The 144,179-nt window shown below is 40.7% G+C and overlaps 2 protein-coding genes and 1 long non-coding RNA gene across 7 annotated transcripts in view; 2 read left to right on the top strand and 1 right to left on the bottom strand.

The window, feature by feature from the left end:
- SPRTN (SprT-like N-terminal domain) overlaps nucleotides 1-7,299 on the top strand; it is a 12,068-nt gene extending 4,769 nt beyond the window's left edge. For all 3 annotated transcript variants that reach the window (XM_055425814.2, XM_088841833.1, XM_088841832.1), the window contains 3 exons: nucleotides 1,504-1,632; nucleotides 3,576-3,843; nucleotides 4,996-7,299. In XM_055425814.2, the coding sequence (XP_055281789.2) occupies nucleotides 1,504-1,632; nucleotides 3,576-3,843; nucleotides 4,996-5,741 (1,143 nt within the window). In that variant the 3' untranslated portion in view covers nucleotides 5,742-7,299. The remainder of the gene's footprint in view (nucleotides 1-1,503; nucleotides 1,633-3,575; nucleotides 3,844-4,995) is intronic.
- Nucleotides 7,300-16,805: 9,506 nt separating this feature from the next.
- On the bottom strand, nucleotides 16,806-77,498 carry EGLN1 (egl-9 family hypoxia inducible factor 1). Of its 3 annotated transcripts, XM_055425815.2 has the most exons (5): nucleotides 76,218-77,497; nucleotides 28,784-28,903; nucleotides 23,047-23,183; nucleotides 20,431-20,498; nucleotides 16,806-19,281 (listed from the first exon to the last, which is right to left on the bottom strand). In XM_055425815.2, the coding sequence occupies exons 1-5, from the start codon at nucleotides 77,121-77,123 to the stop codon at nucleotides 19,217-19,219; spliced, it is 1,296 nt and encodes a 431-aa protein (XP_055281790.1). In that variant the 5' UTR covers nucleotides 77,124-77,497; the 3' UTR covers nucleotides 16,806-19,216. The 3 variants fall into 3 exon arrangements, with proteins under 3 accessions (XP_055281790.1, XP_055281792.1, XP_088697960.1); XM_055425817.2 differs by lacking the exon at nucleotides 23,047-23,183 and having other exon boundaries at nucleotides 76,218-77,498; XM_088841834.1 differs by lacking the exons at nucleotides 16,806-19,281; nucleotides 20,431-20,498 and adding an exon at nucleotides 20,509-22,789.
- A 192-nt stretch (nucleotides 77,499-77,690) lies between these two features.
- On the top strand, nucleotides 77,691-119,721 carry LOC148775918 (uncharacterized). Its single transcript, XR_016038822.1, has 3 exons — nucleotides 77,691-77,930; nucleotides 93,563-93,609; nucleotides 119,107-119,721. It is a non-coding gene; the product is annotated as an uncharacterized LOC148775918 (long non-coding RNA).
- Nucleotides 119,722-144,179: the final 24,458 nt, after the last annotated feature.

The following is a 144,179-nucleotide window of genomic DNA, read 5'->3' on the forward strand; positions in this document are numbered from 1 at the left end:
TTTTTTAGAACAGATTATGAAATATCAGCCATAAATACTTTTGTAAACTTTATACCTAAACTGTTCCATCCTTGGTATGGAAAGAGCAGTAAGTTTTATTGTTTGTTTTTAAAATTTTACATGATTTAAAATCCTCAAACTACAGAAGACTATACAGAGAGAAGTCTTGGTCTCCCCCATGCCTCTATCTGACCTTTTCTCCTATAAAGGACACTGTTGTTTCTAGTTTTTTTCCTGTCATTCTCTTTTGCCAGTATTTATATCCACTCTTATCTACTCCCCACCACATAGCATACTTCTTACACAAAATGCTGAGTACACTCTTTTGTACCTTGCCTTTTTCGTTAATACATTCTGTAGCAGCCTCCATATCATTTCATAGGGATACTTTTCATTCTTTTTTATGGCTACATAGAATTCCATTATGTGACTGTACCATAGTTCTTTCAATGAGGCCCCTATTGCTAAACATTGTTTTCACTCTTTCACTATTGTAAGCATGCCACAATGAAATACCTCATACTCATGGCCTTTCATTTTAGTCTAGGTGTTGCTGAGTCCAACAATAAATGTGTTTGTAGATATGTTTGATGTTACCAAGTTTTCCACACGGGTTGTACTATTTTGCATTCCTATCAGTGATCTCTGGTGGCTCAGTGGTAAAAAATCTGCTTGTCAATGCAAAAAACTGGGGTTCAGTCCCTGGGTTGGGACGATCCCCTGGAAGAGAAAATGGCAACCCACTCTAGTATTCTCGCCTGGGAAATTCCATAGACAGTGGAGCCTGGTGGGCTGCAGTCCATGGGGTTGCAAAGAGTCAGACATGACTTAGTGACTAAACAATAACAACAACAACAACCAGTGATATATGCGAATGCTTATTTTCCCTTAGCTTTACTATTAGTGTCAAACTTCAGTTTCACCAGTCTCAATAAGCAAGAAGTTGTATACTTGTGTATTAACTAGCATTTCTGTTTTTACAAATGAAGTTGAGCATCTTTTCATATGTTTATGGATCATTTATATTTCATTTTCTGTGACCTGTTCATGACATTTGCCTATTTTAAAATCAGATTTTTGATCATTTCCCTCTTGATTTTTAGGAGTGCTTTATAATTTAGGAGTTAATAGCCTGTGAGATAGTTGCACATATATTTTCCTGAGTTTTTTTTTTCACTTTACTGATAACATTTTTTTCCCCATACAGAATTTTAAAATTTTCATGTAGCTGAATTTATCAGTCTTTTCTGCTGGATTTTGGTTAATAATTAAAAAGGCTTCCTTGGAACAGGGAATTAACCTGGGATCTACAGGACTTTGGATATTATATGCAAAGTTTTGTGAATGTGTGCTTATATAATTTTTCTAGAAAGATGGTTCATGACTTCTGTCAGTATCTGAAAGGAGCCTGTGATCCAAAGAAGGTTAAGACTCCAGGTAGAGTCAGAAAATGCATTTTTATTTTCAGAAGCACCATAATAACATGATTGTTTTTTGTTTCAGACCCTCTTGCATGAAATGATACATGCCTATTTATTTGTCACTAATAATGATAAAGATCGAGAAGGGCATGGTCCAGAGTTTTGTAAGCATATGCATCGCATCAATCGCTTGACGGGAGCCAATATAACGGTATATAAAGCCACACACATTTATGATATTTAGTAGTTATTTATTCAGTATTTCATGGGATTTAATTAAAAATAGAGAACTGGGTAGAAACAAATACTGTGTTTGAGGATTTCCCAGGGCAAGTGAGGGGCCCAGAGAAGCAAACCAGCTTATCTAGGACCCTATAGTAGAAGACAGCAGTTCTAGTGACATCCCTGAGACCTCTGGGAATAGCTTGTTGTGCAGTTACTGCAGGCCTGAGTACCTCTTTTCTGGACTGTTACTATCATCTCCTAATTACGTTCCCTCATTGTCTCTTCCTGCAATCTGTCCTATATTCTGCTGCTATTGTATGTTACTCCCTTCATCAGAAGTCTTTGACTTGCATTTCTGCATAATGTGGGAGGTGGCAGAGGCTGGGGTCAGAAAAGCGGGAAGAGTCAGGTTGCCTACATCCTGATGCTGGAGCCACTGATTGTGGGACCTCCTTAAACTCTTTCATGCTCTGGTTTACTCACATGTAAAAGGAGGATGATAACAATACTTAGGCTTCTGGATCCTTGTGAGGGTTAGAGAAAATGCAAGCAAGAACGTTTTAGTACAGTTTGGGTACTGACTAAATACTAGTTGTCTTTGTTATTATACACTTATTTTATCCAGTAACCTTACTGTTCCTTTTTTCTTACTTTCCACAACTCCCCTGCTTATGTTTCTAATGCAACTTTTCATCTCTGCCATCCCTCATATATTCTCTCCCTAAAATGTGCCTCTTCTATTTTCTGTCAAAATGATCTTCATCTTTACAGTGGGATATAACTTCTCCCTCCTTTGAACCTCCTCAGCAGATATGTAACCTTTTACAATGTTATATTCTACTTTCATACCCCAATAGGGTGACTCTTACCTATCTTTATACATACCTGTGTCTCTTTATACATGCCTGTGTCTATCTGTAGAGTTACAGAAAGCTTAGTATTGTTTCCCACAAGGGGAATTTTTTAAGAGCTTAAAAAAAACAAAACTCACGTGCTGCCGTTGCTCCTTACCTTATATAACTAATAATGTTCCACTGAGAGGACAGGAGGAAAAGTTCCTCAGTCATTTGGAAGTATCATCTATAAAATGGTGCCGTGCCAGCCTCAGTGCCACCATGTGGGAGGGCTCACCTTCCTTTCAGCCTGAACTCTTCTCTGTCTGCTACTTAGGTTCTAAGTAAGATTTCATCTTGAGGGTGAAACAGAGGGGTCCTGTTCAAGGACTGTAAAGCACATTTAAAGAGAATTTGTCTCAGTGAAGTTTCTCATTCACTCAATCAGCAAACACTTACTGAGCACCTTCCCTGTGCCAGGCTGGTAATAACCACTAGGGAACATTCAAACCCTGGAGAGCTTTTCACCTATAAACAGATAAAATGGCACCTCAGAAAACTTGTGAGGAAATGAGCAGAGCTGGGCGAATGTGGAAAATGGATCTGGCAGAGGCAGCCTGAGACCAGGTGCTGCTTGTGTGTGGGCCCAGCGTTATTAGGAAAGAGTCCTTCAGAACCCTTTGGTATGGTTACCTATAGGGGAAATTTCAACCGAAGTGGGAGCAATTCTTACTGATTATGACATTATATAAAATCTTTATCCTAATTTTTCATCATTTAGAAAGTGGGGTTTTAAGACTTTTAGCATGTATAGAAGCTTTTTGGTTTTTTAAATTTGTCTTCTAGTCTCACATTTTTCTATCTTTACATAGTTTATGTAGCACTAAATTAACTACTGCTGATTCCCATTAAAATGAACTTTTGAAGAGAAGCTAAATATAGTTACTATCTTTCCCAAAACATAACTTCAGAAAACCCTTGAGAAGTTGGAAAGTTAAAAAAAAAGGAAGTTGTGGGAGGCTGCTTGCTTATTACATGCATTTTCTTAAAATTGTTAACTTGCCTCCTTAATGCTAAGCACTTTGTCTCGGCCCAGGTGTACCATACTTTCCATGATGAGGTAGATGAGTACCGTCGACACTGGTGGCGCTGCAATGGGCCCTGTCAGAACAGTAAGCCATATTACGGCTATGTGAAGCGCGCCACAAACAGGGCACCCTCCGCCCATGACTACTGGTGGGCCGAGCACCAGAGAACCTGTGGAGGCACTTACATCAAAATCAAGGAGCCAGAGAACTACTCAAAAAAGGGCAAAAGAAAGACAAAACTGGGAAAGCAGCCAGGGTCAGAAGCAGAGAATAAAGGTAAGTCTGCTTATAGTCTTCCTACTTTTCCACTACTGTGGCCAGTTCTCTGAAGGATGAGAACTGGCATTAAGATAAAGCTTTAATTAATTTGTTCAAAAGAAAAAAGGCAAAACAAGAAACTTGGTTTCAACTGAAGCCCATTTTAATTTTTTTTTTTTTCATTATTTTTCACTTGTTAGAGATAAAACCCTTGGCAGCATTTTTTGAAGAAAAAAAAAAGATAAAGCTTAAAGAGTATTTCTTGTGTAGATGTTTTCAAGTATGGACTTAAAGTGGAAAAAAATCCCATTGTCTATAAAATGGTGGTAGAAAGATACATTTTGCTCTATGTACATGTGAGAAAAAGTGGGAATAGTTTCCACTGCTAAAATTTAAGGGTAAAGTCCCTTTCCCTATCCTGACTCACTGGGTCATTAGGAAACAGAAGGCAAAAAAAAGATTGTCAAGGTAAAAACAGTAATTCAAATAACAATGCCCGGAATTGTCCTAGCTACACCCCTTCCTATCAGTTGGAGTCTATCCAAGCAACTTCTATGTATTTTCATTAGAAGAATGGGAAAAGGATATGGCATGTATATGCTGACACTTGAAGATTTACCCCTTTCCCCTGCAGTTCAGAGTTACTGCCCTTTGAAGGGGTAACCAGGTTACTGAAGTTAATGTTTCTTCCCTTGGGAAGTTGTTGATTGGATGTGATAAGGATTCATGGACATAAGCTTTCTCAAATCTGAAATGTTTACTAAGTTGAGAAGCTATAGAAGAATTTATGTGGAAAGATTATATCCTGTTTTGTGAGCTGGGAAGATAATGCAGTAGCAGATTTTCCCCATCTGGGATGCGGTTAAGAGTACTAAAGGCAGTTTTCTTGGTAAAAGTTATTCTGCTCTTGATATTTGCATGATAGAACTGCTTATCTAAGTATGAGATGGTATTTTGTGTTTTGTTTTGAAGAGAGGGGTTTTGTCCTTTATGTGTTCTCAATATCAGAGCTTTCTGACTGCTGAACGTTGTCCTCCTGTTAATAGAGAATTACAGTATAGTTCTAAGTTAGAACAAAACTGGTGCCTTCATTTGGAAAAACTATCCATTAGCTTAATACTTGTTATGGTATAAATTTTGAATCAAGGAAAAATCTTGCTTCTTTTGCAGACAAACCAAACAGAGGGGAGAAGCAGCTGTTAATCCCCTTTAGCGGGAAAGGTTATGTCCTCGGGGAAGCCAGCAATTTTTCATCTGGGAAATGTATCACTTCACATGCTGTTAATGAAACCCAAGAGCCTTTAAGTCAAGACCATTCAGCAAATGCCCTGAGACCTTATTCTAAAACTGAGGTGAAATTTGAACAGGATGGTCCAAGTAAAAAGACTTCCGTAGCATCCCCTGTTCTCAGTACCAGTCATCAAAATGTCTTAAGCAACTACTTCCCTAAAGTGTCCGTTGCCAGCAACAAGGCTTTCAGAAGTGTGAGTGGGTCTCCGGTGAAGAGCCTCACAGTGGGCGACAGCACTACAAAGTCAATCTCTTCCGGTTCTCAGAGGAGGGTTACATCTTCTAGGATATCTCTAAGAAATTCCTTAAAAGCCATGGAATCGACATCTGTCACTGCGGCCCAGGATGCAGGTGGGCCTGAAGGTAAACTCCCAAGTAAACGACCCAGGCTAGAAGACAAGACTTTTTTTGACAACTTTTTTATCAAGAAAGAGCAAACCCAGAGTGGTGGTAATGATCTGAAGAGTAGTTCACATCCTCCAGCTGCACCTCAGAATCCCAGCAGTTCATCTTGTCAGAGCAGAGTGGTTCACTGTCCTGTGTGTCAGGATGAAGTTTCAGAGACTCAGATTAACGAACACTTGGACTGGTGCCTTGAATGTGATAGCACCCAAGTCAAAAGCTGAAAAAAATCTCTGATTTCAAAAATGAATGGGTCTCCAATGTCCACCTTTATTGCTTCACTACTACACTCAGGAATTTCTGGTTAATAAGATTTTCAGGTTATAATCTAGTTCATCAATATTAAATGTTCTACTTTATATAAATATAATGAGATTGTAATTAAAAAATATTTTGCCTAGAGGTGCTATACTCTTGTTTTATGCACACTGGAGCCCAGAATTTCTTCTGGATGCATTCATGTATAATTTTTAGATACTTCTTTCTGGCTTTTAAAAGTATTTAAATCTGTTAACCTTTTTATTTTCCTTAAAATATTCGGTGAGGAATTGTCAGGTATTTGGTTAAATTGAATATTTTATTATTAATATTAAAATTCATTCCCAGAATGGGTAATATCCATAGTGTCAAGACATATTGACCAAAATTACAAACTAGTTGTTTTAGGGTACTCAAGGTTTTTGGGTGTTTTCTTCCAAATTTTAACATTTCCTATATTATAAAGATTTTTGTTTTTCTGTTTCACTAAAAGGTGGCAGATTTTATAGTAAATTGATTTTTATAGTAAATATTATAGATATATGTATTCTATAAATATATTGATATTGATAGTATCTACTTAATAAATATAGTAAAATTTCTTTTGGAATATCGGTAGTAACAAATAGCTACTGTAATTCTGTAGGCCAGAGCTTAGCTGTTTTCTTAAAATTTTAGATGCTAAGTAACATAACAAAGTTGCCTAGTTTATGTATAAGTGAAACATCATCTGGAAACAGTATTATGAACCTTAAGCCAAAGTTGAAACCATTTAGGAATACAATTTTTGCCTATGCAAAGTATTTCTTTTAAAAAACATTCTTTTTTATGTTACCACAAAGGGACAAAGATAGTTTGATGAAATTTACTTTGTTGTCTCAGGGCTACAACGCCAGCCTGTTGGCATATTTTCAAGGCCTTAGTTAATAAGTTTTTTCTTTTTCTTAACTTTGTTGCAACATGACTTTTACATACATAGGTGCAGCTGGGTTCCCCTCTGTGTGACCACTAGAAGTTAGAGAACATTTCAGTTACCCTAGAAGGTGTCCTCATGGGCATCTCTTCTAGTCAACACCCACAGCCCCCAAGTAACCACTGTTTTCATCTGTCACCTCAAGTTAGTTTACTTGTTTTTGAACTTCATGAAGTCATATCTTTGTTGCTATGGGTAGCATAAGTCTATTTTCATTGCTCTGTAGTACTTGTATGAATATGCCAGTTTATCATTCTAATATTAATGAACATTGGTATCATCTCCTGTTTGGGGCTGGCCATTGTGAACAGTGCTGCTAAGAACATTCTTATTTGTTTCTGTTGAGCATATCCCCAGACTGGAAATGCAGGTCACCAGGTACCTTCTGTTTAGCTTCAGTAAACCCTGCCAGTTTACACTCCTACCAGCAATGTATGAGACCTTACTGTTCCATCCTTTTCATTTCAGCCTATCAGGGAGTGTTTGAGTTTCGATATCTTCTGAAGCATGAAGTTAAACCATAGTATTTAATAAATATAAATGACTTAAAATGTGTATTATGTTGAATATATACACTTATACTCTCATATAAGATCATTTAACAAATTATGTTTAGGAAACGTTTTTTTGTGTGCCAAAACCATACAAAGGCCTGGTGCTATGAAGTATATGATAGCCCACCCATGGCCTCAAGGAGTAGTACAACCCGTCAGGGAGTGAAACAAAAGCAGATTAATTTCAAAATAGTTAAGGGATGTGGGAACTGGAAAGGACAATCAGCCCAGCCCAGGGCTTCAGGAGATGGAGGAGACAAATTCTACACCCAAGTTGAGTGTTCTAGGGCAAGTCAAGTTAGTCCAGAGCAGGATGGAGAGAAAGGGCCTTGCAGAGAGAAGGAACACTAAGGTCTGGCAGCAGTCCAGCACATTCTACTGGGAGAACTAGGCTGTTGCAAATGAGAGTAAAATGTGAAGGGTGAAATGGTAGAAGGAGAAAGACTGCAGACAGGACAGATTCAAGTAAACCTTTGAGGTCGTTTGTATTGTCCCTATTAATACACATCTGTTGATTCACGTTGGGGTGGGGCTGTGGGGATTGGGAAGGTTTATACACCAGCCAAGAGCATCTGAGAAGTGTTCTGAGGGGTTCACGGTGGGGGGGGGGGGGTGGCAAGAGGGGGTAGGGCAATGGCTGGGATGGAGAGAAAATGGCTTCCAGAAATATTTAGATTGTAAAATAAGAATTGGTCTGTTTTAAGGGATGATGGGAATATGTTAACTGGCAACAAAGTTGAAGTTAAAATTTGGAATTCAGTCTTCATGTCAATAAGAATTCTGATATTCCCAAATCTGTTGTTTTATATTAGGAAAAACAATCAGTTTTATATTCTGTTGGTTTTTCACTTTTAAAAATCATTAGGGGTCAACTTTTCAATGTTATTGCCCTTCATTTGAAGAGATGGGGAAGGAAAGAAGGGAAGCAGACTTTATCCCATGGTCCAAAAGCTCTGAGATTTTATTTTCTTTCCGAAGCTTATGGGAGTTTTAAGTAAGAATGTCACAGTGAAACATGCAGGAGCTGTAACTTTCCTCAGACTTAGTACCCAGCTGGGATCCTATATCTGGGATACCTGCAGGATCTCCTCACTGGGCTGCCTTGAAAAGAAGCTGAGCTCTTTTTGCAGTTAATCCTTATTGAGGGGCAGTGGGTTCCTGTTCTTTGATTTTTTATCCTTGAGGTTATTGTTGCCTTTTTGGAAATTTGTTGTATTTGTTGTTGACTAGTAGCATATCCACCAGATGAAGTAAAACTCTATTCAGTTCAGTTCAGTCGCTCAGTCGTGTCCGACTCTTTGCGACCCCATGAATCACAGCACGCCAGGCCTCCCTGTCCATCACCAAATCCTGGAGTTTACTCAAACTCATGTCCATCAAGTCAGTGATGCCATCCAGCCATCTCATTCTCTGTCGTCCCCTTCTCCTCCTGCCCCCAATCCTTCCCAGCATCAGACTCTTTTCCAGTGAGTCAGCTCGTCGCATGAGGTGGCCAAAGTATTGGAGTTTCAGCTTTAGCATCAGTCCTTCCAATGAACACCCAGGATTGATCTCCTTTAGAATGGACTGGTTGGATCTCCTTGCAGTCCAAGGGACTCTCAAGAGTCTTCTCCCAACACCACAGTTCAAAAGCATCAATTCTTGGGCGACCAGCTTTCTTCACAGTCCAACTCACATCCATACATGACCATGGGAAAAACCATAGCCTTGACTAGACAGACCTTTGTTGGCAAAGTAATGTCTCTGCTTTTTAATATGCTATCTAGGTTGGTCATAACTTTCCTTCCAAGGAGTAAGGGTCTTTTAATTTCATGGCTGCAATCAGCATCTGCAGTGATTTTGGAGCCCCCCAAAATAAAGTCTGACACTGTTTCTTTCCACTGTTACCCCATCCATTTCCCATGAAGTGATGGGACCAGATGCCATGATCTTTGTTTTCTGAATGTTGAGCTTCAAGCCAACCTTTTCACTCTCCTCTTTCACTTTCATCAAGAGGCTTTTTAGTTCCTCTTCACTTTCTGCCATAAGGATGGTGTCATCTGCATATCTGAGGTTATTGATATTTCTCCCAGCAATTTTGATTCCTATTAGACAATTATTATTACAGATTAAATTCTCTGAAAGTGAAGTCACCCAGTCGTGTCCAGACTCCGCGACTCCATGGACTATAACCTACCAGGCTCCTCTGTCCATGGGATTTTCCAGGCAAGGGTACTGGAGTGGGTTGCCATTTCCTTATCCAGGGGATCTTCCTGACCAAGGGATCGAACCCAGGTCTCCCACATTGCAGGCGGACGCTTTACCATCTGAGACACCAGGGAGATTTAATTCTCTAGGGAACTGAAATGGTAAAGGATGCCATGTGGTGATTAGCTCTGGCTTTTTCTCTGGCTTTTTACTTCTAACATGCCACTGTTAGAAAGTTATATAATTACATACACGTCATCTCGTATCTTTTGATATGAACAGTTAAAGACTAGATCTTTAGTGATTCAGCAATCATCTCATTATCAAAGTTTACAATGCTGTAGACTGTAATACAGAAACAAGCTGCAGTTTGCTTTCTTCAGTTCTGATGCTAAACCTACCAAAAGATTTACCCTCTTGCTTACTGAACACCAGATGGCGATCTTGTGGTTAGTTGTTCAGTGATGTCCGACTGGGACCGCACGGCGGTAGTTGGCCAGGTTCCTCTGCCCATGGGGGTTCTCCAGGCAAGAATACTAGAATGGGTTGCCATGCCCTCCTCCAGGGGATCTTCCCGACTCAGGGATTGAACCCAGATCTCTCGCATTGCAGGCAGATTCTTTACCGTCTGAACCACCTTAGTAAATTTCTCCGAAAAACTGAAGGCAAAGCAAAGCCAAAGAGAGAGAAACTTCAACAACGGGAATAATAATGACTGGTTCTGACACATTAAGGGAAAAGACAGGTTATGATCTCAAGTCCTGGGAGAGGGGACACAGTATGGTCAAGAGTATGTGCTTGTTCAAACAAACAAGGACTGATCTACAGGTCTATCTAAGGTAGATCTACTGATCTACCTTAATCTTCCTAAACTTGTTTCTATTTCACCTTTTATTCTGAACACTAACGTACAGTCTTCTGCAAGAAACCAGGACCCAGATATGGCAGAACACGGTAACCCCCAACAGGAAGTCTTCCAGACAAGGTGGGACCTATATTTTCTACTGTTTTCAAAATCATAGTACTCTTCCTTTGAATGTCTAGTACTTATCATTCTGCTATCATCTTGATTAGCCTGAAAGCTTCCTAGGATGTAATGTCCTTTGCCCCTGTATCAGAGGTCTAGTAGAACAGAGAGGAGTCTGTTAAATTCTCTGTGTTAAGTGCATCAAATGGCTAGGCACTTCTCAACTTTCACTGTTACCTGATATTGCAAAAGCATCTTAATGTAACACTAATTCTTCTCCATACTTCTCCAAAGAATCAAAATGTGTGTATTTTCAAGACGTATTCTTGAGACCCAAATCATTCCAGGTTATAAGCATTCCTTGCAAACTACACATGAAAGGAAACTGGATTTCCTTTTTAACAAGATTCCTCACATGTGTTTGTATACATTTAAAATAAATCAGTAAGATACACCCAGACACTTTTTCAGTTGCATTCTTAAGATATTGAAATACTTCCTTTGTGGCTCAGCTGGTAAAGAATCCACCTGCAATGTGGAAGACCTGGGTTCGACCCCTGGAAAAGGGAAAGGCTACCCACTCCAGTATTCTGGCCTGGAGAATTCCATGGACTGTATAGTCCATGGGGTCGCAAAGAGTTGAACACGACTGAGCAACTTTCACTTTCACAGGATCCCTGATGGGAGGATGGAGTCTAGCTTCTTATCATGTCTGTGAGTCACCCATGTTGTTATTTGTAAACTGTTCTTTCTAGTTTCTACTTCATGTAAGCATACTGCAACACAGGGGCTTCCCAGGTGGCTCAGTGCTCAAAAATCAGCCTGCCAAGCAGGAGATAGGGGTTTGATCACTGGGTTGGGAAGCCCTGTAGAAGGAAATGGCAACCTACTCCAGTATTCTGGCTTGAAGAATCCCACGGATGGGGGGACTGGAGGGTTACAGTCCATGGGGTCACAAAACAGTTGGACATGACTTAGCGACTAACAACACATATGTTTACCGTGTGTCCCCTTCTGCTTTCTAACCCTTTGTGACTATTTTATATTGCACTATGGTCTGCTTTCCCACTTTTTATTTTTTTCCCAATGACCATGATTATATATTCAGTTTATTTTCCCTGGGGTATCTTACAATTTAATCTTAATTTCAGATAATTTTGTCATCTTCAGTTTCTTTGCTGGAGTTACATCAATTCTTGTTTCACAGCTTCCTGAGGGATTTTTTTCTTTTGGTCCATTTTTGTTCTGAGACTTTGAATTTCAAATTTCAGGTTTTAATTTTTATTCCTGAAAAGTCCTGTTTTTAAAGATATTTCATTCACACTGAACATTCTGTAGTTGCCTTGTGGTTGAGGAAAGAATTTTCATCAGCTCTAATTCTCATTTTTTTTCCTTATAGATACTATGTTTTTAGCTATTTTTCCTCCCTATTCTGCTCATTTTGAAAGGTATTATTTTCCTTGACTTGCAAAAACAGTTGGTTTGATATAGGCAAAGACGAGACGCTTCTGAATCAAGAGTGTTTTCTTCTGTTGGAACAGTGAAAAACAGTATTTCTCAGAGCGGACATATTTGTGAGATGGGAGGGATTTGCAATCTCATTTGATTCTACAATTTTATTTTTCTAAGACCCTTGCTTCCCTCCTTCTTCCATTTTACCATCAAGCCTCCAGGAGACATCTCCCCCTCTCTGACATGGTGCCTTTCTCAAGCAGCCTCCTTCAATCTCATGAACTTTCAAGCCTCCCCTTGATGCCCCAGTGGCCAGCACTGGTGTGATATATCACTATTTCCAACACTTGCGGTGGGGTCCCTGTTTTTTCCCTGGACACTGCTACCACTAGGCCCCCACTGCCCTATGTCTTAACATATAGTTTCCACCTGACTCTTGGCCTTCACAGGAATTCTGGTGCTGGCTCTAGTTTCAGATGCTTATCTCTCTGTTTGCACATAAGTGGAACTTCCTTCTGTGTCTCACAGTTATGCTATAGATACAGGTTATGGGTGACTTTGTTGGGAAGATAATGAAAGAGATTCAGATTTAGGCAGCAACTAAGATTCCTTGGAAAGCCAGAAGCTAAAGTACTTCCCCTTAAATATGAACACACAAGCAAGAATGGTCAGCCTGGGAGGAAAACTTCTAACCTGACAAAAAATTAAAACAAAAATTTAAAAAATGTTAAATATTATATCTACGAAATGGAACAGGTTTTCATATATTTTAAAAAATTTACAGAACAAAAAAGAGAGCTCTTGAAAATTAAAAAAATGTGACAGCACATGTGAAAGCCTTGGAGAACTGGCAATGAGATAACTTCAAAGCAAAGGACAAGGGCATGCAGTGGTAGCCAACAGTGACAGGCTCACAGCTGAGGTGGACTGCTTGGACGCCCATTCAGTTCAGCTGCTCAGTCGTGTCCGACTCTTCACGACCCCATCAACTGCAGCACACCAGGCTTCCCTGTGTGAGTTCCATAGGAGTTCAGAAAGAGCAGAGAAGATGGAGGGGTGAAATAATTTAAGAAAATGTCCGCAAATGTAGGGCATGAGTTTACAGTCTGCATGCCTCTCATAGTGGCTGAGAATAGGCACGCTGTCACAGCCCTGGGGACAGGAAATTATTCTGTGAGTGTCCACGTATGAAAAGCAGACTACGTGTAAAGAGTCAGAAATAGGAATGGCTTCAGATTTCTCAGCATCCACACTGCAACTTAGAACCTAGGCAATGCCTTCAAAATTCTGAAGGATAATTATTTCCGAGCTAGATTTCTAAACTCAGGCAAATTACCAATTAAATGTGAGAGTTAAAAAAAAAAACAACAAAATTTACCTCCCAGGTACTCTTTCACAGAAAGTACTGAAGGACACACTACACCAGATTTTGGAAGTAAGCCAAGAGTAGAAGACGCAGGACCCAGGAAGAGAAGACCCTACAGAAAGGAGCGACAGGATCTCCACAACAACGTGGAAGGCGGTCGGGGAGACAGCTGTGCTCCAGGCAGACAGCACAAGCACACTAGGTTCCTGCAGGTTGGAGGCCTTGGGGGTTTGAAACGGAAGATCAAGCAAGACATCAAGAAAAAGTAAACTGTAAGTCATGATGATTTCTTCTACACCTCGCCTTTGAATAGCACAGCCTTTTTCCTTTGTTTTCTTCCTGTGTCACATGGCATGTGGGGTAGTTCCTAGACCAGGAGTGGAACTCTTCCCCCCTGCAGTGGAAGCGCAGAGTCTTAATCACCACACCACCAGGGAAGGACCATCGGGGATGTCCCAAACAGTCTTTAACTACTCATGTGATCTACAGTTACAAGATGGTCATGTAAGGAGGTCAGGGGAACATGGTAGAGGCAGAGGAGGAGGGCTGAGGAGACACCTGTATTCTTACCTCCCACGTACGGAAGTTCGGATAATGAGCAATCTAGAACGTGGCAATGCAACTGTATTATTTAGAACTAATTGGGCACAACTGGAGAAGGCAATGGCAACCCACTCCAGTATTCTTGCCTGAAAAATCCCATGGACAGAGGAGCCTGGCAGGCTACAGTCCATGGGGTCACAAGAGTCAGACACCACTGAGTGACTAAGCACAGTAATTGGGCACATACCCAAAAAATCACTTAAAAGAGTTAAAATATTTTTTCAGGGGAAGAACACAAGGGGCTATTTTTCTTACCAAGCCTCACATAAAACAAGTTGACTTACCTACAAGTGCACTGTAACTTTGACTTTAAAAAAACTGTAATGCTATTTTATAGAAAACCATAGAAATAAAACAATTTTGGCAGAAAAAGGCCTAATCTCAATAAATATAGACCTCATACAGTAACTCCTTATCCAATAACCTCTATAACACCTGTTCAGAGCTCAGAAATGATCCATTTGATAAGAAGCTGCCTGCAGCTGTTCAGGCCCTCCATGTCTTATGACCTGGTTTATATTTAAGTGTTTTCTACTTTTAAAACTCTTCCCAGCTCATGAGGCCAGGCCCTTTATACATATCATTGGTCCAATGGTGTGTCCTTGAGCACTGCCATGTTCCAGGTGAAATTTACTTTCTGGTGATCATGAAGAAGCAAGAGAGTTCCAGAAAAACATCTATTTCTGCTTCATTGACCATGCCAAATCCTTTGACTATGTGGGTCACAACAAACTGTGTAAAATTCTGAAAAAGACGGGAATAACAGACCACGTGACCTGCCTCTTGAGAAATCTGTATGCAGGTCAGGAAGCAACAGTTAGAACTGGACATGGAACAACAGATTGGTTCCAAATAGGAATAGGAGTATGTCAAGGCTGTATCTTGTCACCCTGCTTATTTAACTTATATGCAGAGTACATCATGAGAAATGCTAGGCTGGAGGAAGCACAAGCTGGAATCAAGATTGCTGGGAGAAATATCAATAACCTCAGATGTGCAGATGACAGCACACTTATGGCAGAAAGTGAAGAACTAAAAAGCCTCTTGATGAAAGTGAAAGAGGAGAGTGGAAAAAGTTGGCTTAAACCTCAACATTGAGAAAACGAAGATCATGGCATCCGGTCCCATCATTTCATGGCAAACAGATGGGTAAACAGTGGAAGCAATGGCTGACTTTATTTTGAGGGGCTCCAAAATCACTGCAGATGGTGATTGCAGCCATGAAATTAAAAGACGCTTACACCTTGGAAGGAATGTTATGACCAACCTAGATAGCATACTAAAACGCAGAGACATTACTTTGTCAATAAAGGTCAGTTTTAGTCAAGGCTATGGTTTTCCCAGTGGTCATGTATGGATGTGAGAGTTGGACTATAAAGAAAGCTGAGCGCCGAAGAATTGATGCTTTTGAACTCTGGTGTTGAAGAAGACTCTTGAGAGTCCCTTGGACTGCAAGGAGATCCAACCAGTCCATCCTAAAGGAGATCAGTCCTGGGTGTTCATTGGAAGGACTGATGCTGAAGCTGAAACACCAATACTTTGGCCACCTGTTGCGAAGAGCTGACTCATCTGAAAAGACCCTGATGCTGGGAAAGATCGAAGGCAGGAGAAGGGGACGACAGAGGATGAGATGGTTAGATGGCATCACCGACTCAATGAACATGAGTTTGAGTGAACTCCGGAAGTTGGTGATGGACAGGGAGGCCTGGCATGCTGTGCTTCATGGGGTCACAAAGAGTCTGACATGACTGAGTGACTGAACTGAACTGATCATGAAAACACTCTGCCTTAAAATCAACAGCAGAATCTGGGGACTGCATTCTTGACATTAAGATGCCTAAGAGTACATTCCTGAAGCAGTGGAGACTGGGTACTTCTAAAAACCCAGGTACAATTATTAAATATATGGCATAAATACATATAATTGCCATCCACAACCTAGAGCTCACGTTCTCAGACCCGCTGCATCTTGGCAATACTCTGTGTTTCACTTGGGTCACGCACAACTCTTTCTGTAAGATTGGAGCCACTGTGCTTATTTTCAGATGAAAAAGGCTCTGAAGGTCACACAATTCAGTGGTTGCATCAGAACTAAACAGATCTGTCAATCCTGTCTGTGCTCTTTTTGCCACAACACCAAAAATAATCAGTTTTCATCCCTAACTCACACTCGCCCTCCCCTTTAATCCATTCAGCTATATTTCAGTAGGATTTTACAAACGCCCTAAGTCAAAGTCGCTCAGTTGTGTCGGACTCTTTGTGACCCCATGGACTTCTTAAGGACAGAATACTGGAGAGGGTAGCCTTTCCCTTCCCAGGAATTGAACCAGGGTCTCCTGCGTTGCAGGCGGATTCTTTACCAACTGTGCAATGAGGGAAGCCCTGAGATAGGTTGAAATATAACAAAAACACCACACCAAAAAATATTTTAAATCAGAGGTAAATGAATATGTATATTGACCTCATGTTGTAAAGAGCTCTTTAGTTCATGGTCATGAACACTGATTATACTTCTCTGCCTACATACACACGGGATCCCTGTGACGGTCAGAGAGAAACCTCATGGCCCTTCGCTTATGCAGCAGAGGGGCAACACAGATAGGCTCGACAGTGTGAGTGTTAGAGTCATTTAAAAAACCCTATTAAAAGGGCAAGAACCTAAATGTTGAGAATACAAATGCAGAGCTCACGGATCCCACAGACAGCCCAGCTACTCCAGGATTGCTAGAAGTGTTGCTCGAATTGTCACACTCCAGGTCTGCTGTTCTTTCCCCCTTGTCATCATTTATAAAAAGTAGTACCAAATGCTCTGGACTAAGCCAGAGATGAGTGAGAGGAAAGCACATTATCTGATGGAGGAGTCCACTAAGAAAGTCAGTGTATGATAAAGGATCAAAAAACAACAAGAGACAGATGGAAATAAGCATATTTTTTTCAAGAACATTTATACATCTGTTTAATTAGATTAGCTTTACAAGCATTTTGAGAGCTTTTTCATAATGAAACACTGCTTTTCAAATTACATGACTTTATAGTCTATCTGTATGTAAATCCTGAAATTCTTTGCCTGCTGTTGATAAAGGTCTGTGTTTTACAGCTGGTTAATATGTTGAATAAAAACAGCATTAGAAGCTTTATCTTTTACCAGGATTAAACACATATAGGCCACAAATAGTTTTTTGTTTCATATAGAGTCCTGCCTGGTGACAAGTTAACAGTCCCACTAACATGAAAAGAACAGATTTTAAATGGATATTAAAGAAATGGCTATCCTGATTTCTCCATCCTTCACAACAATCTCCAAGAAATGATAAACTTTTCAAAAAAAAAACCCACAACAAAATTTAAAACCTGTACAGGAAAGCACAACCCATAGACAGTAGAATCTGACACTTTGCACAACTTCAGAGATACATGTCTGAATGATACAGGGGCTCCCAGATTAAAAGGCTGTTGCTATACACCTCGACAAACGAACCTCCACCAACATCATACAATTTCTACTCAACCTAAAAATAACAGCGCTTCTGAGTTGTGGCCTAAGGCAGTGCACTGCACTGCAGACCAGGCTGGGGCGGGAGGGGAGAGCAGGGGCAGAGGCACTTACTGTTGAGATGTTGCATTGTACTAATATTATCTGGGACTAGGAAAGGAAGTGGAACAAAACTGCAGTGGGTGAGGAAAACCAACAATCAACTACAACTGTCTCCTGCAAGTTCTCCGAAGTGAGATCACAATACTGAATATTTAATCTCACCCTAAATCCATGCTGCCAGTTCACTAAACAACTTTTATTCATGTTTTACATGAACAGTAGCAATCTTTTAATAAAAATTACTGAGCTTTCCATAGAAAAGGTCTCTAATTGAATACAAACTATACAAATGCTAAAACTGTCATAGGTTGAAATATACAGAAATATTTCTGTACACTCACATTATTTTGGCAAAGAAGATCAAGGACAGAGATAGAAAACTGAAGTGGGCAAGGTCTTACACCCATAATTCATGCAAAATACAGATACCATCTTTGGGGCTTTGCTAAACAGCCTAGGAAACTGAAGTCTAAGACATCTGTCCTAATTCAGGTGTTACGTAACTCAAGTCTGGGAGGACTTACATGATTTTGTAGGATTCCCTCTTTTCTCTGAAAAGTAAAACAGAAGACTCATAGAAGTATCTGGTTCTTTGCTTCGTGCTTTGATTTTTAAGCTGAACATCCATCTTTCAGTACTGACAGAGAGCACCGCCTCTGGGGAGTGCAGCAGCAGTGGCCTGAGGAGTCACTGATCCTAAGTCTGTAACAACACCGTTCGTTCGGTCTGGAGGCACAGTCTCCCCCTGACGCTACCCAACAGGAATGAGGTTCTGATATGCTGGCCAGATGGGCGCAGAAGTAGGAAGAAAACAGCAAAACTCAAAGTACAATCAACCTGACGGGAAGCAAAAGGAAAAGCCTAGGAAAGGGACAGTATGTTCTACATCTACAGGATGTACCTGAAAGCAGAAGAAAGCCCTTTATCTTGGGAACTTGATGCTGAGGAGGATAACCTCAAGTTCATTTAGTGCCAGTCACTGTAGTTTCTGCTTTTAATGTAACTTAAAAGATAAAACCTTTTTACTGTGTATTTTTCTTATAAAACATGAACTAAAAGTTACTGGTAGTAAACGGTAAACAGTGACGGTTTTACTGTTATGCTTCACTATTAACAATGTCAAAAAAAACAACAGCAGCAGTCTTTTAAGAGTTCAAATTAGTGTAAGGACTACAAAACAATCTGATTTTTCAGTTGGTGATTAAAGTGCTCCTTTTCTTAAGTAAAAACAAAATTAATCATTAGTCACTGGCAACAATCATAATAAGAGGCTTTTCAGGGCAAAATTTAATAGTACGAAGAGGTTTACAAAAATAGATTGATGCAATTTTGGGAAATAATACTGTAATTTTTTCTCAATTCGGTTTTGATAAATTGTACCTGATTATACAAAAATTATTTCAAATTCAAACTTGACTATATAAAAAAGGGAGAGATGAACTCAGCTAGATGACAGATCTGGCAAAATATAAGAATGAAAAAGTTCTACCTAGGGCACTTATTTCATGTCCAGATGTAAAACCACTTTCAGCTGATAACTTGTATTCCTCCCATCACAGGTTTGGAGTCAATCACGCAGTACAAAGCCACACAGTCAAAATCTTTGTTTTGATGCAACACAAAAAAGTTGTTTCTGTTTCCTTAAACTGCCAACCGGTTGTCTATTTTTCTTTATCCCATTTATTTGTGTTCACAGGTTAACAAATAGCGTCAATAATTATTGTAGGTGAAGTGGGGTATTGCTCTATAAGACGTCTTTACTGATCGAATCAGAAGGTTTATTGAGTTCAACCCTCACACCTTTTTCACCTGCAAAGTAAAAAAAAAAAAAAAAAAAAATCATTCATTCATTCATTATCAGAGAGCTTCTGTTCCTGCATCCCACTGAGCTCCTAACAGTGTGCACAGCATTTCAACTTGCAAACAAACATCATCTGAGAGTGATCACACTCAGATTCCCAAAAGTTACCCTCAGGGTTGATTACAGTAAATGCAGGGACTCTGAACTAGTAAACCTTCAAAGGGAAAAACCACTCTCTACACAGGGATAATGATTTTTGTCTCTTTTTTTTTTTTAAAAACAAACTGAATTACTATAAAATATTAATAGCAGTGTGTTCAGCCTCACTGAAAGCACACTACTAGGCTTCTGTCACAAACAGTGACTTTGAAAATAAACAGACACTCATAAATATTCAATTTTTATAGTTTTATAGAAGGCTGATGTGGGATTATCCATGGCTGGTGACAGTACAGGCAGTCAAATCAGTATGTGAACTGGAGCAGATTTGTGAGATACAAGTGGGGTTAAACAAAAGACAGGTCAGCAGTCCATCTGCTGGAAACCTCAGGCCCAAGTACTCCAGGGGGCATCCACAAGTGGGGTTGACTGGACACCACTTGCAGATACGGACTCTGCATGCCTGCCAGATTTACTAATTTCAGCATCTCAATTCATCTCCTTTCCGTTAATTTTCTTCATATCCACATTTAACACGGGAGACCTGGATTATTCTCCAGAGCATGTGCATCTAAAGAGGAAAGGATATTACCTTTCTTCCATGAGGAGAATGAGAAGACAGCCTGTGACTGAAAAGGATAGTCACAGAAAACTCAGCTCGTTCGAACCATTTCCCCAGATTGCTTTGTCTCAAACTTGCCTTGCTGCTGCTAAGTCACTTCAGTCGTGTCCGACTCTGTGCGACCCCACAGACGGCAGCCCACCAGGCTCCCCCGTTCCTGGGATTCTCCAGGCAAGAACACTGGAGTGGGTTGCCATTTCCTTCTCCAAACTTGCCTTACCTTTGGGCAATTTTGATGGTTAAAGGTAACAATGAAGGTGACTTAGGAGCAGCCCTCTTCTAAATAGGGGAATTAAGAATCTGACAAAAACAAGGAGCAAGCCTTCTGGCTCGTGGAGTCTCTTCCTTCTAGTGTACCCAGGCCCCGAATGTTTACCTGTGAGATATTTTACTTTAGCTCGCGCTCTCTCATCTGCATCAAAATACCAAACAGTTATTGCGTACCTAAAAGAAAATTCAGAACAGGGTGAGAATGATCACACTGGGAGAAACAAAGGGAATGCTGTTGCACAGATCTAGTAAAACTCATCATGGCAAAACAACACCTAACTTGGAATGACATCAGGTGATATGTGGGCACAGGAACAACCCACTTGAGCATAACACAGCCAGGAGCAGCTCAAATTAACACTGCAGAGTTTGTGACTTTTTACGATTTCCTTAATACCTACATAACCTATTTGATTTTCTATTTTGCAAGCCTGTAGCAGATTAAAAACAGACACCAAGAAGGAAAGAGTGGCTGTTACAGAAACAGTATATTATCAATAGCCTTCCAAAAGAAAAGAGAAACAGAGGAGGACGCCAGATCAGGGGCCTGCAGAGCAGGGGAGGGTGGGCATTCTCAGCCACATCTGAGGATGTCACTACACTCCTAACAACAAAGAATCATGACAGGCGTTTATAATTTTACAACCTGGAGTCATCAAGAAAGTTCAATCATGCAAATAATTTTTTAGGATTTTAATCAAAACAACTATACTATGTCTTGTTTCATTTTTCTGAAAATTTCAATCATTTCGAACACCTCATTTCACAAATGAATGAAGACTCTCATTTATTAAAGACCACAAAGCACTGAGTTACACCTTTTGGTACTAAAAATGCAGCAAATCTGCAAAGAGCACAGGGAGTGAAAGCACGTTAGAAAGGATCAGTTCCTTAGAAGAATGCAGCAATCAGTAAAGTGTCCTGCAGATTCCAGCCAGTGTTCACTGGGGGAAAGCAACACCGATCAAATGAACCAGCAAACTGTCTGCAGTCAAGAGTCAAAGGCAGAGCAGAGGCAGAGCCCGGGAGTCTGGACAGTCAGGGAGGCTGGGAAGGGACAGAGCTGAGGTCAAGGTGTGGCCTCCTGGCTCCAGAGCTCCAGCCCCTATCCTATCACACAGGTGGCCAGGGCAATAGGGAAGGTGCACAAATATTTTCCTCTGTCTTTTGCACCCGCCCCAAACTCTTAGTTCCTTAGTAACCAGAGTTCAGCCATCTGGATCAGGTCCCTGCACTGTCCAAGGCCTTCCCAGAAGACAGCTGTAAACCACAACACATCACTCTGCTTCCCCCGCTTCATCCCGTTTAGATTCCTCCTCCACATATCTGCCTCTGGTCTGACTCCACAGCCTTGCCCTTTCCTCCCAGCCTTGCCAACACTACTCCTTGTCTACTCCTTGCTTCTCCTCACTCCAGGCCCAGCGGCTTCACTAGACCAATCGATTCCAATGTAAGACCACTTTCTCCCTCCTCCAAACACCTGGAGCAACCCATAATTGCATGGCATCTATTCATTACTTAAAATGTTCATTCTATCTCCACTGAGAAAAGATACACCACATCACATTCAAGACTCAACACAAAGGAAGGTCAATGAAGCAGTTTCAAGTTCAGAAATGATTTTTAAGAAGCAGTCGGGGCTGAGATGGGCACTGGGGTGATGGGAGGAGAGACAGGATTCAGGACAGAGTCTGTGAAATGATGGGATCCCTGGGTTCCACCCAGAAGTTCTTACGGCCTCAAGTCACACCGCTCAGCCTGCTAACTCACTAAGATGCATAAGGGCTGAGAAAACACGGCTCGGAAAAAAGGAAGGAGGGACAGGTGACAAAGCCTTCACGGTCTGAACCTCATGAATGATACGTCAATCACTGTCAAGAGCCAGCTCTTCTCCGCGTGTTTCTAAGGGTCTCACCAGACCTAAGCCACTGTGTGCCACTAATTCACTATCACAGTGTCCCAAATCCCTTCTATAATGAAAAACAGGTATTTAAAAAGTAGATCTTTTTTGTAAAACAAATATTTATTTTGCTAACAATGTCTGTAACATCTTCCATTTTAATAGTTTACACATTTTAATGGTAAAAAAAAAACTTTTAAGAGTACAGTAAAAAATAGGTTTAGAAAATGAAACCTTATAGAAAAAGAGTGTAAAGCAGAAAATGTAAAAAACAGTGTAAGCCTAACAGACGCTGTCTCTTAAAGCAGAAGGGTAAGTTTTTTCACACACCTTTCTCTGCTTCTCTTTGCTCTGTTCTTTCTCTACACTTCCACTCTCTGATTACGTGTTTTTCTACCCTGTGTCATTTCTCCAAACCATCCCTCTGCCCCCCTACTTCTGCTGGACCCCCTTTAACAAAGCTGCCCTTTGCCTTCTCTAGCAAGTACTTATTCCCCACGTGAAGACTCTCACCAGGTCCGAGAATGGATTCCAGTTCAGAGGTGCACAAACCAAGGAGACAGGCCTGGGAAGACAAAAACCCTGAGCCTCCCTGTCTCACCCGAGACACGGAGGGGCTGCACAGAGACTCACAGCCATCTGGGACTAACTGTGAACACCCTTATAAACTGTTCAGATTAAAGCAGTCATGACTCAAGCCTTATGACAAAGGTGACTGCAGGACAGGACGATGCTCACCAGAAACTGTTCACGTCTGTGCTATCGAGCCCCTCCTATCTTACTATGCTCTTTCCCAATTGTTTTTCTTTAAAGCAATACTACCTTGTAGCATATGCTGGTTGTACTTCATGAGGGTTGCGACGGTCAGACCAGAAAAACAGCAGTCTATCAAATTTGGGTTCAATGTCAGCAAACTGGGCTTTGCCTTCTGGAAAAATTCGAAGTATACCTCCACTTACCTAGGAAAGGAGCCAAATATGTAAATATGAGCAACCAAGAATGCGACAAAATTAAATTTAGGGGGAAAAGACCACTTCAGTAAATCAAGTCTTAACTGAATTGTTCACATAACATCTTGATTAATGATGTCTGGAATTGAAATTTCAAGTACATGCAGAGATACAAGGAACAATTCATTCCCTGTTTTAGGGAATTTTGCAAATAATTGATGAAACAGATGAATATCCTCTGAAGTCAAAAGTCTTAAAATGACACTTGAAGTCTGAAAAACTAGTAAGCATTCCTTATTTATGTATGGTGATGACTTGCTTCACCTACTCTTAAAAATGTATCCATTTCAAATCATTCTCACGAAACTTACTACAAATGATTAACTGTGTCAAATAAATAGTTCATCATATTTTAAAAGTTCACCAGATAATATTAGTAGAGCAGTCTTATTTAAGGAACTCAATCTATCAGGGGAAAGTGTCATTTATCGTCAGCAGTGGGCCTATATAACTGAACTCGTCCACAGAGGGCCACTACCATTAACACCAGTAGGTATGTCTCTACTGGAGACCAGAGGGACTCCCCATAAATTCTGATACTGACTCTTCCTGGGACTTGTTGCTGGCCCTGGGTGCAGTTCAGTTCAGTTGCTCAGCTGTGTCCGACTCTTTGAGACCCCATGAATGGCAGCACGCCAGGCCTCCCTGTCCATCATCAACTCCCATAGTTTACCCAAACTCATGTCCATCGAGTCGGTGATGCCATCCAGCCATCTCATCCTCTGTCGTCCCCTTCTCCTCCTGCCCCCAATCCCTCCCAGCATCAGACTCTTTTCCAACCAGTCAACTCTTAGCATGAGGTGGCCAAAGTATTGGATTTTCAGCTTCATCATCAGTCCTTCCAATGAACACCCAGGACTGATCTCCTTTAGAATAGACTGGTTGGATCTCCTTGCAGTCCAAGGGACTCTCAAGAGTCTTCTCCAACACCACAGTTCAAAAGCATCAATTCTTCGGCACTTAGCTTTCTTCACAGTCCAATTCTCACATCCATACACGACCACTGGAAAAACCATGGCCTTGACTAGATGGACCTTTGTTGGCTAAGAAATGTCTCTGCTTTTTAATATACTATCTAGGTTGGTCATAACTTTCCTTCCAAGGAGTAAGCGTCTTTTAATTTCATGTCTGCAATCAGCATCCACAGTGATTTTGGAGCCCCCCAAAATAAAGTGTGACACTGTTTCCACTGTTTCCCCATCTATTTCCCAAGTAGGGAACAATTCAGACAGATGGTGTCATTGTAGTGATTATAATCTGGGCAGGAGTAAAGCAAAGTAACCCCCACCCAACTGAGTAACTCTTTACCCTTGAAAAACTAAACTCCTAAGAAGCAGACTCCTGAATTGAAAGGAAGGTTGATATTTGATCAAGACACTGTGGAGGCTGAACCTATTTCTCAGTTCCACGACAGTCAAGAGAAGCTGTTCACCAGGCTCATAGTCAAGTGAGTTAGATTCAAGCTACTTGGTGCCGGCCTTCCACAGGTTCGAGCGTTGCCCCAAGAGCCTCCCAGGGCACTCGTGGATATCTCAAGGGGGTCTAGATTGTGACAGAGAGTGTACCTTCTTTTCTCTTCCCGCTTCTCTCTGTCCTTCCCCTGGAGTCAATGGGAATAGCGATAGGTTTCAAAGCTTCCTATCTTCCTCTGGGAAGCCTTCCCTGAGCCCCACATCAGGCGGCCTTCCCATGTGTTCCCACAGCAATCTGTCCCACACTTGGTAGAACCAATTGTAATCGTCAGCCCACTTGGTCTGCACCCTCCACTGGAGCCAAGCTCTGTGAGGAGAGCTCCATTTCTGCTCGGTTTCCAGCACCCAGAACACCCTCTGGTACGGTGTACTTATTCAGAGTAAAATCTTGTAAGGAAAAGTTTTCAGTATTACATATAAAAGCACTGAAGACTTTTTTCTGCTTATGGACTAATTTAAAAACTATATTTTGATGACCTTAGATAGGTCATATAAAAATTAAAGGGTCAGCCTAGAAAAAACCTAGACTAACAAAATGTGGAAGAGTTGATCTTTCTAATTTTCTAGATATTCACAAAATGTGAAAAAAATGTCAAGTTTTAACTAAATTTACACCAGTTGTTTTGTGTGTTGAGCTCAAGGTGAATTAACAATTTCTTGATTTCAAACTTTGAAAGTTTTAACAAAAAACCATGTTTGTTGACATACTGCCTCAAAATATACTAGCAATAAAACTTACCTCCATTTTGAACTTGGGAGTAGGAGAGAGGAAATTCTTTTCAAAAAAAAAAAAAAAAACACCCAACATTTTAAATTTTTAACTGCTTGTCACACTTCTATAATAATATTCTTGCATTTGTTACTTGCTCTTCTTTTAAAAAAATTTTATTCATTTTATCTTTGGCTGTGCTGGGTCTCGGCTGCTGTGCACAGGCTTTCTCCAGCTGTGGAGAGTGCGGGCTACTCTCGAGTTGTAGAGCATGGCTTCTCATTACCGTGGCTTCTCTCGCAGAGTACAGGCTCTAGGGCACATGAGCTCAGTAGTTGTGGCTCCCCAGCTCCAGGGGACAGGCTCAGTAGTAGCGACACATGGGTTCAGTTGCTCCACAGCACATGAGATCTTCCTAGACCAGGGATTGAACCTGTGTCTCCTGCATTGGCAGGCGGATTTGTTACCACTGAGCCACCATAAAGCCCTGTTACTTGTTCTTTATTTATTCATTTTATTGAGGTATAGTTGATTGACAATATTGTGATAGTTTCAGAGGTATAGCAAAGTGATTTGATTATACACATGTATGTATTTTCCTATATTTTCTGAAAATTCTTTTCCACTGTAGTTTATTAGGAGATAATGGATACAGCTTCCTCTACTAATAGTAAATCCTTGTTTATCTTATATATGTTAGTGTATACCACTTAATCTCATCCTCCCAATTTATCCCTCCCCACCTTCCCCTTTGTTAACCACAAGGTTTGTTTTCTGTGTCTGAATCTGTTTGTAACTATTTTGTAAGTCAATTCATCTGTAGTATTTTTAGACTGTACACAAGTCACACACAGTAATGTTTGTCATTCTCTTCTGACTTACTCTGCTTAGCCTGATATCTCTAGGACCATCCATGCTGCTGCAGATGGCAGTTTCATTCTCATGGCTGAAGTGCATTCCCTTGCAAGGACTTCTCTGTCTGTTCATGGGCTGGTAGATGCTTAGGCTGCGGAATGTCCCCGCTACTGCAACAGTGTTGCTAGAAACACTGGGGGTGCAGGTATCTTTTAATTACAGCTTTAATCTTTTTAGTACATATGCCCAGGAGTGGGATTGCTGGATCATATGGTAACTCTTTTAGTTTTTTAAGGATCCTCCATATTGTTTTCCAGAGCGGCTCCACCAATTTACATTCCCACCAACAGTGTAGAAGAGTTCCCTTTTCTCCACACCCTCTCCAGCATTTATTATTTGTAGACTTTTTGATGATGGCCATTCTGACCATTTTGTGAGGTGTTACTTCATTGTACTTTTGACTTGCATTTCTCTAATAACTAGTAATGTTGAGCATTTTTTCACTTGTCTGTTGGCCATCTGAATGTCTTCTATGGAGAAATGCCTATTTAGGTTTTCTGCCATTTTCTGGCTGGGTTTTTGTTGTTGCTATTGAATTGTATGAGCTGTTTGTATATCTGGAAATTAAGCCTTTGTCGGTCACACTGTTCGCAAATATTTTTTCCCAGTCCATAGGCTGTATTTTTAAGTTTGATTAGGTCATATTCATTTTTGCTTTTGTTTCTATTGCCTTAGGAGACTGACCTAAGAAAACACTGGTACAATTTATGTCAGAGAATATACTGCCTACGTCCTCTTCTAAAAGTTTTATGGTGTCATGTTTTATATTTAAGTCTTTAAGGCATTTTGAGTTTATTTTTGTGTACGGTGTGAAGGAGTGTTCTATTATATGTGTGTGTGTGTGTATAAAATATAACAACTTCACTGATTTACATGCATCTGTCCAGTTTTCTTAACACCATCTGCTGAAGAGACTTTTTTCTCCATTGCAAATTCTTGCCTCCTTTGTCAAAGATTAATTGACTGTATATGTGTGGATTTATTTATGAGCTTTCTATTCTATTCCATGTATCCACATGTCTGTGTCTGAGCTAATACCATGCTGCTTTGACTACTATAGATGTATAGCACTGTCTTGAAGGGTTGTGCCTCCAACTTTGTTCTTTTTCCTCAAGATCGTTCTGGCAATTCTATATAAATTGTAGAATTACGTGTTCTAGTTCTGTGAAAAATGTCATGGGTAATTTGATAGGGATTGTATTAAATCTGTAGATTGCTTCAGGTAGTATGGCCATTTTAACTATAATAATTCTTCCAATCCAAAAGCGTGGGATATCTTCCCTTTTCTTTGCATCATCACTGATTTCCTTTATCAGAGTTGTACAAGCCTCAGCATATAGGTTAGGCATATTTCTAGATACATATTTTTTAATGTGATCTTAAACAGGATTTTCTTCTACCTTGTCTTTTCATTGTTGGCGTAAAGAAAAGCAACAGACTTCTATGTATCAATCCTGTACCCTGCTACCTTGCTGAATTCATTTATCAGTTCTAATAGTTTTTGTGTGGAGTCTTTAAGGTTTTCTATAAGAGTATCAAGGACAGAGGATATTCTTTAAATCAGTATGGTACAGAAAGATTACTGGATCGCTAAGTTTTAGGACATGCTGTTAGAACAGGACTAAGTTTGCACATTTAGGACCTGGTGATTTTCATTTGTGTGTGTGTGTGTGCGGCGAAGGAAGGTGTTTTAAAGGTTATTTGACTTTTAAAAATCACCATGGCTACACAAGTGTGTTTACTCTGTGAAAATCCACTGGGCTATATATTATGTTCACTTTTCTATTTTGCGTCAATATATGTAAATAAAAAAGATTTTAAAGAAATCAACAAAATGAGTTTATACACTCTCCAATGCAATCATACATGACACATTTCTAAAGTTTAAATCTTTTAAACTTAAGTGAAACTAAGGCTGATATTCAGGGAGTATATTTTTGAAACAACAGAGATTAGCTGTATTTTACATTCTGACTGTACCATAGAACCTGTCAGTACTGACAAACTTCATAATCAGAGAAAGAAGTCCTGCCTCCAACAGTCCAACAACTCAATGCCAAATGACATCTCTGCAACAATGCAAAAAATAAAATGTAGGAGTTAAATAGCAAATAATTATTAATAATCATTTATACATAATCTCCCTCAAAAGTCGTGACAGAGCAAAAAATTCTCATAAGTGTTTTGGGTATTATTTTAATAAAAGATACTTTTATAAAAGTTAAATTTTGGATGAATGCTTCAATATCCAAAATAAGGGAATCTACTTTTTGAGCGATATTAGTATCTGTTTCATTTTAATAAAGATCCACCCCCAATACCTTAGAGTAAAGCATATCTAAGGAGAAATGTTTAACTGTTGCACATTTTAAAGTCAGTCTCACCTATGAGGAGTATTTGTGAGAAAAAAACACCTGTAACATAAAAAATAAACACTCAATTAGGTGGCATACCTTGGCATCCCAGTCTTTATTAAGATAATATATACATGTCACACATCTTCCATCTCCATTTGGATTATCGACATGACGTACGTAACCTGTTCCATTGCCAGGATAACAAGCAACCATGGCCTGTAACAATAATAAAAATAATAAATTTAAAAGTCCAACTACGAGTAAAAAGGGAAAACAGCTTATAACAAAGATCTCTTGATTTTTGGCTATTCTGACTTACATTTAAATTCTTTCTGTAGTAAAAAAATCATGTTTGTAGATAAGAAGAAGTAAAGACCTTCTACACTGATGTGTATAAAAAACACAGGGTAGGCTGGCTGGTGAACAATGCAAGGTCTGGAGAACTCTGTCTCACAGTGATGGAAAGAGCTGACATGGAAGGATCAGAGAGATGCAGAGAGGCCTCTCTTTTGTGATTTTTATTCATGCTGATAATCAAGATCAAGTGGGCTTTGTCCTGCTCCATGGAAGATGGCTATTCTCCCTGAGCTCACCACAGAACACCTGTGTCACCATCCGACAGTCACAAACCGCCTCCAACACTGTCTCTGAGTGGAACCCATTTGTAAAGGCACAATTTAGAAGATCAACGCTGAATATTAACTCATTTAATATCCATGAGACTAAATGACAAATTAGCATGTAACAAGCCCCTCTGTTAAGGAAACTGAGGCCCAGGAAGGTTAATGTTCTTAATGACACATGACAGGAGATCAAGTGTGAATATGGGCAATCTGGCTTCAGAACCGAAGTCACTGACACTATACTGTTATCCATGTAACACACCGCTATATTCGTGTGTGTCTCAGGGGGCAGGGGGTGGACAGTGAAAAAAGAAGACTGCTAGTTGGCTATTGCGGTTTGTTTCCAGGAGAAAAACAAAAATGACTAAGGTGGCAAGTTAGGATGTATTCTGGAGGTAGAAAACCAACAGGGTTTGCTCATGGATGGAAGTGGAGAAAAAGGACAGTGAAGGATGATTCTGCTGTTTCCAGCCTATGTAACTGAATGAATGGAGTATTTACTCAAAAAAACAAAAACAAAAACAGAAATACTAGGTGAAAGAGTTAACACCATGCACAGGGTACAAAAGGAGCTTCCCAGAAGTGGTCCTGATGAGCCAGATATTCCAGAGTAGAACAGAACTAAAGACACTCTGATTATGCTTCAGAATGAGAAGTTGGTGTTAGTCACTTCCACACTATTTTCCTTTAGGGTTCCACGGCGGTACCTAGGGGTGACTGATAGGCAGGCAAGTGAAATGCTGTTGTTCAGTCGCTAAGTCATGTCCGACTCTTTGCAACCCACAGACCCATGAAATGACAAGAGGCCAAACAAAAAGGTCTTGCCCCAACCTTCAACAGGGGTAGCATTTATCTGTTTCCACTGAATTCCAAGTGAGACTTTTGGAAAAAGTAAAAGATGCAATAAGAGTTTTAAACAACTGTATTAATTAAATTTTATAATCCCTGAAGTAGCTCAGTTACCTCCACCTAAATGTATTATCTGAGGGGCCATTATCACTGGAGCCTTCTCTGGTGTTCCCTAGAGCCCTTTAGCTCTGCTCTGGTGGCAGGGACACCACAGAGAGAAGAGAAAGGAAGGAAGGGGAAGGGAGCCAGTGCTACACAGGGCCTGCCTGTTGTCTGCTGATTCAGCCTGTCTACAGCAGCCATGGCAAAGGCAGCAGAACATTATTATACCTGTGAAAAGGATAAGATGGGAAACCCCACCATAACCCAGCAAACTTGAAGGCCTATTAATAATCAGAGCTAAATGCAGGTGGCTATAAAATGAGTAATGCATAAAAGAGAAAGAAGCAAGAGGATCCTACTCCCAGAAGACAGACCAGCCCTTCTGTGCCTACAACTAGAGACTCTAAAAGGAGATGGGAAAAACAAGCACAGCCAGAAAAAGCAGATCACCTTGGAAAACCTGAGACCTGAAGGAGTCAAATTCCTAGAGGTTCCGGGAAAAGATAAATATTGCAGGAAACATGCAAAGATTTGGGAGGGTCATGAATTCATTCAAATAACTGCATGGCCTAAACATGACACAGTGAAACTACACTGAGCAATTCATGCATGTCCTGAAACTCCTCCCCAATTGGGTTATAAACATAAAAAGAAATTTCTATAAAATCTCATGAAATCTAGAAGCTGTTATGTTTAAAATAAGTATTCACATTTAAACAAAGTTATCCTTAGCTACAATTTGGACTATCAAAATTTAAAGTTCCTTAAATGTTACACAGTGCTTACAGGTTTTAAATAACATTTATGCTTTATGTCTTAATTGGTAATTTTGTTTTCTAGATATATATCATATATATATATTTGTGTAAAAAAAAACTATTGCTATTCTTGATTTTTTTTTAATATACAGGTTCCTGTTCACAATACTTTTAATAAATTCAATTTATTTTCTCTTACATGAGTTTGAGTGAACTCCGGGAGTTGGTGATGGACAGGGAGGCCTGGCGTGCTGTGATTCATGGGGTCGCGGAGAGTCGGACACGACTGAGCGACTGAACTGAACTGAACTTAATCTCTTGGTAAAATAATAACAACTCATTCCACACCTGATTTTACCTGCTCGAGACCATTATTAGTCTAGAAGTCATTAGCAGTATTAAAAAGTATTATGAAATACCTACCATATCACACTACAAAAAGGGTCAGCATGGTATGTCTGAAAGGGCTTAGCTGGAAAAAAAGAAAACACTAGGCACTTGCAAATCAACTGATAAACTGAGTAGTGCAGATAATAAACAGAAAAGGAATTCGGAAGAAAGGAATTATTCATGTGGGATAAAAATAAAAGGACAAGGCTCTGAACTACACATGACCTTGGCTCACCTTTAAAGGACAGTGTGATTTGGAAAGGTAAAGGGATAACAAAACAAACAATACGGGCATGGCAAACACAGGAAACAACTGAGTGACAGCGGGGTATTTTTATAATGGTCTGCTTTGTTGCTTAATAACTAATTAAGTAGGTAAAGTTAATTTGGCAGAAATAGGATGAAATCTTGAAACTTCAGCAGAGGAAAAAGGACATGAAAGGTAAGCAGCAGTGAGCCACTGTGGTCCTCGTGCAAGGATGGCTACAATGAAAGCTTTGAAGAGGCAGCTTCCCTATTCCAGGATTTATAAAAGATTCTGTAAGATAAAGGACACTGCTATGATCTGAATGTTTCCATCCCTGCATAGATTCATATGCTGAAACTCTTAAGCCCCGAATATTTAGGAGGTGGAACCTTTGACAGCCACTGAGGTCATAAGCAGGGAGCCCTCGTGAATGGATAAGTGCTCTTGAAGGGGGGCTCTGAGGGTAACCCTGACCCTTCCTCCTTGTGAGGACACAGCCAGAAGGGGCTATGAACCAGGAAAGGGGCTTCACCAGACAGTGGCGAGCTTGGTCACCTTGATCTTGAGCCTGCCAGCCTCTAGAACTGTAAGCAATACATTTCTGTGTTTATAAGCTACTCAGTCTGTGGTATTTTGCTATAGTAGCCCAAATGGATTAAGACATACCTATAAAGGATAAAATTGTTTCAAGGGATTTACACTGTCTGTAGTGGTCCTAAGGATAAGGAAAGTCACTGAAGTCTATTAAGTAAAACTGAACTATCTCTAGAGATTTGATGAGGACTGGAGTGATCCTCCCTGGGTATTCTATCCTTTCTGGGGAGTAGCAGACATGACCTCACACTCCCAGGAGGGCTGGGTTGGAAGACAGTGGAAAAGACTCGACATTTGCCTGAAAAAGAAACAATGCAATTACCTGCTCTATCATTCTGAGGTACATTCCTAATCTGACATGTCTTTGAGATACCAATTTTAAACATTTCAGTTTCTCGTTGGGAAAAGTCTATTTAAACATAAGCAAAACAATTAAAAGCTATTTTTTCCCTTTTTGACATGAAAATATACATTATTGAAAATGTTCTTAGGATAAGAAAAACCATAAATTTGTTTTTTACTCTTAAGAATAAAAGGAAGGAAGAGGTTTGTGGTACCTCTCTGGAATCTGAAGACATTTATTTCTGGCATTGGAAGGCTTGTATTCAGTATGAAATTGAACCAGGAAACTGACTTTTTTTCCTTCTTGAACTGAATTATTTAAAAATACTGATTCAAAGCTAAGAAAAGTAAAATTTTATGGCTAACAAAGTACTATTTTTTAACCTAGAATGTGGAGAAAAGCTTTACAATTTGAAAATTTATTCTATTAAAATATATTGACGCATAAATTTTCCTCTGTTCATTTCTTTGCATTTGTGCTTTTTTAATAAAAATACTTTTAACTGTAAAGAAAAAAAAATTATAAAAAATAAATAAATAAATTTTGAGAAAGTCAAAAAAAAAAAAAATATATTGTCCCAGGTCTACAGCCCTCTGCCCTTTGCAGACACTGACAGTTAACGTTTAGTAAGCTAAAGCCATAAGCCTGGCAAGGATCATCTTGTTCACTCCTCACAACAAACTTATGAGGTAGGTCAATTAATCTCTTCATTTTGGAGATTAGAAAACCAAGCTATAATGAGAATAAAAAACTTGCCAAACGTCCCAGAGATGCTAACGAGTCTGGAGGGGAAACCACCTCCTTTACATCCTCCTCGGTTCCGTTCCCAGTAAAGCTGTGTTCAGTCCGAATGAGGAGTTCAGGGGAACCAGTAGCTGGCTCCTGAGGGACTCCCCACCTGCTACGACGACAGACAGACACACACACGCGCGTGCGCGAGGTTCAGTTCTCCCGTGTGCTGCGGAAGGTCTCCTCCAACTCTGCATTACTGCTCTGAAGTCTCTTCCTCCTCCATTCCCACAGCACAGGTACCCACCACGATCACTATCATGCGGGTTTACGCAACTCTAGCTCAAATATGGGGGGATACATGTCATCAAAAGAACTAGACTAACAACAAGTTGCTATCTATTATAATCTTATTCCTTAAACTTCAGATTTCAACTATACTGTTTAGGTAATCTCATTTCCTAAAAGATATAACTAAAAACTTTATAAAATTATGAATTTTGTTCACTGTATTAATTATCTTGTTAAACAGGGGTGATGAGGAAGGACAATCCATAGGCATTTAAAAATTTAAATCTCTTGACTTATTTGCTAAACTTTAATGTTATAAATAACATACAGTGTTAGTCGCTCAGTTGTGTCCAGCTCTTTGCAACTCCACGGATTGTAGCTGGCCAGGCTTCTCTAGCCATGGAATTTTCCAGGCAAGAATACTGTTATGGGTTGCCATTTCCTTCTCCAGGGACTTCCCGACCCAGGGACTGAACCTAGGTCTCCTGCACTGCAGGCAGATTCTCAAATTCTTTACCATCTGAGCCACCAGGGAAATCCCAATTTATGAGATTTTTCATATTTTTACTTGCTGTTTGAATTCTGCTGTCAACTGCTTACTCACATCCTTTATTCACTTTCCTAATGGGTTATTCATCACTTCTCTCTTGATTTTTGAGAGCTCTTTAACTATAAATCTTCTATCATATGATAAAACAACAATTTCAACATTTTTATTATGTTCCTATAGAATATTTTCGGAGAAGGCAATGGCACCCCACTCCATTACTCTTGCCTGGTAAATCCCATGAATGGAGGAGCCTGGTAGGCTGCAGTCCATGGGGTCGTGAAGAGTCGGGCACGACTGGGCGACTTCATTTTCACTTTTCACTTTCATGCACTGGAGAAGGAAATGGCAACCCACTCCAGTGTTCTTGCCTGGAGAATCCCAGGACCGGGGGGCCCTGGTGGGCTGCTGTCTATGGGGTCACACAGAGTCGGACACGACTGAAGCGACTTAGCAGCATAGAATATTTTAATACAAGCTAGTTATAATTTGTATACCAAGGCAGAGTATAATCATATTAATTATAAATTAAAATTTTAAAAAGTCCAAGAGACTCCTCTGACCATACTCATAGGAATGAAAAATGAAGGGAAAAAAAGGAAAGATAAAAGAATAGAATTGCTACAAATTACTCCTTAAATGGCCCAAGAATGATGGGCTGTTTAATTCAACACCAGGCACACTATTTTCCTTCTTGGGCCCTAATTCTAGCCTAAGAGAAAACAACTCCAGTATACATTTAAAAATCAACTTGCTTAAGAGCAATGTTCCAACAGGCAGTGTATTCATCTTTAATGATGCCTTACTGCACTCTTTTCCCTTTTAACAAGGAATTGATAAAATTCTACTTTATATGTCAGGAACTGGTCTGTGGAGCAGTTTATATTTGGGCTGCCTGGCTCTGCTGTCAGAGGAGACCTGTTATTTGTTAGCCTCGGCTGTAAGCTCATCAGCTCTGCACAGCCATTCCTCAGGTTCCCAGGCCAGGCCCTGCATTTATGCCACTCACCCACAGCACCTGAGGAGGAGGACAGAGCAACCTCTCCCCACAAGGAGACGGGGGTCCAGGCAGGCCTCAGCTTGATCTCCAGGAGAGACACTATTGCATTCCAGCCCCTGCAGGAGGGCGCACTGCTAAGACACGGTCTCTGACAGCTATAGCCAACTTGTTTTATTAATAAAATAATTCTCTGGCAAGCTTGCAATTTAGCATTCAAACAAAACAAACAAAACCCCCAGCTGCTAAACATTACCAACAATAATTTCAGCGCCTCTCAAGGCCACAGAGCAGGCAGTGTACCAAGCCTGGGGATACAGAGATGAAAAGTTCAACACCTGCTTCCTGGAATTCCAGAATCTGGAAGAGAGGTGTGATTTAAACTAAGTTATTTCAACATAGAGAGTGCTGATTTACTTTGAGGGACTGGAGGACTTGAATTAGAGGGTCCTATTATTCATCCTGGATCATTAGTGAACATTTGCAAAACCACTCCAGGACAGAGACACTGGTTAATGATGAAAGCTTCTAATCAAAAACCTCAGGTAAGCCCTCGATCCTTAACTCTTTTCAAATCCAGAGAGGCTGGTCATTAGCATAACAGGTATTAGAAATGACGACAGTATAGAGGAGTGGTGACTAAGCTCTGTGGTTTGGTTAGATGTCACACAGGGCCCACTGCTCTTACGTGCGTAGGAGTCTAATGAACCCGGGGGCCCATAGTCTTTGGGACAGTTCCCCAGAGCGTAAGATTCCAACAGGTTCTGTGATGAGGCCCCTACAAGGGAATTCTGTTGTCTGATCCTACCTATGTTAAAATGAACACTGAAACCAGATCAGCACTTCTGCCTGGAATAAACCTTTCATAAAAGAGTTTCTAAAATGGAGACTAGAGATTTCATCCAGTTTAGAAAGGAGTATCTAAGACTACTTTTGTGGGTGTGGCAGAGCTCTGAGTTTTGTTTTCATAGAAACATGCCATCTAGAAGCTCAGTTTTGGTGGACTAGGTCAACAGCGCTCATTTATCTGAAGCTGCAAACTTGAGCAGTATCTCTCAAAAAGAACCTAATACCTAAACAACTGAACTGGCTCAGGTAGATCATAACAGGGAGACAGTCATGCAAAGGCATCCAGAACAGTGTAATAAACAAAACAGGGTCTTACACAACGTACCCAGACAGCAAGGATGATTAATGCTTTACTGGGAATGGGGCATCAGAAAACATTTTATAGGGAAAGTGACAAATGAGCAGAATTCTGAAGGATAATAACAGAACTTCTCCAGAGTAGAGGGAGTTTCCAAGTAAAGGAAACAACATTTTCAAAAACCATGAACAATGAACAAATATGGCACCCTGAGAGGACCACAACCAGGTAAGCACCACTGGAAGATGAAGCCCCCATAAGGGCTGTGGCAGACGGGGAAGGACAGATGGGCAGAGGCCAGCAGAAAGGCTGTCACCAGATGCTCGGGAGTTTTTTTACAAGTCAGTGAAGCCAAATGTGTTCAGTAAGAATCACCTGGTCTTCTTAAACTATGACTCCAAACCCCATACCTGAAATCCTGATTTAGTAAGTATGGGATGAGGCCTGTGATCTCAGAATTTTAAACAAGCACTCAATAGGGTTCTGATTAACAAAGGCCCAAGTTTCCACTCAATCCTAAAGGAAATCAACTCTGCATATTCACTGGAAGGACTGGTGCTGAAGCTGGAGCTCTAATACTCTGGATACCTGAGGCAAAGAAATGACTCACTGGGAAAGATCCTGATGCTGGGAAAGATGGAGGGCAAAGAGGAGAAGGGAGTGAGAGAGAACAGAGGTCAGATGGCATCACCAACTCAATGGACATGAGTCTGAGCAAACCCAGGGAGATAGTGAAGAACAGGGAGGCCTGGTGTGCTGCAGTCCATGGGGTCGCCAAGAGCTGGACACGACTGAGTGACTGAAGGACAGTAACAAATCTCAAATAACAGCAGCAAAATAATATTTCAACTCTCCAAACATCACCTAGGCTATTCACAGGGGATGGAGTGGATGACCTGGAATTAGAGGTTACTGACACATAGTCAAGAGATGCTAGCCCGGATGAGGGGTGCAGGACTGAAGGACAGGGGAATTAAGGCAAAATGAAGAAGGTGAAACAGTCAGGATTTGGTAGCAGTGACAGAGAAGAAAGTGCATTAAAAAACAACAACCTCAAAAATATCCACTATTTGTTCATTCATTCAACAAATCTTTTCTCAGTTTTTACTGTTCTAGATCTTGGGGGTACAATAATGAAGAGAGAAAAAAGTGACTGCTTTCAGGGAACATATTCTGGTAGGAGGAGAAAGGACAAACAAAATAATTAAGTCAACACAGGGCATAATAAATAGTATGTGAGAAGATAAGTATTTTGAAAATACAAGGCAGGAATGGGGAGCACAACGCTGGGGTGTTAATGGGGTGGGTCAAGCAGATCTGACATCTGGCCAGACCTGAAGGAGATGAGGAGTGAATGTTCTGGGCAGGGTGCCTGGCCTGTGCAAGATGAGGTCAGAGAGGGGAAGAGCTGGGACTTTAGACACCACTGAAAGGACTAAGTAAGAGAGAGGTCACTGGAGGGCTCTGAGCAGTCTGGCTGCCACGTGGAGAGTGGCTGGAAAACTACTGCCCACTGCCCGGTTTTGTAAGTCAAGTTTCATTGGAACACTCATTTGTTTATCTATTTTTATCTATGGCTGTTTTCAGGCCATAAAAGAACTAATAAGCAGCTGTGACAGAGGGTTTGGTCCACAAAGCCTAAAATTTTTTACCACCTGGCCTTTTGCAGAAGTCTGCAACCCCTGATGTGGAAAGCAGACCAAGGATGGCACGAGTGGAAGGCAGAAGATGAGTGAGAAAGCTTTCCCTGCAATAAACCAGATGAAGTATGCTGGCCACTTGGATCACAGTCTTGAGAAGTGGTTAGATCCTCAATCCGTTCTGAAGGAAGCATAAGCAGGATGTCCAGAAGGACCGGCACAGAGTAAGAGAGGGTGTTTCTGGCTTGAGGAGCTGGGAAACTGCAACTACCCTCAAAGGACAAAGACAACAGGTGGCACAGCCTCGGTGCAAGGGCCCTGTGAGGAGTCCAGTTTTGAACATGCTGAGACGTGAAGAGTTCACTTGCTCGGAGGCAGGAAGAGTGTCTCTGAAGAACTTATAGTCCAGTGGAACAGAAAGGAAAACTAATTTCAATCAACCAACCATTAGGGGAAGCTGGGATCAGGAAAGCTTCTTGATAAATGGGTCTTGAAAGAAGAATACGAATTGACCAGGCAGAGAGGGGAGTGAGAATATTGCAGGAAAAGAAAAAGTCACAAACGAAGACAAGGAAGAGCATGGTGAATGTGCTCAGGTGTGTGCTCTGTGTAAACTGCAGTTGGGGGGAGGGGGGCCCAAAGTGTGAGCAAGGGGTGTGACAGACAAGGCCAGACACATCCAAAGCTGCTTCCTGGAAGGTCAGCATTCCTCGATAATTAACTCGGTTTTATCTCATGGGTAACAGGGAGCCACTGAGGGGTTTTGGGTGACACAATCAGCTCAGTGGGTCCTCATTCACGTGAGCGGGTGGCAGAGTGGCACCGAACCACAACTACAACACAGCAAGCCTGCTGCTCTCACCGGAGCTGGGAGACAGCTGGCCAGTTCCTCTCTGCGGCTACGCGATAAAGGAAGACACAGGCTTTTTTGCTTTTTGTAATTACAAATCCTGTCGTTTTTTTATGTACAGTTAATTACATTATTACCATGTTGCACCAATCTCTGCTGTATAGCAAAGTGACTCAGTTACATACATATTCTTTTTTAATATTCTTTTCCATTATGGTTTATAAAAATGTTTGGGTTTTATATTTAATTTTCTTGATGTAGAATCAATGCAACAGTAACAACAAAAATCTGACTTTTTAAAGAAAACTCCCAAAATGAATGAGCTCAAATGCAGTACTTAAACGTTTAAACTTAGCTTGAGCCTTAATGCTTAGAGATATTTAGTAGTCACTAAATGCTTTATTCATTTTAAAACTTAATAGAGTCAGCATTCTGTTCATAAGAACACATAACTCATGGTTATAAAAATATATAACTCAAGACTAAAGAGATCAATAACTTCACTAACGAGCTGATTTTTTCAATAACAGCACAACTCTCACTGTAGGCAGACAACCAAGCACTTCTGAAAAGCTTTTGTGGTGACTGACAGAGACTCGGGCTGCAGCCTTTGTGAGAAGACAAGTGTTACTGGGAGAGAACACCCATCTACGGGACCTGCATACACGGCGTCTCATGCCAGTCCCGCCACAGCTCCGCGAGTCATGCAGTGACTATCTACAATTTACAAGTAAATCTATCTCGGCCTTGTTTTAAGTTCTGCCTCTCCAAACCACTGCACAGAAGTGTAACCAATGTAAGAGCCAGATCTGGTCTTAGGAAATAATCATGGCCCAGTTCAAATAATGTTAACCTCTATTCTACTTTCATCACCTTGAGTGAGCTATGTTCTTTAATGTTCTTCACTTTTCACATCATTCTAAAGATAGCTGCTTAACTGTTTATGAGCTACCATATCTAGACACCATTATAGTACTTATTTTCTGGATTTTCCCTATCAGATTCTGGATCCTACAGGATATGAACCAGGCTTTAATTAATCTGTGCCAAATACAAATGCTCATCTATCTGTTGAATAAATTAGTTAGTGACTAAGGGGGAGGTGGGATTAATGTAAATAACTTAAATATATTTAAAATAGAAGTTGAGTTTTACCATCTATGCTAAAGGTTGACAGAAATAGTTAGGTTATAAGAAATAAATTTGAATTTCAATAGCTTTCCACTTGCAAGGGATGACAAAAATCACACACACACACACACACACTCTCTTGTGTATCTGATATGACGTTGAGATGTGAGCTATACAAACCTAAGAGACTGCTTCTCCCATATCTCTAGATCCAACATCAAGGTCTCCGTCTGCCTGGAAAGAGATTCTGTTATGTCTTAGCCTCTAGCTGCTGCTGCTGCTAATCTATGTTTTTATCAATGATTTTTTTTTGGGGGGGGTGTAGACATCACATTATTTTTTGGCTGCACCACACAGCAAGCAGGATCTTAGTTCCCTGATCAAGGATCGAGCTTGTACCCCCTGCAGGGGACATGCAGCTTCTTAACCAATGGACCATGAGGGAAGTCCCAGACATTATATATAAGGCTTTGCAGAGGATAGTACTGCAATAATACAAACTTTTATTCTCCCACACATGTAACATGTAAAACCAAGCCACAATGACTAAAAGTACCTAATAGAATTTAAAACGAACAGCAGAAGCATGAGAATATATGATTCTCAAATGTTACTTCCCATTTCTCTACAATCTTTCCTTAAACTTCACTTATATTTATTTCTACTCAAATATAGCTGTTCAGCAACTTAATCACAAATTTTTATCATTACCAATGATCTTGAATCACAAAAACAGAAGAATCTATCCATATAACTTCTGGATAAGAAAAATTTAGATAAATATATGTAACAGGAAAACCACCACCATTTACTGAGGTATCACCACCTGTCAGTCACTGTGCCAAGAACTTTATACTCATTCTTTCATTTAATTCAAACAACTCCTGGAAGGCAGAGTAAACAATAAAATGGAGATAAGACAATTTTCAGAAGATAGCTTAAAAAAAAAAAAATCTCCCCAAATCCAGGAGTTTAGGTTGACCATAAACATAAACCAGTTACTGTGTTGCTAAAAAAAAGCCACTGCAACATTAAGCAACATCAAACAGTTCCTAGATTCTGCACTACTCAGGCAATATCTGAGTAGTATAATGGATCTGCTGCTGCTGCTGCTAAGTCACTTCAGTCGTGTCCGACTCTGTGTGACCCCATAGACGGAAGCCCACCAGGCTCCCCCGTCCCTGGGATTCTCCAGGCAAGAACACTGGAGTGGGTCGCCATTTCCTTCTCCAATAATGGATACATTTTTGGGGATACATTAGAGGAAGACTACTGACAAGCTGCAGTATTATCAAGGAAAAAAAAAAGGCCGACATGCTAAGGGCAACGTCTGGCAGATGGGAGAAGTGAATAGGTTTAGCGTGGAGAAGACACATCCCCAGTGGACTGTAATCTCCACATCAGAGAAAATAGCACCCCATCTTACACGAAGCTTTCCAGTTTGCAACATGGCTTTTTATCATCCCAAAAGGCCACACAAAATAAAGGAAGGACACAGAGGCTGCCTGCACTCAAATCCCAACTCTACAGGCTAAGTCACTGGGAAGTTACCGAACCTTTGTGTGCCTGATTTCTCTTGTCTGTAAAGTAAAAATAACAACGGTACACCTGACTTACATGGCAAATCAGCTAGGACACAAAAATTACTTAAACACTGCCTGGGAAACAGAAAGCGTCAATAGTGCTGGCTAAGACCAACAGCTGCAAGGCGCAGGAGAAGCCCCACACCTTCAGAGCTGCTGCCTCACTGGAGAACTCAGAATTATCCCTCTCAAAGAATGTGAGCCAAGCAAGATAACATAGGAAAGAGTTCTGTAAATCTTAATCCCTTTCTACCTCCATCATAATCTCTACAAGGGCCTCCTATATACCAGGTACCATGTGAAGTATAATCTTTAGTAGCTCATTTAATCCTTACAACTACATACCTGAGGACGCAGAGTTGAGAGGCCAGCTAGACTGCAGACCCAGGTTTGCTGGGCTCCACAGCCCTGTTTTAAGGCTCCACATCCCCTCATTTATGCATCTTGGCAGCTAGCAACATGACTAATAAAAATGCCTCATATGTATAAAATAATCCAGGCAAGAATACTGCAGTGTGTTGCCATTTCCTTCTCCAGGAGATCTTCCCGACCCAGGGAATGAACCCAGGTCTTCTGCATTGCAGGCAGACGCTTTACCACCAGGGAAGCTGTATAAGACAATCAGTGCTTCTTTAATCAAATAAACACCAGGTACAACTGTTCTGAGCAAAGTGTGGAGCAGCAGGGACAGGAAAGCCCCACCCCTGCCACACCTCCCACTCAGCTGTGGAGCTCACGGACCACAGCACCGCGCCACTGTCCTCTGCCTCTGGAGCTAGGAATCTGGACTGCATAACCTTCCAGTCTAGTTTGAAGACTGTATGTTCCACCTGGCAGTACTTCTGATACAACGGAGACTTAAAATAAACAAACTCCAGAATTTAAAAATGGAAGAGACCATAAAGATCTGGCCCAAACTCTTCAGTTAGACTCATCTAACTAGAGAGCCAAAGGATAAAAATCTAGGTCTCCCAATTTCCAATCCTACATTGCTTCTTTTATAAAGACATAAAGCAGACATTTTAAATAGACAAGACTGAAATAAGTATAACTGGCATAACAAGGCATGTAACAATGGATGCCAAAATTAAACAGTACTTGGTAACTTTTATTATTCTAAAAATGCAAATTCTGTTAGTACAGAACACTGATCACTTAAACAGCTCACACGAGGACACCTTAGGATGCTGTCTCAGTTTTGTGAATATCCAATTGTAATAAAAAACAGGGTGACCTCAAATAAATTACTTTGATAATAAAAGCCCTGGAGAAGCACAATTAGTTTTATTTTGTTTTGGTTTTTTTGAAAAGTATTTATAGAAATATTTGATAAGATGCTGAAACTACTGTTAGAAAGGTTCATCCAAGATTAACAGAAAAAATTTCATTATCTCTAGAGATACACTAAAATGCAACAATTCAACTAGAATTTTATATAGTCAAGAATGGTATAAGAAGTCTTAAAAAGAAAAAAAAAGGAAGTGTTCTGGGACTAAATATAAAAAGCTACTTGTGAGATTAAAATACAAAGCACAGAGAATCCCATGGCAGCCCAATGGTTAGGACTCTGTTCTTTCATTGCCAAGCAGTCTGGTTCAGTCCCTGGTTGGGGAACTAAGATTCCACAGGCCATGTACAACAGCCAAAATAAACACACACACACACACACACACCACAAAAACATTTTTAAAAATAAGAATTTAATTTTTTAAAAAACAAGCAATCCCCACTATAACATTTGAGGTAAATGTGAAGTCACATTAACAAATGTATATTAAGCATATTATTAATACATAGAATGGGGTAACCTAGGTCTGATTCACTATACTCTAAACTGCTGTAATTCCCCAACTATGATAGACAAAATGTAAAAAATACAATGAAAAATAAAACACAAATAAAATATTATGGTAGTATAGAGGAGATAAGAAACTTATAGTATAATGACTAAGTATATTAAGATTTGCAGGATGTGAGAGTTGGACTGTGAGGAAAGCGGATCGCCGAAGAATTGATGCTTTTGAACTGTGGTGTTGGAGAAGACTCTTGAGAGTCCCTTGGACTGCAAGGAGATCAATCCTGGGTGTTCATTGGAAGGACTGATGCTAAAGCTGAAACTCCAATACTTTGGCCACCTCATGCGACGAGTTGACTCACTGGAAAAGACTCTGATGCTGGGAGGGATTGGGGGTGGGAGAAGACGGGGATGACAAAGAATGAGATGGCTGGATGGCATCACCGACTCTGTGGACATGAGTTTGAGTGAACTCCGGGAGTTGGTGATGGACAGGGAGGCCTGGCGTGCTGTGATTCATGGGGTCGCGGAGAGTTGGACACGACTGAGCGACTGAACTGAACTGAACCTGTATTCAAGTTTCAGCTCCATTACTTAGGAGCTACATGTGGAGACACCAACAGTATAACTGTCCCTCCATATCAATGGTGATTTGTTTCTTGGATACAAAAATCATGGATGCTCAAGCCCATTATATAAAATGGCATAGTATATACAAATAATCTACACATCCTCCATATATTTAATATCATCTCTAGATTACTTGCTTCCGTGGTGGCTCAGATCGTAAAGCATCTGCCTGCAATGCGTGAGACCTGGGTTCAATCCCTGGGCTGGGAAGATCCCCTGGAGAAGGAAATGGCAACCCACTACAGAACTCTTGCCTGGAAAATCCCATGGATGGAGGACCCTGGTAGGCTACAGTCCATGGGGTAGCAAAGAGTTGGACACGACTGAGCGACTTCACTCGCTCACTAGACTACTTATAATATCTAATACGATGTAAATGCTATGTAAACATGGCTGACTCTTGAACAGAGATAAGGGGCACCAACCCTTCACACAGCCAAACACCAAGTATAACTTACAGTCAGCACTCCATATCTGAGGTTTCACATCCACAGATTCAACCAGCTACTGACAATATGGTGGTGGCTGTTTAGTCTTGTAGTCATGTCTGACTCTTTGCGACTCCATGGACTGTAGCCCGCCAGCTTCTCAGCCCATGGGATCTTCCAGGCAAGAATACTTGAGTGGGTTGCCATTTCCTTCTCTAGGGGATCTTCCCAACCCAGGGACTGAACTCACCTCTTCTGCCTGGCAGGTGGATTCTTTACCACTAAGCCACCTGGGAAGCCTGCCAATGGTACACTACTGCAATACTTATTTATGAAAAAAATGTGCATTTAAGTGGATCTGTGTTGTTCAAACCTGTGTTGTTTGATGGTCAACTGTAAGTTACCAGCATTGCAGCAAATTCAGGTTTTGCTTTTGGAACTTTCTGGATTTTTCTCCCAATATTTTTGATCCACACTTGGTTGACTCCATGTATGGGGAACTCGCAGATAAGGAGGGGTGATTGTATATAATCTCAAAATGTTACTGTGTGGACTAAAAAGAGAATGCATACACAGAAGCCTAAAGCAGAAGTAGAGACAGATGCAGAGAACACACACATGAACACCAAGGGGGGAAAGGGAGGGAGAGACAAACTGGAAGAAGGGGATTGACACATATACACTGCTGCACATAAACAGATGGCTAATGAGAGCCTACTGTACAGCCCAGAGTGGAAAAAAGTACAATCTGTTTGTAGGACATATATTAACCTTAAAATGCATTCCAGAGAGAATAAGATGGCGGAGGAGTCAGTGGACGTGGAGTACATCTCTCCACGGATACATCAGGAAGACACCTTCAGACACAGACGTGCACGCAGAACACCAGCTGAGAGAGGACAGGACCTGACCAGTGGAAAAGAATATACAGAACCACGCAAAACTCGGTAGGACGAAGGATCTACGGGGAAAAACAGGAGTGTTCGTAGGGCTGGACCTGCCCTCGGCAGGTGGGGCAACTGAAGCAGGGGTCTGATCCCCCACATCGGGGCAACTGTATGAGTCAGAGGAGAAACATTCAAGGCTGAGAGTGAAGAAGCTGATCTGTGGCAGCTGAAATGGAATGAGAATCAGACAGTCCTTGCAGCAGACAGAGATACCCTGGACAGAGACTCAGGTCCTCTGTAAGGAGCAGCAGCTGTGAGCTGGAGTTTGGGTGGGGATTATGGAGCAATCCCAGGGCAAGGGCTGCTATTGATTTCAGAGAGACAGATAGAGGGGATGTGAGGGAGGAGACTGGTGGGAAATGCCTGTGGGGGAAAGCCAGGCAGCCATCGAAGCAAGGCGATATTGCTGAGTCACGTGTAGGGGGTGGAGCCACCAGGGTCCTGGCAGGCCAGGCAGCAGCGCCACCTTTGTACTCAACTCTCACTGCGGTAGAGCTGCCACAGGCAGAAAAATCTTGTGTCTATGCACACAGCATCGCTTTGGGCATACCCAACTCTGCGACCCTGTAGACTGTGGCCTGCCAAGGCCTCTCTGTCAGGGAGGGGGGTTCTCCAGGCAAGAATGCTGGAGCATATGGGCCAATACTGGTTGCCATACACTTCTGTACTGATACTGCTGCTAAGTCGCGTCAGTCGTGTCCGACTCTGTGCGACCCCGTAGACAGCAGCTCAACAGGCTCCTCTGTCCTTGGGATTCTCCAGGCAAGAATACTGGAGTGCGTTGCCATTTTCCTGTTGCCCTAGCCTCAAACTCCCATGAATATCTGCTGTTGCCAGAACCCCTGCAACCCAAGCAGCTGCACCACCTCCACACCTGGCCCTCACAGGGGCAAACCCAAGTCCTCCAGAGCAGCCTGAGCAGCAAACCCCAGTGGACAACCCACATGCAGAGGCGGAAATAAAACCACAGTTGAAACCCAGGGCAGTGTGGCTAAGGAAGAAGACCCAAAACCTTCCCACCAGCTGTACAAGCCGCAGATTAAATCCACACAATCAACTAGGCAGACTCTGTGTCTATGAAATATATAAAAGGCCATTGAGAGCTTCCAGAAAAGAAAATGCACTAGCTCTGATAGCTGTGGACATTGGAGGCAAGAACACACAGGAGTAGGACCAGATTGGAATCTGAGCTGCCCCCACAGCAGGTCCAGAGACCAGCCCCGTGTTGGAGGGCATCCTAGGGAGGTAAGGTGGGCTGTGACTCCCAGTGAGGGAAAGGACTCTGACAGCAGTGACTCAGGAAAAACATTTATTATTCTTATGTTTTGACTTGTTCTGTAAGTTCTTTTAGTTTTGTTTTTCCAGTTTGTGCTTTTATTAGTTTTGTTCTGGCAGATGTCATTTTTGGTTTCCTCTGTTCGCTGAGCCAATCTACTGTACTTTATTTTCGTAGGACTGTTTTGATTTTGCATATGGGTGTATATGTGTATATTCACTCACAGTTTTTATTGTTGTTATAAACCTCTGCTTCTATGCTGGGCTTTTGCAGTTCTATGGAGTTTTCCTTTTTTCTTTCTTCTTCCATTTTTTCCTTTCTCTTTTTTATAATTTTAAGTTTTAATTTTTTAAACCTGTATTTTTTCTAAATTTATTCCTTTGTTTGCCTTTTCTTACTGTCCAGTTAATCTTTAATGTATATAAATCTTCTTCATCTACCTCTATTTAACTTTGCATATCTTTACTTTCCTCTCAACATATTTGTTAGTTTTGTTTTCACTGCTTTATTCCCCACTTGGCACCTTGTTTTAGTTTTGTTTTCCAGTCTGTGCTTTAGTTAGTTTTGTTCATAACTGGTAAATATAATTTTTGATTTCTTTTGTTCACTGGGTCAATCTACTGTACTTTATTTTTGCTGGACTGTTTTGACTTTGATCAAAACAGTGTATATGTAAAAGGGTGTATATGTGTATATTTCATTGTTTTAATTATCATTTGCCTGATTTTGTAAGTGCCTTTTCTCATTTTTGGATATTTGTTTTAATCTCACTAAATGCCGTAACAAACCACTTGTGGAATCTTCATTCCTGACCAGAGATCAAGCCCTGAGCCTTTGGAGTGGGATTACTGACTCCAGACCCTAGACTGCTAGAGAACTAACCCCGCTGCTGCTAAGTCACTCCAGTCGTGTCCGACTCTGTGTGACCCCATAGATGGAAGACCATCAGGCTCCCCCGTCCCTGGGATTCTCCAGGCAAGAACACTGGAGTGGGCTGCCATTTCCTTCTCCAATGTGTGAAAGTGAAAAGTGAAAGTGAAGTCGCTCAGTCGTATCCGACCCTTAGCGACCCCACGGACTACAGCCAACCAGGCTCCTCCATCCATGGGATTTTCTAGGCAATAGTACTGGAGTGGCTTGCCATTTGCTTTCTCTGAGAGAACTAACCCTAGGGAGTATCAAATAGTGAGAACTCACACAAAGGAAACCACCTGAATACAAGACTCGGCATCATCCAACCACCAGATGTGCTGCACGCCTCACCTAAACAACAGACAAAACAAAAATAGAAACCCAATCATCAGCAGAGAGGATTACCACCTCACTCAGCCTTGCCCATCAGAGGAAAAACAAACAAACAAAAACTGAGCACAAATCTCATCCTACACAGTTAAGTTCAGTCACTCAGTCATGTCCAACTCTTTGCGACCCCATGAATCACAGCACGCCAGACCTCCCTGTCCATCACCAACTCCAGGAGTTCACCCAAACCCACGTCCATCGAGTCGGTGATGCCATCCAGCCATCTCATTCTATGTCGTCCCCTTCTCCTTCTGCCCCCAAACCCTCCCAGCATCAGAGTTTTTTCCAATAAGTCAACTCTTCGCATGAGGTGGCCAAAGTATTGGAGTTTCAGCTTTAGCATCAGTCCTTCCAATGAACACCCAGGACTGATCTCCTTAAGAATGGACTGGCTGGATCTCCTTACAGTCAAAGGGACTCTCAAGAATCTTCTCCAACACCATAGTTCAAAAGCATCAATTCTTCGGCACTCAGCCCTCTTCACAGTCCAACCCTCACATCCAAACATGACCACTGGAAAAACCATAGTCTTGACTAGATGGACCTCTGTTGACAAAATAATGTCTCTGCTTTTTAATATGCTATCCAGGTTGGTCACAACTTTCCTTCCATGGAGTAAGCGTCTTTTAATTTCATGGCTGCAATCAGCATCCACAGTGATTTTGGAGCCCAGAAAAATAAAGTCTGACACTGTTTCGACTGTTTCCCCATCTATTTCCCATTAAGTGATGAGACCAAATGCCATCTTTGTTTTCTGAATGTTGAGCTTCAAGCCAACCTTTTCACTCTCCTCTTTCACTTTCATCAAGAGGCTTTTGAGTTCCTCTTCACTTTCTGCCATAAGGGTGGTGTCATCTGCATATCTGAGGTTATTGATATTTCTCCCAGCAATCTTGACTCCAGCTTGTGCTTCTTCCAGCCCAGTGTTCCTCATGATGTACTCTGCATATAAATTAAATAAGCAGGGTGACAATATACAACCTTGATGTACTTTTTTTAAAATTTGGAACCAGTCTGTTGTTCCATGTCCAGTTCTAACTGTTGCTTCCTGACCAGCATACAGGTTTCTCAAGAGGCAGGTCAGGTGGTCTGATATTCCCATCTCTTTCAGAATGTTCCACAGTTTATTGTGATCCACACAGTCAACGGCGTTGGCATAGTCAATGAAGCAGAAATAGATGTTTTTCTGGAACTCTTTTGCTTTTTCCATGATCCAGTGGATGTTGGCAATTTGATCTCTGGTGCCCCTGCCTTTTCTAAAACCAGCTTGAACATCTGGAAATTCACAGTTTATGTATTGCTGAAGCCTGGTTTGGAGAATTTTGAGCATGACATTACTAGCATGTGAGATGAGTGCAACAAACCACTAGACCAACCTTAAGAGGGCAGAAACCAAAAGGAAGAAAGAATTCAACCTTGAAGCCTGGGAAAAAGAGACCTCAAGCACAATAAGTTAAAAAAAAATAATGAAAAGGCAGAGAAATAATACACAAATGCAGGAACAAACTAGAAACACAGAAGTCCAAATAAATGAAGAGGAAATAGACAAACTACCTGAAAAAGAATTCAGAATAATGATAGTAAAGATGATAAAAAACCTTGAAAACCAAATGGAGATAATGGAAGAATCAATTAACAAAGACCTAGAAGAATTAAAGAATAAACATAGAAACAAACAACACAATTACTGAAATTAAAAATACTCTGCTGCTGCTAAGTCACTTCAGTCGTGTCTGACTCTGTGTGACCCCACAGACGGAAGACCACCAGGCTCCCCCGTCACTGGGATTCTCCAGGCAAGAACACTGGATTGGGTTGCCAATTCCTTCTCCAAGGTGTGAAAGTGAAAAGTGAAAGTGAAGTCGCTCAGTCGTGTCCGACCTTTAGTGACCCCACGGACTGCAGCCTACCAGGCTCCTCCATCCAGGGGATTTTCTAGGCAAGAGTACTGGAGTGGCTTGCCATTGCCTTCTCCATAAAAATATTCTAGAAGGAATCAATAGCAGAATATCTGAAGCAGAAGAACGAATTGGTGATCTGGAAGATAAAATGGTGGAAATAACTTCTCAAGAGCAGAATGAAGTAAAAAGAATGAAAAGAACTGAGGATAGTCTCAGAGATCTCTGGGACAATATCAAATGCACCAACATTCGAATCATAGGGGTCCCAGAAAAAGAGGAGAAAAAGAATCGGTACGAGAAAATTTTTGAAGAGATTATACTTGAAAATTTCCCTAACATGGAAAAGGAAATAGTCAATCAAGTCCAAGAGGCACAAAGAGTCCCATACAGGATAAACCCAAGAAGAAACACACCAAGACACATACTAATCCAACTAACAAAGGCTAAACACAAAGAAAGAATATTAAAAGCATCAAGGGAGAAGCAACAAGTAACATACAAGGGAAACCCCAGATGCTTAACAGCTGATCTTTCAGCAGAAACTCTGCAGGCCAGAAGGGTATGGCAGGATATATTTAAAGTACTGAAAGGTAAAAATCTACAACCAAGATTACTGTACCCAGCAAGGATCTCATTCAAAATTGATTGAGAAATAAAAAGCTTTTCAAACAAGCAAAAGTTAAGAGAATTCAGTACCACCAAACCAGCTTTACAACAAATATTAAAGGGATTTATATAGTCAAGAAATAGAAGAAAAAAGATCTACACAATCAACCCCAAACAATTAAGAAAACGGCAATAAGAACATATATATCAATAATTACCTTAAATGTAAATGGACTAAATGCTCCAACCAAAAGACACAGACTAGCTGGATGGATACAGAAATGACTCATAGATATGCTGGCTACAAGAAATCCACTTCAGACCTAAAGACACATATAGACTAAGAGGATAGAAAAATATATTCTATGCAAATGGGAAGCAAAAGAAAGCTGGAGTAGCAATCCTCATATCAGATACAATAGACCTTAAAATAAAGAAGATTACAAGAGATAAGGAAGGACACTACATAATGGTCAAGGGATAAATTCAAGAGGAAGACGTAACAATTGTAAATATCTATGCACCCAACATAGGAGCACCTCAATACGTAAGAAAAACACTAACAGACATAAAAGGAGAAATTGACAGTAACACAATAATAGCAGGAGACTTCAACACCCCACTCACACCAAAGGACAGATCATCAAAACAGAAAATTAATAAGGAAACACAAGTCTTAAGTGATACATTAGATGAGATGGATCTCACTGATATCTTCAGGACATACCATCCAAATGCAGAAGAATACACCTCCTTCTCAAGTGCACATGGAACATCGTCCATGATAGACCACATCTTGGGTCACAAATCAAACCTGAGTAAATTTAAGAAAACTGAAACTGTATCAAGTATCTTCTCTGACCACAACACTATGAGACTAGATATCAATTACAAAAAAAACTGTAAGAAACACAAACACATTGAGATTAAACAAGACGTTTCTAAATAACCAACAGGTTACTGAAGAAATCAAAAGGGAAATTAAAAAATCTCTAGAAACCAATGATAATGAAAGCACGACAACTCAAAACCTATGGGATGCAGCAAAAGCAGTTCTAAGAGGGAAGTTTATAGCAATACAATCCTACCTCAAGAAACAAGAAAAATATCGAATAGACAACTTAACTTTACACCTAAAACAACTGGAAAAAGAACAAAAAAACACTAAAATTAATAGAAGGAAAGAAATCATAAAGATCCGAGCAAAAATAAATGAAAAAGAAATGAAAGAAACAATAGTGAAGATTAATAAAACTAAAAGCTGGTTCTTTGAGAAGATAAACAAAATTGACAAACCTTTATCAAGACTCATCAAGAAAAAAAGAGAGAAGAATCAAATCAACAAAATTAGAAATGAAAAAAGACAGGTTACAATAGATAATGTAAAAATACAAAGTATTATAAGAGACTATTATGAACAACTATATAGCAATAAGATGAATAACCTGGAAGAAATGGACAGATGCTTAGAAAAGTTCAATATTCCAAGACTGAACCAGGAAGAAACAGAAATTATGAACAACCCAATTACAAGCACTGAAATTGAAGCTGTGATCAAAAGTCTCCCAAAAAACAAAAGCCCAGGGCCAGCTGGCTTCACAGGAGAATTCTATCAAACATAGCTAATGCCCATCCTTCTAAAACTTTTTAAAAATTGCAGAGGAAGGAACACTTCCAAACTTATTTTATGAGGTCATCATCATCGTGACAGCAAAACCAGACAAAGACAACATGAAAAAAAGAAAACTACAGGCGAATATCACAGATGAACATAGATGCAAAAATCCTCAACAAAATTTTAGCAAACAGAATTTAGCAACTCATCAAAAAGCTCATACACCATGATCAAGTTGGGTTTTTTCCAGGGATGCAAGGATTCTTCAATATATGCAAATCAATCAATGTGATACACCATATTAACAAACTGAAAGATAAAAGCCATATGATCATCTCAACAGATGCAAAAAAAGCCTTTGACAAAATTCAGCACCCATTTATGATTAAAACTCTTCAAAAAATGGGCACAGAAGGAACCTACCACATCATAGTAAAGGTCATATATGACAAGCCTGCAGCAAACATTATTCTCAGTGGTGAAAAACAACGTATTCCCGCTAAGATCAGGAACAACACAAGGGTGTTCACTTTCACCACTATTATTCAACATCGTTCTGGAAATCCTAGCTACAGCAATCAAAGAAAAAGAAATAACAGGAATCCAGATCAGAAAAGAAGTTCTCATTCTTTGCAGATGACATGATTTTTACATCAGTTCAGTTCAGTCGCTCAGTCGTGTCCGACTCTCCATGCCCCCTAAAGACTGTGTCAGAAATTACTAGAGCTAATCAGTGAATTTAGCAAAGTTGCAGGATACAAAATCAATACACAGAAATCACTTGCATTTGTATATGCTAAAAATGAAAAATCAGAAAGAGAAATTTAAGGAGTCAATCCCATTCATCATTGCAGAAATAAATAAACTGACCTCAGGAGACAAAAGAACTGTACACCGAAAATTGTAAGACACTGATGAAAGAAATCAAAGGCAACATAAACAGATGGAGAGATTATTCCATGTTCCTGGAAGAATCAATATTGTGAAAATGACTGTACTACTAAATGCAATCTACAGATTCTATGTGATCCCTATCAAATTACCAATGGCATTTTTCACAGAACTAGAACAAAAAAGTTCACAATTCATATGGTAACACAAAAGACCACGAATAGCCAAAGCAGTCTTGAGAAAGACGAATGGAGCTGGAGAAATCAACCTTCCTGACTTCAGATTATACTACAAAGCTACAGTCATCAAGACAGTATGGTTCAGTTCAGTTCAGTTCAGTCGCTCAGTCGTGTCCGACTCTCCGCGACCCCATGAATCACAGCACACCAGGCTTCCCTGTCCATCACCAACTCCCGGAGTTCACTCAAACTCATGTCCACAGAGTCGGTGATGCCATCCAGCCATCTCATTCTCGGTTGTCCCCTTCTCCTCCTGCCCCCAACCTTTCCCAATCAGAATAGCCATCATCAAAAAGTCTACCAACAATAAATGCTGGAGAGGGTGTGGAGAAAAGGGAGCGCTCTTGCACTGTTGGTGGGAATGTAAATTGATACAGCCACTATGGAAGACGGTATGGAGATTCCTTAAAAAACTAGGAATAAAACCACCGTATGACCCAGCAATCCTACTCCTCGGCACATACCCTAAGGAAACCAAAACTGAAAAAGACACATGTATCCCATTGTTCATCACAGCACGATTATAGCTAGAACATGGAAGCAACCTAGATGTCCATCGATAGATGAATGGATAAAGAAGTTGTGGTACATATAGACAACGGAATATTACTCAGCCATAAAAAGAACGCATTTGAGTCAGTTCTGATGACGTGGATGAATCTAGAACCTATTATACAGAGTGAAGGGAGTCAGAAAGAGAAAGATAAATATCATATTCTAACACATATATATATATGGAATCTAGAGAAATGGTTCTAAAGAATTTATTTACAGGGCAGCAGTGGAGAAACATACATAGAGAATAGGCTTATGGACATGGGGAGAGGGGAGGAGAGGGTGAGATGTATGGAAAGAGTAACATGGAAACTTACATTACCATATGTAAAATAGACAGCCAATGGGAATTTGCTATATGGCCCAGGAAACTCAAACAGGGGCTCTGTATCAATTTAGAGGGGTGGGATGGGGCAGGAGATGGGTCGGAGGTTCAAAAGGGAGTGGATATATGTATATCCGTGGCTCATTCATGCTGAGACTTGACAGAAAACAACAAAATTCTGTAAAGCAATTACCCTTCAATAAAAAAAAATTAATTAAAAAGAAAAAAATACATTCCCATCTACACGAAGTGCAAATACTGTATGATGATTCCACTTACACAAGACCTAGAAGAGTCAAATTCATATAGAGTCAGAAAGTACACTGGTAGACTCCACACTTCCCCATCCCCCCCAAAAAAAAACCAAAAAACACACCTGCTTCACTGGAGAGCAATTCCTCATTAATAAAACTGTACTGTAAAGGAGTCTCTAAAACCAGAACTCTAGGAGTCATTCTAGTGATTCTTCCCTGTTAGCCAATCAATCACCAAGTCCTGATAAATCTCTACAGCCTGACAAAAAAGAATTTACCTCTTCCTGGTAGATAGGAATAGGGCAAAACTCCTCCAAACCCAGCATGTGTGACCTTTTCATTCGTTTACAAGACCTCCAATCCTTCTATCTCCCTTCTCATACTTATCTTTGTGATTTCTTTTTTTATCCAGAATAGAGTTTTGGTTAGCCCTTTTATTTTTCCCTTAACCTCACCCTGCAAACTAACAAATTTATACCGCAAGCTACTCAGTACCACTGGAAAAGGTTATAACCATGCAGATTAACACCTAAACAACTAAAAGTAGTCTCTGACCTCAGCCAGACCTTCAGAATTGCTTGCCAATTTCTATATTCCTAGTCAATTTGTTTGCACTCCTCAAAATGGTTATTCTATAACTCACCTCTTCCAGCCATCATTTCAGCTCCAACTTTTCAATTCAATAGATGTGGAGATGTTTCCTACTTACCTGAGGTAATTAAGGCAATCAAGTAGAAACTTCAGCTTCTTACTCTCAGACTTCTTAGAATGTATCTAAATCTATAGGCCTCATTAACTCACTTTCCTCAGTAAGAATGGCTGGTGTGTACAAGACACACATATAGTGATGGAGTTTTTAAAAGGGCCATTCTTTCTCCTATGGAGGGATAATCCTGCCTATATAGTGCTTCTGAAATTTTAACATGCATTTAATCACCTAGGAATCTTACTGAAAATCCACATTCTGATTTAGGAGGTCTAGAGTGGGATGTGAGATTCTGCACTTCCAGCAAACCAATGCTGCACGTTTGGAGCAAGGTTTGGGAAAGTGGAAGTGAAGTCACTCAGTTGTGTCTGACTCTGCGACCCCATGGACTTCATAAGCCTGTCACACTCCTCTGTCCATGGGACTTCCCAGCCAGGCAAGAATACTGGAGTGGGTTGCCATTTCCTTCTCCAAGGTTTGGGAAAGCAGGGTCCAGATTCCATCCCGTCCCATCTCCTCAGAGACCTTTCACTCCAAGTTAACACCTTTCTTTATCTGCCATATCTTCAGATCTGTTTCTCTCTCAGTTGCTCCTTCCCCCAGCAGGTACATACCTGTCTTTTCTATCAATACCTTAAAATAAGCCCTTTCTCAGCTACCATCCAATCCCAGTTGCTTTGCTCCACAGTAAGTTTCTGTGAAGAACAGTTACACCAACGGTTCCCAAACTTTTTTGGTTCAAGAGTAATCAGTGTCGCAGTAATTTTTTCACGGCACTCGTAGGCCAAAAGAAATATCTGATGGTTCACTTTATTAAGGAATACAGGCCAAACTACTTAGCAAGTACTTAAATCCTAATAATTTAGCATCTGTTGGGCATTGCATAATTTTTCAAACTGTGGAATCAGCCTCATTTCCTGTTTCACACTGATTTTTAGGCAGTACTTTTTTTTTTTTAAATCAGAGTAAACACTGAAAACCCAGCTTCACAAAGGTATGACAGCACCAAAAGGAATACAGTGTGGTGTCCAACAGACTACTGTACTTTCCTTGAAATTTAAAAATAGTCATGGCACCCCGTGAGTTAGCTGCAGTGCCCTGGGATGCCTTCAACGTAAAATCTGTTAACTGTAGGTCTACGCAGTTCTCAGAATCGCAGCATTTCCACTACTTGGGAAGTTGTTGCAAATGCAGAATCTTGGGATTCACCCCAGACTCACTGATTTCAGAATTCCTACTTTAACAAGATATTCAAATGACTCACTGATTTAAGTTCAAGAAGACTGGTCCTTGCCTACATCTTCTCACTTACCACTCAACTCACTGAAATCACCACAAGCAAAGTCCCAAACTATGCCCCCCAACCTTTTTAATAAAAGCATTGCATGCCTCCAGTTCTAATCCTAATTAACCCTCTTTGCAGTACTTGATACTATCTATCAATTTTCTACTCCTCCTCGGTTTCTAAAACACCACTGACTTCTGGTTTCCTTCCTTTTCTTTCAATACACTTTCCTCTCATGCCCTTTCTCCACCAGTGAAGAGTTTTGTTTCCCACAAGGCTTCTGTAATTAGCACTACCATTGCTGTGAAAACTGCTTTCTCCAGGGGACTGCATTCAATCAATTCTGTGGCTTCAGCTAAGATCTATATGCTAACCACCCTAGTCTAGATGGCTCTCTGCAGCCTTAGATCTATAAGACAATTTCCACTTGTATCTACACAGGCTTATTAAACTCAACAATTCCAAAACAACTTACCTGCTTGTCTTCCCTGGCCTTCAAGTTGCTGTTCTTCATATATCCTTCCTTTACCAAGTGGCATCCTCGGTCAACCAATTTCCCTAGAGAAGCTCAGAAATCATTTTTGAGTTCTCCTCCTCCACTGCCCTTGCTTATATCATCAATCAGATCAAACATCTTTTGCTATGTATGTATGGATATCTCCACCTCTATTATTTCTATTTTAAAAGAAGTCCTTAATCTTTTCCTTGGATTTCTATTAACAGCCTCTTGACTCCTCTCCTTGCCTCCAGGACGGCCATGGCCTGCTCTGTATCATTCTCCATATTCCATCCAAGTTAACTTTCTAAAATCAAAAGCTAATGTCACTGCCTGCCTCTAATCCTTCCATGGCTTTAAATGCCTAGCAGTGCTTGTCTAAGTTTTTCAGCAAATAACAGAAGGGTTTGCTGATGCAGATCTAAGAAGCTCACTATAAACAGGACACTTCTTGCAAGGCTCCATTTCATCTTAAATTGTCACTTCCATTTTGCAGCCTATTCCATGGTTAGCCATTTGGGTTACGACAGATTCGAGAAGTTGCAACAGAGACCACGTAGACCACAAAGCCTAAGATAATTACTATCTGGCCCTTTGGGGAAAACCTGCTGACTCCTGCATTACACCATGAGTACAGTTAAGATGAGGACTGTGTTTCACTTGTCTTTATGCCCCCAGCGCATGTCTAGAGAAAGTACTAATAACTATCAGCTGAAGGAATTAGAATGTTGCTAGGAAGAGCTCCGTGGAGAAGGCAATGGCGGCCACTCCAGTGCTCTCGCCTAGAAAATCCCATAGACGGAGGAGCCTGGTGGGCTGCAGTCCGTGGGGTCGCTATGAGTCAGAGACGACTGAGCGCCTTCACTTTCACTTTTCACTTTCACACATTGGAGAAGGCAATGGCAACCCACTCCAGTGTTCTTGCCTGGAGAATCCCAGTGACGGGGGAGCCTGGTCGGCTGCCGTCTATGGGGTCACACAGAGTCGGACATGACTGAAGGGACTTAGCAGCAGCAGGAAGAGCTCCAAGGGCTCATAAGGGATGTGTTCACCAAATTGACATGGAATGCACTCAAGCCCTAAGGAAGAAACACAAGATCAAACAGAGATGTTCTTCAGTAAAGGGACAAATCCATATCACTTGCTTCCTGGTAAGAGGCATTGAGAAGAACACGGCAACACCTGAGTAATATTCCTGACAAAGACAAGTAACCCTAATCTAATGGTTAGACAATGTTAGACAAACCCAAACTCAAGCACATTCTACAAAATAAGAGGCCTGAACACTTCAAAATGTTAGTCATAAAACAGGAGATCTGAGGAACTAGTTCAGATCAATGGAGACTTAAAAGACATGATAACTGAATGCAATGCATGATCTAAGATTTTCATTTGTTACAACAGACATTACTGGAATAAGCTACCATATCAGAATAAGATCTGTATATTAAATAATAGAATTCTATCAGTGTTAATTTCCTAATTTTGATTATAGTTGTGTGCTTATATAGAAGAATGTACCAAGGTAACAGGTATCATGCCTGCAACTTATTTCCAAATATTTCAGAATATACTGATATATTTAGAGAAAGAAAAATGAAGATCTCAAAGGCTGAGGTAGGCAAAATAGAATACTATTATATGGCAGTCAAAACAGGTCCTGAAGAAACTGCCACTAAGTCCATCACTGTGTGTGAAAGTCACTCAGTCGTGTCTGACTCTCTGCAGCCCCATGGGCTATATACAGTCCATGGGATTCTCCAGGCCAGAGTATAGAGTGGGCAGCTGCTCCCGTCTCCAGGGGATCTTCCCAACCCAGGGACTGAACCCAGGTCTCACGCATTGCAGGCAGATTCTTTACCAGCTGAACCACCAGGGGAGCTCCAAGCCTATCAGATCTAAAGCTATTTTCCTAAAGAACTTCCATGCACCACTGTACCCCTTACACACACATCAGAATGACTAAGAAAGTGTTAGGAACTAAGAAAGTGTTAGGAACTACCATTCAGAGCAAATGGTAGGCGAATTAATATTTCTGGAAACTTGCATCATATTTTCCTTCTCCAAACAATGAGAAGTAAAACACTTAAAAAAAAAAATACTTTAGATAAGACTAGGGAAGCAGGTCGCTAGGAAGACTATTCTACCTGGCAGTATTTTTAAAAGGAAATTATTTCAAGAAAGTAATGTAGGGAGGGAGAAAAATTAAAAAGAATGCACAGAGTGCTTACTCTAAGACCTTAACCAACAAAAGAACCATGAGATGCCCTAATAAAGCATCCGTCCGTCCGTCCGTCCGTTCCGTCGCTCAGTCGTGTCCGACTCTTTGCGACCCCCTGGACTGGAGCCTACCAGGCTTCTCCGACCATGGGATTCTCCAGGCAAGAATACTGGAGTGGGTTACCGTTTCCTTCTCCAGGGTAATAAAGCATGGCATGTCCAAAAAACAGGTCGTCCCATTTGCTAAAATAAACAATGTATGACAAGAAGTAAAGGGAAATAAAGCTAACTTGAGGCAGATCTCAAGCACTAAGCTAAGGAGTTCAGATTTATTTTTCAAGCTACAGAATGCCTGAAGTCATTTATAAGCAAGCACTGACGATAACCTGAGTTGTCATTTAGGACAGCAGTCAGCAAACTCTGACCTATGGGCCAAAGCTAGCTCACCTCCTATTTTTGTAAATAAAGTTTTACTAGAACACAGCCACGCTCATTCATTTACACATTGACTATAGCTGCATTCCTGTTAAACAGTAGAGTTCAGTAGCTGCAACAAAGAATGTTTGACCCACAAAGCCTAAAACATGTAACCCTTTTGGAAAAACTCGCTGACCTCCACGTTAGGAGGATGAATGTAAAGATAAAAGTAAAGGGTAGATTAGGGAGAACATGGAATACTGGAAACAGGGAGATGACATATATGGCTATTAGGAAACAGAACACACAAGACAGTGCAAACCAAAAGCCAAAGACGGGTGTTTGAGCTCAGTGTTGGTGAGAATGGAACCCAAACTGGAAGAGGAAGCAGAGACAGACTGAAACAAAGTATCAATCAATCCAGTGCTATGACTGGGGGGATGATCGAAAAATGGAACACAAAATAAAGACCAAGTTTCGAGGGAAGATGACAGAGGAGTAATTTGATATCAGATAGGGAAACTCTAAAATACCAGTAAGACATACAGAAAGTACACAGTGGGAGAAGAAAATCCAACTTGGGAAACAGAATTAAGAATCAAAAGTTCAGTGACGGTATCTGAAGATACAGAACTGGACGAGATCAAGTGGATGAAGCTAGAAATGACAGCAGAAGCAGCAGATCCATCAGCTCAGCCCTATACTGAACATTTTGTTACCTTTAATCCTCCCAATAATCCTGAAAAAAGGAATTGCCCTAAATTTACAGAACAAAAACCTGAGCTCGGAAAGGATTCAGGTTAAAATTGGAGGTCATACAGCTAATATGCAGCAGGGGTAGAACTGAAACCCAGGTCTACTTGATCTCAAAGCCAGTGCCCAATCTCCATACCACGCGTAAAGAGAAGAATGCTGATGCCAAAGAGAGGGAAGTACCTGCACTTAGAAGGAAGCCAGCAGAGAAGGAATAGTTTGAGAATTACAGAAAGCCAGGGCAGTGCAGTATCATGTCATCCAAGGAAGGAGAAAGAAAAAGGGATAGGTTAATAACAACAGGGGGGAATTCTGATAGCTTACCACATGCCAGCCACAACGCTTCTCATACGTTAGCTCATTTAGTCCTCACCACAATCATGATGAGTTCTACTGTTATCTCATGAAACAAATGTGAAAACAAGGCACGTGACTTGGTAGCATCACACAACTAGCCAACAGCAGAGGAGGGCTTAGGATCCAGGCATTCTGACTCTGAACCCTACACTCTTCACCAGGTACATCACACTCCCTCCAGTCAAGCACTACAGAGTAACAAAGGAGAAGAAAGGCAGGAGACAGCAAAGGAGAGTCCTCATGTAACAGGGGAGTAGTAACTTAAAACATTCCTTCCTTTCAGAACATCACTTGAAAGCACATATCATGTTACAAGTAGGTTAAGGAATAAATAAGTGATGACCAAGTGAAGGCAGATGGTATCACCTACTTGTAAATGCCCGGAGAAAAAAGATGAGAGAACATTAATTTATGGGATTAATATAATCATAAAAATGTAAACCCGCTGCTTTCATTAGCAGAAGATTTCTTTTCTTTGCTAACTTATTGGTTGTTAAAAGGTATTTAGAATAGTTAATAAATGTCCTTTGGGTATCTGATATGACATGTCACATTTTTTTTTATCTCTCCTACCGATTAATATATTTTATGTAAGTTCTCTTGGACCCAAAAATGAATTAGAAACTCTATTCAGTTTTAGGAAGTTGTCTGGCCTTCAGCTAGGATTCAAAATTTCTGATTCAGAAGATTTATAGTGGGTTGCTGACATTAACACGATTCCAATGCAAAGCTTACACACTTAAAGGAACTACATCTTCTGCATATATGGCCTATTTGAAAATGGAGCACGCCAGGCCTCCCCATGGTGAGACACAGAGAGGCCTGACATGCTACAGTCCACAGAGTCACAAAGAGTTAGACATGACTGCACGACTGAACAATCTAAGTAAAGGTTAATTTTACTACTTGACCAATATCTTTTATGATCTATGTGAAAAAACTAACCTGCCCAAAGAATTGTACACTGTGTTTTTATACTATCAAAACAGTGTTCCTTGAAGTGAACAATTGGTATTTTTTGTGAATATGACTTTGTCTATGTTAAACAACATTCCAATAGTGCATTTCTGAAATTATTTCAGTAAGGAAAAAGAAAGGCTTGCCTTATCCCCAGTGTTTTAAAATTAAGAAATTTCTGTAATGCATAGTGCAAGTTCAAGTAGGAAACCTAAAAGTAAATACAATTCCCCTAAAACATGCATAAATAGAAAACTACTTCACATGTCTTACGTAGGAGGCCAAGCTCTGGAGTCAGACCATCCCATTTTGTGCCCTGGCTCTTTAAGTCCCTAGCTGTGTGACTTGGAACTTTTTTTTTTTAAATCTGTGCCTCAGTTTCCTCAACTGTAATATAAGGAAAATAATAGTACCTATACTTCATACAGTTATTGTAAAAATTAAACAAGAAAATCTGGGTAGAAGGGGTACTTACAATACTGCGTGGTACATAACAAACATTAAGTAAATGTTGGCAATGTAAGTAAATAAAAATCTTCAACTCAGCAATTCTATTACTACTTCTAGAAATTTCTCTTATAAAAACATTACTAAAATGCACAAGGTTCCCCTTTAAGAATATCTGATGCAGAATTAATTGTCACAGCAAAAAATTAGAAATAACCCAAACTTCGATCACAAGGAGCTAAATAATTTATGGTACAATCTTTCCCTGAGCACAATGCTTCTGAGATTCATCCATGTTGTTGCATAAAAGAGTAGGTTCATTTTATGGCTGAAGAGTATCCCACTGTATGATGTACCACATTTTATTTATCCAGTCACCAGATAATGGACATTTTGGGTTGTTTCCTATTTTGATGATAATGAATAATACACATGTCTTTGGATATGTTTTCATTTCTCTTAGGAGGTACTTACAAGTGAAATCCTTAGATACTTAGTTAGGGTCATATGATGAATCTATATGTATTTAACTTTTGGGGCAGTGGCTTACCTGTTGCCCAAAGTGGCCATACCACTCTGCATCCCCACAAGTAATGAATGAATGATCAGTGTATAAGGATTCCAGCTGTTTCATATTCTTGCCAAAAGGTGGTATCATCAGTATTTTAAATTTTAGCCCCTTTATAGTGTATGTATAGCGCTTTTTCACCGTGCTTTAACTTTCATTTCCACAATAACCAATGGTGTTGAGAACCTTTTCAAGTACTAGTCATTCACATACTTTCTTTTGTGGATTATCTCTTCAAATCTTTTGCCTATTTTTCTGTTGGGCTGTTTCGCTCTTTGTTATTGAGTTTAATGAAAGCTTCCTATATTACAGATAAAAGTTTTTGTCAGATATGTTTTATAAATATAAAACATATTATTTTATGTCAGATGTTTTATATATACAAAACATATTATATAAAACCCCTTTCTCCTAAAAGGGCTTGTCTTTTTTTTTTAATGGTGTTTTTCAATAAGCAAACTGCTTTAATGCTTTAAGTTCAATTTGTCAGTTTTTTTCTTTTATGGGTCACCTTTTTTTTGCCTTAAGAATTTGCCTATCTCAAGGTCATAAAGATTTTCTCTTTACTATCCTGCTTAGTGTTTTTGTGAAGAACAACAGAAAAAATCAACTGATGTTTTCCATGTGAGTCTATTTCTAGACTCTTATTCCTGCCCAGTGACGTCTATGTCTATATCTATTACTTCTTTGACTTACAGATTTTTTAGGAATATGTTTTTCAATTTCCACATATATGAGATCTGCAATATTTCTTCCTATTCTTCACTTCTAACTTAATTCTTCTGTGGTCTAAGAACAGCCTCTAAATGATTTTAATCCTTTCAGGTCCACTGAGACCTGTTTTATGGCTCAACACAGGGTCTATTCCCCCAAGTGTGCTTACAAAGAGTATTTTATTCTGCGATTTTGAGGAGTGTTCAACAGATGTCAATTAGGTCAAGTTGGCCGACAGTTTTATACATGCTTGCGGATAATCTATTTGCTTGGTTCTAACAATTACTAGAATGAAGTATTGAAATCTCCACCTATAATTTTTATCTACTGTCCCTTTCTATTCTATTAGTTTTGCCTTCATGTATTTTGAAGTAATGCATTATTTTTATTATCAGACAACATATAAACTCACAAATAAAGCAGCAATCTTTCTTTCATATGTAAGATCTTTACAGTTAAGATACACAGCAATTTCCAAACTGAAAAGATAGCAAGCACGAAATTACCAAATATTTAATCTAAATATATTTAATTATAAAAGTACTGTAAAATTCAAAAAAATTACTCTTCTATATCTAGATAGCATATTTTTCTTAAAAAAAAAAAAAAAGTACAGCTATGGACATATGCAATTTAACTTCACTCTCCTCTCAATTCTCTATTCCAAATAAGCTTCATTTTATTTGTAAACAAATAATTTTGTCTACTGTCAACATAAACAAGTTATTTCCTATAATATGTAAGTAGAATAGCTCATATCTTACTGGTTTCATGTTTCAATTATTAAAAATGATCAATTTTAGGAAAAAATGTGAAAATATAAGCAATTTCTTAAGTCAAGGATAACACGAGCTTCTTAAAATGCATTTTTCACTAGAAGCACAATTATTATGAGTTAAATTCAACAGTGCAGACAACAAAGTAATTCTACAAAATGATAATAGCCAAAAAATAATATTACTAAGGGTAAAAAAGGCATAAAGCATGACTGAAAAGTAGCTTACTCCAATAACCCCCCTCATTATTTTAGAGAAGGAAGAATTACCTTCTCAGACTTTTTTAAAAGCCCCATAGCCTATATGGCAAATAAGATAAATACTATCAACAAAGTATAAAATGATCTAACCTATGTTTACATCAATAATAACTATAAAATATGTATAAATTTATTTGTGTAAGATATGATCCAATCACGTTATAGGTACTAGCTCATTTGTATGCATGACTACCTCTAAAATTAACATCTAAAAGTTTCAGTTTTTTAAATGCACCTGAAATGATTCAGCTAATGATTATAAATAAAATGTCCACTGCCATTTGACTTCATTCTGCTAAAGGGGAGACATGGAGAGAAAGAGCCTTTGATCCAGATGTCCCTCAGACTGAGTCATTTCATTACCCATGATGTACACAATTTCTGAAATTCAGTTCAAGGCGCCCTTATCAACTGACCAGTCTGTTTCCACAATGCCAAGGCTATGAGCCAACTGCCTAAGCAACAACAGAGTCCTTTTAATTAAAAATATGGTTTTAGTAGCCCATTAAAAGGGCTTCCCAGGTGGCTCAGTGGTAAAGAACCCGCCAGCCAATGAAGAAGACATAGGAGACATGAGACTCGGGTTCAGTCCCTGGGTCAGGAAGATCCCCTGGAGGAGGGCATGGCAACACACTCCAGTATTCTTGCCTAGAGAATCCCAGGGACAGAGGAGCCTGGCAGGCTAAAGACCACAGGGTCGCACAGAGTCAGACATGACTGAAGAGACTTAGTAGGCATGCATAAATCCCATTAAAAGCAAGCTAAGAATTCTTAATCTAAAACTGAATTAGAATGTGTGATGGTAAGATGATGCTAAGTCCCTTGGACAGCAAAGAGATCAAACCAGTCAATCCTAAAGGAAATCAACCCTGAATATTCATTGGAAGGACTGATGCTGAAACTGAAGCTCCAATACTTTGGCCACCTGATTCGAAGAGCCGACCTATTAGAAGAGATCCTGATGCTGGGAAAGACTGAAGGCAGGAGAAGGGGACGACAGAGGACGAGATGGTTGGATGGAATCACTGACTCAATGGAAATGCATCTGAGCAAGCTGGGGGAGACGGTGAATGATAGGGAAGCCTGGTGTGCTGTAGTCCATGGGGTCACAAAGAATCAGACATGACTGAGCAAATGAACAAGAAAGGTGTGCCAGCACAATGAATGGGGGCAAAGGTGTAGAGTGGAGAATAGCCAAGACCAAGGCTTAGTGATCGAAAAGGCACTGCGGAGAGCAAAAAAGTCAGTCACCTTTTAAAAAAGCGTCTTACAATCACCAATGATTCAACATTTCTCCTATTAATCAGGTTAGCATTATTCCCATTTCAGAGACAAAGAGGCTGGGAGGGGTGCTGAGTGACTTGCTCAGGGCTGAGAGCCCAGTGAAAAGCACTGCCTTGCGAGCAGGTCCGAATCCCACTCCTGGCTTCTATCAGCAATCACCCCTTGTCCCCAGACACTTCTAAAACAAAGAAACACCTGCAAGAATCTTTACATCAGAGACCAAGCTCAGTTATTATGCAACACCAAAGCACAGTTCCTGGAAACAAGATGGACAAATTATTCTCACACATTTTTAAAATATTTTCTACCAAAACTATCAAAAGATCCTTCAAATCTAACAGTTACAGGAACTATTTTTAATAAAAACAAAACCAACCAACATGAGTTCTAGTTTCATTTCTGTTATAAGGGTACTGCTCCCCACTCCCAGCCCTAGTGTTCTATTACTACCACGGTTTCTATTTTTGTAAAAATTCAGATTTAATCTTACTGACATGCCAGTTACAAGTAAAAAAAAAAAAAAGTGAAATATACATGAACATATTCAGTGGGAATAGGAAACAAGACAGTGTAAAGTGTAAAGGGAAAGAAGAGAAAGAATCAGAATCCAGTATTATTTTTTGGTAATAAGCTCAGTCTTTTATGCCAAAACTTCACATCCAGAATTCTAAAGCAAGGACAACCGAGCAGATGTGCTTGTGGAGGTATGTCCTCTGGGAAGGCATTCTCGCTGAGGTCATGGTTTCCATCCTGGTACACACCAGTTAACTCCGTTCTGTTTTACAGACAGACAGTACAAGGCAAACATCTTCCAGAAGTCTGTACATGCACACCACCAGATTTAAGTTACAATCTACATGCTTTATCTGGGTCTCCACAGCTTAAACTGACCATTATCATGGGGTGGGGGAGGGGATGCAAAGCATCGTTCTGTGGCCATGCGGTAACAACCGACTAAGTAAAGCATAACCAGGCATGAAATGCTTAAAAATGTTCTGTTTTGTTCCTCAGAACTTGCCTTAAAACAGAGGCTCTTACTGTAGGACCTATGGAATGGCTTTAGTATCAGCAAAACAGGCATGTCTGTTCATTTTTAGAGTAAGAAGGTGCAAGGCTACCATTAGATTCCTAAAGGGGTCCAGATATAAAACAAAGCTATAGACAAGTGTATGTAATTATCTTGGGGGGTTAAAAAAAAACCCTGCAAACTATTGGAGAGGGTGCTATTTTATTACCATACATGATTTTTAGCCGAAAGTTTCTTTTAGAGATTTGATTTCAAATACTCTGAATTGTAATCATCCAAAACTACACCCACTCTTTGCACATGTATTATCTGTGGTAAATATCACATCTTCAGGCTACTTTCTTCCACCCAAAAAATTGTTCTCAGAGAATAAAAATACATTTTAAATACCAAAGTCAAGCAAAACCGGAGAGTCAAATTCTTTTTAGGCAAAGAATGTATGAACGCACTTCAAGACCAAACTCCAATGGCCTTTACATCTCCGTCTCCATCACGTGCACCGCCTCCGTTAGCATAAGCAAGCCAACTGTCTGAAGCCGACTAAACACACGGGTGTGGCGAAAGCCAAAGACCTGCTGATCATAAAGAAGCATTTCTCATCTTGTTTAACTCATGCCTTCTCTTATTAAATATACCTTTTAAACCTCCTCTAATGCGATCTGAAATTCTGAATAAATTACCAAATACTAAAACCAAATCAAAACTATCATTTTGCTCTTGAAAAACTTGTTTTGCACATCAATCCCATGGTATAAACATGATGAGCTTTGTGACAGCTTGCTAGGCACAAGCTTCAAGAGGAGTGTGTGAGAGGCCACTTTCAACATTGTGTCTACTATGTAGCTTTGTTCTAAAGTGACACATGTTCCCTGGGGATTCTCACTGGTGGTTGAAGGAGGAAAGATGTACATGCCTTTCCCCATGAGATTCATGGATGTGTAGGGTTCTACCACAGTGGCTATAATTTCATTTCACTTTCAGAACTTTCTCCCAGTACTTGCAGTTAAAAATAGTTCAGGCCATGTTGGCCTGGGTTATTTTTATCTGGAAAATAGGGACTAGAAATAGCATAGTAAGCACAGAAAGGAGAGTTGAGCACAATAGGATGAAAATGCTCACAGACTTTCAAGAAGTCTTACTGCAGTTAGATGACATGGGAAGAGGGGCAGCAGAGGAGAAAGGTACAGGTTGAGGGCAAGTCACTGCGTGTTAACACGTGAATAACAAATAACAGGAACAATGAAAAGTTTCCTGTCTTGTGTAAGACAGAAGAGTATAAAGCAGGTCCTCGTCCTTAGAACTTTCTGGAGAAGATAGTTTTTGAGAGAAGAGAGATCAATGGAGGTTCAGAGCTGAGAGAGATTCGGGGATGGGGAATGGGACTTAAGCTAGATGCAAAGGGATGTGGAAGATCTGAATTGTGGGAGCATAAACCAGTCAAAGAACTCACAGATGTACTGAGAGAAGTGCGAAGGGAAGCAAAAAGGCAGAAAATAGTTGTCTGCACCAATACCTCAGGAATTATCTTTCATATTTTATGGTCATTCTCCCTCAATCTTCTACAGTGGCTTTACTTCCAACAATAGGATTAAATGAAGATGTTCTGTTCCTAATTTTATTCTGAAGTTTAATCTAAACCTATGCTTGTCTCTCACGTTGAACCATCCAATTTTCCCCAGTTTCCCTAAATTTCAGAATCTATGTAATTCTTTTTACGTGGATTTGTATCTACACACCATCTTGAGTGCGCACAGCCCTGCCTGTGGACAGCACCAGAAGCGCCTCAAGACGTCCTGCAGGGGCCACAGCAGCGCCAGCGGGAGCGTGCAGCATGTGGGGCCAAGACGCCAGAAAGCCTCTGGGAGGGAAGGACGGCGCTGGGGGCCAGCAGCGGCAGCAGCGAGCACGGCCAGCCTGAAGGAACGTGGAGAAGCACTGCATGGAACCTTTTTCTTCTGGCTTTGGCTGCGAAATAAGTGTCAACAATTTCTGCTACAAATGGGAGCTTAAAAAGTGGGGCAAGAGGAGAAAGGCAGGGGAGTCAGAGCAAGATAAAATAGTAATTGTTTCCCTCCAATTGCTCAAGCCAAAACCTGGAGGCGTCCTCAACTCCTTCCTTTCTCTCATTCCTCCATCTAATTCATCAACAAATCTCAGTGACTCTACTTTCAAACAATACCCAGAATTCACCTAATTCCCTGCAGGGCTGCAGCTGCTGCTCTGAGGAAAGCCACCACCTCAGAGAGCCAAGGCTGCTGCAGGCACTGCTGCAGGCATTTCCGTCCCGGCTCTCCTGCTGCCACGCTCGCTGCCTCCTGTGCACTCTCACACAGCGCCACCAAGACCTTCCAGAACAAACTCTCCAGGGGCCTCCCGCAGCACCCAGGACAGAGCCAGGGCTCTCGCCAAGGCTTAGAGCCGACATTCTCCCGAAATGCCCGTCCCCAGCCCCCTCCTCACTGGCCACGTCCGTCTGGCTCCCTCCCTCTCTCCCTCCACTGTGGTGGCAGGGGCCTTCTCCGCACTGTTTGCGGAACACACCCAGCACGCTCCATGCCAGGGTCACTGTTCTGGCTATTTAACACTTTTACTTGGAATGTTCTTCTCCCACGCTTCCCTAGAACCCAGCCCCCTTCACCTCATTCAAGTCTTTTGTAAATATATTATTTAACCAATCCTATATAAAAGAATACCCCCCTTGATCATCACTCGGTCCTTACCCTGTTCAATTTCTTAATATTTACCATCTGACATATCATGTACTTACACATCTCTTTGCTAACTCCCTCGCCCTACCCCACACCTCAAGTGGAATTTACACTCCATGAGAAGGGGGCATTTTTGTTCCCATTCAGGTTCTCCTAGCTCTGAGGACAGCACCTGTACATAGAAAGCACTCACTTCATATTATCTGGTGAATCAACAAACAAATGAAAAGATTATCAAGACAGGACTCAGAATATGACAAGGAGGAGCCAAGAGTACATGTATTTTGCTTTGGGAAAGAAACTGGATTTGGGACACTAAATAAAGAAAATGAAAACTCCAAACCTAAGAAAATGTTATAGTGATTTCTATGAGCAAACAGACAGAGGGTACAGATACTATCCAAGCTCTTCAGAAATAAAACTGTGGGGCTTCCCTAGGAGTCTAGTGGTTAAGAACCGACCTGTCAATGCAGGGTACATGGGTTGGATCCCTGACCTGGGAAGATCCCACATGCTGCAGAGCAACGAAGCCTCTGCTCCGCAACTACTGAGCACACTCTCTAGAGCCGTGCTCCACAGCAAGAGAAACCGCCAGAATGAGAAGCCCATGCACGGCAACCAAGAGGAGCCCCTGCTCATCACGACTAGAGAAAGCCCGGGCACAGGAACGAAGGCCCAGCCAGCCAAAGAGAAAGAAGTACGTTTGAAAAAAAAAAGAAATAAAAACTGTGACTTGGTTCTGAAAAAATGTGATAACTGAAATACAAAACATTCCAATAAAGATGGCAGAACAATTCAGTCTGGAGTAAGAAATATGGTATGAAACAAACCATTGTAAGGGAAGACTTTGGTTAATCATTTGTCAGTTTTTTTTTCTGTCTCTTTGTTTTGTTTTTTAGAATGGAAAGTTTTTAGCTGGAACAGAAAGAGTCAAAGACAAGCTATGAATATGGTTCAATATGACCTGAAGGCCATCCTGTAGTCACAAACAATGTTTCAAGTGCAGAAACAAGGGCAAAGTGCAAAGGGAGGTAGAATACAAGCGCAGCATTAAAATGCATCTATGAAACACTGTCCAGGAATGCATGCAAGTGAAAGGCAGACTGAAACAGCGGGTGTTGCTTTAAAAGCCTAAAGAGAAAAACTGAATAAAAACTAGGCTGATAACATCAATCCAAAGGCATACTGGGAAGGCTAAGGCTTCAGAAAACAGCCTAGAAGATGAACAAAGATTTCATGCCTGATAGGGGAAAAGGGGGAAAGGGAAGCAGAGAATGAACACATAAATCAGAAACACAGAGCAGGAAGACAGTTCCAACTAAGGAAATAAGAGACAGTAGGCCTGCTTCAGGGAAAATGGCTTTAACAGCAGAGCAAAAAAAAAGAGGTGAATAAACACCTAGGGTAGTCAGGGAGGAATTACAGAGAGCAGGAAAATTTTAACTAAACTATCAGATAAGCCAAACAAACCGCAGAGTGATGGGAATAAAAGGGAGAAGGAAGTCATAAATGTTCAAGCACAGCCTCAAAAATGGCACAAAACACGCCAAAATTAGTTAAGTGGGAATAGTTAACTTTTACAGGAGATGCGGCATCAAGTTGCAGATACAAGAATGAAGTAAGTCAAAAGTCAGGCAGTTTTGTCACTCACCAGCCCTCTGACTTTGAACAAGTCAGTTAACCTCTCTGGGACTTATTTCCTCTCCTTAAAAAAAAGTGTGTGTGTGTGTGTGTGTGTGTGTGTGTATGTGTAGGGGGAAGTCAAAAATGGGTGATCATTCTAAGTCTTTTTTTCCTCCAGCTTATTGAAGAGGGAAAGACAAGAAAAGCACAGAACTCTTTTAAAGAAAGAAATCAGAAAAGGAGAAATTTTTTTAAATGAGAAAAGTTTTGCATAGTGCTTTACAATTTAAAAAGTGCTTTTACACCCATGATTATACACACTCCTCACAGGAAGCCTGAGAAACAGAAAACACAGGCATCATTTAACACCATTTTCCAAATGGAGTAACTGAGGCTCAGAAAGATTAAGCAACTGGCTCAAGGATACAGAAACACTGGCAGATCCAGATCCAACCCAGGTCTCATCGCAGCACAAAGTCCACTATCCTGAGTTCAGATGCCTCCTCCTGTGTGACTAAGGTGTTTCAGGACATTTCTGACGCTTATTAAATAGTAGATAAGGGAAGAGTTACACACATTTAAACAACAATTTGTTAATTTAAAATAAAATTCCTTTAGAATGAAAGAAACTACCCTATGTGTAAACTAATTCACCATACTAAATGTATTCTCTACAAAGTTGAACTTGTCTGTCACAACCTATTAAGACTGTTCTTTCAGGGGCTTCCCTGGTGGCTCAGTGGTAAAGACTCTGCCTGCTAATGCAGGAGACACTGATCCCTGATTCAGGAGGAAGCCACATGCCTCAAAGCAGCTGAGCCCAGGCACCACAGCTACTAAGTCTGCGCTCCAGGGCCAGGGAACCGCAGCTACTGAGCCCACACACTGCAGTTTTGTTTGGTTCTCTCTGTAGTATCTAAGAGGACTGACACCACATCTCTGTGGCAGTGATGATAGAGGATCAGGTCTTTCCTTATCCGGTCCTTTGCTCTAGAAGCCATAAATCAGCGAGAGCTGCCCAGTCAACTGTGGGACTGGTGAAAACTCTCAGGAATACAATCTGCTGCTTACTGGTCTTGTTTTATCACACCTTAGAGTAAGCTTTAGACAAAGTTCAAAAAATACGTATATGATCCTAGCAGTTTTATTTTAACAGGCAAATGTTTTCCTTCAGAGTGGTTAAGAAGCTCCTACTGAAGCTCCGCATTTCCCCAGGACTTGCGTTCCTCTGTATTATTCTTCCTCTACCCCACAAGTTAAAGGCACCTATGATTTATTGTAGCCCACACAATGTTACTCTTCACAATCAGCAGGCCATGATTCCCTCCTCGTATTAGACACCTCAGCAAGTCGTGTTGACGAAAGGGTGTGAAAAAGCATTAAAATCCACTAATTAAAGGATCAAAGGGTAGTTTAAGGGCAGAAAGGAGGAAAATCCCAAAAAAGGACCAGAGAAAGCGGAAACTGGAGCTCAGTGACCACAATCATCTTCCTGTTTTTCTCCTTCATGTTCCTGTATTTTTTTCATCCTTTCCTTCTAGTTCCTCTTTTAAAGTAGCTGGACAAACAGTGGCCAGATAAGCATACCGGAAGCAGAAACTTGGGAGAAATTGAAAAAAATACCAAATGAGCCACAGCCAATTATAAACTATACATCCTCTCATTAGCAGGCCCTGACATATACAAAGACCATACAGAACAGATTATGTAAATGAAGAACATCAAATCTTGGTCAAAAAACCTGAATTTAAGTCCTGGTATGCTGCAGGAGTAGAAGGAAATGGCAACCCACTTCGGTATTCTTGCCTGGAGAATCCCATGGACAGAGGAGCCTGGCAGGCTACAGTCCATGGCGTCATAAAGAGTCAGGCACGACTGAGAGACTCACTCACACACATATGCTGCAGGATTTTCAACAAGTGACCTAACTTTTCTGAGGCTCACTTTTCTAATCTCTAAACAGGTATAATACACCAACAACCTAAATGTTTTACAGAGCTGCTGTGAAAATCTGAGAAAAATACCACATATTCGAGGCAAGTACCTTTCAAAGTCACCATAACATTGTAAAGGATAATAAAACACTTAACTGAAGACCTTCTCTTGCACTCACATTGCTGTTGCTATTCAGTCGGAATATACAGCACCCATATCATGCCTCTCTTAAGAGTTACAGTGAACAGACTTCCCTGGTGGTCCAGTGGTTAAAAATCTGCCTGCCAATGTAGCGGATGCAGGTTTGATCCCTGGTCCGGAAAGATTCCACGTGCCATGGGGCAACTAAGCCTGCGCACCCCAGAGGCCGTACTCTGCAACAAGAGAATTCAGAGCAATGAAAACCAGAGAGTAGCCCCCACTCGCCACAACCAGAGAAAGGCCGCAGAGCAACAAAGACTCAGCACAGCCAAAAATAATCTTTTCTTTTTAAGAAGAGAGAGATATACTGAAATAAGCATGATGAGGCAGATAAATTTAACTGGCTTTTCAGTTACTACCTGAAACAAATACTGTATAATCAGCTAATAAAACTGTTTATATAGTCCTGATATAAACTACAATTATTCACATACAAGGCTAATGCTCTCACAAAATAGGTACACCAAATTTTAGTTCCAATAGTGTGCTAAGCAATCTATATCTTCTCATTTAATATCCTTCCCACATCCAGTATGGTGGAAAAAGCACCAGGCTTGATGTTCTGAATGACCTGTTTGAATCCCAGCTGCTACTGCTGCTGCTAAGTCGCTTCAGTCATGTCCAACTCTGTGTGACCCCATAGACGGCAGCTCACCAGGCTCCCCCTTCCCTGGGATTCTCCAGGCAAGAACACTGGAGTGGGTTGCCATTTCCTTCTCCAATGCATGAAAGTGAAAAGTGAAAGTGAAGTCGCTCAGTCGTGTCCAACTCTTAGCGACCCCATGGACCCCACAGGGCTCCTCCATCCATGGGTTTTCCAGGCAAGAGTACTGGAGTGGGGTGCCATTGACTTCTCCGTTTTCTCCCGAATATTACCCTCATTTTTATCAAATATAACCAAATTAAGGCTAGCTTGTTTGCAAAAATAGGTCTGTTCTCACTAATTTTGGTCTGATGATGTATATAACCATAATTGATCACAGACTTTTTATTTTGCTCAAACATTTATAGAATCTCAGACTGAACTTTTAAAATAAAACAGGGCTAGGAAAGTCACACCAAAGGCTTATCACAGATTTTGCCTAACAAATCTAGGTGAATTCTTCCCTTTTTAAGGTCTCAAAAATTCCCAGCTAGGTTATTTTAAGTGGTAGGTCTTCGCCAGCCAGGAGCTAAAACATCCCCAAACATAAAGTAAGAATAACATTACCTACTTCAGAGGATTAAACACACTGTGACCATGTCTGTATTGAGCCTAATCTGGTAACAGCATACTGAGTTTGCTCATTATATGGTGGCTGGTAATTTGACTGCCTTCCCATTCCTGAAAGTAAGCATCTTCAATTTCTTTTAGGAATGCTTAAAATCACACAATCAAACAAGATTACCAAAACCTCTCTCATCCAAGAAGTACAATGAAAGGAGTCCCTGAGACTATTCACAGATCCTGAAACTGTGTCCCTGAAATTGCGGTAAGCAAGCCTAAAATCAAATCTCAAGAGTTTAAAATCCATCCTTCCTTCACATGATCTGTGTAGTCAGGTGATTTAAAACCTCAATGGCCCTTCAGCCACAGGCACTCCCAGGAAGGGGTTGGCTATTTTCTAACAGCCTCCCATTAGGAGACACTTTTGTAAGAGCTGGGCTGACTGCTATTCCTTCCCTGAGAAGGACAGTTAAAAACAGGAAGATAGGAGAGAAGAGGATTTAGCTTAATTTGGAAAGCTAAATTAACTAAGGAAAGCAGATCAAGGAAGATTTAGGACACTATCTTTTTCATTACTTCACCTTAAGCTTGTGCCCCAACTACATACATACTTGGGTCAGTTTTGTACCGTTATATTAATATGCCTTCAAGCTTTTCCTGCTCTAGAGTTCACGACAATATGCAGATTTGGTCCATAAAAAGTTGAAAAATATACATGCATATAAATGAAAATTTCATTAAAGACCAAAGCTGGGGTTTAATCAGGCCCTTTTTTCCTTCCAGCTTAAAGTTAAGTAAGCGTTCAACCTTTGAGACTGTATGATATTAAGACATGTGCCTTCATCCAACAACGAAGCAACGGTTCATAAATTCGACTTTACATTGTATTTTCTCACCGAATTTTCACGTTTAGAACTTTCCTTATTGCCTATGCTCAGCCTTGAGTCACACACAACGACTGCGAAAACAGACGATGTGACACACAAAAGAACTACTGGGAAGATTCAGTGTCTGTGTATAAACACCCACGTGTGATGACCTCTTTAAACAATCTCCTCACACTCACAATATCGGACAGAGATGAATAGTGGAAGAAGGTGGAGTAGAGTGGCCTGGAGTGGAACTGGATACAAAGAAAAGACTAAGATCTGAGGAGTCAAACGGAAAGAGAGTATAAAGAAGGGAAGAGTTTATCAATTACTGGAGGGAAGAGGGATTAGACCAGGTAGGAATGAAAGATTCTGTTAAGGAAAAATCTACAATAGGAAAGAGAAAACAAAGAGATTTCATCAAATTGAGACGTTAGAGTGAGCCCTCCCTCCTGCTCCAATTCCGTATTTTTTTCCAGGAAGATAAACAGTTCTTTTTCAACAGAGGGATTATACTAACAAAAGCAAATAAAGGAAACCTATGCTAAAAATGTAACCTACCTACACAGAGAGGTCTGAAAACGGAAATACTTCTTCTCCTGTTTAGTAATGGGTTTCAAAACAGTAGGGACAGGGAGATGGATGCGAGCTCTAAGAGGGGGAGGGGAGAAGCCAAGCTCTTCCTGAAAGCAAGTAGTCTTCGGCCTACATGCTTATTTTAAACGTACCTTTTTGCGGTCAGCTGGCAGATTAACTAAACATGCAACCTTCGACCGTGTAAGCCAGAGTCTGATGACTGGTTCAAAGCTCATAGGGACTTTAAAAGCCGATGCAAACACCAGCCTGAGGTAGAACCCAGCACTTGCTCTGGGTTGCACTCCGATAATCCCCATTGCGCGGCTACAACTCCTGCGACGTTTGAAGCGACTAAAACAGTGTAAAGGAGGAGACAAAACAGCAGCGTTCAAGGGGAGCCTAAGTTTAGCCAGAAGACCAGGAATTAGACACAAGTGCGTGAACCGGCAGTAGGTGGACGATATCCGTTTTCTCCACGGGTTGCTGCACAAGAAGGAAATCCCTTTTACACACACAAACCGCGTTCCTCGCCCCGCGCCCACCCCTAGCACACACTTACTTTCGTCCGGCCATTGATTTTGTAGTTGCCCAGCTTCCCGTTACAGTGACGGATCAGGTCGTCCATGTTGTTCATGAGCAGCCCGATGGTTTCGCAGCCGGGCTCCTTGCCCTCGATCCAGGTGATCTTATCGCCTCGGATGTCCTTGGACGAGTCGCTCTTCTGGCTGACCAGCTGCCCGTCCGTGAACTTGCCGGTGTCGTGCAGGGCGCGCACCTCGTCGCCGATCTGCTGCCCGGTCTCCTTGCCCAGGAAGTCGTCCACCACGCAGATGCCGTGCTTGTTCATGCAGGGCACGATGTACTCCAGCGCCAGCTTCAGTGCCGGCAGCGGCTTCGTCTGCCCGTTGGGCCGCAGGCCGCCGCCGTGGCTCAGCCCCTCGCCCGTCGCGTTACTCGGCGGGTACAGGTTCGCCTTCTCCTGGTACAGCGACGGGCGGGCCGGCAGCTCCTCCTTGGCGGGCTCCGCCTCGGCGGCCGCCGCTCCCCGGCCCTGGCCACCCGGGGCCGCGAGGGGCGGGGACGCGGCCGCCGCGGGGTCGGCCGTGGGCTTGGCCTTCGCCTTCGCCTTGGCCACGTCTCCGGAGGCCCGCGGGCCCGCGGCCTCGACGGCTCGATCCCGGCGCGGCGCCGCCTTCCTGGCCTCCCTGGCTCCGGCGGCCCTGGGCGGCGGCGCGGGGCCCGGCTGCTGCTGCCGGCCCGTTCCGGGGGCAGGCACGCTCTCGCCGACCTGGCACACGAGCTTGTGCTTCTTCCAGTCCTGGCGCTGGTGCTCCTTGCTGCAGTAGAAGGAGCTGCGGCAGCGGCTACAGCGCAGCAGGTTCTCCATCTTCCCGCACAGCTCGCAGTACTGCCGGTCTCGCTCGCTCGGGCTCGGCCCGCCGGGCCCGCCGCTGTCATTGGCCATGGCGGCGGCGGCGGCGGCGGCCGAGCGGGAGCGGTGGCGGCCGGACGGCCTAGCCTGGGGCCGGGGAGCTGGCGGAGCGGCAGGGGCCGTCACTGCGCCATGCGCCCGCCGCCCCCTGCCTCAGGAGACCGGCGCCCCGCGCCCTCGGCCCGGCCGCTTCCTCGTCCCTCGGTCGCGCCGCGCCGCGCCCGCCGCCGCCTCAGCGCAGCATCGCCGCCGCGGGCTGAGGAAGCGCGGCCTGCGCGGCGGACGGCGACCTCCGCTCGGGCACGCGGGCCCGGCGCGCGAGACCCGCCGCCTTGGCCGCCGCCGCCTCGGCGTTCCGGGCGGCCGGGCCCGGCCTGCGGAGCAGCGCGGGGCGTGCGGGCGCCACTCGCTCGGCGCGCTCTGCACGTACACCACGGCCCCGCGCCGACCCGGGCGGGCGGCGCGCGAGGGCGGGCGCGGGGCGGGCCGAGGGGCGGGCCGAGGGGCGGCCGCCGCGCGCCCGCGCTGACGCCGCCCGGGGCGGGCCGGGGACGCGGAGGGGCCCGCCCGCGAGCGGCGGAAGGGTGGGGCCCGCGCCCCGCGCGGTGCCGACACCTGCTGGGCAGAGCGCAGCCGCGGAGTCGCCGCCGAGCTGGGCGGCCTTAATATGGCTGCTGTTTGTGTGGGGCCAGCTGGGTGTGTTCCAGGCGCGCTCCAGACTAGGTTGCAAGGTGGCTGTTGCCATCGTCGTCTTGCGTCGGAGGAAACGGAAATTCAGAGAAGTAAAGAAACTTGCCCAAGGTCACGCAGATCTGAAACTGAATCCAGGAATCAGATTCTGTAAGATTCCAAGGCTCCTTTTTCCTTGGTGTATTGTAAACAAGCTGTAAAACAAGGCGTATTGTATTTCAGGAAAGCCTGGAATGGTTAAAACCAAAAATGTGTGGTGTCAACCCAAGCCCCTGTGCCCATTTTGAGCCAAATTTAAAGGTACTGAAGTGTGATTTTTTTTTTAATACCATTTTTAAGCCCTGTGAAATCTTGCCGAGTTTAAAACCTCGTGAAAAAATGTTTGGCTACCTAGTTAATTAAGGTAATCAATGCTCACTTCAGTGTCCACATTCAGGCACTTAAGCTCACACTGCTGCAACGACTCCTGAAAAGTGGATGGGGGCGGGGGCCGAAGGGGTGGCAAATAAGCGTTACTACATTTACGACTTCTTAAACAAAAATATCTGTTATTAAAATATGTGCTATGCTGATGAATACAGTTCTTTCTTTTATAGAACATAGAAACCTTACCAGAAATAAGCCAAGGGTGTTTCTTTCTGCCTGCCATTTATTTTTAGAATAAAAAGGGCTGTGATTTAGATTTTTACAGCCTTTTTTGAGCACGTCTAATGTGGGAAACGCTGTGTTAGACTTGTATATCATGTGAATAGACTGCAGGTAACTTCAGTAGTCCTTGAGATTAACAACACAAGAGCTGAAATGTGTGAGGTTAAAAGCAGAAGACTATAAGGAATTATCGTTCACCTTATAGAATATTTTTAGAAAAACTGGTCTGAATCCAAAAACTCTTGACCAACTACACAGAACTTAAAACTGTCATTAAATTCTGCCATATAAGTAAACAGTATATTGGGGATCCAGTCTGGTGAAAGGGGATGGTGATTCCAATTAGCTTGACCTTTGGAATACTCAAATAAGTATTTTGTCCACAGCTTCAAATTCCAAACCAAACTAAAAATCCAACTCTGTAAAAAATCAAGACTTGGATCTATCTCAGACGTATATCCAACTTTTCCCAAAGCTTTATTAAATAAAGTGTCATTGTTTCATGTATTACTAATTAGACTGTTTAACAGTGTATTGGGCTTCCCTAGTGGCTCAGGTGGTAAAGAATCTGCGTGTAATGCAGGAGACCCAGGTTTGATCCCTGGGTCAGGAAGAGCCCCTGGAGAAGGGAATAGCTACCCACTTAGTGTTCTTGCCTGGAGAATTCCATGTACAGAGGAACCTGGCAGTGTACTAGGAGCATGCTGCCCGCCAGACTGTCCAGTGTCACACCAGTGAAATAGTTATTCTACATACACTCAGGAGATATATAGTTCAATGCAGGAGGCAGAAATGTAAACAAATAATGACAACCTGGAGTTCAGAGTAAATGCCTTAAGAGAGAGATCTGGGTAGGGTGGGATGGGAAGAAAGAAAAAGGAATTGCTCAGATGGTAAAGAATCTGCCTGCAATATAGGAGACCTGGGTTCGATGCCTAGGTGGAAAAGATCCCCTGGAGGAGGGCATGTCAACCCACTCCAGTATTCTTGCCTGGAGAATCCCATGGGCAGAGGAGCCTGGTGGTCCATGGGGTCGCATAAGAGTCGGAGATGACTGATCGACTAAGCAGAGCCCTGTCCATTGCACTAATCAAGATTTCAGATAGATTAATTTAGGAAGCCTTAAAAATGGCTTTTAAAAGTTAGCTGTTAAAACATTTTGATGTACGTAAATTATAAAAATAAAATGTAATTTCAATACAAGTGAAATCTAAAACTTCTTTGACTTCCTTTTGCGTAGTAATGATAACTGATTCTTAACTATTCTCACATTTACTGAGATACAGTTATTCTACAAAGACTTTGATTCTTCTAAATTTAATTTTTTGTAGATGTTAAAAGTAGTCCAGCTATATCTTTGAAACTTCCTATTTAGGTCTGTGGCATTCAAAGAAGTGTATTTACATCTCTGTATGCTTTTTTTTTTCCATATATTTCGCTGATACCTACTTAATAGCTGTCCATATCAAAACCTTTATTAGCTTTCATTTTGTTCCAATTGAGTATACAAAATCACAAACTAAACATGTATATGTTGAAGATATTTAGTCAAATGTGACACTTTCAATGTTTCCACCAGTAGAATGAATATAAAATGTTTCAAATACTTGCAAAGATCAGTGATTTCAGAGTTTTCAGTTACTCAGGTTTAATAATCTGTGAACTCATTCCAGATTAGTGAAGTTTCACCAAACCATCTGCTGACCATGCAATAGCCAGTGAATGACCAGTTCACCAAGGAGATCCTAGAACTAACAATGTAGCTGTTGTCATTTATTCAAATATTATAGAGAAGATCTACACTGCCATGCAGGAATTTATCTTATAAACCCTATAGAGGGTACTTTGTGCCAAACTCTCTGTTCTAAGCATTTTACAAATATTAACTCATTTAATCTTTATAATCACCATGAGATGAGGACTACTCTTATGTCCATTTATAGAAAATGAAACGAGTAAACCCATGAGATGAGCAGCACGAGGAGTGTTGCCTAATACTTCAGGGAGAACAAAAGCTCGTGTCTCCCCAAGCCAGGAATTAGTACAACTCATTCCCTCCCCCAGCCTAATCAAAAGCAACTGCTCTAAAAATTGAAGAAAGAATTAAAATAAAATGGAAGAGCTGCTGTCATCACCATATCAGACCAACTTGGACCAAAACTCACTGTCCACCTCTTTGGTTTTCTTGTGTTCTGGCCAATGTTTACTGAAACTATAAAGCAGTAACCTTTGTGAACTGACAAGAATCTTCCAAGAAAAAAAAAAAAGAGGCAGAGCTGAGGTTAAACGCAAAGGACAGAGTTAAATGAGGAAATGAATTTAGAGTGACTGTGTTGACTCTTGAGGAAAATCCAGTGAACAGGCTTTATTGTCAAGGGACTAGTCCTATTCCTCCTTTAAAAATGTTTAAAATGCACAAGAGAGTGTCTTTTCTGCTCAGGAAATCAAGCATCTGATTGTTAACTGATGACCTCTTGTTTTCCCATGTGCGTAAATCTTGTTTTAATAGGTTACAGAGAGCAGAAAAATCACAAGTATAATATAGGCATCCCACCAAGATAAACAGGAAAGCGATCTTTGAGTTCTGGGAAAAGCAACTAAAATTTTGAGCCATTTTCTAACTATAGTATCGGGACACACACAAGGAGGTGTTGTTGGAAAACAGCACCTGCTCTTCCCTGTACTGGGGGTTCTGCCAGTGGCACACATGAGCTATGTGCTTTCCCACGTAGTTGAACCAGCTTTACTGTTCACTGAGCTTGTTTCCTTACGAAAATAAAATACTTAGATAGACTTTCTGTACATGTAGGAAAATTCATCTATCACCCACATTCAGCTGATGGTTTAAAACTTACCCACTAATCCAGTTAATAATCATCTCATCTCAAGAAATATAAATTTACAACCATTGCTCATTATAATGATTTATAATTCTTCAGCAATGCAGGAGACCTGAGTTCAATCCCTGGGTTGGGAAGATCTCCCGGAGAAGGGAAAGACTACCCACTCCAGTATTCTGGCCTGGAGAATTCCAAAGAGGGTCACAAAGAGTTCGACACAACTGAGTGAATTTCAGTTTCATTCACTTATTTATTTATACAACATGAGTAAATATAATGGGTTAATGTAATTACACTGTGAGTTGTGTTTTTTGCTGTTAACAAACATTGCCTTAATGTTGAACCATGTTTTAATGTAGTCTCAACCAGTAACATACACCATCCCAGGTTAAAAACAGCTCCATCTTTTCTGTAACTTTTTTTGTAGAAAAATGTAAACATACACCAAAGTATGATAATAGTAGAGATAATAGTATAGTCAACCTCAGTCCTAATTAGGTCAATAATTATCAACTTCAACAATTACCAACATTTTACACTCTTGTGGCCTCCCTTTCTTGCCTTTTATTTTGGGGAGAGGGCTGCACCGTGTGGCTTGGGAGATCCTGTTTCCCTGACTAGGGATTGAACTCAGGCCCGTGGCAGTGAAAGTGTGGAGTCCTAACCACTGGACTGCCAGGGAATTCCCTCCATTTTACCTTCTTATTTAAATTTTTTTTGAGTTATAATTGATCTATGACAATTGTACTCATTTTAGGTGTACAATATAATGACTTCATACGTGTATATTTTGTGAAACAATTACCACAGAAAGTTTAGCTAACAGTCATCATCTCATACAATTACAGGTTCTTTTTTTGTGTGGTGAGAACTTTTAAGATCTACTCTCTTACCAGCTTTTAAACCTGCAATACAGTATTGTTAGCTATAGACACTATTCTGTACATTAGAGCTCCAAGACTTACTTACGTGTAACTGAAAGTTTACAGCTTTGAACCATTTCACCTACCCTCTACCTACCGCCTCTGGCAACCATTAATCTTTTCTGGGTATCTATGAGTCAGTTTTTTATTTTAGTTTTTTAGAAATCACATATAAGTGGAATCATACAGTATTGTCCTTCTCTGACATTTCACTCAGATAATGCCATTGCAGTCCATCAGTGTTATTGCAAAAAGCAAAATATACTTTATGGATGAATAATATTCACATATATATATTTAAGTTATACATCACATTTTCTTTATCATTTATCTATCAATGGTCATCTAGGTTGCATCTATATCTTGGTAATTTTATGTAATGTTGCTATGAACATGAAGATGCAGATATCTTTTCGAGTTAGTGTTTTCCTTTTCTTCAGATAAATACCCAGAAGTGTAATTGCTAGATCATTTGTAAATTCTACTTTTTTGAGGAACCGCCATACAGTTTTTCCCAGTGGCTGCACCAATTTGTATCCCCATGAAAAGTGCACAAAAGTTTCTCTTTTTATCATATCCTCGCCAACACGCATTTCTTGTCTCTGATAACAGCCATTCTAACCGATGTGAGATATCTCATGGTGCCTTTGGTTTGCATTTCCCTGATGGTCAGTGATGTTGGGCACCATTTCATATACCTGTGACCGACTGTATGTCTTCTTTGGGAAAATGGCTATTTAGACCCTCTGCCCACTTTTTAGTTGAATTGTTTGTTCTTTTTCTGTAATATATATAGTATGTCAGATACATGATTTGCAAATATTTTCTTCCATTCTGTAGAATGCCTTTTTATTTTGTCGATGATTTCTTTTGCTGTACAGATCTTTCTAGTAACACATGCAGTCCCATTTGTTGCTTTGATTTCATAGTCTTTGTTTTTGGTGTTAAATCCAATCACTGCCAAGACAAATGTCAGAGAATGCCCCCCCCCCCCCGCCATATTTCCTTCCAAAGTTTTATGGCTTCAGGTATTACATTCAAGTTTTTAATCCATTTTGAGCTGATTTTGGGTGTGGTGTAAGATAGGAGTCCTGTTTCATTCTTTTGTATGTGACTGTCTAATTTTCCCAACACAATTTATTGAAGAGACTATCTTCTCCCCACTATATATTCTTGATTCCTTTGTCATAAATTAATTGACCATATATGTGGGTTTATTTCTAGGCTTTCTGTTCTATTCCTTTGACCTATGTGTCTGTTTTTATGCTAATACCATATGTTTGTGTGTATTTTTCCATCTCTTTGTCAGGAGACATTCTTATTTAAATATGCTTGACAGTCCTACCCATTTCAAATGGGAGGTCCAGTTCCCTCTCTAGGGGTCTGCAAATCTCTGAGCAGGAGCAAAAAGATGGGGGAGGTCGGGCAAGGGGAGTACGGTCTTCATTCTTACGGCCATCCCTGACTCTGAATTTCTGCTGTCATAAATCTAAAGTTCTCACTCTTTTCCCTGTTCTCTTTCTTCTGCTCTGAAAAGACCCTGGATTCAAAACTCAACTCTTTTTAAAGCACTTTTTCTTCTGTTCCTTCTCAGGAGTCTTTTCACATTGTTTTGGCTACTCCATTTTAGGGTACCCTTCACACAAAACTCTGCAGGAAACTGGATTATCTTGTTATATAGCTTAATCCCTGGGCTCTGAGCTGGCCTTCAGATATCAGGCTGCTCACTAACATTGTCTCTAAGGCAGTATACTCAGAGACTTTCTCTTGAGTAGCCCAGAACTTGATGAATTTGAAATTCCACCCTCTCATATGGAAGAAAATAATATGGGATTTATATTCCTACTCATATGGTATTTACACACTCTTCCTCCACCTTCAGGAGGCAAAAGCAGTCATAGTTTAAGTTTTAAGTAAGAATATTTTTCCTCCATTACATTCCTTCTTATTAATATTTAGTCATTTTATTTTATTAAAATATTTCCTCAGCTCATTCTTTTTTTAAGTTACTCTTTATTATATCATACCATTTCTGCACAGCTGACTGATCGCCTCTTTTCTGCAAATCTAATTCCTACTCACTCAACAAAGATCATCTGAAATCCCGTTTCTCTCACAAAATATGTGTATACAAAAACTTGTGTAAATAAACAACCCACTAATCTTAATGTAGTTTTTTACAATTCACAAAGGACTTGCACATACAAATTCTCATTTGATGCCCTCGATGTTGTTAGGACTTTCATTTTACATAAGAGAAAATCCAGTCTTTGCGCAACTGAACAACTAACCCAAGGATATACAGTTAAATGGACTACAGTTTCGCATTTCAGGGAAAAGGTCTGTTTTGCTTTTACCTTTTGCCCCTTCCCTCAAGGTCTGTTTGTTTTTTGGTTGTTGGTGTTTACTACAGCTTTGCAATATAGTTTGAAATCAGAAAGTGTGATGTCTCCAACTTTGTTCTTTCACAGGATTACTTTGGTTATTCAGGGTCTTTTGTGGTTCCACACAAATTTTAGATTTATTTTTTCTATTTCTATGGAAGTTTCCTGGTGCACACAGGGTTATGTTTGTGCCCTCCAAGAGTCTCTGTTTCCCCAGTCCTGTGGAAGTTCTGTAGTCAAATCCCACTGACCTTCAAAGTCAGATTCCTAGGGGCTTCCCAGTCCCTTTGTCAGATATCCAGGTTGAGAAGCCTAGAACTCTCACAAGAGCGTGAGAACTGCTTTGGTGTGATGGTGCTGCAGTTGTTACATCTCCCACCTGGTGGCTCAATAGTGGGCCTCATGGCGACCTCCTGCACGGTGACTTATGACTTCTCTGCAGAGTACATCAAGCGAAATGCCAGGCTGGGTAAAGCTCAGACTGAAAGCAAGATTGCCAGGAGAAATATCAGTAACCTCAGATATGCAGATGACAACTCCGTTATGGCAGAAAGTGAAGAACTAAAGAGCCTCTTGATGAAAGTGAGAGAGGAGACTGAAAAGTTGGCTTAAAACTCTACATTAAAAAAACTAAGATCGTGGCGTCTGGTCCCATCACTTCATGGCAAATAGATTGGGGAAAAAATAGAAACAGTACCAGATTTTATTTTCTTGGGCTCACTGTGGATGGTGACTGAAGCCATGAAATTAAAAGACATTTGCTCCTTGGTAGAAAGGCTATGATAAACCTAGACAGCATATTAAAAAACAGAGACATCACTTTGCCAGCAAAGGTCCAGTCAAAGCTGTGATTTTTCCAGGAGTCATGCATAGATGTGAGAGTTGGACCATAAAGAAGATTGAGTGCTGAAGAATTGATGCTTTGGAATTGTGGTTCTGGAGAAGACTCTTGAAAGTCCCTTGGACTGCACGGAGATCAAACCAATCAATTCTAAAGGAAATCAATCCTGAATATTCACTGGAAGGACTGATGCTGAAGCTGAAGCTCCAATACTTCAGCCACCTGATGCAAAGAACTGACTCATTGGAAGAGACCCTGATGTTGGGAAAGATTGAAGGCAGGAAAAGAAGGGGATTATTGGATGGCATCACCCATTCCACGGACATGAGTTTGAGCAAACTGTGGGAGACAGTGAAGGACAAGGAAGCCTGGCATGCTGCAGTCCATGGGGACACAAAGTGACACAAGTGAGTGAACAGCATTTCTGTGGGAAAATGCCATGGGAATTTTGATAGAGATTACATTGAATCTGTAAGAATGTTTTGGGTTGTATGGACATTTTGAAAATACTAACTCTTCCAATTCATGAGCACGGAACATGTTTCTACTTATTTGTATCTTCTTCAGTCTCTTTCATCAATATCTTATAGTTTTCAGTGTATAAGTCTTTCACCTCCTGGTTAAATTTATTCCTAAGCATTTTATTCTTTTTGATGCAGTTTTAAATGGCACTGTTTTCTTAACTTCTCTTTCTGATAGTTTGTTATTGTATAGAAACAAACTGATATATATATCTTGTATCCTGAAACTTCACTGAATTCGTTTCTTAGTTCTAATAGTTATTTGGTGGAGTCTTCAGAGTTTTCTATATACACAATATCATGTCATCTGCAAATAGAGAACTCTTCTGTGATTTGGATTCCTTTTCTTTTTCTTGCCCATTTACTGCGGCTGGACTTCCAGTGTTCTGCCGACTGACAGTGGTGAGAGCGCGCATTCCTCTCTTGCTTCCGATCTTAGAAAAGCTTTCTACTTTTCACCATTGAGTATGGCATTAGCAGTTACTGCTGTTGTTCAGTCGCTAAGTCATGTCTGACTCTTTGCGACCCCAGGGACTGCAGCACGCCAGGCTTCCTTGTCTCCCAGGCTTTGATCAAATTCATGTCCATTGAGTCAGTGATGCCATCCAACCGTCTCATCCTCTGTCGTCCCCTTCTCCTCCTCCCTCAGTCTTTCCCAGCATCAGGGTCTTTTCCAGTGAGTCAACTCTTCGCATCAGGTGGCCAAAGTACTGGCGCTTCAGCTTCAGCAACAGTCCTTCCAGTGAATATTCAGGGTTGATTTCCTTTAGGACTGACTGGTTAGCTGTGGGCTTCTCATGTAAGCCTTTATTATGTTGATGTATGTTTCCCTTTCTACCCAGTTTGTTGAGAGTTTTTATCACGAATGGATGTTGAATTTTGTCAAAAGGTTTTTCTGCTTCTACTGATATGATTTTATGGTTTTTATCCTTCATTTTGTTAATATAATGTATCACATTGATTAATTTGTGGACAATGAACCATCCTTGCATCCTTGGAATAAATCTTACTTGATCATGATGTATGCTTTTAATGTATTGCTGAATTTGGTTTCCTAATAGTTTGTTGAGGATTTTGCATCTATGTTCATCAGGGATATTGGCCTTGAATTTTCTTTTTTGTGTGGTATCCTTGTCTTGTTTTTGTTTGGCTTCATAAAATGAGTTTGAAAGTGTTCCTTCCTCTTCATTTTTTTTGAAGAGTTTGAGAAGGATGGGTAATAAATCTTATTTAAGTGCTTGTTGGAATACACCAGGGAGCTGTCTGGTCCTAGACTTTTGTTTGTTGGGAGGTTTTTGATTACTGTTTCAGTCTCCTTACAAATAATTAGTCTGTTCAAATATTCTATTTCTCTATGATTCAGTCTTGGTAGGTTGTCAGTTTCTAGGAATTTGTCCATTTTTTCTAGTCATGCAATTTGTTGGCATTTAATTCATAGTATTTTCCAATTTTATCCTTTTATTTTTAGCTAAAGTATTATATAAAGCATACTCAATTTCAGTATGCATGTCCAATAAGGACTTAAATAAAATCATATCCCCATACCATTATCATACTCACCAAAATTAAGAAAATCTCCTCATACTACCCATCATCCAGCAAATATTAGAATTCGTATGATTGTCTCACAGATCCTCTCTACCATTGCTTTATCTTATTTAAGAGCTAAGCAGAGTTTACACCTTGCACTTGACTGTCATGTCTTAAGTCCCTTTTACTCAATTTAACTACTACCCTAACATTTTTCCTATACCATTAATTTTCTTGAGAAATAATATCACTTGCACTGTAGAATATTCCCTGAATTTACAGCTGATTGCTTCTGTATGATATTCCTCTTATTTTTTTAGATAGTTAGATCTGGAATTTTTATTAAATTTAGGCTCTAAATACTTCATAGTGCTTGGTGTGTATTTCCTATTTCATCACATCTTGGAAACACGATGTCTGATAGTTTGATATTTCATGATGAAATATGGTTCATGGGTTTAAATGATACCAGCTTCATTTCTACTTTAGAATATTTTTCATAAACTTTTCACATGTTTTAGCAATTGATAATTGTGAATAGATCCAGCATTTCTTTCAGTTCAGTTCAGTCACTCAGTCGTGTCCAACTCTTTGTGACCCCATGGACTGTAGCACGTCAAGCTTCTCTGTCCATCACCAACTCCTGGAGCTTGCTCAAACTGAGTATATCGAGTTGATGATACCATCCAATTACTCATCCCCTGTCATCCGCTTCTCCTCCTGCCTTCACTCTTTCCCAGCATCAGGGTCTTTTCCAATGAGTCAGTTCTTTGCATCAGAGGACAAAGTATTGGAATTTCAGCTTCAGCATCAGTCCTTCCAATGAATATTCAGGATTGATTTCCATTAGGATTGACTAGTTCGATCTCCTTGCAGCCCAAGGGACTCTCAAGAGTCTTCTCAAACACCACAGTTCAAAAGCATCAATTCTTCAGTGCTCACCTTTCTTTATAGTCCAACTCTCACATCCGTACGTGACTACAGGAAAAACTATAGCTTTGATTAGACGAACCTTTGTCAGCAAAAGTTACGTCTCTACTTTTTAATATGCTGTCTAGGTTGGTTATAGCTTTTCTTCCAAGGAGCAAACTCTTTTAATTTCATGTCTTCAGTCACCATCTTCAGTGATTTTGGAGCCCAAGAAAATAGTCTCTCACTGTTTCTCCTTTTTCCCCATCTACCATGAAGTGATGGAACCGGATGCCATGATCTTAGTTTTTTGAATGTTGACCTTTAAGCCAGCTTTTCACTCTCCTCTTTCACTTTATCAAGATGCTCTTTAGTTTTTCTTCATTTTCTGCCATAACAGCGGTATCATCTGCGTATCTGAGGTTACTGATATTTCTCCCGGAAATGTTGATTCCAGCTGGTGCTTCATCCAGCCCAGCGTTTCGCCTGATGTACTATGCATATAAGTTAAATAAGCAAGGTGACGATATACAGCCTTGATGTACTCCTTTCCCAATTTGGAACCAGTCCGTTTTTCCATGTCCATTTCTAACTACTGCTTCTTGACCTGCATACAGATTTCTCAGGAGGCAGGTCTGGTGATCTGGTATTCTCATCTCTCGAAGAATTTTCCACAGTTTTTTGTGATTCACAGAGTCAAAGGCTTTGCTGTAATCAACAAAGCAGAAGTAGATGTTTTTCTGGAACTCTCTTGCTTTTTTCTATGATCCAACGGATGTTGGCAATTTGACCTCTGGTTTCTCTGCCTTTTTTCAATCCAACTTGAACATCTGGAAATTCACAGATCACATACTGTTGAAGCCTGGCTTGGAGAATTTTGAGAATTACTTTGCTAGCGCATAAGTGTAAGTCACTCAGTCATATCCCACTCTCTGCGACCCCATGGACTATAGTCCATGGAATTCTCCAGGCCAGAATACTGGAATGGGTAGCCTTTTCCTTCTCCAGAGGATCTTCCCAAGCCAGGGATCGAACCCAGGTCTCCCACATTGCAGGTGGATTCTTTACCAGCTGAGCTACAAGGGAAGCTAGGTTCCCTATGCTAGCGCATAGGTTGAGTGAAATTCTGCGATAGTTTGAACATTCTTTGGCATTGCCTTTCTTTGGGATTGGAATGGAAATTGACCTTTTCAAGTCCTGTGGCCACTGCTGAGTTTTCCAAATTTGCTGGCATATTGAGTGCAGCACTTTAACAGCATCATCTTTTAGCATTTGAAATAGCTCAACTGGAATTCCATCACCTCCACTAGCTTTGTTCATAGTGATGCTTCCTAAGGCCCACTTGACTTTACGTTCCAGGATGTCTGGTTCTAGATAAGTGATCACACCATCGTGATCATCTGTGTCATGAAGATCTTTTTTGTATACTTCTTCTGTGTGCTCTTGCCACCTGTTCTTAATATCTCTGCTTCTGTCAGGTCCATTACCATTTCTGTCCTTTATCCCATCTTTGCATGAAATATTCCCTTGGTATCTCTAATTTTCTTGAAGAGATCTCTAGTCTTTCCCATTCTATTGTTTTCCTCTATTTCTTTGCATTGCTCACTGAGGAAGGCTTTCTTATCTCTCCTTTCTATTCTTTGGAACTCTGCATTCAGATGGGTATATCTCCTTTGACTTTTGCTTCTCGTCTTTTCACAGGTATTTGTAAGGCCTCCTCAGACAACCGTTTTGCCTTTTTGCATTTCTTTTTCTTGGGGATGGTCTTGATCACTACCTCCTGTCCAATGTCACAAACCTCTGTCCATAGTTCTTCAGGTACTTTGTCTATCAGATCTAATCTCTTGAATCTATTTGTCAATTCCACTGTATAATGGTAAAGAATTTGATTTAGGTCATACCTGAATGGTCTAGTGGTTTCCCCTACTTTCTTCAATTTCAGTCTGAATTTGGCAATAAGGAGTTCATGATATGAGCCACAGTCAGTTCCCGGTCTTGTGTTTGCTGACTGTATAGGGCTTCTCCATCTTTGGCTGCAAAGAATATACTCAATCTGATTTTGGTATTGACCATGTGGTGATGTCCATGTGTAGAGTTGTCTCTTGTGTTGTTGGAAGAGGGTGTTTGCTATGACCAGTGTGTTCTCTTGACAAAACTCTGTTAGCCTTTGATCTGCTTCATTTTGTACTCCAAGGCCAAACTTGCCTGTTTCTCCATGTAAATCTTGACTTCCTGCTGTTTCATTCCAATCCCCTGTAATGAAAAGGAAATCTGTTTTTGGTGTTAGAAGGTCTTGTAGGTCTTCATAGAACCGTTCAACTTCAGCTTCTTTGGCATTACTAGTTGGGGCATAGACTTGGATTGCCGTGATATTGAATGGTTTGCCTTGGAAACGAACAGAGATCATTCGTCATTTTTGAGATTGCATCCAAGTGCTGCATTTCGGACTCTTTTGTTGACTATAATGGCTACTCCATTTCCTCTGAGGGATTCTTGCTCACAGTAGTAGATATAATGGTCATCTGAATGAGGTTAGCCTATTCCAGTCCATTTTAGTTCACTGATTCCTAAATATGGATGTTAACTCTTGCCATCTCCTGTTTGACCACTTCCAATTCATCTTGATTCATGGACATAACTTTCCAGGTTCCTGTGCAATATTGTTCCTTACAACATCGGACTTTACTTCCATCACCAGTCACATCCACAACTGGGGGTTGTTTTCATTTTGCCTCTGTCCCTGCATTCTTTTTGCAGTTGTTTCTCCACTCTTCTGCAATGGCATATTGGTCACCTACCAAGCTGGGGGAGTTCATCTTTCAGTGTCATATCTGTTTGCCTTTTCATACTGTTCATGAGATTCTCAGGCTAAAATAGTGAAGTGGTTTGCCATTCCCTTCTCCAGTGGACCACATTTTGTCAACATTTCTTTAGAAGTTAAAAAAAAGAGTTTCTAAATCTATCATTCCTTCTGAATTTGCTAACTAAAATCCTAACATAGAGGACTTTTTCATCATTTTTTTTGATTGCCCTGAAAACAATTTGTGGATGGAGGATAGAATCAATGATTGTTTTTTATTTATCAGTTTTCAGAATAATGAACTGGTTGGTATTCTAGCAACTTCCAGTTGTGACAAATGAGTGCTTTTAAATATTATTGTGCAGGCACTGATTTTCATATATTTGAATTGCTTTCATTATTCTTTTTGATGATTAAATTGCCCCATTTTGGCCAATGAAAAATTATTAAGTTGATTCTTATGTATTTTAGATTTGCTCACCTTAATTTTTGATAACCTTCTTGCTTTCTGGCACAAGATAGCCCAGACTTATCTTGTACATTTCCTGTCCCTGACCTGGAATCAGTCATTTTTCCAAAGGATCCTGACTCTTTTTAGTAGGAAATGGTGGCAAGAATGGGCATTTTTGTCTTGTTCCTGATTTTAGAGGAAAATCTTGCAGTTTTTACTGCTCAGTATGATATTAGCTGTGGGTTGTCATGCTGCTGCTACTGCTGCTAAGTCGCTTCAGTCGTGTCCAACTCTGTGCGACCCCATAGACGGCAGCCCACCAGGCTCGCCCATTGCTGGGATTCTCCAGGCAAGAATACTGGAATGGGTTGTCATTTCCTTCTCCCAGGGGTTGTCATAGGTGTCCTTTATTACGTTGAGATATATTCTCTCTATACCAAATTTCCTGAAAGTTTTTTTTTTAATCATGAATGAGTATTGATTTTTCCAAGTGCTTTTTCTGTGTCTCTTGAGATAAACTGGAAAAGGTCAGTTTTCATTCCAATCCCAAAGAAAGGCAATGCCAAAGAATGCTCAAACTACCACACAATTGCACTCATCTCACATGCTAGTAAAGTAATGCTCAAAATTCTCCAGGCCAGGCTTCAGCAATATGTGAACCGTGAACTTCCAGATGTTCAAGCTGGTTTTAGAAAAGGCAGAGGAACCAGAGATCAAACTGCCAACATCTGCTGGATCATGGAAAAAGCAAGAGAGTTCCAGAAAAACATCTATTTCTGCTTTAGTGACTATGCCAAAGCCTTTGACTGTGTGGATCACAATAAACTGGGGAAAATTCTAAGAGATGGGAATACCAGACCACCTGATCTGCCTCTAGAGAAACCTGTATGCAGGTCAGGAAGCAACAGTTAGAACTGGATATGGAACAACAGACTGGTTCCAAATCGGAAAAGGAGTACGTCAAGGTTGTATATTGTCACCCTGCTTATTTAACTTATATGCAGAGTACGTCATGGGAAATGCTGGGCTGGATGGAGCACAAATTGGAATCAAGAATGCCAGGAGAAATATCAATAACCTCAGATATGCAGATGACATCACCCTTATGGCAGAAGGTGAAGAAGAACTAAAGAGCCTCTTGATGAAAGTGAAAGAAGAGAGTGAAAAGCTGGCTTAAAGCTCAACATTCAAAAAACTAAGATCATGGCATCTGGTCCCATCACTTAATGGCAAATAGATGGGGAAACAGTGGAAACAGATTTTATTTTGGGGGCTCCAAAATCACTGAAGATGGTGACTGCTGCCATGAAATTAAACGACTCTTACTCCTTGGAATGAAAGCTATGACCAACCTAGACAGCATATTAAAAAGCAGAGACATTACTTTGCCAACAAAGGTCCATTTAGTCAGAGCTATGGTCTTTCCAATAATCATGTATGGATGTGAGAGTTGGACTATAAAGAAAGCTGAGCACTGAAGAATTGATGCTTTTGAACTGTGGTGTTGGAAAAGACTCTTGAGAGTCCCTTGGACTGCAAGGAGATCCAACCAGTCAGTCCTAAAGGAAATCAACCCTGAATATTCGTTGGAAGGACTGATGCTGAGGCTGAAACTCCAATACTTTGGCCACCTGCTGGGAAGAGCTGACACATCTGAAAAGACCCTGATGCTGGGAAAGATTGAAGGCGGGAAGAGAAGGGGATGACAGAGCATGATATGGTTGGACGGCATCACTGACTCAATGGACAGGAGTTTGAGTGAACTCCGGGAGTTGGTGATGGACAGGAGGGCCTGGCGTGCTGCGATCCATGGGGTCGCGGAGAGTCGGACACGACGACTGAGTGACTGAACTGGACTCCACTGATTGAGATAATGTGATTTTGTTGTTGTTCTTCATTTTGTTAATGCATTGTATTTAATTGATTGATTTGCAGATATTGAACCATTCCTGCATCCCTGGAATAAATCCCACTTGATCAAGGTATTTGAGAGTTTTTATATATTATTGAATTCTGTCTGCTTATATTTTGTTAAGAATTTTTGCATCTATAGTCATCATGGATACTGGCCTTTAATTTCTTTTTTGGGTGTAGAGTCTTTGTCTTGGTTTGGTATCAGAGTAATGGTGACTCTGTAGAATGAATTTGGGAGTATTCCGTTTTCATTTTTTTTTTAAACGGTTTGAGAAGGATAGATTTTTAACTTGTCTTCATATGTTTGGTAGAATTCTCCTGTGAATCTGTTTGGTCCTGGACTTTTGTTTGTTGGGAGTTTTTTGATTACTGATTCAATTTTAATACTAGTAATTTGTTTAGATTATTTATTTCTTCCTTATTCATCTTGGAAGATTTATATTCCTAGGAATTTATCCATTTCTTCTAAATTGTCCAGCTTGTTGACATACAACTGATTATAGTATTCTCTTATGATTGTGTTTCTGTGATATACTGCTTATTATTTCTCCACTTTCATTTCTTATTTATTTATTTAGATTCTCTTTTTCTTAATCAGTCCAGTTCATTTCAGTCTCTCAGTCATGTCGGACTCTTTGCGACCCCATAAACTGCAGCACGCCAAGCTTCCTTGTCTGTCACCAACTCCCAGAGCTTGCTCAAACTCATGCCCATTGAGTCAGTGATGCCATCCAACCATCTCATCCTCTGTCGTCTCCTTCTCCTCCTGCCTTGAGTCTTTCCCAGCATTGGGATCTTTTCCAATGAGTCAGTTCTTCACACCAGGTGGCCAAAGTATTGGAGTTTCAGCTTCAGCATCAGGACTGATTTCCTTTAGGATGAACTGGTTTGATCTCCTTGCAATCCAAGGGACTCTCAAGAGTCTTCTCCAACACCACAGTTCAAAACCATCAATTCTTCAGTGCTCAGCTTTCTTTATAGTCCAACTCGCACATCCACACATGACTACTAGAAAAAACATAGCTTTGACTAGATGGACCTTTGTTGGCAAAGTAATGTCTTTGCTTTTTAATATGCTGTCTAGGTTGGTCACAGCTTTTCTTCCACAGAGCAAGCGTCTTTTAACTTCATGGCTGTAGTCACCATCTGCAGTGATTTTGGAGCCCAAGAAAATAAAGTCTGTCACTGTTTCCATTGTTTCCCCATCTATTTGCTGTGAAGTGATGGGACCAGATGACATGATCTTAGTTCTTCGACTGTTGAGTTTTAAGCCAACTTTTTCACTTTCCTCTTTGACTTTCATCAAGAGTCTCTTTAGTTCTTCTTCACTTTCTGCCATAATAGTGGTATCATCTGAGTATCTGAGGTTACTGATATTTCTCCCAGCAATCTAGATTCCTGCTGGTGCTTCATCCAACCCGGCATTTTGCCATGTACTCTGAATATAAGTTAAATACACAGGGTGAAAATATACATCCTTGATTGGTTCCCAATTTGGAACCAGTCCATTGTTCCAAGTCCAGTGTTAACTGTTGCTTCTTGACCTGCATACAGATTACTCAGGAGGCATGTAAGGTGGTTTGTTATGCCCATCTGTTTTAGAATTTTCCACAGTTTGTTGTGATCTACACAGTCAAAGGCTTTGGTGTAATCAGTAAAGCAGAAGTAGATGTTTTTCTGGAACTCTTGTGCTTTTCCGATGATCCAACAGATGTTGGCAATTTGATCTCTGGTTCCTCTGGTTCCTTTTTCTTAATAAACCTGACTGAATCAATTTTATCTTATTTTTTAAAGGTCTTATTTTCATTGATCTTTTCTTTTACTTTTTGATCTCTATTTTATTTCCTCTCATACTTATATCCTTCCTTCTGCTGACTTTGTTCTTTTTTTTTTCTAATTCCTTTAGATGGTAGATTAGGTTGCTTATTTGAGATTTTTCTTTCTTATTGAAGTGTGCTTTTATTACTATAAACTTCCCTCTTAGAACTGCTTTTGCTGGATCCCATAGATTTTGGAGAAATCTCAGTAACCTCAGATACACAGATGATACCACTCTTATGGCAGAAAGTGAAGAGGAACTTCTTGATGAAAGTGAAAGAGGAGAGTGAAAAAGCTGGTTTAAAGCTCAACATTCAAAAAACTAAGTCATGGCATCCTGTCCCATCACTTCCTGGCATATAGATGGGGAAACAATGGAAACAGTGACAGACTTTATTTTCTTAGGCTCCAAAATCACTGCAGATGGTGACTACAGCCATGAAATTAAAAGATGCTTGCTCCTTGGCAGAAAAGCGATGACCAGCCTAGACACCTTACTAAAAAGCAGACACATTACTTTGCCAACAAAGTGATGTCTACTTTTTCCAGTAGTCATGTATGGATGTGAGAGTTGGACTGCAAAGAAAGGTGAGTGCCAAAGAATTGATACTTTTAAACTGTGATGTTGGAGAAGACTCTTGAGAGTTGCTGCACTGCAAGGATATCAAACCAGTTCATCCTAAAGGAAATCAGTGCTGACTATTCATTGGAAGGACTGATGCTGAAGCTGAAACTCCAATACTTTGGCCACTTGGTGCGAAGAACTGACTCATTGGAAAAGACCCTGATGCTGGGAAAGATCGAAGGCAGGAGGAGAAGGGGACAACAGAGGATGAGATGGTTGGATGGCATCACTGACTCAATGGGCATGAGTTTGAGCAAGCTCTGGGAGTTGGTGATGGACAGGGAAGCCTGGCATGCTGCAGTCAGTGGGGTCACAAAAGTGTTGGCCACAACTGAGCGACTGAAGTGAACTGATAGAATTTGGAAAGTTGTGCTTTTAAAAGGGTATTTTCTGATTTCTTCCTTTATTTCTTTATTTCTGATTTCTTGTTTGATTTTTTTCATTAGTTTAGTAGCATATTGTTTGGTGTCCGCATGTTTGTGGTTTCCCATTTTTCTTATATAACTGATTTTTAGTTTTGTATCATTATGGAAGGAAAGGATTCTTGATATAATTTCTATCCTCTTTAGTTTTTTAGGTTAGTTTTGTGTCCTATTTGTGATCTATCTTGGACAACTTTGTATATGTACTTGACAAGAATGTGTATTCTGCTGGTTTTGGATGGAATGTCTTACAGATATCTGTTAAGTCAAGCTGGTCTAATGTGTCATTTAAGACACCACTATTTCCTTATTGATTTTCTCTCTGGATGATCTGTTTATTAATGAATTGGGATATTAAACTTCTCTACTATTATTGTATTATTGTTAATTTCTCCCTTTATGTCTGTTAATATTTGCTTTACATATTTAGGTGCTCCTATAAATGTTTATGAATGTTTTACACTCTTCTTGTATTGATTCTTTTATCTTTATATAATGTCTTTCTTTTCTTTTATTGGAGACTTGTTTTAAAGTCTACTTTATCTGTTACGACTATTGCAACCCAAGATTTCTTTTTATTTCCACTTGCATGCAACATCTTTTTCTATCCTCTCACTTCAGTCTGTGTGTCTTTAGCTCTGAAGAGAGTCTCCTGTAGGTAGCATATAAATGAGTTTTGTTCTTTAATCAGTCACCCTGAGTCTTTTGATTGGAGCACTTAGTCCATTGGCGTTTAAAGCCGTCATTGGTAGGTGTATATTGATTGACATTTTATTATCTGTTCTGGTGGTTTCTGTAGTTCTTCTCTGTTCTTGTTTCAGTCTCTTCCATGGTGGTTTCCTAATGTTTTGGGTTATGTTTTTGTTCCTTTCTCTCTAGATTTTGTATATCTGTTATAGGCTTTTGATTTGTGGTTACCATGTAGTTCATATGTATTGACCTATATGTACTTTTTAAACTGATTATCGTTTAAGGTCAACACATTCTAAAAGCTCCACATTTGTTACTCCCCACCCCGATGTTTTATGTTTTTTTATGTCATATTTTACATCTTCATGTCTATCCCTTAGCTATTTATTATATTTATAGTTGGTTTTATAACTTTTTCTTTTAACTTTTGTACAAGCTATATAAGTAGTTAGTTGTTCCATAGCCTTTGCTATATATTTTTCTTTACTAGTGGGATTTTAACCTTCCTATGATTTCTTATGTCTGCAGTAGTCTTTTGTTTTTCACTTAGATATGACCCTTTAGCACATCTGGTGAGGTTGGTTAGGTACTGATGAACTCTCTTAGTTACCTTTCTGGTATTTGCTGTTTATTTGACAGTGCTGGGGCTTAGTTGCGGCCTGCCTGATCTTTGCCGTGTCATGTGGGTCTTCTGTTGTGGGCACAGACCGTCTAGTTGTGGCTTACAGGCTCGGTAGTTGTGGTGCCTGGGCTTAGTTGCCCTGTGGCATGTGGGAACTTAGTTCCCCAACCAGGGATTGAACTCATATTCCCTGCCTTGCAAGGCAGATTCTAAACCACTGAGCCCACCAGGGAAGTCTCAAACTCCTTTAGTTTTTGGTTGTTTGAGTGTTTATTTATCGCTCCTTCAATTCTGAATGACAGTGTTAGGTGGAATGTCCCAGGTTGCAGGTTTTTTTCTTTTCAGTACTTTAAATATATCATGCCACTCCCTCTGGCCTGCAGAATTTCTGCTGAAAAATCATCTGATAGCTTTATGAGGATCCCCTTGTATATCATTGCCTTTATAATTCTCTCTTTATCTCTTTAACTTTGCCTTTTTAATTATGATATGTCTTGGTATGGTTCTCTTTGAGTTCATCTTGTTTGGGATTCTCTGTACTTCCTGTACCTGGAGATCAGTTTCCTTTTTCAGGTTTGGGACTTTTTCTGTCATCATTTCATTCTCTGTCTCCTTTTTCTCTCTCCTCCTTCTCGGACTCTAACAATGAAATGTTAGTAAACTGATGTTATTTCAGACAGTTCTTATTTTTTAAATTTGTTTTTTTTTTTTGCTATTCTGATTGGATCACTTTCATTATTTTATTTTCAGATCACCTTGTTCTTCTGTATCTCCTAACTTGTTGTTAGTTTCCTCTAGTGTATTTTTTCATTTCAGTTGTTGTATTCTTCAGCCTGACCAATACTTTTTTAAAAAATAAATGTATCTGTTTATTTATGGCTGCACTGCGTCTTCATTGCTGCACACAATCTAGTTGTGGCAAGCAGGGTCTACTCTAGTTGTGGCGTGCAGCCTTCTCACTGTGGTGGCCTCTCTAGAGTGCAGGCTCCATAGTGGTGGCACATGGGCTTAGTTGCCCTGTGGCATGTGGAATCTTCTTGGACCAGGGATTGAACTGGTGTCCCCTGCTTTGGCAGGCTGACTCTCAATCACTGGACCACCAGGGCAGTCCTGACTGATTCTCTTATATTTTCTAGTTCTTTGTTAAAATTCTCACTATGTTCATCTGTTCTTTTCCTCAGTTCAATAGCATTCTTAATTACTTTTACTTTGAACTCTTCATCAGATAAATTATTTATCTCTGCTTCATTAGGGTTTTTTCGTTTTTTTTTTTTCTTAATTCTTTTCTTTGAAACATATTTCTCTTGTCTTCTCATTCTGTTTAACTTTCTCTGTCTTTATGAAAATAGGTGAAACAGTCACCTTCCTGGTCTTGAACGTGTGTCCTTGCATGCAGTCTGCATGTACCTAGCAATTTTGGTGAAAGAGCTGGATTTGAAGTGAGCAGGGATGCATATTTCTGTGTGGTGCGCTGGCAGCCTTTGTCATGTGGGAAGTAGGGCTGGGGTTGGAGGGGCTAGCCAGTGCTTCTGCTGTGCTCAGTGGTCAGTCCAGCCCTATCAGATGTGAGGTCAGGAACAGGAACCCTGAGGGAGTTAGGTTTTTCCTGGATGTGATGGTAGTCTCCACCTTGATCTGTGATGGGCTGAGGCCTGAGGGCTTAGGGCTGAACACCTGTGCTGGTTTCACTTTTTCCCTAGTGTGCAAGCCTTGGCTAAAGGTTAGTGGGGAGCAATGCCCGAGCAAGAGGGGCTGAGGAGGAGCCTGGTCTGAGCTGTGGGGGTGCACTGGAGTGGTCCTGGCAGGACAACCAGAGCCCAGGCAGTTTTCAGTCTGTTGGCTCCATGCTGTGTGTGCTCAGGAGGCTCAGGTTTCTCTGGTGAGCCCCACTGACTTTCATACCAGCTGAGGGTACTTGTCTTCCTCGGGTCAGGCCTCAGGTCTGGTGTGAAAGTTGTTCAGTTGTGTCTGACTCTTTGTGACTATACAGTCCATGGAATTCTCCAGGTCAGAATACTGGAGTGGGTGGCCTCCCCTGTGCTCCAGGGGATCTTCCCAATCCGGGGATTGAACCCAGGGCTCCCGCATTGCAGGTGGGTTCTTTACCAGCTGAGCCACCAGGGGAGATGCAGATGTGCCTCAAACCCTTTGCTCCCAGGGAGGGTCCCTGAGCTTGCAATGTCCTCCTCTTCCGTGTTTCCCACTGGGGATGTGGGTCCCAACCAGACCACTTTTCCTCCGTTCCTACCAGACCCTGTGTGGCTCTTTATAGACTTGATCGTACAGGAGCTGTTCTGCTAGTCCTTAGATCAATTTCAGTGAGGATCACTCTATATGTAATTGTAGTTTTGATGTTTTCATGAGGGGAGGGGAGGTCAATGTCCTTTTACTTGGCCATCTTGATCTCTGCATTTTACTGTTTCTTTCTTTTCAATATTTTCAAACATTTTTTTCAAAGTTGCTCTTTTTATTTAAAAAATAACATAGATTTTTATTCTATAATTTATTTTAAGAAACCATTTTATTGATGTATTATTAATTCATAAAAAGCTGTATATGTTTCATATATACAAAAGATGAGCTTGAATATAAGTATACATCTGTGAAAACATCACCATAGACTATGCTGTAAAAAAAAGGCATCTCCAAAAATTTCCTCCTTCCCTAATGATATATTACTTTTATATTTTATGATAGGAATACTTAAGATCTACCCTCTTGGCAAATTTTTAAATACACGATACAGTATTGTTAACTACAGCCACTGTGCTGTATGGCCGATCTCTAGGTCTTACTCATTTTGTGTAACTGAAACTTTGTATCCTTTGACTAATACCTCCTTGTTTCCCCCTCCCCTTAATCTCTGGCAACCACCATTGTCCCCTCTACTTTTGCGAGTTTAACTATTTTAGACACTTCATATATAAGGGATATCGTGTAGGATTTGTCCTTCTGTGTCTGGCTTATTTCAATTGGCACCATGTCCTCTAGGTTCATCCATATTGTTGCAAAAGGCAGGATTTACTTCTTTCCTTAAGACTGAATGATATTCCACTGTATGCTTTTATCACATTTTCTTTAGCCATCCACTCATCCGTGATTATGTAGATTGTTTTCATATCTTGGCTATCATGGTTAAAACTGCAGTGAACGTGGGAGTCCAGATATGTCTTCAAGATCATGATTCAGTTTTTTTGGACATATACCGGAAGTGGGATTGCTGGATCTATTTTAATTTTTTGGAAGACCCTCCCTAATGTTTTCCATACTGATATCACCATTTTTCATTCTCAGCAATGGTGTACAAGGATTCTAATTTCTGCACATCCTTGACAACACTTATTATTTTTTTGTTTTGTTTTGTTTTTGAGAATAGCCATCCTAACAGGTTTGGATTGATATCTCATTGTGGGTTTGATTTAAATTTCCCTAATGGTTAGTGATATTGAGCACTTTTTCATTTACCTATCTGTCATTTGTATGTTTTCATTGGAGAAATGAAGTTCATTGTCCATTTTTCAATTGGGTTATTTGGACTTTTTTTGTTATCGAGTTGTAGTTGCAGGAGTTCCTTGTATAAGGAAATAAGCAACTTAGATATATAGTTTGCAAACATTTCTTTCATTCCATAGGCTACTTTTTCACTATTTTATGTTTCCTTTGCTGTGCAGAAGCTTTTTAGTGAGATATAGTGCCATCTGTCTATTTTTGCTTTTGGTGCTTAGCCTTTGTGTGTCATATACAAGAAATCATTTCCTAGCTGCTGCTGCTGCTGCTGCTGCTGCTGCTAAGTCACTTCAGTCGTGTCCGACTCTGTGTGACCCCATAGACGGAAGCCCACCAGGCTCCCCCTTCCCTGGGATTCTCCAGGCAAGAACACTGGAGTGGGTTGCCATTTCCTTCTCCAATGTGTGAAAGTGAAAAGTGAAAGTGAAGTCGCTCAGTCTTGTCCGACTAGTAGCGACCCCATGAACTGTAGCCCACCAGGCTCCTCCATCCATGGGATTTTCTAGGCAAGAGTACTGGAGTGGCTTGCCATTGCCTTCTCCGCATTTCCTAGCTAACGTTCCCTAAAAAAGGGAACTAAATGGGGACTAAAGATGCAGCATTCAGGTAACTCCTATGAGCAAAGGACTTAAAGGATCCGTCTAATTTTATTCTTTTGAATGTAAATATATAGTTTTCCAACACCATTTGCACCTGAGATTTCTCATATTTGACTGTTTGTGACCCATAAGGAAAGCATGTTCTTGTCATTCAACCTAATATGTCCCCCTAGTAGGTCCCCCATAAAAGTATATTATTAACCATTTATATAAACCCTTGGTGTACCTTGTTAACCCTGTTTCCTTTGCTCATAGGAGTTATCTGAATGCTGTGTTTTTAGTTCACATTTAATTACCTTTTTGAGCCCACTTGGGTCTGGTTTCTAACTCCTCTGTCAGTGATTTTCCAGTTGTTAAATTGAAAAGGCATTTTTATTTTGTTGTCAGTTTTTAACTTTCTTTTATGACATTGATAGTTTCAAAGAACATGCGTCAGTTATTTTATAGAATGTCCTTCAGTTTGGGTTCCTCATGATTCCATCTAGACTCAGACTCTTGTTCCAAATGACCCTCTGGTCAAAATACTAAAGAAGCAAGTCCTTCTCTGTGCATCATACTTGGAGGTACATGGTGTCGCTCTGTTGTGAGCTTGTAATACTAATGTTCATCATCTGGTCAAGATAGCTCCACTATTGTCTCCACTGTTACAGTTACTACTTTTCTCTGTGGAACTAATAAGTAATTTGTGAGGAGACACTTTTCAAGACCTCATCAAACTAGATAGAACATTCCTCGGTAATTCTTGCCTGAACCAAATAGTATTTATCCAACACTACCACTCCCTCCTCTCTAACTAGTGAGCATTTTACTTTAAGGAGAAGCCATCCTTTCTTTATTTGATCATCAGTATAGATTCATGGATCTTATTTAATTCAGTGACTTATAATCCATTGAATCCTTATTTATTTTGTGCTCAAAGTATCCCAGATATTTAGTTTTGTGCCCAGAATATCCCAGCAGTCCCTTCAAGCTGACTTCTGTGTCTTTTTCCATGCTGCATGGTGGTTTTTTTGTTTGTTTTTTGGTTTGAGCATGTTATTACCTTCTGGTTCAACAAGATGTTCCAGACCCAACTTGCACATTCCCTGCCTCAACCCTGGGACCGGTCATTTCATCGGGAAGCCCCGCATCGTTTTAGTGAGTAATGATATCTGGAAAATAAGATCCAGATGCTTAAGGTGCTTATTGCAGCTGGGGAATCATCGCTTCTAGACCATTTCAGCCCACAGAGCTAGGTAACCATGAGTTCATATTGATGCTTCCAGTTCTCATGTAATACCGCAAGGTCCTTCCTTTCCTTCCCCTGCACTTTATTTGTATCTCCTTTCTTCTGCAGAGTGAACTGTGGCTACTGGCATTAACACACTGTGCTGCAAGTGAAATAGTTTCACAATCACCACATGCCCACCACTACTACCACAAAACAAAAGCAAATAGTGAGTTCAACGTTTGTTTGAAGTTCTTTTTTCCCTCCTAGACTGAAATTAGTTGAAGTACTATGTTCAAAAGTTAGTGATTTTGTTTCCATTTTTATTCCCTTCAGTGCAGTTGTGTTATGAATTTGCAGTTCAGCTAGGGTTGTTTGGTTGTGTTTGCACTCATTGCTATTTGCATACATTTCCTTGTTGATTAAATTTTTTGGCTATGTAAAATGTTAACATGATTTTGAAGGGAAACTATAAGAAAAGTTACATTCAGAGAAGTGTCTATCCCTCCCTATTCCTTCCATCTATCCACTTCACCTCCCTGCCTCTGTGAGTAAACAGTCTTATTATTTTCTGCTTTATCCATCCTATAGATATTTTTTAATTAATTTATTTTTTATTGAAGGATAATTGCTTTACAGAATTTTGCTGTTTTCTGTCAAATCTCAACATGAATGTGTAAAATAGATAGCCAATGGGAATTTGCTACATGGTTCAGGAAACTCAAACAGGGGCTCTGTATCCATCCTATATTTTTTATTGAACTACAGTTGACATACAACATCATGTAGTTTGAGGTACACAGGGTGTTAATTTGACCCATTTATTCATCGCAGTGTGGTCAGTGCTCCTGACACCTTTACCATGTGGCAGAACTTTCTTTTTTGTGTTCAGGACAACTAAGATGCAGTCTTTAACTTTGCAGTTTATATACAGTATTGTGGATTATAAACACTCTGTTGTGCATTAGAGCTACAGAACTTAGTTATTTGTTAGTTGCAAGTTTGTATCCATAAACATTTCTCCAATTTTCCCATCCCCAGCCCCTAGAAACCACCGTACTATTCTCTGTTTTTATGACTTCAGCTTTTTTAGATTCCACATATAAGTGATATCATACAATATTTGTCTTTCTCTGACTTACCTGATTTATTTCACTTAGCATAATGCCCTTAGGGTCCACCTATGTTGTTCCAAACGGCAGAATTTTTTCCTTTCTCATGGCTGAATTATACATACACACACACACACACACACACACACACATATCCCACAACTTCTTTATCTATCCATTGGTGGAGAAACAAGCTATTTCCATATCTTGGCTATTGGGAATAATGCTGCAGTGAACATGCTTTTGAACTGTGGTGTTGGAGAAGACTCTTGAGAGTCCCTTGTACCGCAAGGAGATCCAACAAGTCCATTCTAGAGGAGATTGATCCTGGGTGTTCATTGGAAGGACTGATGCTAAAGCTGAAACTGCAATACTTTGGCCACCTCATGCGACGAGTTGACTCACTGGAAAAGACTCTGATGCTGGGAAAGATTGGGGGGCGGGAGAAGAAGGGGACGACCAAGAATGAGATGGCTGGACGGCATCACCGACTCTGTGGACATGAGTTTGAGTGAACTCCGGGAGTTGGTGATGGACAGGGAGGCCTGGCGTGCTGTGATTCATGGGGTCGCGGAGAGTCGGACACGACTGAGCGACTGAACTGAACTGAACATGGGTATGCAGATGTCTTTGAGATACTGATTTCAATTCCTTCAAATGTGTGCTCCACAAGTGGGACTGTTGAATCATTATGTTAATTCAATTTTAAATTTTTTTGAGGAACTGCCATAGTGTTTTCCATAATGGCAGTACCAATTTATATTTCCACCAATAGTAAGGGTTTCCTTTTCTACACATCATCGCCAGTGTTTGTTATCTCCTGTCCCTTTGATAAAAGCATAACAAGTGTAAGGTAATAACTCATTGTAGTTTTGATTTGCTTTTCCCTGATGATTAGTGGTGAAATACAGGTGTCCAGTTTCATTCTTTTGGATGTCAACATTTCCCCCAACATCATGTGTTTAATAGACTACCCTTTTCTCAGTGTGAGTTCTTGGCTCCCTTCTCAAAAATTAGTTGACTAGGACCATATGGTTTTGATTACTTTAGCTTTGTAATATAGAGCTGGAAATCAGGTATTGTGAGAGCTCCAGCGTTGTTCATCTTTCTCTAGATAGCTTCAGCTATTTGGAGTCTTTTGTGGTTTCACACAAATATTAGAATTATTTTTTCTGTTTTAGTGAAAATATGCCATTGGCATTTTTATCAGGATGACACTGCGTCTGTGGATCGTCTTTGGTAGTATGGACATATTCACCACATTAATTCTTTCAAGAACATGGAATATCTTTCTATTTATTTGTATCTTATTCAATCTCTTCAGTGTCTTCTAGTTTTCAATGTAAAGGTCTTTCACCTCCTTGGTTAAATTTATTTCTGTGTACTATCAGCTGTTGAGAAATGATTTTGAAATCTACTGCTATACTTATGGGTTTTTCTTGTTCTCTCTGAGGTTTTGCCTTGTATATTTTAATGCTCTGTTAAATACGCAATTGAAATTGTATGTCTTCTTACTGAATGGATCTTTTTATCATTAGGAAATGCCCCCCTTTATTCCTGCTAATTATACCTTTCCCAACGCTTACTTTGGTATTAAAATAGCCACTTCAATTATCTTACAGTTAGTGTTTGTGTGATATGTTCCTTCCAAAGTGGTGCTAGTGGTAAAGAACCCACCTGCCAATACAGGAGGCATAAGAGATGTGGGTTCAGTCCCTGGGTTAGGAAGATCCCCTGGAAGAGGGCATGGCAACCCACTCCAGTATTCTTGCCTGGAGAATCCCATGGACAGAGTCATCTGATGGACTACAGTCCACAGGATCACAAAGAGCTGGACACGACTGAAGCGACTTAGCACACACACACATGTGGTGTATTATTTTCGTCCTCTTACTTATGTCTCTATGTTTTAAGCATGTTTCTTGGAGATAGTATACAGTTGGATCTGCCCATAGAAGACTAACTCATGGTTACCAATGAGGAAAGGGGAGAGGAGATTAGTTAGGAATCTGGGATTAACATATACACACTACTATAGATAAAAACGGAGAAGGCAATGGCAAGCCACTCCAGTACTCTTGCCTAGAAAATCCCATGGATGGAGGAGCCTGGTAGGCTGCAGTCTGTGGGGTCGCTAAGGGTCAGACGTGACTGACTGACCTCACTTTCACTTTTCACTTTCACACATTGGAGAAGGAAATGGCAACCCACTCCAGTGTTCTTGCCTGGAGAATCCCAGAGACGGGGGAGCCTGTTGGGCTTCTGTCTATGGGGTCACACAGAGTCGGACACGACTGAAGTGACTTAGCAGCAGCAGCAGCAGCATAGATAAAAAAGATAATCAACAAGGACCTGCTGTATAGCACAGGGAACTATACTCAGTATTCTGTAATAACCTATAAGAGAAAAGACTCTGAAAAAGAATATATGTATATATTCTGATGTACATCTGAAACCAACATAACATTGTAAATCAACTATGCTTCAGTAAAATGAAAAAGATTGTCTGTTCCACACTGTTTCTGGGTATGTTGCAATTGGATTAGTTTCTCTTTGTTTATGGATTACATTTCCCTGCTTCTTTGCATGTTTATTAATTTATAATTTTCATTGAAGTATAGTTGATTTATAATATTGTGTTAGTTTCTAGTGTACAGTAATTTTTACTGCATTTTAAAATGCATTTTAAACATTGTGAATATTTCATTGTTGATTTTGTCTAAGTTGTATCTCAGAGTTCATCATAACAGGTCATTTTTCCCACATGTTTTGAACCTTTTCAATGTTTATATTTAAGTGTTCTCACTTTGGGAAAGTTGTGTTTTTTTCATTTTAAACACTAGTGTTATTCTACTGTTTCATTTCTCTTCTTAGAGATTCCAGTTATGTATATGTTGATTTTGTGTGTGACTGTTTTCCATTCCCATCATATTCTCTCTAATCCCTTTTAAAATATCTTGATCTCAGTTTCATTCTCTTGTTTCTTCATTGTTTTATTTTTTAAATTTTTACTGAAGTATAGTTGCTTTCTGGAGGCTTCCTTGGTGGCTCAGTAGCAAAGAATCTTCTTGCCAATGAAGGAAACTCAGGAGACTCAAGTTCGATTCCTAACTGGGGAAGATTCCCTGGAGGAGGAAAGGGCAACCCACTCCCATATTCTTGCCTGGAAAGTTCCATGGACAGAGGAGCCTGGCGGGGGGCAGTCCACGGGGTTGCAAAGAGTTGGACAAGACTGAGCATGCATACACACATGATAGTTGGTTTACAATGCTGTCTGAGTTTCTACTGCACAGCAAAGTGAATCTTATATATATATATATATGCCCTCTTTTTGGATTTCCTTCCCATTGAGGTCACCACAGAGCCCTGAGTGGAGTTTGCTGTGTCATACATTGGTTGTCTATTTTATACATTTTATCAATAGTATATATGTATTTCAATCCCAATCTCCCAATTCATCCCATCCTCCCTTTTCCTCCTTGGTGTCCATATATTTGTTCTCTATGTCTTGTTTCTTATTAGGTCTTTATTTGAATTCCTTCTTCTGTGACATTTTATAGTCTTTCATTTTTTAGATCTTATGCTCTTTTCTTCAATTACTTTGCTAAATTTGATCAATTCTTATTGCACTTCTGCTTTGTTTTGTTTTTTTGGTTTGGTTTATTTGTAAGGCATAAGGAGTCCATATTTCTTATTAGTGTTTGAATTTATGACTCTAAGTTGTTTTTCTAAAATTATCTTTACAGGCTTTTTTTGAGAATATATAATTCATAGAGTTTTGTGTCACAGTATACTACTTTCTGGTTGGTTTTGGGGACAGAGTTTTCATCAATTGAAAGAGTGATTCTTGGTTTCCTTGTTTTGTTTTATGTTCTTACAGTTTTTTTGTATGGAGTTGGTTTAGTTTTTTGTTCTTCCTAGGCATTTAACATGAGTGTGAATACCCAGTTCAGTCAGGATATGGACACACAGTTTCTTTTAAATAAATGAGTTTATGGTAGTGCAGGAGTGTGGGAGTGTTGGTGTGCCCTAATTTTTAAAATCGTTGGCTTTGTTTATTCCCCTCACTGTGGTGTCTCCAAGGTGCCCCACACCTTCTCTGTTCACAGACACCCTCACTGTTTGGAGGCAGCTGCTTTTAGCCCTGCCACCTTCAAACATCTTTCAAGTACCCACGACTATCAATGATCACTTCCCAGACCTGAGTTCTGACACGGTGTAGAATGATTTCTCCCTGGGGTGATTTTGGTCAATGCTTTGTTTAAGTCCTTTGCTCCCCTCTTTTCTTTTGAATGGAGCTGTTTAAGCCACCATCCCCTTACTCTTAGCCCCCAGAAGCTTGTAGGAACAGGAGTTCTATTGAAATAAGAGCCTCTTGATGAAGGTGAAAGAGGAGAGTAAAAGAGCCAGCTTAAAACTCAAAATTCCAAAAGCTAAGATCATGGCCTCTGGTTCCATCAGTTCATGGCAAATAGATGGGGAAACAATAGAAACAGTGACAGACTATTTTCTTGGGCTCCAAAATTACTGTGGATAGAGACTGCAGCCATGAAATTAAAAGATACTTGCTCCTTGGAAGAAAAACTATGACAAATCTACAGAGTTTATTAAAAAGCAGAGACATTACTTTGACAACAAATGTCCAACTAGTCAAAGCTGTGGTTTTTCCAGTAGTCATGTATGGATGTGAGAGTTGGACCATAAAGAAGGCTGAGCACCGAAGAATTGATGCTTTTGAACTGTGGTATTGGAAGAGACTCTAGAGGGTCCCTTGAACTGCAAGGGGAGCAAACCAGTCAATCCTAAAGGAAATCAATCCTGAATATTCATTGGAAGGACTGATGCTGAAGCTGAAGCTCCAATACTTTGGCCACCTGATGCGAAGAGCTGACTCATCTGAAAAGATCCTGATGCTGGGAAAGATTGAAGGCAGAAGGAGAAGGGGACATTAGAGGATGCGATGGTTAGATGGCATCACTGACTCAATGGACATGAGTTTGAGCAAATTCAGGGAGATGGTGAAGGGCAGGGAAGCCTGGTGTGCTGCAATCCATGGGGTTGCAAAGAGTCAGACACAACTGAGCTACTGAACAACAGTAACGTACAGTTAATTAGAAGTATGAGTTCTGTCTCCTTCTAATTCTGAAGGCTGGTAATGTATGGTTTTATTTGGATCTTGTTGATTTTATGGTGGAAGTTTCATAGATAGATTATGATCTGGGCATCTGACATTATGATCTAGACCTGGATGCTCTGTTTGGAATTGTGTCCTTAGTACCAACATATGGTGATTTGTGAGCATACAAAGCTGGCTCTTTTGTGGGCCAGAGCAGCTTTGAGCAGGAATTGCCACTGTAGTATCAGTGTGTAGATCAGCAAAGCTTTTCTGTAAAGGCCCAGATATTAAATATTTTTAATAATTAACTGTTGGCCAGCAACTGGTTGTAGCACAAAACAGCAAAAGACAAGCAACTAAGTGAATGTGGCTGTGTTTCTATAAGGTTTATCACAAAATCAGATAGTAAATCAGGTCTTATCCTCAGGCCATAGTTTGCCAACCCCTGGCATATAGCAACCCATAGGAAATTGCGTCAAAGCAGAGAAATTACAAATGTTATGATGGATGGTTGTGTAGAAAACTCAGACTGTATTGTTCAGTTCCTCAGCCATGTCTGACTCTTTGAACTGCAGCATAAAATAATAATTTAATTTATCTGGAATTTCTCATTAAATACAAAAATATTAGCTTGTATCCTCCAATAAATAAATTTATCTTAAAATTTTACAATGTAACAACTGTGACCATAGAAAATATTCAATAGGAGGGAGGAACAAGATGGCGGAGGAATAGGACGGCGAGACCACTCTCTCCTCCACAAATTCATCAAAAGAACTTTTGAACACGAGTAAAGTCCACAAAACAACTTCTGAATGCTGGCAGAGGACGTCAGGCACCCAGAAAAGCAGCCCATTGTCTTCGAAAGGAGGTAGGAAAAAACATAAAAGATAAAAAGCGAAACAAAAGAAGTAAGGACGGAGCTCCGTCCCGGGAAGGGAGGCTTTAAAAAGAGAGAAGTTTCCAAACACCAGGAAACATTCTCACTGGCGAATCTGTGGCGAGCCTTGGAAGCTCAGAGGGCCACATAACCCTCTTTTTTTTTAAGATTTTTTTAAAACCCACAGACTACCCGCCAAACGGTAACTCCCAGCGGAGAAGCAGCGCAGACGCCTGCATACGCCATTAGCAAGCGGGGGCTGGGCAGGGAGGAGCCGGGTGAACTGCTTAGAGAGAAAGACTGGGCTTGAATGCCGCAAGAACAATTTGAGAGAACTGGGGAGAGCAAAGCAGACCGTGGGATAGCTTCCCCACGAAAAGGCGGAAAGCTCTAACCTATGACTCGGCCAGCCCCGCTCACAGAATAAAGGACTGAGCAGAGCGAGCCGGCTGCGGTCGGCCCATCCCCCATTCCCCACCGAGACAGGCAGGGAGCGCAGCCAGAGCCGGAGCGGGCAACCGCGGCCCCAGAAAGGCATCCGAAACAAACTGCAGGCAGGCTTGTTGCTAATCAGGACTTCTTGGGCTCGGGCGGTCGATATCCCCCTGAGAAGGTGTGCCGGTTGTACACCCAGAAAACTGAGTGGCGGGGACTGGGGAGGCGATAAGTTGCAGAGACCACGCTCGCCAAACACCTGGTCCCCTGAGCTGCTCGGACCGGGGAAGGCACAAAACGCAGGCCCAACCAAGTCTGCGCCTTTGTGGAGTACCTGAGAACCTGAACTTGAGCCGCTCAGACCTGGGAAGTGCATACAACCCGGTGCCGGCCTCGGACAATTCCTGGCAGAGCAATCTAGAGCCTGTACAGTGTAGACTGGGACAGCATACGTGCTGTGAGTGGGGGAAAACCCAGTGTGGCCGAGACGCTGCGAGCACTCCCCACAGACGCCAGAGATAATCGACTGCAGCGTTCCTCCCTTCCCAGAACAGGACTGAACAACTGAGCCTTAAAAAGTGTCCACCCACCCCCTAGTATCAGGGCGGAAATTAGACACTGAAGAGACCAGCAGACAGAAGCGAAAACAGAGGGAACCACCTTGGAAATGACAGATAGAGACGTCTAGAGACTATTCCAAGAATAAGACCAAAAACCAGAGGCAAGAGGCTTAAGCCCGAATCCTGAGAACACCAGAGATGTCCTGACTCCAGGGAACATTAATCGATAGGAGCTCATCAAACGTCTCCATACCTACGCTAAACCCAAGGGTCAACAAGTTCCAGAGCAAGACATACCACGCAAATTCTCCAGTAACACAGGAAACTAGCCCTGAGCTTCAATATACAGGCTGCCCAAAGTCACTCCAAACCCACTGACATCTCATAACTCATTACTGGACACTTCATTGCACTCCAGAGAGAACAAATCCAGCTCCACCCACCAGAACACCGACACAGGCTTCCATAACCAGGGAACCTTGACAAGTCACCTGTCCAACCCCACACACAGCAAGGAAACTACACAATAAAGAGAACTCCACAAACGGCCAGAAGAGGGAAAGGCCACCCCAAGCAAAGCATTATAAGCAAGATGAAGAAGCAGAGAAATACCCAGCAAGTAAAGGAACAAGATAAATGCCCACCAACACAAACAAAAGAGGAAGATATAGGGAATCTACATGAAAAAGAATTTCGAATTTTGGTGGTGAAAATGATTCAAAATCTTGAAAGCAAAATGGAGTTACAGATAAATAACCTGGAGAAAAGGATTGAGAAGATGGAAGAAAGGTTTAATAAGGACTTAGAGGAAATAAAAAAGAGTCAATATACAATGAATAATACAATAGATGAGATCAGAAACACTCTGGAGGGAACAAACAGTAGAATAACAGAGGCAGAAGACAGGATAAGCGAGCTAGAAGATAGAATTGTAGAAATAAATGAAACAGAGAGGAAAAAAGAAAAACAAATTAAAAGAAATGAGAACAATCTCAGAGACCTCTGGGACAATGTTAAACGCTCCAACATTCGAATCATAGGAATCCCAGAAGAAGAAGACAAAAAGAAAGACCATGAAAGAATACTTGAGGAGATAATAGTTGAAAACTTCCCTAAAATAGGGAAAGAAATAATCACCCAAGTCCAAGAAACCCAGAGAGTCCCCAACAGGATAAACCCAAGGCGAAATACTCCTAGACACATATTAATCAAATTAACAAAGATCAAACACAAAGAACAAATATTAAAAGCAGCAAGGGAAAAACAGCAAATAACACACAAGGGGATTCCCATAAGGATAACAGCTGATCTTTCAACAGAAACTCTTCAGGCCAGGAGGGAATGGCAAGACATACTTAAAGTGATGAAAAAAAATAACCTACAGCCCAGACTACTGTACCCAGCAAGGATCTCATTCAAATATGAAGGAGAAATCAAAAGCTTTACAGACAAGCAAAAGCTGAGGGAATTCAGCATCACCAAACCAGCTCTCCAACAAATGCTAAAGGATCTTTTCTAGACAGGAAACACAGAAAGGGTGTATAAACTCGAACCCAAAGCAATGAAGAAAATGGCTACGGGATCGTACTTATCAATAATTACCTTAAACGTAAATGGGTTGAATGCCCCAACCAAAAGACAAAGGCTGGCTGAATGGATACAAAAACAAGACCCCCATATATGTTGTCTGCAAGAGACCCACCTCAAAACGAGGGACACATACAGACTGAAAGTGAAGGGCTGGAAAAAGATATTCCATGCAAATAGAGACCAAAAGAAAGCAGGAGTAGCAATACTCATATCAGATAAAATAGACTTTAAAACAAAGGCTGTGAAAAGAGACAAAGAAGGAAACTACATAATGATCAAAGGATCAATCCAAGATGAAGATATAAAAATTATAAATATTTATGCACCCAACATAGGAGCACCGCAATATGTAAGACAATTACTAACAAGTATGAAAGGGGAAATTAACAATAATGCAATAATAGTGGGAGATTTTAATACCCCACTTACATCTATGGATAGATCAACTAAACAGAAAATTAACAAGGAAACACAATCTTTAAATGATACAATAGACCAGTTAGACCTAATTGATATCTATAGGACATTTCACCCCAAAACAATGAATTTCACCTTTTTCTCAAGTGCACATGGAACCTTTTCCAGGATAGATCACATCCTGGGCCATAAATCTAGCCTTGGTAAATTCAAAAAAGTTGAAATCATTCCATGCATCTTTTCTGACCACAATGCAGTAAAATTAGATCTCAATTATGGAAGAAAAACTATTAAACATGCCAACATATGGAGGCTGAACAACGAACAAATCATAGAAGAAACCAAAAGAGAAATCAAAATATGCATATAAATGAATGAAAATGAAAACACAACAACCCAAAACCTCTGGGACACTGTAAAAGCAGTGCTAAGGGGGAAGTTCATAGCAATACAGGCACACCTCAAGAAACAAGAAAAAAGTCAACTAAATAACCTAACTCTACATCTAAAGCAACTAGAAAAGGAAGAAATGAAGAACCCCAGGGTCAGTAGAAGGAAAGAAATTGTAAAAATTAGGGCAGAGATAAATGCAAAAGAAACAAAAGAGACTATAGCAAAAATCAACAAAGCCAAAAGCTGGTTCTTTGAGAAGGTAAATAAAATTGACAAACCACTAGCCAGACTTATCAAGAAACAAAGGGAGAAGAACCAAATCAATAAAATTAGAAATGAAAATGGAGAGATCACAACTGACAACACAGAAATACAAAGGATTATTAGAGAATACTATCAGGAATTATATGGCAATAAAATGAATAACCTGGAAGAAATGGACAAATACCTAGAAAAATACAACTTTCCAAAACTGAACCAGGAAGAAATAGAAAATCTGAACAGACCCATCACAAGCACAGAAATTGAAACTGTAATCAAAAATCTCCCAGCAAACAAAAGCCCAGGTCCAGACGGCTTCACAGCTGAATTCTACCAAAAATTTAGAGAAGAGCTAACACCTATTCTACTCAAACTCTTCCAGAAAATTGCTGAGGAAGGGAAACTTCCAAACTCATTCTATGAGGCCACCATCACCCTAATCCCAAAACCTGGTAAAGACCCCACAAAAAAAGAAAACTACAGGCCAATATCACTGATGAACATAGATGCAAAAATCCTTAACAAAATTCTAGCAATCAGAATCCAACAGCATATTAAGAAGATCATACATCATGACCAAGTGGGCTTTATCCCAGGAATGCAAGGATTCTTCAATATCCGCAAATCAGTGAACGTAATACACCACATTAACAAACTGAAAAATAAAAATCATATGATTATCTCAATAGATGCAGAGAAAGCCTTCGACAAAATTCAACATCCATTTATGATAAAAACCCTCCAGAAAGTGGGAATAGAAGGGACATACCTCAACATAATAAAAGCTATATATGACAAACCCACAGCAAACATTATCCTCAATGGTGAAAAACTGAAAGCATTTCCCCTAAAGTCAGGAACAAGACAAGGGTGCCCACTCTCACCACTACTATTCAACATAGTTCTGGAAGTTTTGGCTACAGCAATCAGAGCAGAAAAAGACATAAAAGGAATCCAAATTGGAAAAGAAGAAGTAAAACTTTCACTGTTCGCTGATGACATGATCCTCTACACAGAAAACCCTAGAGACTCTACCAGAAAACTACTAGAGCTAATCAATGATTACAGTAACGTTGCAGGATATAAAATCAACACACGGAAATCCCTTGCATTCCTATACACTAATAATGAGAAAATAGAAAGAGAAATTAAGGAAACTATTCCATTCACTGTTGCAACGAAAAGAATTAAATACTTAGGAATATATCTACCTAAGGAAACAAAAGACTTGTACATAGAAAACTATAAAACACTACTGAAAGCAATCAAAGAGGACACTAATAGATGGAGAAATATACCATGTTCATGGATTGGAAGAATAAATATTGTAAAAATGAGTATACTACCCAAAATAATTTATACATTCAATGCAATCCCTATCAAGCTACCAAAGATATTTTTCACAGAACTAGAACAAACAATCTCACAATTTGTATGGAAATACAAAAAACCTCGAATAGCCAAAGCAATCTTGAGGAAGAAAAATGGAACTGGGGGAATTAACCTGCCGGACTTTAGGCTCTACTACAAAGCCACAGTCATCAAGACAGTATGGTACTGGCATAAAGACAGAAATATAGATCAATGGAACAAAATAGAAAGCCCAGAGATAAATCCACGTACCTATGGACACCTTATCTTCGACAAAGGAGGCAAGAATATAAAATGGAGAAAAGACAGTCTCTTTAACAAGTGGTGCTGGGAAAACTGGTCAGCCACTTGTAAAAGAATGAAACTAGAACACTTCCTAACACCATACACCAAAATAAACTCAAAATGGATTAGAGAGCTAAATGTAAGACCAGAAACTATAAAACTCCTAGAGAGAACATAGGCAAAACACTCTCCGACATAAATCACAGCAGGATCCTCCATGACCCACCTCCCAGAATACTGGAAATAAAAGCAAAAATAAACAAATGGGACCTAATTAAAATCAAAAGCTTCTGCACAGCAATGGAAACTATAAGTAAGGTGAAAAGACAGCCTTCAGAATGGGAGAAAATAATAGCAAATGAAGCAACTGATAAAGGATTAATCTCCAAATTATACAAGCAGCTCCTGCAGCTCAATTCCAGAAAAATAAATGACCCAATCAAAAAATGGGCCAAAGAACTAAACAGACATTTCTCCAAAGAAGACATACAGATGGCTAACAAACACATGAAAAAATGCTCAACATCCCTCATAATCAGAGAGATGCAAATCAAAACCACAATGAGATACCATTTCACACCAGTCAGAATGGCTGCTATCCAAAAGTCTACATGCAATAAATGCTGGAGAGGATGTGGAGAGAAGGGAACCCTCTTACACTGTTGGTGGGAATGCAAACTAGTACAGCCACTATGGAGAACAGTGTGGAGATTCCTCAAAAAACTGGAAATAGAACTGCCATATGATCCAGCAATCGCACTCTTGGGCATACACACCGAGGAAACCAGAATTGAAAGAGACACGTGTACTCCAATGTTCATTGCAGCACTGTTTATAATAGCCAGGACATGGAAGCAACCTAGATGTCCATCTGCAGACGAATGGATAAGAAAGCTTTGGTACATATACACAATGGAGTATTATTCAGCCATTAAAAAGAATACATTTGAATCAGTTCTAATGAGGTGGATGAAACTGGAGCCTATTATAGAGTGAAGTAAGCCAGAAAGAAAAACACCAATACAGTATACTAACACATATATATGGAATTTAGAAAGATGCAAATGATAACCCTGTATACGAGACAGCAAAAGAGACACAGATGTATAGAACAGTCTTTGGGACTCTATGGGAGAGGGTGAGGGTGGGATGATTTGGGAGAATGGCATTGAAACACGTATGTTGTCATATGTGAAACGAATCACTAGTTCAGGGTCAATGCATGTTATAGGATGCTCGGGGCTGGCATGCGGGGATGATCCAGAGGGAGGATAAAGGGAGGAGGGAGGTGGGAGGGGGGTTCAGGAGGGGGAACTTATGTAAACCCGGGGCAAATTCATATCAATGTATGGCAAAACCAACCAATATAATATTGTAAAATAATTTGCCTCCAATAAAAAATAAATTAATTACATAAGAAAAAAAAAGAAAATATTCAATAATGGGAAGATGTTTACAATATATTGTAATATAGTAACACATTTCAACATTCAGTTAATACTTGTTGAATTAGTAATTCTTAAAACCTGACTACAAAACCATACTGTGACCTGATCTTCAAGAGAGTAAAAAGATGTTTACAAAAATGTTAACAGTGACTAGTTTTATTTTATTTTTTTTTCTCTTTGTAGTGTTTATTAAACCAAGGTGTTGGGTGGGGCTGGTGGGGAGGACAGAACTCTCACTGTCCTGTGGGTGACAGTGACTAGTTCTAAATGGTATGACATGTACAGCTATTTTCCTTCTTCAGTCTTTTCTTATTCTGCAGTGATTCTATGATAAATGTGTAAAACATTTATTAAATACTTTTGTTTTGATCTAAAAGAACAAAGCATATTATAATCATCTGTTTCTAATAGAATCAGTTCAGTTCAGTCGCTCAGTCGTGTCCGACTCTCCGCGACCCCATGAATCACAGCACGCCAGGCCTTCCTGTCCATCACCAACTCCCGGAGTACACTCAAACTCATGTCCACAGAGTCGGTGATGCCTCTAATAGAATAACAGTGTTCAAATAAAGAAAGGATTAGAAGACTTAAACACAAAAGATGTTTTAGTAGATGGTCACAGAAGAGAATTGACAAGATTCAGTCAGTTCAGTTCAATCGCTCAGTCGTGTCTGACTCTTTTCGACCCCAAGACTGCAGCATGCCAGGCCTTCCCTGTCCATCACCAACTCCTGGAGCTTACTCAAACTCATGACCACTCAGTCGGTGATGCCATCCAACCATCTCATCCCCTGTCATCTCCTTCTCCTTTCGCCTTCAATCTTTCCCAGCATCAGGGTCTTTTCAAGTGAGTCAGCTCTTCCCATCAGGTGGCCAAAGTATTGGAGTTTCAGCTTCAGCATCAGTCCTTCCAATGAATATTCAGGACCAATTTCCTTTAGGATTGACTGGTTTGATCTCATTGCAGTCCAAGGGACTCTCAAGAGTCGCCTCCAAAACCGCAGTTCAAAAGAATCAATTCTTTGGTGCTCAGCTTTCTTTATAGTCCAACTCTCACATCCATACATGGCTACTGGAAAAACTATAGCTCTGACTAGATGGTCTACTGGGAGGAGAATGGATTTTGGAGAAAGAACTGAATTCAAATTCAAACTCCCTTAATATTTATGCAAAATTTGAAAATGAGACACCTTCCTGAGTCTCAGTTTGCCCATCTATAAAGAGGAAATCATATTACTGCCTCAATCTTGTGGTAAGAATTAAGACGCAGTTTACACAGTTAATTCAGAGTACTCTGTAGCACTCTCCAGTGGCTTTCCAAATCAATTCCTTAGTGAAAGAAAGTGAAAGTATTAGTCACTCAACCTTGTCCAACTCTTTGTGACCCTGCGGACTGTAGCCTGCCAGGCTCCTCTGCCCGTGGAATTCTCCAGGCAAGAACACTGGAGTCAGTAGCCATTCCCTTCTCCAGGATATCTTCTTGACCCAGGGATGGAACCCAGTGTCCTACATTGCAGGCAGATTCTTTACCATCCAAGCCACCAGGGAAGCCCCAATTCCTTAGAGCCACCTTCAAAAATTTGTTTTGATTTGGGTTTTGATCCATTTTGTCTTTTCTTCTATAATCATCTGAATGATTTATATATATTCTCTACATCTTTTAATGCTGTGAATGCTTATGTATAATCTCCAAGCCATACATCAAAAGACTACCAAAAGAATTCCAGCCTCCTTCTGGAGACTGCTACCCACGTACTTGCTACAATCACCATTAGGTGTAGGTGATAGAAGGATATAGTTTTGAATATCTGAATTTTTTCATGGATATGATATTACCTGCTTACATATCGATCTGCAAATTGCTTTTTCACTAGACCATTTCTTTTCTCTCTTGCCGTTAGAACTGTTGGGACCTTGCAAAATGTCCATCACAATTTCTTTTCTGTTGATCAAATTTTGCTTCTGCATGTCAATTTCAAAAACTGCAAGAAGGCAATTTCAAAAACTTTTGCAAGCAGTGGCCTCCAGAAATATTTCTCAGCGCTTGACTCCCGATTGAGTCAATGTTACTATATAAAGGGAGTTTTTGTTAAAGTAATGCCAGTGTTAGAGTAAATATTATTAGTATTATATCCTTGGAGTCACTGGCAGGGATGTGGAAAGGATTAAGAAAATGATTAATAGCTTTGGATGCTCTCTTTATTCAGGTTTCCAACAAAGAGCCTTCTTTTGCAGTAGCTGGAGCTTTGGAATCATTCTTTTGATATCCTGCAGATATCCGTAGTCTGAAAAGGCCTCAATGAAAATAAAATTATCTTCTGTACACAAGCAATTCCACTCAGACTTCAAAATGAAGATGTGAAAAGAAGGAAGAGGAAGATTAATGCCAATCACCTGAATATAATAAACAAGTGAAGATGACGAGAGATTCGTTGCTGCAGAGAAGTCTTTTTTTTCTTTGGCTGCACTGTGTCTTGATTGTGGTTTGCAGGCTGTTTGCTGTAGCTCGCGGGTGCTTCTTTCTGGTTGCAACTTGCTGACTTCGCTAGTTGAAGCACACGGGCTTAGTTGCCCCACAGCATGTGGGATCTTAGCTCCCTGACCAGGGGTCAAACCTCCATCCCCTGAATTGGGAGGCAAATTCTTAACCACTGGACCAGCAGTGAAGTCCCAAGACTTACTTATTGAACAAAGTGTTTAAAAAAAATTTCTGACTAATTTCCTGGACTTACCTGGTTGTCCAGTGGTTAAGACTGTGTGATTCCAATGTTGGGGGCACAGGTTTGGTCCCTGGTATAGTGTGGCCAAAGCAAATAAATAAATAAAATATATATTGAGAAACTTAAAAAAACTTTCCTTTGCTACTTATGTTGCATGCACTTTATAAACTGGATTTTAAAAATATTTTCAAAATAATCAAAATACTTCAGAACTCTTCAGTGATGTTTATGTCATTGAGATGTGTGTGACATTTCCCATGGTCTCTAATAAGGTTTATGAATGCTGTATTTCAGAGGGAAGTAGAAATAGAGACTTCCTCAAGTGGATCTCAAACTACCAAAGAATGCTCAAACTATCGCACAATTGCACTCATCTCACAGGCTAGCAAAGTAATGCTCAAAATTCTCCAAGTCAGGCTTCAACAATACGTGAACTGTGAACTTCCACATGTTCAAGCTGAATTTAGAAAAGCCAGAGGAACCAGAGATCAAATTGCCAACATCTGCTGGATCATCAAAAAAGCACGAGAGTTCCAGAAAAACATCTATTTCTGCTTTATTGACTATGCCAAAGCCTTTGACAGTACGGATCACAATAAACTGTGGAAAATTCTTCAAGAGATGAGAATACCTGATCTGCCTCTTGAGAAACCTGTATGCAGGTCAGGAAGCAACAGTTAGACCTGGACATGGAACAACAGACTGGTTCCAAATAGGAAAAGGAGTACGTCAAGGCTGTATATTGTCACCCTGCTTATTTAACTTATATGCAGAGTACATCATGAGAAACACTGGGCTTGATGAAGCACAAGCTGGAATCGAGATTGCCAGGAGAAATATCAATAACCTCAGATATGAAGATGACACCACCCTTATGGCAGAAAGTGAAGAAAAACTAAAGAGCCTCTTGATGAAAGTGAAAGAGGAGAGTGAAAAAGCTGGCTTAAAGCTCAACATTCTGAAAACTAAGATCATGGCATCCAGTCCCATCACTTCATGGCAAGTAGATGGGGAAATAGTGGAAACAGTGGCAGACTTTATTTTGGGGGGCTCCAAAATCACTGCAGATGGTGACTGCAGCCATGAAATTAAAAGACACTTGGTCCTTGGAAGAAAAGTTCTGACCAACCTAGATAGCATATTAAAAAGCAGTGACATTACTTTGCCAGAAAAGGTCCGTCTAGTCAAGGTTATGGTTTTTCCCGTGGTCATGTATGGATGTGAGAGTTAGACTATAAAGAAAGCTGAGCACCGAAGAATTGATGCTTTTGAACTGTGGTGCTGGAGAAGACTCTTGAGAGTCCCTTGGACTGCAAGGAGATACAACCAGTCCATCCTAAGGGAAATCAGGCCTGAGTGTTCATCGGAAGGACTGATGTTGAAACTGAAACTCCAGTACTTTGGCCACTTGATGTGAAGAGCTGACTCATTTGAAAAGACCCTGATGCTGGGAAAGATTGAGGGCAGAAGGAGAAGGGGATGACAGAGGATGAGATGGTTGGATGGCATCACCGACTCAGTGGGCATGAGTTTGAGTTAACTCTGGGAGTTGGTGATGAACTGGGAGGCCTGGTGTGCTACAGTCTGTGGGGTCACAAAGAGTCGGACACGACTGAGCGAGTAAACTGAACTGAACAAGTGGATCTCGACTAATCCATGAGTAACGGTGTAACGATGAAACGACTTTGTTTTAGAAATATCTTATAAAGGTAATCCATTTAAAATTTAAATGATCTATAAAGATAATGTCATGTATTAAGTGAATCTGATACTAGAAGTGAAAAATCAGCTTCATCAAAATTGACCTGCTAAACATTCTAACTGGGGCTTTCTCAATGGCTCAGTGGTAATGAATCTGCCTGCAATGCAGGAGACACAGGTGAGTGGGGTTTGATCCCTGGGTCAGGAAGATCTCCTGGAGGAGGAAATGGCAACCTACTCCAGTATATTTCTCTGAAAAATCCCATGGACAGGGGAGCCTGGAAGGCTATAGTTCATGGGGTTGCAACTGAGTGACTAAACAGCACAGCAGCAAAGATTCTAATTATGTTTAACTTACAAGAAGAAGCAACGTCATTTTATTGTTTAGGAGGTAATATCAACATCCTAATGCTATAAGTTTCAGGAATTCTGAAGCAGAACATAAAGCGATTACTTATAATTTAACTTTACTCCTTAAGTGTAATTAGATCTGGAATGAGTAGTGTGGGTAGTCATTGATTTGATAAACATATTTACAAATATTTTACAATGATTTTTATAATCCCACTCATGTCGGTCTACTTGCTAATATAAGGTTCAAATGTATATGAAATGTTTTTTAAATTTACTTTTTCTTTCATTTATTCAGTAAATATTTTGTGTGTGCCTAGCATATGCTATTGTTCTAGTCACACGGGATACAATAGTGAATAAAAAAGAAAAATGATCCTCACTTGTACGTGACTCATGGTGAGAAAGACAATGAAAGAGATAAATATAATTATGGCACGTTACAATCTGATAATGCTAAACAAAAATAAAACTTCAGGAAGATTGAATTGTTGAACAGAATGGTCAGGGAAGTCGTCGCTGTGAAGGTGACTCGTGAACAGAGGTGGAGAAGATGGATAGGACTGAGGAGCTTACATACAGATATTTGACGAGGAGCACCCCAGAAAGAGGAAAGAGCAGGTGGAATCGTGCCCGGTGTTTCGAGGAGGCCAGTGTAGCTGGGTAGAGAAAACGGGATAAACTAACAGGAGATCAGCTCAATGACAGGCAGCCAGATTGTGTAGGGCTTGGTGGCTGTTATAAGGAACTCTGGCTTTTATTCTGAATGCAATGAGAAATCATAGAGAGTTTACAACAGAGGAGTAATAAGGTCTGACTTACGTTTTAGCAGGAAAAGACTGTAGGAGGCAAGGGCAGACATGGGGAAAACACCTGGGAGGCTGTCGGAATCATCTGGGCTAGAGAGAGTGGTGGCTTGAACCATGGTGGTGAATATGAGATTGTGAGAAGGGTCCCAGTTGTTTTCGAGGTGGAACTGACAGCATTTACTGACAGATCAGCCATGAGGTGAGAGAAAGAGAGCGGGCGTGCACTGAGTTCACCTCAAATGACATCAACATTTTCTTTTTAACATGAGCAACTAGTAGAATGGAGTTGCCATGAGCTGAGGTAAGCAGGACTGTTGGAGACGCTGTCCTGGGAGGGCGGCTATCAAGAGATCTATTTTAGACTTGTAAGGTTTGATATGTGTATTACTACTCTGAATGGTGATGTCAAGCAGACAGTTGGACATACACAGCTGAAAACAGATTAAAAAAAATTTTAAGGGAAAAAAGAGAAGAGGATCAAGGACTGTGGTAGAACTGGGGGAGAGGTCCAGGTTGGAGATATAATTTAGGAGTCACCTGCATATAGGTGGTATGTAAAGCCATGAGACTCAACAAAAATCACCAAGGGAGTGGGTGTAAATAAGAAAGAGAAGAGGGGTTTCCCTGGTGGTGTGGTGGTAAAGAATTCGCCTGCCGGTACAGGAGACTCGGCTTCAATCCCTGATCCAGAAAGATCCCCCAGGTCATGGAGCAACTAAGCCCGTGCGCCGCAACTGTTAAGCCTGTGCTCTAGAGCCCAGGAGTGCAGCTACTGAGCCCACATGCCACAGCAACCGAAGCCCGCACACCCTAGAGCCTGTGCTCCACAAGACAAGCCTCCACACTGAGAAGCCCACGCACCACAACTACAGAGCACCCCCCACTTGCCGCAGCGAGAGAGAAGCCCACGCAGCACAGCTGAAAATAAAATTATTTTAAAACAAGAAGACTAAGGACTGTGGTTAGGGGAACCCCTACATTCACAGGTTAGAGAGATGAGGAGGACCAAAAAAAAAAAAAGACTGAGGAAGAGTGGGCAGGAGATTGGGGAAAGGACCAGGAGAAAGCAATGTCCTGCGAGCTGAGTAATTCAAGTGATTCAAGGAGGAGAAGGTGACCACCTGTGACAAATGTAGCTGACAAGGCAGTAAGATAAAGACTGGAGGGTGTCCAGGGGCTTTGAAAAAGTGGAGATTATTCTGTGCCCTGAGGAAAGCAGTTTAGGAGTGGGCAGGATGCACACCTGATGGTAGTAGGTTCAAGAGAGAGTAGAAAGAGAGAACTGGAGACAAGAAGCATAGAATTTCACTCTGAAGTGAGAAGAAATAGGGCAGTAATTGAAGGGAGTGGTGGAAGCCGGCAAGGGCTTTTCTGAAAGATGAGAGCAAAAACATGTTTGCCAATAGGAGTGATCTAGGGAATCTTCATAAAAAGAATGACTAACAGTGACCTCAGAATGTTAGCATGGCAGTAGAGGCAGGAGAGGGAATTAAATTGCAAGTGATCTCTTGAGAGCAGCCACAATTTGTACTACAGAGCAGCTGTGGATGTGGTTGCTGGTGGTGATTAAGATTTTGTTCACAATTAATCATGGTCCATTTGTTAAAGAGCCTTGACATACTATGTAATGCTTATTTTCAGTTATTGCTTTTATAACTGCATATAAGATGTTTACTTCCTTGGAGGTTTAGATGGTAAAGAATCTGCCTGCAATGTGGGAGACCGGGGTTTGATCCCTGGGTCGGGAAGATCCCCTGAAGAAGGGACAGGCAACCCACTCCAATATTCTCCAATATTCCTCCATGGACGGAGGAGCCTGGTGGGCTTTAATCCATGGGGTCGCAAAGAGTGGGACACAACTCAGTGACTAACACTTTCACATAAGATGTTTACACTTCATCCCCATCGGAGGGGACATATATCGCTATAGTGCATGCTGTATAGATACAGATATAGTGTGTGTGTGCGCCTCCCTGGTAGTTCAGCGGTTAAGACTTTCCCAGCAGTGTAGGAGACCAGGGTTCAAACCCTGGGTCAGGAAGATTCCCTCGAGGAGAGTATGGCAACCCACTCTAGTACTCGTGCCTAGAGAATCCCGAGGACAGTGGAGCCTGATGGGCTGCAGTTCATAGGGTCACAGGGTCGGACACAACTGAAGAGACTAAGCAGCAGCATAGTGTGTGTGTATCTGTAAGTGTTGTATATATAGTAATGTACGATGTTATCCAGCTACCTGTCTGCACACACACATTATATATATGTAATATATATCTAATGGGAGATGTGTATATCCCATTATGGCAGTGTATAATGCCTTCAATTACAGCATGTATATGCATCTTATGGGCTTCCCATAGCCATTTCTGTGTACACACGCACACACAGACACACGGTGGGTGCTATATATGGCTACAGTGAGTGCTGTATATTGTCCATTGCTATATGTATGATGTAAATCACTGCAAACAAACCACTGTATATAAAATGGATAAAAAACAAGGGCCTACTGTACAGGACAGGGAAATACAGTCAATATCCTATAATAATCATAGTGGAAAAGAATATGAAAAAGAATATATATCTATCTGAATCACCTTGCTATATACCAAAAAGTAGCACAACATTGTAAATCAATTATATTTCAATTGAAAAGGACAACTCAAATGAAAAATGGGGACAAACTTTAATAGGCACATCTGCAAAGAAGGTATACACAGTACATGAAAAGATAGGTGTTCAGCATCATTATACATTAGTGAAATGTAAAAAGACAAACAATTAAAAACTAGGCAAAAAATTTGAATAGTTAATTTCCCCAAAGAAGCTGTACACATGGTCAAAAAACATGTGAAAAGTTTCTCAAAATCATTAGTTATTAAAGAAATGTAAACTGAAAAGTACCACTTTACACCCACTAGTATGTTTCTAGTGAAAAGAAAAAAGGAAACTACTGGTGAGACTGTGGATAAATAAGAACACTCATACATTGCTGATGGGAATGCAATATGGCACAGCCACTGTGGAAAATAGATTGGAGGTTCCTCAAAAAAGTTAAACACATAATTGATGATACCACCCTTATGGCAGAAAGTGAAGAGGAACTAAAAAGCCTCTTGATGAAAGTGAAAGAGGAGAGTGAAAATGTTGCCTTGAAGCTCAACATTCAGAAAACAAAAATCATGGCATCTGGGCCCATCACTTCATGGGAAATAGATGGGGAAACAGTGGAAACAGTGTCAGACTTTATTTTTTTGGGCTCCAAAATCACTGCAGATGCTGATTGTAGCCATGAAATTAAAAGACGCTTACTCCTTGGAAGGAAAGTTATGACCAACCTAGATAGTATATTAAAAAGCAGAGACATTACTTTGCCAACAAAGGTCTGTCTAGTCAAGGCTATGGTTTTTCCAGTGGTCATGTTTGGATGTGAGAATTGGACTGTGAAGAAAGTTGATCACTGAAGAATTGATGCTTTTGAACTGTGGTCCTGGAGAAGACTCTTGAGAGTCCCTTGGACTGCAAGGAGATCCAACCAGTTCATTCTAAAGGAGATCAATCCTGGGTGTTCATTGGAAGGACTGATGCTAAAGCTGAAACTGCAATACTTTGGCCACCTCATGCGACGAGTTGACTCACTGGAAAAGACTCTGTGCTGGGAGGGATTGGGGGCAGGAGGAGAAGGGGACGACAGAGAATGAGATGGCTGGATGGCATCACCGACTTGATGGATATGAGTTTGAGTGAACTCTGGGATTTGGTGATGGACAGGGAGGCCTGGCGTGCTGTGATTCATGGGGTCGCAAAGAGTTGGACATGACTGAGCGACTGAACTGAACTGAACCACATGATTCAGCAATACTACCTCTAGGTATATTTGCAAAAGAATCGAAAAGGGCTATGTGAACGAATTTGCATACCAAAATGTTCATACTAACATCATTCAAAATAGCAAAAGTATGTCCAACAGATGAATAAACGAAATGTGATTTATACATAGAGTGGAGAATTATACATCCATAAAAAGCAATGAAATACTGACACATGCTATAACATAGATGAATCTTGAAAACATTATGCTAAGTGAAATAAACCAGACACAAAAGGACAAATATTTTATGACTCCACTTACATTAAATATCTAGACTAGGCCACAGACATGTAGATTAAATATTCCCAGGCTCTCAGGTAAGGGGAAATGGATGGGATTTGTTTAATGGGTACAAAGTTTCTGTTTGTAGTGATGAAAAATTCTGTAAATTGTCGTGAGGGTTGCACAATACTGTGAATGTAATTAATGCTACTGTATTGTACATTTCAGTTCAGTTCAGTTGCTCAGTTAGGTCCAACTCTTTGCAATCCCATGGACTGCCCCACTCCAGGCTTCTCTGTCCCTCACCAACTCCTGGAGCTTGCTCAAACTCATGTCCATCAAATTGGTGATGCCATCTCATCCTCTGTTGTCCCTTCTCTTCCTGCCGTCAGTCTTTCCCAGCATCAGGGTCTTTTCCAGTGAATCAGTTCTTCACATCAGGTGGCCAAAGTACTGGAGTTTCAGCTTTAGCATCAGTCCTTCCAATGAATATTCAGGACTGATTTCCTTTAGGATTGACTGGTTGGATCTCCTTGCAGTCCAAGGGACACTCAAGTGTCTTCTCCAACACCACAGTTCAAAGTATCAATTCTTCAGTGCTCAGCTTTCTTTATAGTTCAACTCTCACATCCATACATGACTACTGGAGAAACCAAAACTTTGACTAGATGGACCTATGTTGGCAAAGTAATGTCTCTGCTTTTTAATATGCTGTCTAGGTTGGTCAGAACTTTTGTTCCCAGGACAAAGCATCTTTTAATTTCATGGCTGCAGTCACCATCTGCAGTGATTTTGGAGCCCCCCAAATAAAGTCTGCCACTGTTTCCATTGTTTCCCCATCTATTTGCCATGAAGTGATGGGATCAGATAATCACACTGGTGTGATCACTGACCTACAGCCAGACGTCCTGGAATGTGAAGTCAAGTGGGCATTAGGAAGTATCACTACGAACAAAGCTAGTGGAGGTGATGGAATTCCAGTTGAGCTATTTAAAATACTAACAGATGATGCTGTGAAAGTGCTACACGCAATATGCCGCAAATTTGGAAAACTCAGCAGTGGCCACAGGACTGGAAAAGGTCAGTTTTCATTCCAGTCGAAAGAAAGGCAATGCCAAAGAATGCTCACATTACCACACAATTGCACTCATCTCACACGCTCGTAAAGTAATGCTCAAAATTCTCTAAGTCAGGCTTCAGCAATACGTGAACCGTGAACTACCAGATGCCCAAGATGCATTTCGAAAAGGCAGAAGAACCAGAAATCAAACTGCCAACATCTGCTGGATCACTGAAAAAGCAAGAGAGTTCCAGGAAAACATCTATTTCTGCTTTATTGACTAGGCCAAAGCTTTTGACTGTGTGAATCACAATAAACTGTGGGAAATTCTGAAAGAGATGGGAATACCAGACCACCTGACCTGCCTCTTGAGAAATCTGTATGCAGGTCAGGAAGCAACAGTTCTGACTGGACATAGAACAACAGACTGGTTCCAAATAGGAAAAGGAGTACGTCAAGGCTATATATTGTCACCCTGCTTATTTAACTTATATGCAGAATACATTATGAGAAACGCTGGGCTGGATGAAGCACAAGCTGGAATCAAGATTGCCAGGAGAAATATCAATAACCTCAGATATGCAGACGACACCACCGTTATGGTAGAAAGTGAAGAAGAACTAAAGAGCCTCTTGATGAAAGTGAAAGAGGAGAGTGAAAAAGTTGGCTTAAAGCTCAACATTCAGAAAACTAAGATCATGGCATCTGGTCCCATCACTGCATGGCAAATAGATGGGGAAACAGTGGCAGATTTTATTTTGGGGGGCTCCAAAATCACTGTAGGTGGTGACTGAAGCCATGAAATTAAAAGACACTTGCTTCTTGGAAGGAAAGTTCTGACCAACCTAGGTAGCATATTAAAAAGCAGAGACGTTGCTTTGCCAACAAAGGTCCATCTCATCAAGGCTATGGTTTTTCCTGTAGTCATGTATGAATGTGAGAGTTGGACTCTAAAGAAAGCTGAGCACCGAGGAACTGATGCTTTGAGCTGTGGTGTTGGAGAAGACTCTTGAGAGTCCCTTGGACTGCAAGGAGATCCAACTAGTCCATCCTAGAGGAAATCAGTCCTGAGTGTTCTTTGGAAGGACTGATGTTGAAGCTGAAACTCCAATACTTTGGCCACCTGATGGGAAGAACTGACTCATTTGAAAAGACCCTGATGCTGGGAAAGATTGAAGGCAGGAGGAGAAGGAGACGACAGATGATGAGATGGTTGGATAGCATCACCAACTCAATGGAGATGAGTTTGAGTAAACTCTGGGAGCTGGTGATGGGCAGGGAGTCCTGGTGTGTTGTGATCCATGGTGTTGCGAAGAGTCGGACAGGACTGAATGACTGAACTGAACTGAACTGATGCGACCAGATGCCATGATCTTTGTTTTCTGAATGTTGAGTTTTAAGCCAGCTTCTTCACTCTCCTCTTTCACTTTCATTAAGACGCTCTTTAGTTCTTCATCACTTTCTACCATAAGAGTGGTGTCATCTGCATATCTGAGGTTATTGATATTTCTACCATCAATCTTGATTCCAGCTTGTATTTTATCCAGCATGGCATTTCACATGATGTACTCTGCATATAAGTTAATAAAGCAGGGTGACAATATATAGCCTTGACATACTCCTTCCCCAATTTGGAACCAGTCTGTTGTTCCACTTCAAAATGGTTAAAATGGTAAATTGTATTATATATTTTTAATCAGAATAAACAGAAGATATATAAACCTTATTCCATCTTCATATAATCATGCTGGTTTCCCTTATTTTAATGAACATTATCTTATGAGCACAGCATCAATCATAGTCAACAGTGAAAGACTGAAAAGTTTCCAAGATCAGGAATAAGACAAGGATGCCCATGTTTGCCACTTCTATTTATCATAGTACTGAAAATCCTAGCTAAAGAAGTTAGGCAAGAAAAAGACATAGGAGGCATACTAATTGGAGAGGAAGACGTGAAATTATCTTTGTTCACACACACACACACAGTTGAAAATCCCAAAAGTCCAATTCTCATAGTCTTCGTGTTTGTCATACCACATAAAACATGTCAGTTCCTTAATAAAGTTCTAAGTGGAAAATATACAGTATATGGGGAAGAAATAGAAAATGGAGTCAAAGAAGTAGGCAAGGGCTAGAGCTTGTATGGTGAGTGGTCACAGTACAGGTGAGTAGTGCTAAAATGAAATGTACATGCAGTGCCTGAAGCTCACAGAAAAGTCACACCCGCCCACTTTGCAATGTCCCGGAAAGGTTTTCTGGATATGCTACTTCCACCCTCTCAGAGGACTGCGCATGCACACACCCTCTCAGAGTGACCTTTCCTAAGTGAATTTCAATTCTATCTTTCCCATGAGGGCTGAGATGGGAAAGATCTCATGTTCTTCCTTGGTTTTCAGCATAAACTTTGAAGGATTCATGTTGGCTTTGGCTCCATGAATTTAATACATTCACAGAGCCATATTTGAATTATTGAGGCAGGGTATAAATAAATACAAATAAAATGTATAGTCACACCCTTTCATTTATATAGCATTGAACGCAAACCAATAATTTAATATTATGCTGAAAGCATTATGACTTAAGATAAACTTGAAAACGATTATCACCAGCCTATAGAAAAATATTCATAAAATTATTTTTGTGTGTGAAACAAACAGTTAAGGCAATTTTCATCTTCTTAATTCTCACAACTTCCTGGAAGTAAGTGGAATAAGCATACTTTAATTATCACCATATTTTAGGAATAGATGATGATAAATTTGACAATTAAGCAAGGTCTATAAATCAAGGAAGGAGGTAAGAACTTGTATATAAATTAAGGGTTGAGTGCTGGAAAGACCATAAAGAAAAACAGAGGGTGCATCACACCCTTTGTAAGGGTTTTAGACAGGAAGCTTCTGGCTAGGCTTTTACATACTCTCTGACATGACATGGGGGCATTTGGCTGCAGGTGAAGAGTTTCCAGTGGAGAATACACTATCAGTGGTTCCAGCTCTCTACTAGAGAGCTACCTTAATGTCCTGCAGGCGCTTCAAACTCCAGAAGTTTCAAACAGCTTTCATTCCCGTCTACTCTTTATTTCAGATATTTGCTAGTCATGAAAATACCTGAGATGGACACATCAGAGTTGCCATTGGGTTCTTTTCTCGTTGTTTACCTCTCCACATCTCTTTAGTTGTCAAGTAATCCTTCCCAGTCATAGCCATGAAAGGGTCTTCAAGCCAGCCTCCTGAGTGTCCCCACTGCCACTCATACGGGGTGTAATGGCAGGCTGCACAGGCAGAAACTAGGAAGGCATTTGTTGTCAACTCCAGTTAATCCAGGGCTTCCCAGGTGGCACTACTGGTAAAGAACCCTCCTGCCAATGCAGGAGGCCTAAGAGAAATGGATTCCATCTCTGGGTCAGGAAGAAACCCTGGAGGAGGCCATGGCAACCCACTCCAGTATTCTTGCCTGGAGAATCCCACAGACAGAGGAGCCTGGAGGGCTATAGCCCATAGGGTCACACAGAGTCAGATATGACTGAAGCAACTTAGCATGCACATAGGCATGCATAAATGTAATACTGATTTAAGAAATAGTGCAGGACAGTAAAGAAATCAGTGAATTCTGGTTCAGGCAGGAAGGTCAGAAAGATCGAATTCAGTCAGGATAGTCTCTTGAAGTAGGGAAAACCACTAGACCATTCAGATATGACCTCAATCAAATCCCTTATGATTATACAGTGGAAGTGAGAAATAGATTTAAGGGACTAGATCTGATTGATAGAGTGCCTGATGAACTCTGGACGGAGGTTCGTGACATTGTACAGGAGACAGGGCCCAAGACCATCCCCATGGAAAAGAAATGCAGAAGAGCGAAATGGCTGTCTGAGGAGGCCTTACAAATAGCTGTGAAAAGAAGAGAGGCAAAAAGCAAAGGAGAAAAGGAAAGATATAAGCATCTGAATGCAGAGTTCCAAAGAATAGCAAGGAGAGATAAGAAAGACTTCCTCAGTGATCAATGCAAAGAAATAGAGGAAAACAACAGAATAGGAAAAACAAGAGACCTCTTCAAGAAAATTAGAGATTCCAAGGGAACATTTCATGCAAAGATGGGCTAGATAAAGGACAGAAATGGTATGGTCCTAACAGAAGCAGAAGATATTAAGAAGAGGTGGCAGGAATACACAGAAGAACTGTACAAAAAAGATCTTCACGACCAAGATAGTCACGATAACGCGATCACTGACCTAGAGCCAGACATCTTGGAATGTGAAGTCAAGTGGGCCTTAGAAAGCATCACTACGAACAAAGCTAGTGGAGGTGATGGAATTCCAGTGGAGCTATTTCAAGTCTTGAAAGATGATGCTGTGAAAGTGCTGCACTCAATATGCCAGCAGATTTGGAAAACTCAGCAGTGGCCACAGGACTGGAAGAGATCAGTCTTCATTCCAATCCCAAAGAAAGGCAATGCCAAAGAATGCTCAAACTACTGCACAATTGCACTCATCTCACATGCTAGTAAAGTCATGCTCAAAATTCTCCAAGCCAGGCTTCAGCAGTATGTAAACCGTGAACTCCCAGATGTTCAAGCAGGTTTTAGAAAAGGCAGAGGCACCAGAGATCAAATTGCCAACATCCGCTGGATCATGGAGAAAGCAAGAGAGTTTCAGAAAAACATCTATTTCTGCTTCATTGACTATGTCAAAGCCTTTGACTGTGTGGATCACAATAAACTGTGGAAAATTCTGAAAGAGATGGGAATCCCAGACCACCTGACCTGCCTCTTGAGAAACCTGTATGCGGGTCAGGAAGCAACAGTCAGAACTGGACATGGAACAACGGACTGGTTCCAAATAGGAAAAGGAGTATGTCAAGGTTGTATATTGTCACCTTGCTTATTTAACTTATATGCAGAGTACATCATGAGGAACGCTGGGCTAGAAGAAGCACAAGCTGGAATCGAGGTTGCCGGGAGAAATATCAATAACCTCAGATATGCAGATGACACCACCCTTATGGCAGAAAGTGAAGAGGAACTAAAAAGCCTCTTGACGAAAGTGAAAGAGGAGAGTGAAAAGGTTGGCTTGAAGCTCAACATTCAGAAAAAGAAGATCATGGCATCTGGTCCCATCACTTCATGGGCAATAGATGGGGAAACAGTGGAAACAGTGTCAGACTTTATCTTTTTGGGCTTCAAAATCACTGTGGATGCTGACTGCAGCCATGAAATTAAAAGACGCTTGCTCCTTGGAAGGAAAGTTATGACCAACCCAGATAGTATATTAAAAAGCAGAGACATTACTTTGCCATTAAAGGTCTGTCTAATCAAGGCTATGGTTTTTCCAGTGGCCATGTATGGATGTGAGAGTTGGACTGTGAAGAAAGCTGATCGCCGAAGAATTGATGTTTTTGAACTGTGGTGCTGGAGAAAACTCTTGAGAGTCCCTTGGACTGCAAGGAGATCCAACCAGTCCATTCTAAAGGAGATCAATCCTGGGTGTTCATTGGAAGGACTGATGCTAAAGCTGAAACTCCAATACTTTGGCCACCTCATGCAACGAGTTGACTCACTGGAAAAGACTCTGATGCTGGGAAGGATTGGGGACGGGAGGAAAAGGGGACGACAGAGAATGAGATGGCTGAATGGCATCACCGACTCTATGGACTTGAGTTTGAGTGAACTCCGGGAGTTGGTGATGGACAGGGAGGCCTGGCGTGCTGTGATTCATGGGGTCGCAAAGAGCAAACACGACTGAGTGACTGAACTGAACTGAACTGAAAGTTTCATCATATTATTTTCCTTGCTGACAAACGTCTACGTTAATCAAACCAAAAGATGACTCAGTAGTATTAATAAATATTTCTCAGATCATGTGAACCTGAAATCTGCTCTGTCCAACTTCCCCTATACCTAGAAGTACAAGTCAGTTCCCATGTAAAGACAGACAGAACCGGAGATCCCATGGTTTTTCCACTTGAAATTTTAGAAAAATTTCCCTTTTTTTTTTTCCAGTTCACAAATATCCACTTCAGACTAAAGAAATAACAGCAACAGACAATTACGTATTTATAATTTGTTCACATTCACATGCCTCACTTTCAGCAAAACCAGGAAGAGAGAATAGGATTTGGACTCAGGTACTGACACACACATGCATGTGCGCGTGCGCGCACACACACACCTCCAAGATAAAAGCCTTGATAAAAGCCAGAGTGGCAGCGATCCTCTGGCTCCAGTGTGCAGGCTTCTATTGCAAGTGGCTGCTCTTGTTGCAGATCTCCGGCTCCATGGCACATGGGCTTCAGTAGTTTCAGCACGTGGGTTCAGCAGTTGAAGCTTCTGGCTGGGCTTTCGAGCACAGGCTCAGTAGTTGTGGCGCATGGGCTTCATTGCCCTGTGGAATGTAGGATCTTCTCAGATCAAGGATTGAATCTGGATCTCCTACATTGGTAGGTGGATTATTTACCCCTGAGCCACCAGGGAAGCCCCGAAGGCCCACTTTGATATCATATTTGAATTGGATAGCAGAGCCATTAGGGGCTATTGTTTTCCAGATCTCAGGGAATACTGAGATCAGACAGTGTTACAGTAAAAATATTATTTCCTTTCATTTATGGGAGCATAGCTGAAGATCTCCCAGTTTTGCAAAACTCACCCTAGGGGGACTATAATATGGAACAGAACTCTGATAACCCATACTTAATTATTCACGACCAGTGTTATCAACTATTAAGCAGACAACTCACATTGGTCTCTTAGGGTCACAGTTCTGTAGCCCCAAAAGGGAGATTCTCAACCAGTGCCCTGTCAGTCCAAGAGAGGAGAATCTTAACCAGTGTCCTGTTAGAGAGGAAACTGAATGAGTGACTAAGGCTAGTCCAAAAGGGAAAATCCCAACCAGCGCTCTGCCGCAGGCAAAGCCCGGCGCAGCAGGGGAGGATAGCCTGCTGTCACGGCACAAGAGCCCTGTTACCAAAGAAGTTTCAACTGGCCAATGCAAATACTGACATACACACATATGAACAAAAACACAGGTACACACAGGAATCCCAAACAAAAATTAAGCTATGGTTTCACAGATAGAAAATCAGGAGATACAGTCTAAAAATTTCACTTTCATCCCCAGATGGAGGCCTCCAAACAGAGTGGCCCAGCTCTCAAAGGAGAACAGACTGAGTGGCTCACTTCCCACACGGGGATGAGCCCAAATGGGGTGAGAGAATTCTCAGCTTGCTCAAGCTAGAGGTCCTTACCCTGAAATGACTCTAAATATACACCACAACTCTGAGTGTTTTGTGGCTCCAAGCAGCCTCCTGCCATGGAGCTGCTGGCTCCTCTCAGGGACAGTCCCTCTGAGATATCCAGAGTGAAATGAACTTTGGCAGCTGCTGGGGGACTCAGAAGGGGCTACCTCAACAGATTGACCTGCCATGGGACAGATTCCTAGAATGACTGCTAAAATTATTACCTAATGCAAGATTGTGAGACTGATGCACAGTGAGGCCAAACTGAAACGGAGTTTGGAGCAGACAAAGATTTACTGCAGGGTAAAGCAAGGACCCCACCTCAGGCGACGAGTTGACTCACTGGAAAAGACTCTGATGCTGGGAAAGGTTGGGGGCGGGAGGAGAAGGGGACAACAGAGAATGAGATGGTTGGATGGCATCACCGACTCTGTGGACATGACTTTGAGTGAACTCCGGGAGTTGGTGATGGACAGGGAAGCCTGGCGTGCTGTGATTCATGGGGTCGCGGAGAGTCGGACACGACTGAGCGACTGAACTGAACCGAACTGAAAGCAAGGAGATGGGTGGCACATGCCCCTCCAGACTCCTTGAAGGATTTCGGCAAAGCACTTTCAATGGGAAGGAGAGGGAGGGGACAAGGAGAGTTGTTGCAAATTTTTTGGTGTCTGAATCCTTTGTTTTGTAGCTGTCCATGTAGGTCAGGTCACAACGTTCCTGTAAACCTCCAATAAATGTTATTCTCAGTTCTTCAACTTTTATCTCTATGTGAACGGATTCTTCAAGGTCAGAGCCCAGAAAAAAGGCTCTCCTGTATATTTCAGGCTATAGGCAACATTCTTTTACAGAAGGTGCAGAGCCAGCGTGACTAAGCACAGGCAACACCAAAGGTTAAAGTAAAAAAAGGAATGGATTGAATATGGAGTCAGATTTGCTCTTCCTTGTTACAAAACTACATCAATATTAGTTGAAAATGATAGAGACCATCTACAATCAAAAATAAGTGATGTGATATGAGCTTGGCATGAACAAGGAGAACAACAAAAAAAATTATAGCAATTTTTGACCACTGCAGTTAACAAAAACACAACCAGAAAATAAAAACAAAGCCCTAAAAATAGATGGTCTTAGAGAACTTCCCAAGTAGATGGACATTCTTTAAAAAAAAAAAAAAAAGATTCAAAAAGAATTTAAGGACTGAACAGAAACTGTCAATGTAGAGAAAACAAATATTTACAGGCAGGGAATTCAAGACATTGGAGGATGCTTTCTTAAAACAGTTTCCATGAAAAGCTATTTCCATGAACTTGCTATTAATAAGGGAGAGCCCATGACAAATGACTCCCTCTTTATGCTATTGAAAGAGACTTTACTGGAGACAAAAAAAAAAAAAAAAAAACCATCAGTGTAAGATAGAAGGAAAAGCCCAGAAATAGGTATGCTTAAAGTGCAGGGATCAGGAAGACCTGACCATCCAGTCCCTCTACAAAGAAGTCTCCTGAGGCGATTCTCTGATTTGTTCCTGTGTCAGCCTACCCCAGACCCAATAAAAGCTGTTCTATTGACTCTGTTGCCTCCTCTCAGTAACTAGATGTGACAACAAGTGACCTGGAATCTGTGGATAGGACTCCACCAAGCCTGAGATCGTCTTAAGAAATATCTGTGCAGACCTCTGCCTCTGTCCCATGGTCCGTTTAGCTTCGTCCGTGTACTCGGTGGCCAAGATGTCCACCATGCCCTCACCCTTTAAAGGCAGAGCGCCCTCCTCGTCTCCTCTCCAGTGCGCCCTAATCACACAGAGGAGACTGAAGGGGCCCAGAAAAATCTCCTTTTAGATCCGAGACAGGCAACTACAATGCCCTGTTCCTATGATGAGGTTGTGTACTCTGTCTCAGGGGTCAGAAATCTTTCGCTGTAAAGGCCACGGAGAAAACACTGTAGGCTTTGCCATACAGTCTCTGTTGGAACCACTCAACCCTGCCATTGTAATGCCAAAACAGCCTTGCGTAGTATGAAAAAAAATAAGCATGGCTGTATTCCAGTAAATTTTTATTTACAAGACTTCCCTGGTAGTCCAGCAGTTAAGAATCCACCTGCCAATACAGGTGGATTGGGTTCGAGCCAATCAAACAGAGGACACGGGTTCAATCATTTGTCCAGGAAGATTCCCCGAAGCCAGCGCTCTGGAGCCTGTGCTCCACAAAAGAAGGCACCACAATGTGAAACCAGTGCACTGCAGTTAGAGAGTAGCCCCCACTCTCCTCAACTAGAGAAAGCCCTCACCCAGCAACAAAGATGCGGAGCACCAAAATTAAACAAATAAATAAAATCATATATATATGTATGTATGGGCCTTATTTTGAAATTCTAACTTACAGAAGCATGTGAGGGCTGGATTTGGCCCTGAGGTGATAATTTGCCAAGCCCTGATCTCTTGGACAAAACTGTTTCATATCTAGGCTTTGGTGCTACTTCATTTAGGATGAATGATGAAAACCTCCCCTATCAGTTCAGTTCAGTTCAGTAGCTCAGTCGTGTCCGACTCTTTGCGACCCCATGAATAGCAGCACACCAGGCCTCCCTGTCCATAACCAACGCCCGGAGTTCACTCAAATTCATGTCCATCAAGTCGGTGATGCCATACAGCCATCTCATGCTCTGTCGTCCCCTTCTCCTCCTGCCCCCAATCCCTCCCAGCATCAGAGTCTTTTCCAGTGAGTCACCTCTTCACATGAGGTGGCCAAAGTATTGGAGCTTCAGCTTTAGCATCAGTCCTTCCAATGAACACCCAGGATTGATCTCCTTTAGAATGGACTGGTTGGATCTCCTTGCAGTCCAAGGGACTCTCAAGACTCTTCTCCAACACCATAGTTCAAAAGCATCAATTCTTCGATGATCAGCTTTCTTCAAGTCCAACTCTCACATCCATACATCACCACTGGAAAAACCATAGCCTTGACTAGACTGACCTTGGTTGGCAAAGTAATGTCTCTGCTTTTTAATATGCTATCTAGGTTGGTCATAACTTTCCTTCCAAGGAGTAAACGTCTTTTAATTTCATGGCTGCAATCAGCATCTGCAGTGATTTTGGAGCCCCCCAAAATAAAGTCTGACACTGTTTCCACTGTTTCCCCATCTATTTCCCATGAAGTGATGGGACCAGATGCCATGATCTTAGTTTTCTGAATGTTGAGTTTTTTTTAAATTTATTTTATTGGAGGCAAATTACCTTACATTAATATATTGGTTGGTTTTGCCATACATTGACATGAATCCGCCCAGGGTGTACATGTGTTCCTTTTCTTGAACCCCGCTTCCCACCTCCCTCTTCCCCATATCCTCCCTCCAGGTCATTCCTGTGCACCAACCCCAAGCATCCTGTATCATGCGTCGAACCTGTACTGGTGATTCATTTCACATATGATAATATGCATGCTACAATGCCGTTCTCCCCAATCATCCCACCTTCACCCTTTCCCACAGAGTCCCAAAGACTGTTCTATATACCTATGTCTCTTTTGCAGTCTCGTATACAGGGTTAAGGTTATCATCTTTCTAAATTCCATATATATGTGTTGGTATACTGTATTGGTGTTTTTCTTTCTGGCTTACTTCACTCTGTATAATAGGCTCCAATTTCATCCACCTCATTAAAACTGATTCAAATGCATTCTTTTTGATGGCTGAAAAATATTCCATTGCGTATTTGTACTAAAGCTTTCTTATCCATTCATCTGCAGATGGATATCTAGGTTGCTATTATAAACAGTGCTGCAATGAACATTGGAGTACATGTGTCTCTTTTCAATTCTGGTTTCCTCGGTGTGTATGCCCAGGAGTGCGATTGCTGGATCATATGGCAGTTCTATTTCCAGTTTTTTGAGGAATCTCCACACTGTTCTCCATAGTGGCTGTACTAGTTTGCATTCCCACCAACAGTGTAAGAGGGTTCCCTTCTCTCCACACCCTCTCCAGCATTTATTGCATGTAGACTTTTGGATAGCAGCCATTCTGACTGGTGTGAAATGGTATCTCATTGTGGTTTTGATTTGCCTTTCTCTGATTATGAGGGATGTTGAGCATTTTTTCATGTGTTTGTTAGCCAACTTTATGTCTTCTTTGGAGAAATGTCTGTTTAGTTCTTTGGCCCATTTTTTGATTGGGTCATTTATTTTTCTGGAATTGAGCTGTAGGAGCTACTTGTATATTTTAGAGATTAATCCTTTATCAGTTGCTTCATTTGCTATTATTTTCTCCCATTCTGAAGGCTGTCTTTTCACCTTGCTTATAGTTTCCTTTACTGTGCAGAAGCTTTTGATTTTAATTAGGTCCCATTTGTTTATTTTTGCTTTTATTTCCAATATTCTGGGAGGTGGGTCATGGAGGATCCTGCTGTGATTTATGTCGGAGAGTGTTTTGCCTACGTTCTCCTCTAGGAGTTTTATAGTTTCTGGTCTTACATTTAGCTCTCTAATCCATTTTGAGTTTATTTTGGTGTATGGTGTTAGGAAGTGTTCTAGTTTCATTCTTTTACAAGTGGCTGACCAGTTTTCCCAGCACCACTTGTTAAAGAGACTGTCTTTTCTTCATTTTATATTCTTACCTCCTTTGTCGAAGATAAGGTGTCCATAGGTGCATGGATTTATCTCTGGGCTTTCTATTTTGTTCCATTGATCTATATTTCTGTCTTTATGCCAGTACCATACTGTCTTGATGACTGTGGCTTTGTAGTAGAGCCTGAAGTCCGGCAGGTTAATTCCTCCAGTTCCATTCTTCTTCAAGATTGCTTTGGCTATTCGAGGTTTTTTGTATTTCCATAAAAATTGTGAGATTATTTGTTCTAGTTCTGTGAAAAATATCGTTGGTAGCTTGATAGGGATTGCATTGAATGTATAAATTACTTTGGGTAGTATACTCATTTTCACAGTATTTATTCTTCCAAACCACGAACACAGTATATTTCTCCATCTATTAGTGTCCTCTTTGATTACTTTCACTAGTGTTTTATAGTTTTCTATGTACAAGTCTTTTGTTTCCTTAGGTAGATATATTCCTAAGTATTTAATTCTTTTCGTTGCAACAGTGAATGGAATAGTTTCCTTAATTTATTTTCTCATTATTAGTGTATAGGAATGCAAGGGATTTCCGTGTGTTGATTTTATATCCTGCAACTTTATTCATTGATTCATCCTGTATTCATTGATTAGCTCTAGTAGTTTTCTGGTAGAGTCTTTCGGGTTTTCTGTGTAGAGGATCATGTCATCAGCGAATAGTGAAAGTTTTACTTCTTCTTTTCCAATTTGTATTCCTTTTATGTCTTTTTCTGCTCTGATTGCTATAGCCAAAACTTCCAGAACTATGTTGAATAGTAGTGGTGAGAGTGGGCACCCTTGTCTTGTTCCTGACTTTAGGGGAAATGCTTTCAGTTTTTCACCATTGAGGATAATGTTTGCTGTGGGTTTGTCATATATAGCTTTTATTATGTTGAGATATGTCCCTTCTATTCCCACTTTCTGGAGGGTTTTTTTTATCATGAATGGATGTTGAATTTTGTCAAAGGCTTTCTCTACATCTATTGAGATAATCATATGATTTTTATTTTTCAGTTTGTTAATGTGGTATATTACGTTGATTGAATTTGTGGATATTGAAGAATCCATGCATTACTGGGATAAAGCCCACTTGGTCATGATGTATGATCTTCTTAATGTGTTGTTGGATTCTGATTGCTAGAATTTTGTTAAGGATTTTGCATCTATGTTCATCAGTGATATTGGCCTGTAGTTTTCTTTTTTTGTGGGATCTTTACCAGGTTTTGGGATTAGGGTGATGGTGGCTTCATAGAATGAGTTTGGAAGTTTCCCTTCCTCAGCAATTTTCTGGAAGAGTTTGAGTAGAATAGGTGTTAGCTCTTCTCTAAATTTTTGGTAGAATTCAGCTGTGAAGCCGTCTGGACCTGGGCTTTTGTTTGCTGGAAGATTTCTGATTACTTCCTCTAGTTCCGTGCTTGTGATGGGTCTATTCAGATTTTCTATTTCTTCCTGGTTCAGTTTTGGCAAGGTGTACTTTTCTAGGAATTTGTCCATTTCTTCCAAGTTGTTCATTTTATTGCCATATAATCGCTGATAGTATTCTCTAATAATCCTTTGTATTTCTGTGTTGTCGGTCTTGATCTCTCCATTTTCATTTCTAATTTTATTGATTTGGTTCTTCTCCCTTTGTTTCTTGATGAGTCTGGCTAGTGGTTTGTCAATTTTATTTACCTTCTCAAAGAACCAGCTTTTGGCTTTGTTGATTTTTGCTATGGTCTCTTTTGTTTCTTTTGCAATTATCTCTGCCCTAATTTTTATGATTTCTTTCCTTCTACTAACCCTGGGATTCTTCATTTCTTCCTTTTCTAGTTTCTTTAGATATAGAGTTAGGTTATTTAGTTGAGTTTTTTCTTGTTTCTTGAGGTGTGCCTGTATTGCTATGAACTTCCCCCTTAGCACTGCTTTTACAGTGTCCCAGAGGTTTTGGGTTGTTGTGTTTTCATTTTCATTCATTTCTATGCATATTTTGATTTCTCTTTTGATTTCTTCTATGATTTGTTCATTATTCAGCAGCGTGTTGTTCAGCCTCCATATGTTGGCATTTTTAATAGTTTTTCTCCTGTAATTGAGATCTAATCTTACTGCATTGTGGTCAGAAAAGATGCTTGGAATGATTTCAATTTTTTTTAATTTACCAAGGCTAGATTTATGACCCAGGATGTGATCTATCCTGGAAAAGGTTCCGTGTGCACTTGAGAAAAAGGTGAAATTCATTGTTTCGGGGTGAAATGTCCTATAGAGATCTATTAGGTCTAACTGGTCTATTGTATCATTTAAAGTTTGTGTTTCCTTGTTAATTTTCTGTTTAGTTGATCTACCCATAGGTGTGAGTGGGGTATTAAAGTCTCCCACTATTACCGTGTTATTGTTAATTTCCCCTTTCATACTTGTTAGTAATTGTCTCACATATTGTGGTGCTCCTATGTTGGGTGCATACATATTTATAATTGTTATATCTTCTTGGATTGATCCTTTGATCATTATGTAGTTTCCTTCTTTGTCTCTTTTCACAGTCTTTGTTTTAAAGTCTATTTTATCTGATATGAGTATGCTACTCCTGCTTTCTTTTGGTCTCTATTTGCATGGAATATCTTTTTGCAGCCCTTCACTTTCTGTCTGTATGTGTCCCTCGTTTTGAGGTGGGTCTCTTGTAGACAACATATACGGGGGTCTTGTTTTTGTATCCATTCAGCCAGCCTTTGTCTTTTGGTTGGGGCATTCAACCCATTTACGTTTAAGGTGATTATTGATAAGTATGATTCTGTTGCCATTTTCTTTATTGTTTTGGGTTTGAGTTTATATACTCTTTCTGTGTTTCCTGTCTAGAGAAGATCCTTTAGTATTTGTTGGAGAGCTGGTTTGGTGATGCTGAATTCTCTCAGCTTTTGCTTGTCTGTAAAGCTTTTGATTTCTCCTTCATATTTGAATGAGATCCTTGCTGGGTATAGTAATCTGGGCTGTAGGTTACTTTCTTTCATCACTTTAAGTATGTCTTGCCATTCCCTCCTGGCCTGAAGAGTTTCTGTTGAAAGATCAGCTGTTATCCTTATGGGGATCCCCTTGTGTGTTATTTGTTGTTTTTCCCTTGCTGCTTTTAATATTTGTTCTTTGTGTTTGATCTTTGTTAATTTGGTTAATATGTGCCTTGGAGTATTTCACTTTGGGTTTATCCTGTTAGGGACTCTCTGTGTTTCTTGGACTTGGGTGATTATTTCCTTCCCCATTTTAGGGAAATTTTCAACTATTATCTCCGCAAGTATTCTCTCATGGTCTTTCTTTTTGTCTTCTTCTTCTGGGACTCCTATGATTCGATTGTTGGGGCATTTAATATTGTCCCATATGTCTCTAATATTGTCCTTATTTTTTTTAATTCTTTTTTCTTTTTCTGTCTGTTTCATTTATTTCTACAATTCTATCTTCTAGCTCACTTATCCTGTCTTCTGCCTCCATTATTCTACTGTTTGTTCCCTCAAGAGTGTTTCTGATCTCATCTATTGCATTATTCATTGTATACTGACTCTTTTTTATTTCCTCTAATTCCTTATTGAACATTTCTTGCATCTTCTCAATCCTTTTCTCCAGTTTATTTATCTGTAACTCCATTTTGCTTTCCAGATTTTGAATCATTTTCACCATCAAAATTCGAAATTCTTTATTGGGTAGGTTCCCTATATCTTCCTCTTTTGTTTGTGTTGGTGGGCATTTAACCTGTTCCTTTACTTGCTGGGTATTTCTCTGCCTATTCATCTTGCTTATATTGCTGTGTTTGGGGTGGCCTTTCCATCTTCTGGCAGTTTTTGGAGTTCTCTTTATTATGTAGTTACCTCGTTGTGTGTGGGGTTGGATGGGTGACTTGTCAAGGTTCCCTGGTTAGGGAAGCTTGTGTCGATGTTCTGGTGGGTGGAGCTGGATTTCTTCTCTCTGGAGTGCAATGAAGTGTCCAGTAATGAGTTTGAGATGTCAGTGGGTTTGGAGTGGCTTTGGGTAGCCTGTATATTGAAGCTCAGTGCTATTCTTCTGTGTTGCTGGATAGTTTGCGTAGTATGTCTTTCACTGAAACTTGTTGACCCTTGGGTGGTGCCTGGTTTCAGTGTATGTATGGAGGCATTTCATGAGCACCTATCAATTAATGTTCTCTGGAACAGGAGATCTCTGGTGTTCTCAGGATTTGGACTTAAGCCTCTGCCTCTGTTTTTCAGTCTTATTCTTGCAGAAGGCTCAAGGCTTCTCCCTCTGTTACTTCCAAGGCAGTTCCTTCTGTTGAGAAAGCTCTTCTGTTTTCTGTTCTCCTCAGTGTCTAATTCCCATCCTGACACCAGGATGCGGTGGTGGACACTTTTTTTTTCCCGGCTCACCTGTTCAGTCCTGCTCCTTTCGACGACTATGGGCTGCTTTTCTGAGTGCCTGATGTCCTCTGCCGGTATTCAGAAGTTGTTTTGTGGGATTTACTCAGCGTTCAAATGTTCTTTTCTGATTTTGTGGGGGAGAAAGTGGTCACCCCGTCCTATTCCTCCGCCATCTTCCCGTGCTCCCCGAATGTTGAGTTTTAAGCCAACTTTTTCACTCTCCTCTTTCACCTTCATCAAGAGGCTTTTTAGTTCCTCTTCACTTTCTGCCATAAGGGTGGTATCATCTGCTTATCTGAGGTTATTGATATTTCTCCCAGCAATCTTGATTCCAGCCTGTGCTTCTTCCAGCCCAGCGTTCCTCATGACGTACTCTGCATAT

Source organism: Moschus berezovskii, chromosome 12 (assembly GCF_049115385.1).
Source record: "Moschus berezovskii isolate FMDL1 chromosome 12, NW_MosBer_1.0, whole genome shotgun sequence".
Lineage (NCBI taxonomy): Eukaryota > Metazoa > Chordata > Mammalia > Artiodactyla > Moschidae > Moschus > Moschus berezovskii.

Bases quoted from the DNA above. Each gene is read 5' to 3' on its own strand.
- EGLN1 (XM_055425815.2), bottom strand. From the start codon at position 77,123: ATGGCCAATGACAGCGGCGGGCCCGGCGGGCCGAGCCCGAGCGAGCGA. The intron at 28,904-76,217 runs GTAAGTGTGTGC...TTATTGTTACAG, and splicing joins AAATCAATGGCCGGACGAAA to GCCATGGTTGCTTGTTATCC. The intron at 20,499-23,046 runs GTAGTATTGCTT...ATTTTCTTTTAG, and splicing joins CAACCAGCATATGCTACAAG to GTACGCAATAACTGTTTGGT.